This window comes from Macrosteles quadrilineatus, unplaced genomic scaffold, assembly GCF_028750875.1.
Source record: "Macrosteles quadrilineatus isolate MER2022 unplaced genomic scaffold, UCM_ALF_1.0 Scaffold_4__1_contigs__length_99947679, whole genome shotgun sequence".
NCBI lineage: Eukaryota > Metazoa > Arthropoda > Insecta > Hemiptera > Cicadellidae > Macrosteles > Macrosteles quadrilineatus.
In genome coordinates this window covers 90,869,579-91,006,496 of record NW_026542597.1, presented here as the reverse complement: position 1 = coordinate 91,006,496, position 136,918 = coordinate 90,869,579, and the positions used below count along the sequence as shown (strand labels likewise).

Below are 136,918 nucleotides of genomic sequence, written 5' to 3'. Positions count from 1 at the left end.
GCTCCTCCTTGACTGTCGACACATACAACTGTAGTACAACACTGACATCAGTTCTAGAGAGAGGTGTAGGTCACATGTACATCTTGTGTCTAGAGGCTAGAGAGAACTCCATGGAGGGGTAGGAGAGTGACCCTGAGCTGGGGAGACTCACACTACACACTGGCTCCTCCTTGACTGTCAACACACACAACTGTAGTACAACACTGACATCAGTTCTAGAGAGAGGTGTAGATCACATGTACATCTTGTGTCTAGAGGCTAGAGAGAACTCCATGGAGGGGTAGGAGAGAGACCCTGAGCTGGGGAGACTCACACTACACACTGGCTCCTCCTTGACTGTCAACACACACAACTGTAGTACAACACTGACATCAGTTCTAGAGAGAGGTGCAGATCACATGTACATCTTGTGTCTAGAGGCTAGAGAGAACTCCATGGAGGGGTAGGAGAGAGACCCTGAGCTGGGAAGACTCACACTACACACTGGCTCCTCCTTGACTGTCAACACACACAACTGTAGTACAACACTGACATCAGTTCTAGAGAGAGGTGTAGGTCACATGTACATCTTGTGTCTAGAGGCTAGAGAGATTCTACATGATTTTTTTTAATAATGAAGGAGAATAACATAATTAATGTAAATATAATAACTGTTAAACGCTGCAATAGTAGGTAGCTTCCAATAATTTAAATTTAAAATCAAATTACCATCAGTGGGCCAGTAGGGATATCTCATGGTTGAATCCACCATGTCTTCAGGTCTAGGAACGCTGCAGGCGGAGAAATTTGGCGCGAAACTTCCCCCATTGGTACCAGCTGTAACAGAAAAACTCACTGTAAAAACTAACGTAACTTCACATAACCTTATTCCTCTTAATAAAAATTGTATATGTAATACACCATTTCGTAACGTGAATATCTTATGCTTACGTGCAAATTAATTGTCTTGAACAAAGTTAAACGAAAAGATTTTTAAATAAATAGCTAGTACGGACTTTAATATAATTTGTGATCAAAATAATACGTCATAAAGTAGTTATTATGGATCGTTAAAAAATTACGTATATAATTTCGTATTTACCAGGTTGTTTGAATTTTTGATATTGAAAAACTTTATAAAGAAGACAGAAACTTTACCACTTGACACAAAGAAAATAAATGAAAATAGATATTTCTGCGGAACGTTTTATATTAGTGATCGCATGTAAATACGATAGATTTTCAACGTCAAGGTGTTTCAGATGAACACTTATAAATACGATGAATATACTACGCGTTTTCCAATAAAAAAAATTATATATACTTCTAAATTTGAAAGTACCACTATGTAATTTGATCTTAAAACAATACAATTTGAATTTGTGCTAGTTTAACGATGGAGGTATCATCGTGGTATGTACAATGATTCTCTGCAAAGACTTGAAAGACTTTTGGTGTGATGGTATTTATTGTGGCATGTTGATTACTTGCGTTTTTGGGGGACGAAATAGAAATATGAAGCACGATTTTACCAAGAGTATGCTCAGCATAAAAAGATTTATAGTAACTTTACTTACAAAATCCAGATTGCAGCTGATTGTATGAGTTCATGGTGGATATTTGCATAGACTGCACGGGCTGTAGCTGATTCTGTAACTGTAAAAAAACAATAATATTAGTTCAATTTTAAGCAGTATATTCAATAGTATCATACAACCTCTTCTCGAATAAATATTTCAATTTAATTATAAACCAGTGTAAAATAAATATCCTAAATTTTTAACGGACATTCGATTAATATATTGGTTACCGGTATTCGAAATTAAATGCATTTTAAATGTTATCCGAAGTAAAATGGAAAGTCTTGATTGTCAACAGTTGTAAATTCATGTCAATTCAATATCCCTCATTTCGCTCATAGACAATAAATATTTTTTAATCGTCGACTTAAGTAAAATGAATATTTTTACTGTCTATATGTGTCAAATGTGTCAAATTGGTATTATTTAGTGTAATTTGGGTTGTAATAAATATTCTTAATTATAAGCCTGTGTTAAGTTAATATTCCTTATAAATGCATTTTAATTTCAACCATAAACGCATTAAATGTTGTTTATTCTCAACCGAAGTAAATTAACTATTTAGCTGTCAATAAGTGTAATGTGGGAATATTTTATTGCAATTCTTGGTATAATAAACATATCTCCATCCTAAGTCAATGTAAAGTGAATATATTTTAGTTTTCTACCGGTGTAAAATGAATACAGTACATTGGTAACCTGAGTAAAATGAATACAATACATTGGCAACCTAAGTAAAATTAATATTTATTCTAGACCGATGTAAAATTTATATCCTGTAAAACCAGTTCAAAATAAATATTCTTATTCCTAACAATAGTAAAATAAATATTATTTGTTGTCAACTAGTGTAAAATAAAAATCGTTAGTTTTCGACTTCATTCCAAACAAACACACCCAAAGGACTCTTTATTGTTAAACAAATTTGTTTATACATCATAAGATTTTGACGTATAAACCACTTACCTGTGTCTGCAATGGGTACGAAGATAACGAAGTAGGGGTTGGTACAACACCTCCCTGACATGAGGGGTAGGCTAGCTGGGGCTGCATCCATGCGTTCCTGTTGGCAAAACGTAATGGTTCAGTAAGATTGAGACCTAAATGGGATATTTCATGCTAGATATTTATAAGATTTAAAACAATTACAAAATTACAATAAGAACCGATATTTGTAAATATATCAATTGAACTGTGTATCTAATTTAATCCTATTTCCGTAAAAAAAATTATTAACTTCCTAACAAGTTTATTGGTTGTCTAAAGTACAAATATCTTTCATAAAATATTTTTGTTGGTACGGTTTTGTGATAGACAAATGATTTCTTTTACGGTCGAAATCGGGTTCAAAGAACAATTATTGTAGTATTGGGAGGTAAAAATATATAGGCTACATAACTTTTTGTGAGGGGAAATCCTCACACTTCTATTCGGGTACGATGACAGTATATTTCATCAAGTTGGCATAGAATAGCTAATTTTGTTATTAGATTAGCAAGTTTCCAACTGAACGATATCCTTCAGTTGTTAGACTTTTCCCCGTGTCGCAAAAAGTCAAATGTGGTCCCAATTCACTAGTTATTTTCATAGACTAACCAACACAAATAGGGATTAAAACTATTGTAAAATCATGAATACTGTTTTCAAATCTGGTTCATGTTGGCGACACTAAGCGCTAGTGTCAATGAAATTTCGATTTACTTGTTTAAGGTTAAATATTCTAGTGATGCTATGGCTTGTAATTTTTTTTTTTTTTTAACCAGGGACTTAATGATAGTTTTATTTGGTTAAACTAGTATTGACAAAAAAAATTGTAAACGAAAACACACCCATAGAGGCACTGGACGGAACTAATATTTAAATCTTCTTCAGTTGATCCATAAGAATGGCAAATACAGAGCACGTATGAATTCATACCAAGGGATTATGTTTAATCTATGCTATCATCATAGTAATTCCATCAACTTCTTAGAGCAATTTGTATATATTTAACAATACTAACGTGTGCGCGTAGGGGTGGTATCTGTAGGGATGGTAGGTGTTGTCGTACAACCCCTTGCCGTAAGGTCCTGCGTTTCTATAAGGCCTCTTCATCCGCTTCCTGCGTCTGTAGTTACCGTTCTCGAACATATCCTTGTAGTTAGGGTCTGCAAAGAAGTTAATATTAACTATTAGTGTGGGTATTTCAACTTATATCGTTCAATACAGAACGGTAGATGAATAACTTCAGTTTGTCAACTTGACTATTTTTTTAACTTCTGCGCCGCGTACTCTTGCATCATCAAGTGTACTTTACCCTCACATTACTTCCGTCTTAAGCTCAGCGGATAATTTGTCGACGAATGCAACCTTGACTGTACAAAACCTACGCGATCGTTCAGCAAGAATCAGCAATTGTCAATAGTGCTGATAATCAAGGTTAAACGATATTACGAACTGACAGAACGGGTGGTGCAGCATATAGTCTGTATGATGGGACCTGCCACTTGACTCTCCCTGGGGAAGAAGACAGACTACAGTTACATACAGACTATAGTTTTCCAGGAAACTGTTGCACATAAGTAAAGTCCTAAAGGGATCATACGAATGTGAGACTGAAACTCTGAGATTAAACTATACTGCGAATGGTTCGCACTTAACGCACTTTTCCAGGTGAACTTTACAACGCGGAAATATCGTTTAGTTTAGAGAGTTAGAGCCCTGTTCTTAACTTAAGTCCCTATGGTTAAGCTAAGCGTATTTATTTATTCATTTTGCGAATTGCCTTCCGGATTACTTCACAAATCATATACAACAGGTTAACTCACCTCCAAGTACTTAAACAGGAGAAGGTAACTTAACCTCTTGTGTAGAATTTATTTCTCTTGGCAGTCTATGCTACTCTTCAAACGTCAATTTTCTGCTCACCACCCAGAACCGAATAGTATTATTTTACGTGTATGTCATGGGATTACGTATCTTTAACACTAGTATTTCACATCCAAAATCCTCCAACCACCCAAAACCTTACAAATCATAGCATTAAGTGTTTCTACCGTCCTCACTTATCCTATTCCTCACCCAAAGCCCAATAGTTTCCCTTCCTGTCAGCTCCGCCCTCCCGCGGGATCTTCAGGAAGCACTCGTTGAGGCTGAGGTTGTGCCTTATGGAGTTCTGCCAGCCGGCTTTCTTCAGTTCGGCGTAGTAAGGGAACCTGCTGGTGATGTAGGAGTAGATCTCGCTGAGAGTGACGCGCTTCATGATGCTGTTCTCGATCGCCATGGTGATGAGGGCCACGTAGGAGTAGGGTGGCCGAGGTATGGACGGCTTGGAGGTCGAGGTGGAGGAAGGTGCTGGAGACTCTGCGGGAGAACCTCCTTGAGGAGCCGAGGAGGAAACGGCGACTGTGGAAGCTGACACCGGGCTGGACCTGCAGGTAGACAAGATTTTTAAGAGAGACAAGTTAAGAAGCTTCTAAAAAGTAAGAGAAGGAAACACTTTTAATAAGGTGAGAATTTCCTTTAATAAGGAAAATATCAACTTGGGCTTTGTCCTACGTCGGACTGAGAAGGAATCACTCCTTTGTCTGCTCTACAGATTTTTTTAAGACGTTGAGGTTGTTAGTTTTCCTTGCTTTGTTGTCCTGAATCCATAGCCATGTTGAATAAGTTTTGATTGACAAGGTAGACATACTTCTTAATGATTGGGGAAAATATTTATGTAATAGTTTTTGTAATATCTTTTAGATTAGAAAGGATTAAATAACACTAGTTGGCGAGGAATACTTTAATTACACTGTGGTTGGTACCAAGCGCTTCATAGAAAGGAGAAATGGCATTACCAGTCCTTCGAGGGTTTAATTAATGATCGGATGCAATTGGTTTTGTTGATATATGGTCAAGTATCTAGAAAACAGAGTCTTGAACTTCTTTGTGAGAGGGCGGGATCAATCTTTGGCCCAAATCTTTAAATGTTTTCAGTTTGGAAATGCAAAACAAACCAATAAAACCAGGTACTCACGTTGAAATGACATTGTCTTTCGGTATAAGCGACTGGTTGATGCTGTGAGGTATGTTGTAAGCTAGGGGTTGTGATGACGTCACTGCTGCCTGAGGTGCAGGGCCGAAGTCCAATCCTGTTCTTCGCAAAGCCTCAGCATCCAATGTGAATTTGGCTCTCTGCTGGTCGTATACTGCAACACAGAGGATGGTGAGAGGGAACATTTTTGTCTGTTAGTGTCATCGCCACAGATTTTTTTTATAAAAAAAGGCTTTTGACGGTTAATTAAGGTTGATGGTTACTTAATTCCTCAATTTGTTGTCAACATGAATTCATCCCTCTCCTACTGAAGTCTGAGTTTCTTAGAATAGCAACACACATACCAATAATTTATGTATTATTTTTTTCGTGTGAATCTTGGATTCAAGTATACAGAAAGCTCTTGATAACATGGTCCTGTTTAGTCCGACACTCTATAGTCTGTAAGATGGAACCTGTCTCCTGTCTATCTCAGGACTGGCCAATGGTTTAAGGCCAGGAAAATCCCAGTTAGATGGAAGATCAGGAGACAAATTTCGTCATCCAGACTATAGGTAATCCGGTGCTGCAATGAATGATAAATCAAATATATTTGCAATACTACAATTCGATTCTTTTTTATTACAGGATTCTCTCGTATTTCCAGTCCAATTTTTTGCGGCGGTATTTATAGCGAATCATTGTGATTATTGGTTAGAAAAGTACATTGCAGTACTATATTGATTATTCGTTAATCGAACCGACAACAACATCTAACAGAAGTTATATTGGTTGGTAACCAAACAGTTCCTTAAGAAAAGTTAAACAAGCGAATGGTGTAAAACATACAAAATAAATTATAATCAAAGGTCATAAGTTACCTTAACACATTTAACCATTAAGCTGTTAAATTTTGTACTACTTTCAACTAAAGTCAATCCACAGTTTTGCAGCAATTTTAAATCGATTTCCAACACAGTTCCCTTAAGCCACCCTAGGAAATTCGAGCTGAAAGTATTAACTATCCTGACGAAGCTAACAATACCTCACTTGAACTCTGATTAATTAGTGAAAAGGTAAGCAAAGATGAGCTTTTAAAACTCTGCCCCGGGCGGGTAGGGCCGCCCCTTACGCGCGTAAATGATACTTCTCCCTCCAAAACTCCAACCCTCGCTCTCTGCAAGGGGCGGAGTGTAGTTTTTCACCCCTTCGAGCTAATTTGGGATCCAGTAGAAAAAATAGTTTAATACTGTAATATTATTTGTTGGGACTAGTCTGCTAGATCATATCCCTTGAGTTGGCAAGCATAAGTAATACATTCTAGTCTTGCTTTAGGTCAAAAATTTAAATTATTGTGCAGTAAAATAAATTTTTTACACGATTAAAATTGGCGGGTACTCAACCTAGGCCTTTAGTACTTTAATGCTTTATTCTGAGTAGGTGTTTTAAGCCATGAATGGAGATGGGTGTAGGATGAGTGGCGCGATCTTGTAGTCTTAGTGACTAAGGCCGACATATTCCTTAGACACAGCTGTTAATTAATAGCCCAATCAGCCAATGGCAATATTGTGGAACCCGAATCAAATATTTGCCTTGTAATTAACAAATTGGTCTAATTATCAGGATAGTACTGCGGATCGTCGTAGTACTCACCAGTGCGGACTTTAATACACACCAGGGAGTATCGCATCAACAGTGTAAGCCTATAAATATACACAATTTGTACATAAGTTTCATCCCATGTCAGGCCAATATCTGAGCCCCCTACATTCATTTTCATAAAATATTTTATACAGAAATTTCATATTTAATTTGCTAAAGTAAAACAATGTTCAGGATGCAGTAAAACAGAATATTTTCAGCGCAAGTTGTATTCGACCTTGACGCCAAGATTGGGTTTTGTTTTCACGAATCTTTCCCAATCTCAAATCGAAGCACGCGCTCCCCCTTGTCCATAAAGTTATTTATAAATGAAATATTTTCCTCGATGTATGTATGCAGCTGCTTTACACGGCTATTTTGCCATGCACACCGTGAAGACTATTGTTCACTTCTCCCTCTCTTTCCCTCGCAATCGTTCCCTCTTTTTCCCTCTCAATACGTCCGTACGTCTCTTACCCACTTATTGTGTTTCTTTATGACCGTATTTGTTTCGCTAAACGATCCGCGATGAATCGATTTCTACTCTTCGTGCTGTGGTTATGCGGTTTAACCTCGGTGTAAGGATTATTTAAAGATTAAAGGGATAAACATACTTGAGGTATCAGCTGTGGATTTGGAGTGTAATGTGTTATCAAGTTTGCTCCAACAATTATTTTCATAACTTTTTTAAATTTTAATAATACTCCGACGTTTGTTGGTAGACACGGTTACTATGGCCGAAATGGCGATTGCACAATACAAATGGCATCTGAGTATCTGCATAATTCTTTTTGTCTATGGTATCTATGAGTGACTAGATAGTTTACCTGTATGCTAAGAGCGCGGTCGATATACGATTAATTTTCCTATTGAAATTGTACAAATCAATACCCCCGCCGCAGCAAACCTGCCGTCTAAGCGAATTTCCATTTGGCTGAATTGATTTTCAATTGATCTATTTAAATAACATTAGGTTTACGAGTACCTAGGTTTGCTGCTACAAGAAACTAATAAAGTGTGTGTTTTAAGTAAAATAATTATTGCTTAGTATAAAATGAATATATTTGCCAAGTTTGATCAAAATATATCCATAAACAAGCAAACTACAACATTTTACAATATTCTCCATAAGAATAACATGGGAATTTTAAATTTAAATTTTTTTTAGTTTTATCCGTAACCAATAACCGTACAAAAACACTTTGATATACTGAATTGTTTGTTTTTTTAAGCTCTTTAAGAAGGTTTAGAGAAAAATTGGAAAATTTTGTGTTTTGAGGGTCAAAAGTGAGAAAAACCAATTTTTACCCCATAAAACCCCCCATAAAATCCTGTTCCCATGGTCCGATCATGCTGGATCGCGAACTCATTCAAGTTTATCCCGCCTTACACCTTCAAACCAAATTTCATCAAAATCGGATAAAAATTACTCAAGTTATCGTGTTCACGGACACATATATATATAAATCTATATATATATATATATATATATATATATATACATATATAAAAATTTGAACGAATGGTGTTTTTGCCCTCTGGGGACATCAAAATGAAAAAGTAAATCGGTCCCGGGCCTAAGTCTTACCATGAGACCTACGGTAATAGCTACTTCCCTATAGGGAAATTCGCTAAAAAGAACCAGTGACTAATTTATTGGACTACCATGCAGGCTATAGGCTGGGATGAAATTAGTTTTAGCATAAATGCTACAAACTCTCATACAACTGCAGTGAAAACATTATTCTTTAAGCATTGAAAATAAAATGCCAGTGATATTATATGTTTGGACATTACATCTTCAATTTTATCTGTAGCAAATTTGCTATAGCCTGCAAAAACAATGTGGCATTTTTAGGTTGTGTATAGCAAAATGCTAAAAACGCTACCTCAGCTTACCTCTCAACTGGGTTATTTTTTACCCAAACGTGAGTGGGAAGTTGAATGGAGTAGGATTACATTTTATCATTTTAATAACCAACTGTTATTTAGCCAGGCTAATTTAAAACCCAATTATCAAGGGCAGTTGGTTACAGTTCCAAACCATCAAAAACCGATTGAATTTGCTCCCGATTGCACTAGAAAATATTTGTCCAGTGTATGTATATTTAATGTTGTTTGATGTATGCATCAGCAATAGTCTCACTATAAGACTTATATCACATTATCAGGATTGAACCGGCTAACCTCTAATGATCTTGTGGTTCAACTGATGTTTACAATGTTTAATGCATGTTTCAACAGTCAAACCTACACTTCTCTCACGATTGAAACGGCTGAACTAAAACGGTCATGTATATCCCATGATGTTCGCGATGTCCAATGTGTGCTTCAGCAATCGTCTATGTGACTTATATCACATTATCGATGCTGACTCATTGCAGATTCCGCGAAGATGGCGTCAGCAACAATTGTGAGGAGCACATGTTGCTGGCCATCTTTATACACCATTGCTGATTCCGCCAGTTTCAATGCTGATGAACTCTGGATGCTAATTTGTTGGTGGCGCTGGTGCAAGTGGATAAGATCAGTTATAATTGAGATGGATGTTTTAATAGCCCCATCAATATTTTGGAAGTACTGTATTATTGTTGTAAGTATTGTTTGTCTGAGGGGAGTTATGAGAAAATCAGAAATTTTTTGGAATAAATTAGACGCAATGGGAGCAAATACCTAAATGAAATGACTTTTTAGCGAATTTCCCATATAGGGAATAAGATATTACCGTAGTACTCATGGTAAGACCTGGACCCGGGACCGATTTTCTTTTTAGTTTTGAGGTTCCTAGAGACTAAATACACTATCCGTTATCCGTTCAAATTCATATATATAATATGTGTGTGTGTGTGTGTGTCCGTTAGCACGATAACTCGAGCAAAAATGATCCTTGATGAAATTCGGTATAAACGTGAAAATCTAAGTTTATTCGAACGAGTTCTCGAACCAGCATGATCGGACCATGGGGACGGGGGTTTATGGGGGTAAAAATATGTTTTCCCATTTTTGACATAAAACATAAAATTTAACAATTTTTTTCTAAATTATTTTGTAGAATTTAAACAACAAATAATTTAGATTATTGAAGCGTTACTATGCGCCTAATAGTTATGGAGAAAATTCAAAAAAATATTTGAATTAAAAATTTCCATGTTATTTTAATGGACAATAAGTAAAGTTTTGTGATTTGCTTGTTTATGAACATATTCTGATAAGTTTTGGATTTATTGTATACTAAACTATTGACATTTCACAAAAAAAATCCTTTCTTACCCTCCCTGTTGCGACAAACCTAAGTACTCGTTATGCTAATGCTATTTAAATAGGGAATAAATGTGATATTTTTGAGGAGATATTTTAGAGTAAAACTAATCGGGCAAATGGAAATTCGCTTAGTCTGCAGGTTTTCTGTGGCGGGGGTATTTTGTTACCATTCTTTGCTCCGCTACATAATAAGCTTTAAAATGTAGGACAGGTGAAAAAGGGATCTTACAGAGAAACCCTTCTTGTATTAAGTAGGGAGACATGTATAATTCATGGATGGTAGAAGAGTTTACTTAGACCAAATTTATCTTAAATAAAGGCTTTATGAGTTTACGAATGTCTGTAGTTCTCCAGCCTCAAAGTATAAGGTTATAAGGTATATTGTGGTTTCAACCATTGATTTGTAGATACGAGGATAGATATCCTACCTACATGAACCAGCTTTAATCAAAATTTTCAAATGTGACATATTTGAATGAATTAGTCACAAAGCGAGATATTTTTTAAATTACATTTTCTCTCTTAGACTTGATACTGAAATCGCAAAGAATGCGATACAGTACGGTAGTTTACAATAAATTGGCTTTTTACGTTGGACTGAATTCGGTTTCGGCTCAGTTTAGTGGTGGGCAAAGATCGATACAGTAATACATTTTGGCCAGTGTGATGAGCTACATTTTTCGTTATACAGCAACATTCTGGGGAGCGGGAACGCCCTATCTCGCCAATGTTAGATTTGTCATCTTTAGGTACACGTTTCTTCAAAAGGTGTAACGCTATGACTTTCAAAGTTGTAGGGTATCAGCCCTTTATGTGTACACAGACCCAATTTCAGAATTGATCAATTAAGTATTACATAAAAATCTTTTTTTGTAAGACACAAAAAAGTTTACAAATTTTACAAGACATAAATTTCAAAACTGGCAATGTGACAGTAATAAAAATGGGTCTAAATGTTACTTAAAACACAACAATTATGTATAAAAAATTTCAAGTCTCTAGGTGAATTAGCTCCAGAGATATGTGTACCTTTGTTATAAAAAAAGTTGAACTTTCGGAAAACGTGGTGATAACAGGATACAATCCTGTAGCACCTAGCGCAAGCTATATTTATCATAAAACAGGCCTGTACATATTGAGGATCATAATGCTGCCTAGTTCAGCTGTTTAATTAAATTTATACAAATATTCAAAACTTTGGAAGCATGTAAGGCGTCAATGCAACTGATGTCTTCGATTCCAGTTTTTGTTCAACAAAATCAACCTTTATTCTGAGCTAGTTTTGGTAGCTCTGCGCTGCATGCTATCGCAGTTCTCACTCGACGAAAAGTAGTTTTCGATTGTCAAAGTTTTTAGACGTCTACTTGTTTGGTTTCTGCGGGCAGTAGCACATAGTGCCGGGCAGCGGGCACAATGCCCATTGTGTGTTTATTAACACTCGGGCACTTCGGTGTAGACGGCAGTAAATCTTGGTCCACATCTCAAACCAAACATACAAGTTGTGTCAGCTGTCGACATCGATAAAGTCTCCGGACATAGTTTGATACCGATGACGTACTTCTAACGTAAGAAAGAAAATGAATATGTACTTTGATTCTTACATCTAAAATAAAACATTTTGAAAATTGGATTAACCTTTGAACATAGAGATTAATTTGAAGAATGGGAAGTTTATTCCTAGGTTTATTAGTCAGTTAATTCATGAATGAACGTGTTGTACGTACATGAGGATAAAACTGATTTTAGCCGAGAAAAAATATAGAAATTTTGCGTCTCGTTGGATAAATAGTGGAAAGAACTAGAAAAAATAGTAACATAACAAATTTTTAAAGACAGTTTCACATCTACAACGACTTATCTTGAAATTCTGGCTAGAGGTAACACGAACACAAGAAAATCTTGTATTTAATAAAAGGTGATATTGACGAAGCTACATTTGTGTTAATTTTAAAGAACTGTAGCCTTTTTATATACAGTACTTAAAAACTACCTGTATCTATATTTATTTTTTGGACATTAACAAATTTTACACTGACCAAAGGCTGTATAAAGTGTAACAAGAGTCACTATTTAATTGGATTTCTTTCTGGGCGCGGGATATTCGATTAATTCTCCGATGGATTTAGTTTTAAACCAAAATAGTTGTTAACTGTCCGTTTTCTGTACAGTGCACGTTTTTGCAACACCCATAGACCATTATGGGCATGCATTAATATACAATTATTATTTTGTAAAGAAAGACTCAACAGAAATATTGATGGAATTGCGATAGTTTCACTCTATAGATATTAACCGTAAATAAATTTTAAATTGGTTTTTATCGGTAAATGTTTAAATTGATTACAACTTTTATGTTTAAGCAACTCATATGATGGCATTAGATGAGAGATAGTTTATGAAACTATCTAAGCTATTTACCTTAGTAGCCTTTAAAAACCATTTGACTTAAGTCTTCAAATCAAATCAAATAGTTTATTCAATCAGAATTAACAATATACAGTACTTTGTTGCAATGTCTTCTAACATTCCAGTCAATAGAGTACAAGTAGGCCTACTATATACGTCAATTTCATGCGTCAAACGGTGTTGCTTAGTAGGTAAGCTGGATTAGATCACCTGATAAAACAATGATTATAGCATGTTTGTAAATATACCACGAGATTTTGATCGATGACACAAATTTGGTGAGAACATTTCAAAACAAAAGAAATTTATATAAGCGGTCGTAGATAATCTTTTGTTTTACGAAAATCACACTCGATTGTAACCGATAATTAATCAACAAGACAACAAGATGCATATTTGGCGAAGAAGAGGGAATGGTAGTGAATAAGATGTCGGTTTGTTACTGACTAATATCAGATTGTAACAAGGATCATTGAAAAAGCCCCATGTTCAAGGACAGCTGATTAAGTTTTGAACCATGAAAAAGATTTTGACTTTTCTCATGGTCGACAACCAGTCCAGATATATTTATACTGGACAGCCAGTGTTAGCTCGATCCCTCATAAGTAGTTGGACTGTCTGTCCAGTTTCGGCCAACAGGGAAACGTATATCAGGCGAATTTCAAACCTGGGACTGAATGTCCCAAATCCTTTTCCTGGCCAATCTCGAAACCGAGTACATCCAAACAATCGAGCTCAACACAATCTAACACCCTACTTACCACGTGTTATCAAAATAGCCAACGAGATGGAGACATAACGATCTGTTAAACTGATATAAAAGCCGGGTGAAGAGAGCGGCAGGTGGACCCGTCAACATGCAAAGTTCGGCGTTCGGCGCGCTGCCAAGCGGCTAAACGCTCAACTAATGACTCGGTAAATTAGCCGCTAAGTGGGGGAGGGGCGCTATTTATAGGGGACGGGCCGCGTTTGGGCAGTGATATATAACTTTCTGATTCCCTGACAGAGGCTATTTGGGGATGCGCCTCGAGAGACAGGCGCCGTTGCAGAGTTTCGGGGGTGGAGACGCGCAAAGAGAGAAATTGGTTGGATAAAAAGAAGTGAAATAAATCAAAATGACTACAATAAACGCACGGATGATGTGGTGGTCATAGTTTCCACACTGATCTCATACAGCTAAACGGTTCGGGTTGTCACCGACAATCTGGTCCGAATATCACCGGCGACAAAAACCTCCGGTGTTGAAGCTACGACACATCTCCCTCGAAGAGATTGGGGTGGGTGGCCGTGACGTCATAAATCCGGTGCATTTTGTTGTTTATTTATATTTTACATCTATGATCAAATGCACTTAAGGACCATTTGCTGTAGACTGTTACAAATAAGATAAACTTTAGCCTAAATTTTATTCGTTCAGTTTTCATTTTGATTGGGCAAAGTAAAATTTTGAGAAATCTGCTAGCAAAATAAATCAAGTGAAAAAATACCACTTGGTAGGACAACTTTCGACAAAAGTCATTAGATTTTTGCTAGTTAAAAACTGGACCCAGCTTTCCTAAGTATCGGGACTAAATGGTTTAACCTAACTAAAGAAACACTTCAGCAGAATCACAGCAACACAAGGCATCTCACTCCAGTCTAACTAATTTTGCAATCCCAACACAACGTTGTAATTCTATCTAAATGTAGTAATAGCGATAATACCTAATAACCTCAATTCAAAATCCACCGTCATATGTGTATACTTCACAGATAATCTAAATATAAACGAAGCGAGAAAACGAGCACGTGTAAGAGTGAGAAAGCGGGAGACTTAAAGAGGCGCTAATGTGAGACCTCCGAACTGTCATCTACTGGAGTGCTTCAGTTTTCACCATGTGGCCGCGCGGTGACACCAATGATGCATGCAGCCCACCTGTTCCCGCGCCATATGTATGAAAGTCACACGCGTCGGCACCTTTGACGAGGCTACTGATGATGTTTTAGCAGGACGTATTAATATTTTGGTATGAGAAACAGTTCGGCGCTCTGGAGAATTGTGACGTTCCTAACGACTTGCTTTCGTTTCCACTAAGTGTGGGCGGTTCGCTTTGATGTTTAGATTATGTTTGTAGTTGGTTTGTGGATTGCTACATTGTGGTTATGTTTTGGTCAGTTTGTATTTATATTCAACGCCTTTGCATACTGATGTGGACATTCCAAATGTACCAACTAGTAGTAAATCGGTCAGTTTCTTATACAAAGAGGCAAAGAGCTCACGCATAGTCTACCGTTAAGAATTCAATGTGAGTAATTAATAGAACCATTTCTTTGTATATACTGACATCCTATCACTGACTTTGAATATAGCAAGATGACTTCAAATCTTAAGCGCAGGAGGAAGTAAGGCTTATTCAAGTTATAAATGCGACAATGTATGGGCAACCATATTTTAATGGACTGTAAATTACAGTAAACATTTCTTTCTAAATAAGGCATGGTGAAGAGAAACTGACCACAGGAATCAATTAAATGATCCGTTTTAACAAAAGACCGAAACTTCACATAACAAAACTAGGATTTGGGCCGTTCCCTTGCACAAAAGTTATCGAAAAAAAACACAATATAACAGAAAAGGTATGAAAATCACGTTGAAATGCAACAATGTATGGAAAGCTAGATTTAATGTACCGTAAATTATTAACAAGCACCTGCCTTATCTCTTGGCACTTATCATAAAGCACTTATCCGCCTAAGTGCTTGGGAAGATATAGTTGCAAGTTAACACCTTGCCTAGTTGTGGTGTTACTACAGTGTATCAAATGTTACACTTCGGTCGATTTCATCCCAAATTCCTAGCTGTATGTAAGATGATTTAAGTTTTAAGTAACTGATGTTTGGAACTACGAGTGTTAAAAATGTCTCCAATATCTCCAATTGCTAAAATTCAGACAAGAATTAACACTTTATTGGTTGGTTTTCCATCAGTCAAAGAATACTTTGCTCATATAGGATGGTATGATTGTTTAATGGACAAGTTTGAAATGTAAAATTCGTTACAGATGTCAGATTTTATGAATCAAACTAATTATCGAGTGAATAAAAATCGGTGGTGACCCAACTCGTGAATGTTAAATGCAAATCTTGCATAAAATACAAAACATCGTTCAAGACAAGGTCAAAATTTGACAAAACACGATCGGAATATTTTTTTAGAAGAGGTTTTTACAAGGAACAAAGCTTCTTACTAACAAAAATGTTATTACAGAAACATAAATAGATTAACTTTGAGTTAGCCTATTTGGTTTTCGCTCTAAGAATAATACATGCATTGGGGGGGGGGGGGGGCAATTAAATAGGGTTTTAGGGAAGGGTTGAGCTAGAAAATTTCGTTAACAATAAAAATTGTGTTTTGTCATTCAAGATATAATTCTTGCTAATATCTATTAATTTTAGGAATAAAATGTTAAAATTATTTTATTATAATAATATCCGTAAAACCATATTGTAGTATTGTCTAAAAAATAGTAGCTGGGCGATCTTGTATTTTGGCAGCAGACTACAGCATGGTTAACTTTCGTAAAATATAATTCCTAGTCCGTGAAATTAAAAGCTTGACATAATCGTGTTCTGTCTAATATTCATCAACTGTTGCATTGAGTAGATTCAAACATCAATTTTTCAAATTTACCAGGGCACACAAAAGTATTCTTTTCACAAAATGTAGTGCACACAATGCGTAATAAAAGACTTACGGTTGAAAACATAAACCCAAAAAGCCTTGCCCAGCTTAAAGTTGTTGTAATATAAAATTAGTTTTTCAAAAATCGTTTAGTTTATCACTTACCAGGAGGTAGTCTGGGAGAGAAGGTCTTGCCCCGGAGGACTGAGTTGTCTTTCGCTTGTATTGCTGCTTCTGCTTCAGTTTCGTTCAAAGTCTGGAACCAAAGAGATTAATTTTACTAAAGAGGTATGAAGCAATGACTTTGAGAACAGCAAGTAGACTCGTCTAAATCTGGTTGCTTTATAATGCTGCGAAATAAGAGTTGCGTTTTGATGTTTTGCTCACCTAACTAAAGGTTGCCGGATCGGTCCTGAAGAAGTTGAAAAAGTGTTGATGGTTCAAAACTGGATCAGCTGGTTAACCAAATGCTCCTGAATAATAAAACAGCTGATTTTATTCGGCAACGTAGCTACAAAGATCATCACGCTTCATTCTTGACACATCCTTCACTCATATTTTAGTTCAAATACACACCCAAATGGCATCACTATCTAAAATGATGTTAATATGATGATGGTTCTTAACTTCCCCAGCTTTCCTTAATCATTGGAATTTTTATCAAGACTGTTTAAAAAAACAGCGGAAAGTAAGTTGCAAACATACATAGATATCTTTTTCCGATCTACCCACACACTGCAGTGTAAAAAGTGTAACACACGTACAAAAATTATGTCACTTTATCAGCTGATGAAGTGATTAAATCGTCTGACCAAGCCATTCAAATCTAAACTAATAATCTTATAATCCATATTTTCTAGCCCCTGAGCTGGTTCTATAACTAAATTGAAATTTTACCTTTGTCATCCAGCTCCTGATATTATTATCAACTTGTTACGGCCGTTTCAGCATCACTGTGCCATCGTCGGACTGTTCAGCCAAAAGGCGTCGTTAAAACACAAAAACATTTACACGAAACACACACATATTTGTCAAAACGGGGTTTTGAAAACAGGCCTGTTGAGGATAGTACATTCCCGAACTTGAGCAAGTAGCTGACTAGAACCCCGTTTTGACAAATATGTGTGTGTTTCGTGTAAATGTTTTTGTGTTTTAACGACGCCTTTTGGCTGAACAGTCCGACGATGGCACAGTGATGCTGAAACGGCCGTAACAAGTTGATAATAATATCAGGAGCTGGATGACAAAGGTAAAATTTCAATTTAGTAATAATCTTAATTCATCTAAAATTAGCCTTGTATTATTTTATGCCTAAAGTACGCCGATGTACTTTATGTACTCTTATCAAGATAAAAATAACTTCTTAGATAGGTACGATTTTAACATGTCTTGTTCACGGATTCACCAATGCTTGGTTGATCTATATTCATGCAACATGGGTATTTTTAGCTGCATATATGCATAGATTTTTTGATTGACTACTTAATGCTTCAGTAACAAATATACGCAGATCATCTCAATCGATTCCATATCCACTCTCCATTTTACACAGTGAATATTTGAGCTTGGACCAAAAATAAATATTTTCGCAGAAATCATAACCTCCTCAACACCATATCAAAGGAAACCCTATACTTGTAAGACATTGCTACACCTAAGCTTTGTTCCAGCTACTGTTTTGCGCAATTCTTTGTTGCCAATCCCTACCAGCTCGGCGCTCGCACTCAAATGTGCCATAGGATTGGCGCCGAGCCGTTAAATAGCGCAAACGTGGCTCACGAGCCAGACCGGGTCATGGGCTGATGAGGTGGCAACTGGCAACTGCAGACGGGAAACTGCAAATTGTCGCGAAACTGGGCTTTATCAACTGGAACTTTGTCAGGTGTTGACTGCGCTGGTAGTGCAGAAACGCGTTTGGTACCAACTAGGTGAATTGGAAAACTTTCTAGTCTAGGTAAACTAAACAATGTAAATCTTGGGTAGTGGTTTAGAATTTGTGGTTTTAGATCAGTTTAGATTTGGACGACGTTGAGATATCAGATTGCGTATTTTAAGGTGAAGATGAGGGTTCAGGGTTGAATGAATGACAGCTGTTTTGCTGACTAAGATCAGCTGTTTCTTTAACAAGCCATCAAAAACCCTAATCATAAAGGACAGCTAAAGCTGAGTCCATCTTAGAACGATGATAACGCTACTGACATTTCTCAGGATCGAACTTCCGAAATCCTGGTTACTAGACGAACACTGGAGGTTGGCGACTGCATTGGCAAAAGCTTTTAACTGGGATGTACAACTTAAGAAAGTAAATATCAATGTAAATTATTGAGATTTAAAGTTTAAGTTGGCAAATAAATGCAGAACATTTTTCAATGGAGCTGTGTAACGAAAACATAATCCTCATGAGGTTGAGGTTGAAACTAGATTTAATGGAAACGTTTATAATTGAGATTTGCAATTGAAAATTACACTCTTCATGTTGATGGTAGAGGGTAGATGTTTTGGTATTTTTAAAGCCATTCGTGAACTTTCTAGAGACATTTTAACTGCTAAAACTGTTTCCAAAAACCTCCGTCACGTTTTTATGGCAAAATGTATGTTTAGATTAAATTTCCAGAGACCAATAAGGGGGTTTCGAAAATTTGATGACCCCTCTTCCCCCCTTGGAACACTATAAATCAAATCAAACATGTTATTCAAACTTCCATTTCCTATTCAGACTTTACTTTACCGAAAGCGAAACCTCCAGAAACATCGAGGTAGAGGACGCTGACAACACTTCTCTAAGCAGATCCGCTAGTTTCCTAACTCTTTGGATGCTTGGTAGCAGCACCATCAGAGCCTCAATGTATGCTTTGGTATACGACAATCGACAACTGATCACTGTAACTTGTACACGTCCCGTGATCGACGTGTGAACGTGTCGCGCGTGTCGGATGACGTGTAGACGTGTAGACGTGTAGACGTGTTGCGTGTTGCAGACGTAACACGACCAGCTGGTCAGAACTGCTGACAGAGTGTCTGCGACTGACCTGCCTCACATAGTCTCGTAGTGGCGAGTCGTACAACTGGGTACATACTCAGTTCATACCTAAATTATAATTGATTCTCGTTCACATGTGTATGCGAGAAATCATGAATCATAAACATTAGGATTGAGTGGGAGTTTAAAAAGGGACACACCAAATGATGGGTCCTCAAGTGTCCTAACATTACAGCAACTATATAGGATGAATTCAATTCTCGCGGGGCTACCAACAAACCACTGCCAGTCTCTACAGAACCAAAAACAACGTCGCTACAGTGACAATTCTAAAAAAATCTGTAACCGCGCTCTTCTCTATACAACTTTGTGGAATCTTTCTAAAACATCATAAAATATTCTTTACTTCAACCTTTGCTTGCTAAAACATAGATATAGCATTGTCGATTTTCACGCACTAACTCTATGTTTTCCATTTACTCTACTTTGTATTATCAATTTCATTTACTAATGCTAATCCGTTTTCCCGAAGCAAGTGTTAATCCTTAATAAAATGGTTGAATATTTGTTGTGCCGTCAAGTGACCAGTTTTTGTTAAGCGATCATGGTTTCGAGCCTAAAAGTATATTTTTAAGTTGAAGAAAAGAATACAAAGTAGAAACAGCTCCTTTTCATCACTGGGGTAATTATATGAACACTCTCGTGCCGTAATTGATTAAAAGTTGTATCAACTATCAAAAAAGTGTATTTTCTTTGGGTGTATTTTATTTAATTAACCTGCTGTTGGTATTGGTAATGGTATTCAACATTGTTTGTTGATATAATTGTGATCCAGAGGATGATCATGTTTAAGTCTCAGGAAACCCACTGAATATTTTATTGCAAATATACATGGCAAGATACTGTATAAATATACAGAGAGCTGAATGAATTTATCGTGAAAAACAAAGAGGGAATGGAAACTATATCCTAAAACTAGAATTACACTATAGTTGGAAATGCATGGATTCTAAACAATGTTGAGCTATCCTTATAACTTAGAAATGTTAGATACGAATTTCAATTTAACAAAAGCTTTAACTTTCGCTGCCTACAGTTTCTTTTTACCTGCTAATTAAAACACGTATTTGGCAACATGTTCAAAATAGGTGTAAAACCTGAGAACATACTGGAAAATGTTATCTTCGGGTGGACCGATGCATCTAGGTGTCGAATGAGGCAATTCAAACAGTGAATTAATGACATTCATGTATTCATGCCAAAATGATTCAAGTAATGATACTGGAAAATGTTACGACTAAATAGAATTTTTATTTGGTCGATGGTCAGGTGGGGTTAGGTTAGGTGACTACTCGGCTGCTTGGGTTTATTTTTCGTAAGCCGTTCTCTATACATAATGTGCTTGGGGTGAACAATTTTCTGACTCTTAAAACTTAATTTGTCCACTTCGTTTTCTGCCCTTAACAATTCATGACACGACAATATAATATAATAAATAAAAACGTTGGCTAAAATAATCATCAAGATATACACTATACAGGCCTACAAGGTAAATTTACCTTCAAAATAAATTCTGTAAACGCCTCAAACGTTATCTTATTCTTCAGTACATCCATCTTGTAGATTGGTCAAGGCACAACTAATTAATACGTATCAGGTGGTACTGGGAGGCACAGGAGATATTGGCCCGTGCGTCAATTGATATCAGAAGTACGTAAGCAAAGGTAAGCTGGACTCAATATAGTAAACAGATCAAGAATGAGTTTGACGTAAGCACGAGTTGAGGTCAGCATGTTTTAGCCAGTCCATTGATAAGTTCTTATCAGTATTTGATCTAAATCTTATCAGTAACATTTTTAGAATCGACCTAGATAATGGTTTCTATTGGAGGAGAGAAGACTAAAACAATAAGTCTGAGAAAATACTAAATTTTAAAATTATCTATTCTGTGTAAGGTTTTAGAGATCTTAATGCAGTTCAGATCAAAATAAGTCAAACATTTGTCGTTCAACCTTATGCATCCTTTAATATTTAGTTTCTATAACCAACTTAAAATACAAGTTTTTAAATTCATTTTACAATAGCGATTTGTGTATTAAGACCGCAATGATCCATTCCCGCTCTAGAGCAGCAATGAGCTATTTTACGCACTGTTTACAGGTAGGGCAATGTGATAATTTCCATGCAGTGGTAGGAAAAATAATTATATCTCACTGCTCGTTGTGCTGTTTCGTCCCGTATTAATACCAAGGGATGCAATCATTTTCTGTTTCTAAGTCAAAATCTTGTTCACGTAGTTCTCTAGGTTGTATAGAAAGAATGATATTTTTTAAGTTCGAGACGAAGTCGAGAACTTAAAACGATCGAGAGCTGCAAAAACATTTCGGTCCGTGGTACGAACGCTGTTTTTCACCACACTATACCCTATTACCACTATTCACCACAATAATAATTCACGCTGATAGTCAACACAACTACAACTTTAAGGTTATGTGAAGAAATAATTTGAGGAATCAGCAAAAATAATAATAAATAACTGCTAGGCAGTGGTGACAATAAAACAATTATATTGCAATGCTATGGATACTGATTGTGTATTTAATATGCATTCATGTTTTAAGAAAGTAAGCGGGCAGCTGATTTTGCGGCCTTAGGGATGTAAAAACCTGCTCGGTCCCCAAATGACGATGACAGCTGGCATTGCCAGCAAAACGTAACTTTCAGCCACCAATTAACGTATGTAAAACAGCTAAAAACATCATAGTGTGATGAAAAAACCTAATATACCGTTAAAAACAGAAATTATTTATTAGTTTAACGAGTTATTTACTTTAACGAGTGTTTTTAATCCACAAGTAATGACCTTAAGTTACGCCTATCAATGATGTTAGCGTGGTTGGTCGAGTTGTGACAACTGCCACCGTGATCCCGTCGCTGTATTTCTACATTGTGCATGATCTAAAGGAAAATACAGTAGTAATATTTTTTATTTTACCTTCCAATCATCGAGATTCTATTTAGATTAGATCGTGTTGCAAAAAAAACATTCTTTCAGTCGGCTAAGTGCAAATCTTAAGGTACAAGCTTCTGGTATATTTTACCTGAATCTCTTACAGTATTTTTATGTTATAGAATGTTTCAAATATTGTTTATTGATTGGTACAACCCTTTTAAATCTTCATTTTGTGTGTAAACTCATCCCTAAGGTGTGTGATAAAAATTATTTCTATTTGATGCTTCACTGCCATTAAAAGGCAAATCAGAGTGATACATTTAATTACTTAACCCTCACCCCATACCCCTCCCCCAATTATAAACGTCCTTGTGAAAACTTTTTTTATTGCAGAGGTAAAGAGTGGCTTTTTGATCTTAACTCATTTTTTTCAAACTCTGTTTCTCTTGGGTCGTTAAACTTAAGCTCGTATCAAAAAGAATTACTGCAGGACTTAGTTATGACGCTAACTTTAACCACTGAAAAGTGGTTAAAAATTTTAATTGAAAAACAATATCTGTATAAAACTGCTTTGAAATGTTGGAAATAGTAATGAAAATATCCTGCGTACCACGATCCGATAAATATATAGTAGAGTTAAAGTTATACAGAAGTTGTGAACTACAGTAATACACCTACCTTCTTGTATCTAATTAGAAAATATCACTTGCTTTAATTTTACAAATAATTGTTTTGTGCTTAGACTGTAACTAGGAAGCCTGATATTACTTACAGTAGGCCTATCAGAAAATAGAAAATTTTAGTTTTAAGAAAAATGGTACAATTTAAATTTTTTTCTAAAATCAATTGTGGTTTTTACGTGATTGAGTAACTAACATTGGTCTACAGACGAACACCATTAGATTGTTAGATAATAGTAAAATAGATTTGAAGAACTATTTTGTTGTCTTCTGCGTCTTCTTCCCGATGCAAAGCACAGTTATATTGGCTAGTTAAATACGATGGAAGATTAACCATGTTAGCAACCACTTATAACGTGTACAATCTAATGATAGTTTGCCGAGTTCAAATCTGTATAGCGTAAACTTATATTCACACTAATTGAATAATGACAGAACTTGATTTCGTGAAACATTTTGGGGTCATAAAAAGAATAAATTTCCTGAAAACACAAACCCTTTTCGATAGGAAATAATTACATTTAGTACGATTGTAGTGGCAGTTTAAACAAAGAAATTAAGCTGTTCATTTCACAAAATTAGATTTCACTGAAACAAACTTAAAATGTTATCGTCAGCTGCTACACGTTTTCAAAATTAAAATTCCACTTATAAAATTACCTTTCTTTAAAAAATATCATTCTTGCAACAGAAAAATAGTGCAAATCCGTCCAGTGGTCGATTCAGAATCATCGATTAGAAAACTCGTTCCACGTTTAATATACAGAGGCAAAAGGTCCAAGTTAAATATTTTAAAAAATAATACAGATGAGCTACAAACCTTCGCACAAAGTTACTGGCAGTTAAAATCGTTTTAACACATTATTCAGCGATACGCTACCTCCTCAGGGGGACGGCCCTGAAAAATCTAAAATCTCTCTAAAATCTCGGTCAGAAAATCTAAAATGTGAGCATAGTTTGATATGCACATCAAATTAAAGCTCTTTCTTAGTAAAATCTAATACACACTAATACACAGAAAAATACAATGCTGCAAACCCAACCCAAAAGGACCACCGTGTAAAAATGACAGCTCTTCGAAGGTTGGGGCTATTTGAATCAACAATTCCGTTTTGTCTCAGTTGTTATTTTGAGTTCAATTTTGCGGCATTGTATTCGCCCAAAAAGACTTTATGCTTAAAGCTTACATTTATGATTTTCTGCAGACTTCTATCGGGCGCGTCCCTGTGTAGATGGCTTATAAGTAATAGCTTTGTAAATTCAAGAAATATTTGAGCGGCTGTCATTTTTGACTCGGTTGTCCGTTTGAGTTTGGGTTTGCGGCATTTACAATTAGTTATAGAAATTATAAATTTTAAATGTATTATCAGGAAACTGCTCGACATAGCATCATAGAAAAACTTCCAGTCCATGTTACGAAAAATATAATCCAGTGGTTCAGAACAGTTAAATATAAAAATATGTAATTCAATCTTATAACTAATAATAACTAACAACAATAACTTTTACTGTTTAAGTACTCAGAAGTGCTGTGATATTTCCCCTTAGCAAAAATAATTTTAGTGATTTTCCGAAGGTTCCAATATCCAACAAAAAGTGTTGTTTGGGAAAAGCTATATTGTACGCTTAGTTGATAAGCATTGCAGATTACATCAATTATATAAAAGGATTGATTTGTTCAAAAAATAAAATTTGCATTCATTAAAAGAGGCATTCAAAAATATAAATACTCGGAAAAGTCAGAAGATTATTTCGGTAGATGACACCTCTGCAGGGTCCCATTCTCAGATCAAATAAAAATACAGTTTGTCTAATATAAATGTGAAAGTCTGTGTGTTTGTTTGTTTAAAGTTCAATCAGGCATTAACTATTGGTCGGATTGCGTTGAAATTTGGTATGATTATAACTCACATTCCCGATTAACATATAGACATATTATTATCTCAAAAATCATTTCGGGCTCTGCCCCAGTGGCTGTGGAGTTTCACATTTTAACCTTATGAGTATTCATTTAAAAGCAATTAAATAATTTTGTCAGCTGTTTAGCATTAACAAGTTATAAGGTTTACCAACCAGTTGCAGCACTATTAATTCTTTTTGCATTTATGACAACAGCTAATTTGAACCAAGGAGCAACAAAAAGCTGTGATACACAATGAGAACTTGACTTTATTCTATTGTTTAGGTGCAGTGTTAGAACATTATGGCTATGGTAGATGTGCTATACTATAGTACATATACCGTAAACTAAAAGAACAAGATTTTCTTAAACCGTTTCCTCTCCCATTACTGCAATAAGCATTTTATAAACTTTTACTCCAACCCCATACGAAGGACGGGTACTCTGCTAGTTAACCTTAAAATAACTATTGAGCTATATGGTAATAACATTTGATGAATTAATCAATGAACAAAGCCCACCGTATGTCCATGACTTGTTTGCAAAAAACTCACAGACACCCACAGTACCATTAGGCATTAGTAATTTTGGAAGTTTTTTTTAATAACAGGGGTTGAGTGACTTTTCATATAGTTTGATAATTCATTGAAAAACTACATGTTTTTGTGGTTGCTGAATGTTTTGGTATTTCACAGTATATATTAGCACAGTCTGGAGCTTAAAAAATATAAATGTTTTAAAAGGATGTTTCAAGGATGTTTATGCAAGAAAAATACCAAATATTTGAAGATTGAAAAAAAAACCCCTTCGCAGGAAGTTTACTCAATCCAAATACTAGTCTCAGAGAGTTTTCCTGAGTTTTTGTCCAATTATTGGTCTATTATTTAAAATTTGTCTTTGTTTTGGATTATTCAGCACCTCATATTGGGACCAAATAGGTCATATTAAATAAAATCAGGCAAAGTAAAAGGCAAGAAAAATATTACAGTCAGTAAAATACACATACCTGCAATGGATTAATAAGCCATTGATTATCTTGATACAGACTTCACTTTGTCTATGTGCTCAAAATAAAGTTGTGAGTCTATGAAAGTTGGTTTGATGACATGAATCGAGTTTACTATCACCGAGAATAATGAAGATTTCATTGTTACTTGTGAGCGTGAAGTCAATAAAATTTGCATTATAGACAGATAATTTTCAGTCAATCAAGCAAGAAACTACTTTGGGTGAGCGCGATTTCAAGATTCAATCGTTCATTATCTTTGAAGCAATTTTGAAGAAGTTTCTTAGAATTAAGACTCATTTGGTGCGATTTCGAAAATATTTTCTTGCCACTTCGCAAAAACATGAGTTGTACATTTGCATTAAATGATTTTAGGATACTTAATCTAGAGTTGTATATTCGTGCTTCTCATGCTATTCATGTGGGGTAATTTGGTTTTTGCCGAAACGAGTAAAATTGTAATTAATTTCCACTTTTCGAACAACTAGTGACTGTAACAATCAAAAGTGTATTATTTTTTACAATCAATATTGTGTATTAACTTAATGTTGTCTGACATGACTATCCTGGTCTGATCTGGAGGAATTAATTAGTTATTCTTAGGTCTATAAAATTTTTTAATATTATCTGTATTTTGTACCGTAGTTTAAGGACAAAATGTTCCTATACCCCGTGGCCTAGTACAGGTAATGCTACTGGAGTGTAAAATTGATTTAGCTATTGATATAATAAATTATCTTCTTAAAAATGCAGTGATTATATAGAATCGTAAATGAAAATTACTCTTCACCGCAAAATAGATTCATGACAACAGATTTAACCGTTAATCCGTGTTCAATAGCCGTATCGTATAAATTTGGCTTCTAAAGGTAAAAAAGTTCATGATATAAAAGATAACTAGAGCTCATTATTAGTAATTTTTTATATCATACCATGTCTTTTTACCATGCATGCTTTGTAATTTTCAATGTTACTCTGTAAACTTGTTGTAACATGTTACTGTTTGCAAGTTTCTTATATTGTACTGTAGACTTGTATCATATATCCCTGCTGCAAATACAGATTGTCACTTTTATCAACTCGTGATTTTCCTACTTTTCATAAATACTTTCATTAAAATCTGTTTAATGACAGAAAAAGACGACATGCAATTGGCAGAGAAAACATTTACAACAGGGAATTGACGTCAGATAAAAAAATCTACAAAAGCAAAATGTACGGAATAAAAGGCAGGTATATACTATACACTGACTGCGAATTCATTGTCTAATCATTAACCCCGCAAGTTATATAATAAACACAAATAAAGTAGTAGGCCTAATTTAGCCTACATCAATGCGATTAACGGGTACTGGACATTTCTAGTTAAATTAAATGTATTTTAAATATATTTTGGAAACAATAACTCGCGACATATGATTTCCGATTTTGAGTTCCGGATCACGTGGAGTATTTAATATTTATAGCGGGGGTTTAATGATTTTTGATTGATTAAAACAATTAATTTTAAAATGTTTCGTTTTCGCTTAGCTTATTATGATCAAAATTAACATAATTGTTTTATCTCTCAACATTATGTAAATTAACCGATTATTTGTATACTTGAATTCGTCATCTTTGATAAAGCTAGTTTGATGGATTGCGTTATAAAATAATTGATAATCGACCTGATTGAAACTACGAAACAATAAAATTTATCTACTATTTGTGTTATTTTGGTTATAATACAATTCTATTCTTTTTTAACTGTTTATAAAGACTAACCTATTGTTAGTCTACATTCGCTCAGGTTTACTTTAGTTTGTTTTCAAGTCAATCCTATTAATTCATTAAGACAAAGTCCCATTGCATGTTTGGCTTGACCTTTACTTATAGTCATCTTGGAAATGAATTGTTTAATGGAAATCGCAAATTCCTTTTTGACGAGGAGAAATTAAAATTACCCTCCTACTTTTGATCTGCATAAATATTGTAACGAATTTAAATGAACATGTATTTTGTCTACTGTTGTATTTACTGTGTATACTGTTGTATGTATTTTATCTACTGTTGGTGCAGTTTTTTGAGTACAAGAACCGTTTTATAAATTCAAGATTATAATTTGGTTAGAGTTTTGATATTTTAGCGAAATGGAATTCAAAATACAACTCACATACATACATAAAGTTTTCAAATATTTGCACTTTTGGTTGAGGTCCGCTGAAGGAGGAATTTTCTTAATATTACTGATTAGTAGCTTAATTGTTTTCACAATTTAGTAGAGTTCCCCAAAGTGTGAAAACAACCCGCTGAAATACAAAGTAAATACAAATGTTGATGTGAACAATGTAAAAATACTTTGTCAGTCTTCCTGTAAAATATTTACATGTTAAGTATATATAATAAAATAAAATACATTAATCACTTACCGAACCCTGCATTAGATGAGAGACCATCACTCTCTGTGTGGTCGAAGTATCTTCTCTCACTTCACAATATCTTATTAGTTAAAATAGTTATAATTTAGGAATTAATATTTCAAGTCCTAGGCATGATCCTTAACTTCGTGCAAGAAAATGACACAATATCTAAGCACTCCCGTTGATGTTAATGATGTAAGGCTATAAACACAAACGTTATCACTATGTTGAACACAACTTACTGACGTTAAGAATTAACTAAAATTTTTAACAATATTGGTTGGTAAATGTGAGAAAATTGCTAACACCTAAAAACACTTTAAAGCACAAACTTTGAACGAACTTTAAACAAGTTGAAACTATCAATTTATAAATTAATAAGTTGAGAAAAATAATCGGAAATCGTATATCGGAATGTTTGTTGTTATAGATCTGTTAGTGATTAAATTGCCTAAACTTCTTCCAATTTCGAACGCGAAAGAGTTGGTTTTAGCGCTAATTTGTAATATTACATTTTTCGCACGCGCGGAAAAAAGTAAACAGCCACTTTACCTGTTCCGGAAGTGACCGAATTCGCACGATATTACACGATTGATCGCGGCAATCGCTGTGCGTTTGAATGTCCTAACATGACAACATTGCAAAGTCAACAAGTTCCACGGTTACACAATCGAAACAATAAAATCGGTAGTTGTGGCCTAGATTTGTGAGAAAAAAATCTAGGAACCGTGTTAATCGAAGGAAAAAATATTATTCGTAAATCGAGAACTGATTGTTAATAAAGAACCGATTATAGCTGTAACATAAAAGCTATTGATACAGAAAATACAGTTTTATCTGTCTTTCAGGAAAAAATCAACCTTTCGTTGAAAAATAAAATAAAATAGAAATAAAAATCACAAATCTAAACTCCCTTCAGACAAAAATAAAATAAAATTACGCAGAAATCCAACAGCACACAAAGTCACAACTCAAACCACGACACAAATAATTAATTGCGAAACTTTACGCACGGCGAATAAACAAACTCAACCGATAAAAGACAAATTTAGCACCGCTTGTTGACAAAGAAGCTTCGGAAATGTTGAGGAAATAGTGTCAAGCAGTGTTCAACATAGATAACTTTGTATACAAACACTGGGCCACAAATTAAGTACTTTAAAGAGCACTGTTAACACACTCACAGATGTCAAAATATACAGCACATAATCAGAGCAGGACTGTAAACATAGTGTGGCTAGGCTGCTGTGGCGAGGGTAGTGCGCATGCGTCGGACTTAGCCACGCCCCCCGCCTCCCATTGGTCCACGGCCGCCATCCCGCGACGCCATTGGCCCGCTGATTTATTTGTTGGGTAATTTTTTCGCGCAACGAGGTGTAAAGTAGGTCTCGCCCTTATTTTAACGGCGTGTTGCCGTTATGCCATCCGATATAGTGTTTTCCTAGAAGAGTTTCCGCCCTGTTTGAATTTGCGGTTAAATTTAGCCTTGTTGAGGTTTTATGGGGCATCGAAGAGTTTTTGTTTTGATACTGAAACATCGGTATAAAATGTATTTAAAGAATGAAACAGTCGTAGCGTGTTGTAGGCAAAATTGTTCACGTGTATGTTTATCAATTGCGCTGCTGTACTTTCTATATAATTTTGTATGATGATTTGTACAAAAATAGTGATGCAATTAGTAATTCAATCGATGGTTTTGTTGGTGTCAAGGGTTATTTATTTTAAAGATTTTCATCTATGAATCCATTATTTGTGGGTAATCTAAGACACAGATGATTGACTAAATGAAAAGTACTTTCAATCATTGTTGGAAATACCTTTTTACAGACAAAATGCGAAGGAATTCAAATACAAATTAACAACTAAATTGATAAATAATTACGTTCCAGCGCGAAAAATACACACAACCTTTATACAAGATTAGATTACTCTTAATGGTGTCAAATTAAACATTTGTTGTTAAATATTTTATGTAGGTGTACAGCTAGAGTAATTAATAAACACCAATAGATGCAATGACAGCGTATAGTAGACTAATAAAGTAATAGTGTACTACAGATACTCTTCACCGTGTTAATGATGCATATAGTTTTAAAATTAAAAATAATTTAATTAAACCGAATCACCGACAGAATTTGTTGCTGTAAAATACAATAATTGTATTTCTTATACACCATAATTTTAGCAATTTGAAACTAAAAACATGTAGTATAGCTTCTTTTATAATCCCATCAAATGTTATAGTTTGGAAAACAAAAAATTAGAAAAGAACATCAAATAGCACACTACGAGAAAAACTAGTTCACTATTGTTTGAGTAGAACATTGACCAGAGATGGATGTTTATTTTAATCCAAAGGCAATGTATTTTTCTTAGGGGTTATTTTATTAGAGCAGATGTATTGAGGCCTTTTACAATTTACACATTTTTTTTATCACACATAAGATGAGCTACTTCAGTACTACAGTTTAACTACAAAAATAACTCCATTCTTCCCAAGCCAGCGTCTTCTTCTCGGATCTCAACATTCTTGTGCATTTGACTTCATAATCTGTTCTTCAGATGTCCAGAAGGTTCTGGGTCCTTCTGGGAGAATCCTTCTATATCTTGTCTTAAAACAGCCCCACCCCTATCACACATCTAAATGATATTCATATGAGATCCCAGTCAATTTCATATGCCTGATTTTTGTTACAGCAACCGCGTATAGTGCTTGGAAAAGCTACCGGTCAATTATACATGATTCTTTATTGTCTTAAAAATTTGAAATTCCAAAGAAGAAAATATCTCACGGACACAAAGTGAATCGCTAATTCCACTAAAACTAGAAACTCAAATCAGAATAATCTTTTAAAGTTGTTGGACTATGGAATAGAATGATGATAAGTTGAAATCGATGGCCATTTCATAATCTTTAATTATATCTATATCCATCCATCATTGTCCATCTTGAACGTTTGCAGTTAAGGTAATGCTCGAGTAATGTAGGAATGCATTACTTATTAAAATATATCCTTATAAAAATAACTCTCAAATGGTATACCTTTTATACTTTAATCCGAAATGGCGACCATACAAAGATAGGTTTCTTAAGTCAAGTATGAATAGAAATGAGTGTAGGTTGAGTGGCGCGATCTTGTAGTCTTGTTGCTAAGGCCGACATATTCCTTAGACACAGCTGTTTAATTAATAGCCCATAGTCTACAGCCAATACAAGTGACCTACAGTTTATAGTGGAATCCGAACTATATTCTACGAATTGGTTTATTTATCAGAATTACAGCCTATTGCGGTAATAAGGAAGTTATTTATTTTAAGGAACTGACCTACCCCAAGCTTCTTGAAGCATGCAATGTTATCACTGGGTCAAATGAGGAAAAATAAACTCGAATTCAACCACGTGGTGAGAACTGGGGCAAGTTCGGGCCAGTTAAGTAGGTCTGGGGCGAGCTGACGGCATGACATCACGTGCTGACGGATTCAACCATCAGCAGTATGAACAATGGCTGGATCACGTGACTGGTGATTTAAATGTTTAAAGAGTTTTAGTAGGAAATTAAATGACCATGTCAGGTCTATTTGAACAAAATTTGATAGTTTTGTTTCCCACACTTATATAAGGTATTCAATAAATTTCTCATCAAGGTGAAAGGGTGTCCCAATGAAATACAGGATTTGACCCAGAGGACGGTATCCGGGTAACTGGTGTTATAAAAGTTCACCACTTAATTTAAATGTTACCGGTTCATTTCTGAGCAAAGTTAGTTGTTTTGATGGTTCCAAACTGGACCTAGCTGTTCTCAAAAATTTTAATAAATGAAATGTTCTTGGCTTAAGATTCAGTCAGTCTTTATCAGTATGTACAAAGCTAGCGAGGACTATCACTTAATCTACACTCATCCTTCATTAATTTTTGGGTTAAATACTCGCATTGTATCCCATTTGATTCCATCCGAATTTGATTTCTTTATACATTGGCAACTGGTCGCAAAGTTTGAACGTACGTATAAATTTGATGGAATGGACTATAATATTATTAACCGTGCCTTACCTAATCTAATAATACAGTTATTGCTAACGATCAACGAACGATTTTTCCGATTTTTGATTGACGCAATGATACGTCTGCAGGTTTGCTGCGACGGGCGTATTATCTTTTATTTCTTCTATACCTCATCACTCTATATATTATTTTTCATATTTTTGTATCCAGTCGTTACATATATTTCCAAAAGGGACAATTGACTAAAATTGTCTTGTAAGGGTGGGAATTATATCAAATAAAATCCCATCTCTTGTTAGTAGCATTCCCCCTCCAGTGATTAGTAAATACATTAATCCTACTTTATCAAATTTTTACTTAGATGGTTGCAAGTTAGGATAGATAAAACTTAAATAAACTCTTGTATACATTGAATAACAAATATTGTCATATTTACGACTGAAAACTGTTTAAGGTGTGAGCATCTTTTTTTAGAGGATGTTTTGTTGTTCAATATTTGTTTTTCGTATTGTTGAAAACTAAGCTCAATATCAAGATCTATTTGTAAACTATATCTTGTCTTCTGGTATTATAACCCATGTGTAAACCTCAAATTTTCAAACCTACCTTAAAGTCGGAATGAAACATAAAACAACATCCCACACATGTAACAACAATGTACAGAATTCACAATAATTCGGTGAGAATTCGACTTGTCAATAGTGCCATATCATTGTTAGTATCATTATCATTTGAGATGGGGAGTGAAACAAATGTTATCATACAGGATGTAACCATGCTTATAAAACAACTCAATATACAAAAGTTGTGATTGCAAGAACTAAGAGAACTTAAAAGAAATTGTTAGTGGAAAAATAAATGATGGCTCACAAATGCATGCTATTTCCAGGAGTGGGAGGAAAAATATCTAATTGTGTTTATGACCAAGGGGCGTAATTTTGTAAAACAATTTTATGGTGAAAACTACCATATGCAAGAATGTCCAGATATTTCTTTGCTTAATTACATTATTCAACCATGTATTTATTTATCGTTACTCTTAGTTCTTTCTTTGTCCAAGTTTTTCACATGTATACTTTATTCTTATTATTGTTACATTTGACATTCCTGACATTGTTATTATATATAGGCTATCTAGTCATAATGGGCAATTTACAACTCAATCAAACTGTACAATTGGTGTATTCCGTGGGCAAATAAATAAATAAAGGAAAACACCGTAGTGAAACAGTAGGCCTATTTGGTCTATTTACGTCTTGCAACAATTTAACTGCATTTGTTCCAAACAATTTTATTTAATTTACAATTGAAATCATTACACTAATGAGAAATCTAACGTTCTTTACAAGTAAATAGTACAAATAGAGGGTGTTGTGTATTTTTTTAAATTTGCAATATTAAAAACTTTTGATTTAAATAATGCCTGCTAGATTCAAATCAACAAAGGTAATACCGGTACTATGTCTTATAATCAAAATAATGAGCAAAGGAAGGAAAATTAAAATTAATTAATTGCTAGTAAACGTACATTATTATGGAAGTGGGTTTTGTTTTCTAAGCACAGCTGATTTTCGTTGGGTGGACATCAAAAAACAGATACAACAATGAAAATTAATTATCGTTCAATCAGTGTCATCGGGTACTTGAAATCGACCTATCGTTTCGGGAAATAGGTAAAACATGTATTATTCAGTATTTTTGTAATATTTTCCATTAATTTATTAATATGATGGATGTTTGATTAATTAATATTAATAAATAATGATTACTAATTAATTTCAATTATTGGATAGGTTAATTAATATCAATCAATGAATATATTAATTTTTGCGTTTATTATCATCTATTAATATTGGAATATAAGAAATGGACTGTTGCAATTATTAAAATAAACATAATGAAAACAGCTGAAAAATTAAAATATACATTAAATGTTTACTCTAATTTTATTTCCCTATGAGGAAGTAGCCATTACCGTAGCCATGGTAAGGCGACAAGACCTAGTAGACACGGGACCAATTAAATTTTTCATTTTGATGTCACCAGAGGTCTAAAACACCACTTGTTCAAATTAAATACATATGTATGTGTGTATTCTTGAACACGATATCTCCAGCAATTTTGGCCAGATTATGATGAAATTTAGCATGAATACGTAGAGCTGAATAACCTAGTGATGAGTTTTCTAACGAATAATGTAGAGTAATGGGAGTAATGGGGGGGGGGGGGGCTTTTGGGGTTTTGAAGTTGTTCAAAAATTGTTTTTTAATATTTGCCCTAAGAACATGGAAATGTACGATTTTCATTACATACATAGTGAGAAATAACGTTGAAGCATTGTTGGACAATTAAAAGATTACGGGAAAATTCCGAAAAAAATGTATGTTATTATTATGGAAAAAAATAAACTCTTGTGGGCCTAGTTTGTTTGTTTATGGGCAGATTTTAATGAAATTTTGCAAATTTATTTATTTTATTATATGTTATTAATATTTGATCAAAAATCCATGTCTTCCATCCCCGTAGCACCTAACCTAAGTATTCTTAATCGTAAGTAATTTAAATGATGAATATGACTTGTTTATAATTATATTTTAGTTAAAACTCAAACAGACAAATTTTAATTTTCTTAGTCTGAGTTTGATGTGGCTTAGGTATTTAATACTCTGTTAGTAGTTAGGTAAAATAAGACACTTTTTAATGAGTTTTCCTTTCAGTGTGGTTTTATTCACAGACATTGGTGTACAAAATATGTCATTTTCCAACAGCTATTGAACTAAGCGAATTCCAAAACACACAATTTGTGAAGCCTTAAACAAAAAACTTAATCGTGAGAATGAAAAACATATTTGATTGAAGTTATCTATGGTCAAAACCACCACATTTTACATAAAAAATGTAATAAAGTTTAACATAATCAACCCCAGGCGTCACACTTTTCCTTAAGGGCTACGTATAGGATGCAAACTATATTTTCTAGTATATTATATTTTTAGTATATTTATTTTTATACGAAATCGTGAATTTGTTGAAAAATCTTAAACAAGAAGAGTCGCATGCTATTTTTTTTTTCTGAATAATCTATGATGAGTAAGGCCTATACAAATAAAAATTTACTTTGTGAGCTTGCTGTAAAACTATCCTCAAACATTGTTCGATTTTAATCAGGTAAAATGCATGTTTCATACAATGAAGTTGGCGGAAGTTTTAACCCTCGAATTTGCTCGTCTACATAGACTTCGGGCATTTGCATGCAGCTATAGCAAAGCTAAGCACGGGGTGAGCCTGTACAGTACAAGGGTGATATGTACTATACCTACCTCAGAGACTATACTGATAACATTATACATTGGCTTTATCTCATTTCAACTATTAAATCAGCTGTTACATTGTTGCTGTTGGACCAGCTGTTACATTGGCTATCGGCTCCTAAAGATTCACGGAAAGGTAATCTTATAGTACATGACGGAAACATCTCCCCTTTGACGCAACAATGTCAAGTCAGCTGTTACGACACAGCTGATCATTTGTCACTTACAATCTGCTGATTCGACGGTAACCTTGGCCTTCTTATCTGACCTACTTGTCAAATCCAGGTCTTGTCCTAATATGGGTATTATCCGTAGATTTTTGAATACTGGAGTAGAAATCTCCCATCTATATGAACCTGTAGAAAATGTTCCATTCAAATAGAACAGTCACCCAAAAAGCGTGCTACTGTCAAAATTGTATTTCCTGTTATAATTTACGATGCTTTAATAAGTGATTTGACCTAGGATATGTAATAGTTTATAGCAACTTGACCATTTAGTTTGGCTTCATTAAGAGTTCCTAAGTATTTGCAAGCATCACAGTATGGCATTAGAAAAAACCGGTTAAAAATTTCACACGGGAATGGAATACTCACCATCAAACGTTTAATATAACCATCGTGGTTGGTAGATTTTCACAAATATTCAACTCTAAAATATAAAATAGGAAAGAATACGTATTAAAAATAATTATATTTCCTAAAAAGAATTTTTTTTATAATTATCAACTGTCTTGATGTATCCTAACCCTGCCCAACTTGTATTTTTTTTATTGGAATAATATATCGCATTTTGATCCCGAAATAAACATTCTTCAAATAACTAGGTTATGTGTTACTAGTAAGCTAAATAATATTGGTTAAGATTTTAAAGTTTTAATAAAAATTACTGGCAAATATCTTTAGAATAAAACATAATAAATTAAATTACAATATCAATGTTTAATAACGACTAAAAACAAAGTTAAAAAACGATTTTCATTTCCATTCAAACAAAAATAGCATTTATAGATTTTGTCTAGTAATTTGTTGTTTTCTTTTATTTATAGGATGCATTTGTGTAATTTTTATTGCGTATGCCTTGCAAGGACGAATTTAATCTTTTTTACTTTAAGAAACTTGCATAGTGCAATTAACCGAACCCATTATAATCGTTATCATACCCACTGAAATTACAATAAACACCTTTTAAATATAAACTTAATTGTTGCTAAGCTGTTTAAAAATTGGGCCACAAATATACTGTGTTATCCAAATAAAATTTAATTATAAAATTTGTGGCATTTTTCATTATTCAAAATCATCATATTCTTTGGATCATCCAAAGAATTTTGGGAGAGAGCATTTAAGAATTAGACTGCTTTCTCTAAAAAACTTGTTTAAAATATAGGATTTTCGTCCTAAAATGTTAATTTTATTTTAAGATCTAAAGATATATTGTTTACATGGATAAATAATCCAATACATTTTTTAAGTTTTTGTTAAAAAATAGATGTGTCACTACTTTAGATACAGTAGACCTTCATCGTCATAGAGAAATATGAACGATTCCATGAGATGGGCTAGGATTATAATAACCCTGTTCTGTTCCTGGCTAGTTTGTAAAAAAAATTACTTATTTGATTTTAAGCTGTGTATCAACACATTGTAATTCAATATGCTACCATGTACTGTTTTATCGTAGTCTATTGTAAAATCTTGAGGATAATGTTTTTATGTCAAAATAATAACATATTTTATATGTATTTATATAATGTATAGTGCTGCAATCCTTATTTTTTATCATATTATGTTATTGAAAATTTATTTGCAATTATATTTAATGTTGGTAAATAATATAAAAATACAAAAAGAGTTATTACTACCACAATAGTGTTCATTTACACTGCTGTCCCATTGACATATACTACTGTATTTACAACTATATTATATTGAATATATACAATTAAATATATAGTCAACTAGCAGAGTACCCGTCCTTCGTACGGGGTTGGAATATAAGTATAAAATGCTTATTGCAGTTATAGGCCAACTCAAGCTTTGCGTTTGCAATAAAGGAGGACACAGTTTGATAAAATTTGCTTTTTTAAATTTACAGTATTCTACAGTGTTACACATCTACCATAGCCATAATGATCTACCACTTCACCTAAACTATAGAAAAAAAATCAATTATCAACAATTCGCAAAATATCACAAATTATTCAAGAAATGAAAAACATAAACATAACTGTAAACAATCCTACTTTGACAGTTCTCATTGCGAATCACAGTTTTTTGTTGCTGCTTAGTTTAAATTAGCTGTTTTCATAAATGCAAAAAAATAGTGCTGCACCCTGTTGGTAAATCTTATAACTTTTGAATGTTTTTCCATATCATAGAACCATTTTTTTTAGTTGAAACAGCTGACCAAATTCTTTGACCCCCTTTAAATATGAATACTCATAAGTAAAATTATTATTTTTTATATACAGTTATCAATTATTTAATTGTTGTATTGAAAAGGGTGATTAGAATACATGGATTTAATAAAGAGATATTTTATCAGGTTTATTGAGTTGTTTCGTATACCTTATTATTTTTGGTTAAACTGCATTATCGACAAACAATGTAAAATCCTGGAACTGCCTGCTACCTGGTGGCGACTGAGGGAAGCTTGTCTGCAGCATTGAGTATAAACGTAACTTTACGTCTGCAGATACTTTTAAATAAAAAACTTACATGGGCTCCATGGGTCGCCATGCTGGTAACGAAATAACAACGAAATATAAACAGAAAATCAAAACCAATAAAAGTAAATAAGTTTTCTTTACAGAGTGGGGTGAAAATAGAGTTTGTACATTAAATATTTTTGGTCGAGTTTACGACCACTGTACGACCTCTGGCAAGGTATAAATAGGTGATTATTCACTCATAACAACCTGATACTAATTTTATATATTTTCATCAATTTGAGCCTTGTTTTACCGGACCTGAAAGCGCCTTCAAACTCTTGGATGTTAATACATAGTTTAAAGTACTGCAAATATCTCAGATGCTTTGAAGGCGCTAAATATAAACCAATAAGTTTACAGCGAGCACAGAATTGAGTTTACCACAACTTTGATTACATAGAACGTCACTTGATTTTGATTCAATATTTAGTGTAATTCAGTTAATTTGTAAAATATATGTCCTAAATACAAAAAATGTCTAAGATGGTTTTTTTATTCCTAAAAGGAATTATCATTGCTATTAGCTCCCAAGGTGGAGCACTCTGACACAAAAATGGTAATTTTTTAAACGCCCTCTCTGTTAATTTTCCGCCATTTTTTCATTTTTATTGGGGGTATTCACATCCTTTGCTCCATTTTGTTTCTGTCCATTCAACCTATTATCCATGGTACATTTCCATTTGCCGATTTTCATTCTCAAATAACTTCTTGTGTAATCTTTTTCGTTTTAGCGAATTTCCCCATAGGGAAGTAGCTATTACCGTATGTGTCATGGTAAGACCTAGGTCCGGGGGTGATTTTCGTTTTGATGTTTCCAGATGCCAAATACACGATGCAAATTCATAAATATGTATTCGTTAGTACAATAACTAAAGAGAAAACAACGTTGTTGTTGTGTATACGTGTAAACTCACGTTTATTCAGATGAGTTCACAAATCAGCATAATTGGACCATGGAAACGGTCTTTTTGGTTTATTTTTTGAGGTTAAGATTAGTCTTTATCGTTTTTAACCCTCAAATCATTAAATTTCTCTTTGTTGTCTTTAAACTATTTTGAAGAGAATAGAATATAATTTAGTATATTGAAGTATTTTTGTACGGTAATTGGTTACGGTTAAATTTCAAAAACATGTAAATTTGAAAACTGTTATATAGATTGCATGTTTATGGATGCATTTTCATGAAATTTGGTAAATACATATATTTTATACTAATCTATTATTATAAAAAATAAAAAAAAACACATCATTACCCTCCCTGTAGCAGCAAACCTAGGTATTCGTCAAAACTAATGTTATTTAAATAGATTTCAGTGAAAATCAAATCAAATGAAAAATTTTGCTTGACGAGTGCCCCACGGTCAAATGTTCCACCTACGTCGCACTTGAAAACGGAAAACCCCAATCTCAAGGATTAAATATCACCAGTTTTGCTCTGGCTAACATAAAACTATTGACTATATATACGTACAGGTATATGTAGGTAATAGCCCAGGCATTGTCTGTGGTAATATGTATATATAGTCAACGATAAAACCCAATCCTCATTGGTGAGAGGTCGGAGATAGTAGAGTAGAGTTGAGTTATAAGCCAATCGTCAGTCTCTCTCGGGTAAAGACTCGACTCTCGGCTTTTCAAACAAAATATTATTGTCTCGTTTAATTGGAACATATAACTGGAAATCTGCGATGTTAGAAGCTATAGTCATGTTCTAGCTACTCATAACTCCCTGCGAGTGTCAACGGACTCAGAGGACTCATAGTAAACTACCACGGCTTTGAATCTCAAAATTGTTCTTTAGTTTACAGTTAATGAGGTTAGTTTTCTTTTTTAACTCAGAGATAAATTGTTTTTGTACCTTAATATTATTAAATAACTAATAAAGTTGAAAGGATTTAGATGTATCTGTTTCACTGACATCTAGCGGTAAATAGGTGAACTGGCTACGCTGGGTGGTGGCATCTAGCGGCGGTTAGGCGAACTGTTGCACGCCTGGGTTTAACCATAGACAAAGTTTAACAGATGAGATATTCCAATTATTGTTGCTAGCGAACAACAAGAACATTGATAGCGGTTCCAAATATGCAAATGAGAGTTTTAACATATATTTTTCTTAGTAGTTGTAAACTAGAACATTTTCATTTCATTACAATTATTTATTCACTCAAAATCAGCTACGGAAAGAGGTTATCGAACTCTACCATGCTTCAATGGAGAAAATACAATTTTACAGCCATTTTGTAAATATTTAGTACAGCAAAACTGCTTTATAAAACGGATTAGGAAAACATATTTTTATCAGCTTTATAATAATGAAATTTACACTAAAAACCACACCCAGGATAAACTATTTTGGCTTCGTGGGTCTAAGGTTCACTACGACACGAAACTATCGGTTTTAGCGAACTTCCCATATAGGGATTTCCCTCATTGTAAGACCCGGACCCGGGACCGACTTGCTTTTTAATTTGAGGTTCTCAGAGGCCAAAAACACCATCCGTTAAAATTTATATATAGTCTAGGCTATATATGTGTGTGGGTGCGTGTAGCGCGATAGCTCGAGCAAAAAATGATCCGATTTTTTTGAAATTTGGTATAAACGTGTAAACCTACGTTTATTCGAAATAGTTCACGAACCAGCATAATCGGACAATGGGAACGGAGTTTTATGGGGTAAAAATGGGGTTTTTTTTTTGACCCTAAAAACAACAAATTTTTAAATTTCTTTCTAAACCATTCTGTAGAGCTTAAAAAAATGAAATAATTTAGTATGTAGAAGCACTGTTGTATACATGACTGTCACGGCAAAAATTTAAAAAAAGTGTAATTTAAAATTCCCATGTTATTCTTATGGAGAAATTAAAACTGTTGTAGTTTACTTGTTTATGGATATATGTTGATCAAATTTTGGCAAATTTATTTATTTCATCCTATTCTATTAACGTGTGGTAAAAAACACGATTTACCTTCCCCGTAGCAGAAAACATAAGCACTCGTTAAATCTAATGTTATTTAAATTGGGAAAAGTATGTCTTATTTATGGAATATTAGTAAAAATGTAATCAGACAAGTTTAAATTCGCTTTGTCTGCTGGTTTGCTGCGGCGGGGGTATTATTCTATACTAATTAAAGTTGAAAGACGTATGCAAAATCATAGAATAGAATAATGTAGTGATACATTTACCATTGATTATAAAATCCCCCTCCGCAGCAAACCTACAGACTAGATAGCCGAAACCCTCAGACTGGGGCTGTTTGGACCAGGTCCCCTTCGGCCATGAAAAATATTTTATTATATATGCCAGGAATTGAACCCGTCACCCTATACTGATTCTTGTATTGTTTGTTTTAAAAAAAATTAAAAAAATAATTGGTTTATTTTATTTTTTTGTAGTGCCAACATTGTTTTTTCATTTCCTTCACTATGTTTGATTTCATTCATATTCTGTATCTCATGGCAGGCAAATGTCGTAGACATTGTAAGTAAAGCTATTATTATCCATTATAATCTAGAAAAGTTAAATCTGTAATTACAATTTGAATCAAAAATACTATTGGACATATATGGGAAAATAATATTCACTGTTGGTTAACCTCAAATACTATTATGTGATTAATTAGGTTACAAGTATGTTAACTAGCAAAGCACATGTACGAAAGAAAATGTTGATTGAAATTTATTTAGAATAGTTATATTAGCAATATTTATGGTTTGTATATTTTTACAGACGAGTTCCTGTTTTAAAATAGAGCTCTACGGCCAAGCCATCATAAAGTAAGATCGTTTCAATTTAATAATTATTAAGAGCCGAGATACAGAGGTATAACTTAACTAAATGAAAAGTATATATTTATTGTGATTTCATTCATTTTATTAATAAAATGTCAGTGGTGTACATGAAATTGAAACGGCTTCTTTTTAACTTTGGCTAAATCCTATTGAAGTTATATTGTTCTGTGGTATAAATTAGTACATTTATACTTTTTTATTGGACCTTACGAGTATAACCCGTGCACCGAAGTCCGGAACGGTAAATTATAAACGGACAACCAAACGCAACGGAACGGTAAATTAGGATAGCAACAAATGAGAAATTGTTTAAAGTACTCAGGCCATCGATCTCTATTAAGGGGGATTCACCAACGAATCAGTGAAAAATCCTAAAATTTAAAAAAAGTCTTTTTGCCTGATTATGTCATTTTGGACCCTACAGAACAAGAATATAGTACCCTAAGACCTAATATCTTAACCCTAAGCATGAAAAATAACATTTTTTGCATACACGTTAATGTCCGAAATTTTACATTTTTACTTTCAAACCGGTTTTCCGAAAGTTTGAATTTCATCAAATTTCCTGACAAAAATCGATATATCTTGAGAACCAATTGAGATAGAGAGTTTATATTTTCACCACATGTTAAGTAGATCTTTTACTAAATATTTAGGTAGAATTAGACTTATAGGTAAATATGTTGCTTAGAAACATAATTTTATATTTATGCATGACTTAAAAAAGTCCAAATTTTACTCTACGATTTTTTATAAACCACTAATGCTACCATGATAAATCTACCTAAATATTTAGATTAAATCATTATTTTCAAAATTAGACCATGAGCAGTGCAATATGTTGCATAGTTTCTTAAATATATCACTTTGAAATATGGTCTAAAAAACGTGCAAAAACAGTTTTTATTCGCTGTAGCCTGTATGTGACAACTTTTTGGCCGTTTCAAATTTTTTATATTTTTTGGTTAGCTCACTACACACTAGAAAAAATAGTTAAGCCATTTTTAGTGTGTATTTCAAAAAAAGTATTTTATCAGTGGTGAATCCTAACTCGTATTAATAGATATCGTGTCTGTGATATCGATGACTCGGCGCGCAACAGTTCCCCTAATCGCCGCTAGATGCCACCACCCAGTGTAGCCAGTTCACATATTCACCGCTAGATGTCAGTGAAACAGATATATCTAAATCCATTCATATATATTGATTATTTTATAATATTAAGGTACAAAAACAATACAGCTCTAAGACTTAAAGAAAAACTCAAATTCATACTATCAAATAAAGGACGATTTTGCGATTTAAAGCCGCGGTAGTTTACTAAGAGTCCTCTGTATCCGTTGACACTCGCAGGAAGATTTGAGTAGCTGGAACATGACTAGCTTTTAACCTCTCAGCGACAATTATAATACGTTAGTATAGTAACACCTTATTTTTTGAAAAGCCGAGAGTCGTGTCTCATAGAGGCCGATGATTGGCTTATAACCCAACTGTATTCCTCCAACCACTAACCAATATGAATGTGACTAGGTGATACGTCGGAATCTAACCATTTCTCTTCAACTGTAACTTTGTTGGTGTCAGACAAAGTATTGTTTGTGTAGCGAAAGTAATGTTTATGTCAGGAAAAGCCAGCTGATCATTATTTGTTTTGGTGTATGGAAATTGACGATTTTCGAAGATCTCAGATGTATGGAAACGGGCTATTTTCGAATACAGAGTGATGAAAAGATAAATTAAGATTTATGTTGGCATAATGAGGCTTCTCAACCAACTCTTATGCCAAGGGAAGGGAGGGAAACAGGTCCACGACGTAGGAAGTGGTAAAGGAAGTAGTAAAGGGAGTCAAGGCAAGCAGTGCGGAGTGTGGGAACCGTTTGTGGCAGTCGGATTTATGTATCTGCAATATTAAAATGCTATGGGAAGGGAGGGAAACATGTCCAAGACGTAGTAAGTGGTAATGGAAGTAGTAAGGGTGAGCGGTGCGGAGTGTGGAAACCGTTTGTGGCAGTCGGATTTATGTATCTGCAATATTTAAATGCTATGGGAAGGGAGGAAAACATGTCCACGACGTAGTAAGTGGTAATGGAAGTAGTAAGGGTGAGCGGTGCGGAGTGTGGAAACCGTTTGTGGCAGTCGGATTTATGTATCTGCAATATTTAAATGCTATGGGAAGGGAGGGAAACAAGTCCACGACGTAGTAAGTGGTAATGGAAGTAGTAAGGGTGAGCGGTGCGGAGTGTGGAAACCGTTTGTGGCAGTCGGATTTATGTATCTGCAATATTTAAATGCTATGGGAAGGGAGGGAAACATGTCCACGACGTAGTAAGTGGTAATGGAAGTAGTAAGGGTGAGCGGTGCGGAGTGTGGAAACCGTTTGTGGCAGTCGGATTTATGTATCTGCAATATTTAAATGCTATGGGAAGGGAGGGAAACATGTCCACGACGTAGTAAGTGGTAATGGAAGTAGTAAGGGTGAGCGGGGCGGAGTGTGGAAACCGTTTGTGGCAGTCGGATTTATGTATCTGCAATATTTAAATGCTATGGGAAGGGAGGGAAACATGTCCACGACGTAGTAAGTGGTAATGGAAGTAGTAAGGGTGAGCGGTGCGGAGTGTGGAAACCGTTTGTGGCAGTCGGATTTATGTATCTGCAATATTTAAATGCTATGGGAAGGGAGGGAAACATGTCCACGACGTAGTAAGTGGTAATGGAAGTAGTAAGGGTGAGCGGTGCGGAGTGTGGAAACCGTTTGTGGCAGTCGGATTTATGTATCTGCAATATTTAAATGCTATGGGAAGGGAGGGAAACATGTCCACGACGTAGTAAGTGGTAATGGAAGTAGTAAGGGTGAGCGGTGCGGAGTGTGGAAACCGTTTGTGGCAGTCGGATTTATGTATCTGCAATATTTAAATGCTATGGGAAGGGAGGGAAACATGTCCACGACGTAGTAAGTGGTAATGGAAGTAGTAAGGGTGAGCGGGGCGGAGTGTGGAAACCGTTTGTGGCAGTCGGATTTATGTATCTGCAATATTTAAATGCTATGGGAAGGGAGGGAAACATGTCCACGACGTAGTAAGTGGTAATGGAAGTAGTAAGGGTGAGCGGGGCGGAGTGTGGAAACCGTTTGTGGCAGCTGGATTTATGTATCTGCAATACAAAGACCAACAAATGATGAAAGTAAACAAATGATTTTCTCCGAGCAAAGTTTGGTCCCAATGTATTAGTAGAATACAATGCCGTAAATTTGTGGTCAAAATAACAGCTGGATAGAAAATTGTAGATTCAAGAAGTATTTTAACGGTTGCCATTTTGACTTGGTTGTCCGTTTGAGTTTGGGTTTACGGCAATGTAACTAAATAAAACTTTAAATTAGATACCAAACTCAACCTATGCTGATAGCTGATACTATTCGTGGAAACTCATGTACAGTAATAACATTATACCGATTTGGATGAAATTAAATCTTATATAGGCCTATAAAGAACTTTTGCAAAACTTATGACATCTAGCCTATTATTGGTTTATATTTAGCGCCTTCAAAGCATCTGAGATATTTGCAGTACATTATACTATGTATTGGCATCAAAGAGTTTGAAGGCGCTTTGGGACCGGTAAAACAAGACTCAAATTGATGAAAGTATATTTAACATTAGTATCAGGTTGTAATGAGTGATCGATAAAATATTTATACTTAGTACCTATTTGAGAGATTTTTTACCAGATTAATATTTGGATAGGAAAATTGGTTTTAATAGGGTGCCGACATTGATCATGAGTACCAATATTCAAATGAGAGTTTATACTTATATTCTTCTTAGTACAGTAGTTGTATACTAGAACATTTTCATTATAATTGTTTATTAACTTAAAATCAGCTACGGAAAGATGTTATCGAACTCCATAGAGGGGCTTCAACTCTCTACCAAGCTTCAATGGGGAAAATACAATTTTATAGCCATTTTGTAAAATTAATTCTTAGTCGCAGCCAAACTGCATTATAAATTCTGATTGGTAAACACTTCTTTTAACAAGCTCATAGTAAAGAGGAGTTTACACTAAAACCATAGTTTAAACTATTTTTGCTTCGTGAGTCCATCATTTACTAAGGCACAAAACTGTCGGTTTGTTTAATCCTTATACCGCCTGAAGTTGAAAGACGTATGCTAAATCATGTGGACATATTGTACAAGCTAATTTACCTTGGTTCGAAACGCAGAAGGCAGTAAAGTAGTTACACATTTACCATAGATTATAAAATCCCCCGCCGCAGCAAACCTGCAGACTAGATAGCCGAAACCCTCAGACTGGGGCTGTTCAGATCAGGTCCCCACCAGCCATGAAAAATCTTTTTCATCACACTATGATGTGTTTAGCTATTTTACATACGTTAATTGGGGGCTGAAAGTTACGTTTTGCTGACCATGCCAGCTGTCATCGTCATTTGGGGACCGAGCAGGTTTGTACATCCCTAGGGCCACAAAATCAGCAGCCCGCTTACTTTCTTAAAACCTGAATGCATATTAAATACACAAATCGGTATCCATGCATTGCAATAAAATTGTTTTATTGTCCCCAGTGCCTAGCAACTATTTATTATTATTTTTGCTGATTCCTCAAATTATTTCTTCACATAACCTTAATGTTGTAGTTGTGTTGACTATCAGGGTATATTATTATTGTGGTGAATAGTGGTAATAGGGTATGGTGTGGTGAAAAATAGCACGGACCGAAATGGTTTTGCAGCTTTCGATCGTTTTAAGTTCTCGACTTCGTCCCGAACTTTTTCTATCTCGAGTCGGCAAAACCTCATTTTCGGCCCTAGGTACGAAATATACTATTATTAGATATGCCAGGAATTGAACCCTTCAACCCCGCACCGAAGTCCGGAACGGTAAATAATATATTAGTACAACAACAAATGAGAAATTTGTTAAGTACCCAGGCGCGCAACAGTTCGCCTAATCGCCGCTAGATGTCACCACCCAGTGTAGCCAGTTCACATATTCACCGCTAGATGTCAGTGAAACAGATACACCTAAATCCATTCATCTTTCTTGGTTATTTTATAACATTAAGGTACAAAAACAATTTAGCTCAATGCTAAAAGTAAAAGTTACATTCATACTATAAATTCAAGTACGATTTTGCGATTTAAAACCGCGGTAGTTCAGTATGAGTCCTTTGTATCCGTTGATACTCGCAGAGAGTTTTGAGTAGTTGGAACATGACTAGCTACTAACCTCTCAGCGACACTTATTGTCCAATATCTTAACATTATAAATATACTTATTGTTTGAAAAGCCGAGAGTCGTGTCTCTTAACAGAGGCCGATGATTGGCTTATTACTCAACTATCGATTGAGGACTAATTAATTGTAGGTTAGGCCGGACCAAACTTAACTTATAATATTTAACCCTTGAGATTGGGTTTTCCGTGTTCAAGGGCGACGCACGTGGGGGACTCGTCAAGCAAATATTTACAATTAATTGTGTGATTTGATTTCCAATTTAATCTATCTAGATAACATTAATTTTAACGAGTACCTAGGTTTGTTGCTACAGGGAGGGTAATGATGTGTAGTAAATATTAATAGTTTAGTATAAAATATTTGCCATGTTTGATCAAAATACATCCATAAACAAGCAAAAGTATAACAGTTGACTTGTTCTCCATAAGAATAACATGTGAATTTCCAATTTACATTTTATTGAACTTTCTCCGTAATCAATTGCGGCACAAAAATACTTTTAATATACTAAATTATTTTTCTATTTGTTCAAAATAGTTTAAAGACTAATATAAGGAAATTTAATGGTTTGGGGTCAAAAACGAGAAAAACTTGAGTTTACACGTTTATTGCAAATTTTATCAAAATCGGATGATTTTTGCTAGAGTTATCGTGCTAATGGACACCTATTTATGAATTTGAAAGGTGTATTTGGCCTCTAGGGACCTCAAAACAAAAATTAAATCGGTCCCGGGTCAAGGTCTCACAATGAGTTCTACGGTAATAGCTTATTCCCTATGGTAAATTCGCTAAAAAGATTTAATCATAAACAATAATTCGTCCCCTAGCTATATAATCAAACAGTAAAGCATATAAATCGTGAAATAAACCGTAAAATAATAGATACAAAATTTCATCGACTCAGCGATCAGTGTCACCGGACATGAACCAGACACGAAAAACTAGCTTCAAAACTTACAATGGGATGAGATGAGAAGTCTACTTTTGTTGTTTAGTCTGTAAATTATACATTCTCTTATATTATATTCCATCAACTGAGTGACAGAGTAAATCTTGAAACTAGAATCAAAGACTATCAAAAACAAATAGACTTCTCATCCTGTTGTAAATTTTGAAGCTCGTTTTTCGTGTCTAGTTCATGTACGGTGACACTGCAGTGTCTACGAAATTTGTTAATTTTATATTTTAGAGTTAATTTGACTTGTGCTTTACTGTTTGGTTATATAACTAGAGGACGAGTTATTGTTTATGATTAGATAGTTTTATTTGGTTTAACGGGGGTTTTAATGACTGAAATAACAAGAAACAAATTGTAAACAAAATACGACCTGTAGAGTGCACCGTACAGAACTATAAAATTGACTTGGGGGCGCTCAAACACTAAGCCTTGAAAATATTAACAAAAAGCAAAACAGTGTGTACTGGAATTTCGAAATCAAACCATTGTAGTAAGTTAAACACAGAAGCAACAATGAATAATGTCATGTACGGCTTATAAACAGCTGATTGTAAAAAGTGCTCACCGGCGATTTGTGATTTGAATTGAACAATCAGCTGATTTAGCAAATCGCAACAATGGTTACTTTCCTGGCCTGCGCATCGTCGCATTCTTAGAACAAGTTATTCACTTTGTCACATTTGGCAAGTGGTAATTTTTATACGGGCAGTTAGACTGATACACAAAAGTTAGAAAAAAACTTTACAGGGGGTTTCTTTATTTTAAGTACAACTTGTATATCTACTGTAATGCGTTTTGTGGGCGACATTTTTAGTTTGATATTCTAATGATTAGGCTAACAATATCATAGAATAGTTATAAAGTTAGGAAAATCTTAAACTCTTGCTGGTCCTCTTTATCACAGAGATAAAAATTAAAACTTTAGATTATAGTGGTTATCGTGTAATTTAACAGTTTTCGCTGCAGTTGAACAACAAAATACGTCAGACAGACAGACGGACAGACAGACAGACGGACAGACAGACAAACAGACAGACGGACAGTCAGACTGACAGTCAAACAGACGGATAGACAGACAGACTGATCGCTGTCAATGACCTGGCAAGGTCATTTGATGTCAGCTGTCTTCAAGATCATCTAGGTCTAGGTGAGGTACCTGTCTTGTTGTACCTTACCTTCAATACAGGTCAATGTCCCTCTCTGCCAATGTGCCATTGACTTTGGATACTGCAAGTAGACTGTTATAGTGTTTGCCTATCAGAGGATGCTGGTTAGAAGTAGATTTTTGATGGTTCAAAATTGAATCTAGCTCGTCTCGGTTGTTGGGTCACGATTATTGTGGTTTAAATGAAACTAAATGAACCTGGTTACTGTTTAAAAAAATACTTGGTAGTTTACAACGACTACAGGTGTTCCGCAATGACTACAGCTGTTTCGTGCTGTCTTCTACAGAGCACATAAAAGAAACAGCTGATGTTAGTCGGTAACGATGCTAAATAGATCATTGGCAATTTAAGTCTACACTTACCTTGCTTTTATATTCAACCTAAAGTACAAACATAATTTATTGCTTAGTGAAATAATTAAGTGATCATGAGCTGAAACTGGATAACAGCAAGATCACCTCCCTTTTTCGACAAGATAAGAAAATTTTAGTAAATTAACGAAAAATAGTAAAAAATGTAACTATCCTAAATTTACTGACCAGAAACGAAACTTGGGGAGTCTCCTAAACTGAGTCATAAAGATTATGAATGTATAAGGGAGTAGGTTCGGTCTATAAGGGGACTAAAACAAATATGGCTTTTATTCTGGTAGGCTATATGGAGTTAACAAAATATATTATATATCAAAAATAAACTATTCATTCTGACAATAAGAAATGTACCACCAATTTGTTCATCGGTGTTTGTAAAATAAGAGTATGTATTTAACTTTACAATTTCATATTTATATATATTTTATGACGGAATGCTTCAAGCTTCGTCAGAAATTATAATCTTTAATAGCTGTTAAAGGAATGTGCATAAAGAACAAAGATTGCCTGAGGGATGAACCGTCCGTTCAAATGTCCTTTAATTTCTCTGCAGATGGAAATATTTAATTAATTTAAAAGAATTTATAAATAAAATACATTTTCCTACAAAATTTGATTCACTTAAAAAGTCTTCCTTATATATCATTTCCAAGAAAAAAACGTGTTCATACTGGTTATTGTTGACAATTCGGGAATAATAAATATTTTATCCAAAGTTTTTAGAAGATAATAAAAAAATACAGTTCAAACGAGCTGTTATTTTTTAAACACAGTAAATAAGAATCGAGATCAGCGGGGAAAACTGAAAGGCAGAAAGATAGAAATATTATTTTGACCCTAAAAAAATAAATCGCATTAAAATTTTACTCTAAAGTAATGTTTTTTAACACATCATCAAACATCAAAACCTGGACCTACGCAACATCTTAACTATGAATGGTTACGGATCATTCAAAAATCAATGAAACCAATGTTTATAAAACACACCAAAATCCTATTCATCTCTTCATATTAGCATCAAACATTGAAGCTCGTTTAGAAACATCTCTGTAGCCAAGTTCTCGGTAGAGTGGGCGAGAAGTATTGCTGATGCCTGAAGTTGTTTGTTGATTGTTTTGTGTTGTGGTGGGTAATGAACTAGGAACCTTGGATCGATGGATACTCTATATATTTACCACCTTGTCTTCATAAACTCAGTTCGATAGTGTGTGACATAGGGGCAAGATGTGGGTTGTGTTAGGTAAGTTGGCTCTTGTGTTTTGAATTGTTGCTTTCGAGTATCAAATAATTTTATTTAATTGTTTTTACATGTAGTGTTATTTGATTTTTTTGGGGCGTATGTTGTAATAAACTTTTAAAGTGATACAGCCAAATATCAATAATCGTTTAAGGAAAAAACTATAGACTTATGGCACCTAAAAATGAAACTTAGATTTCGATATTTATAGTAACATGCCGATTTCAGAGGGTCTTAGATGCTTCAAATGTTTACATTATTAAATTAATTAAATGAATCAGCTGATTGATGCAACTAACAGCTGTTTGTTTATTTACTTAAAAGCGTTTTTACTGATGCTTTAATGTTGAGGTAATTTTTGAGCTATTTAGTAAGAGGGTCATATTCGGTTACAGAATCGTAATAACAGTATTTTAGATATTGTCTTATAACTTTCCTTTTAATTCATATAATAAGCTACAAGTAAAGAGTCTTGACAAAAATTGGAGGATTAGAAAAGACATTTTGTTAAATAAAACATCAATATCAAATTATTGATTTTATCGTTTAGGATTGTTGTAGTAATCATTTAAATAATAACGAGAATGCACTAATATTTATCAAGGGCTATGGAGATTAAATCAAAATTAATTTCAACTTTCTAACCAACTTTTGAAATTTGGAAGAGGTGAGGTTTAAATTTAAATTTAAGTCCAAGAATGTGGCGCTATTATTATCTGTAAAGACATATATTTTTATTTAATGTTTTAACACGTTATACCACACTGGACGTTATGTCACATATGGGACTTGTGACAGTATATGTTAGAGTGCTTTAAGAATTCCTTAGTAGAAATATTTACAATTGTACATACTTATAAGCCTTCGTCTATCTGTTATTGGACTCGTGAAGCCAACTTTTAAACCCAGGTTTTATCTCTGCATTAATTGTGTAGAGTCCATCAGTTTACTCTGAGGTTTACGAACAATTGAGCTCGTAAAGCAGATTTTTTAAACCTCGGTGAAAATACCGGTATTAGCTCGTGAACCGCCTGCGCATAGTATATTTGGGCATTATTTTTTCTGCTGATACAAAACTGTATGTAACTATGTAACATTTCTAAGTAATAAAGAAATATTTTACTTTGAACTCAATGTAATCAAGGTAATGTGTATTGGTTAAAATGTCATTTAAAGTTAAACAACTATGTGATTAAAAAGTAATTTAATCTACTACTTCTACTATTTTCCAGGATTGACGCTGGCGTTAGCAGCAGCAGAGGACACTTGTTCCTCAGACGAGAAAACACATAAGCTGGAGTTGGACGCGTTTTACCATGATTGTTCGATGTTCAACGATCATAAGCTGTTCAACGGTCCGGTGTGTGGCAGTGATGGCACTACGTATGCTAACTGCGTACACTTGGCCTGCATGAACCATTGGAGAGCCGCGTGCGATAGTGAGTACCAGTTGACCGACATGACTAGTTGATCGAAGTGACAGTTGAGCGACGTGACAGTTGTTTGCAGTACCACTTGTCCGAACGAGAGTGGTCTTAGATTACCAGTTGATGGAAGTGAGAGTTTTTCGACTTGTCCAAATAAAAGCTTTCACATATATTAGTTTGGTGTAGATAACCAATACGACGAGTTGATCGAAGTAGCAGTTGCTTGAAGTACCACTTGCCCGAACAAGAGTCAAATAGCAAACATTTATGTGATTGTTCATTTATTGGAAATAGTGATATTTTTAGCATTATTTGTAGCTATACCGGGTGTTACCCCTTTAGATTATAATTAAAAATATAAATTGAATGATGAAGCTTTAAGAGTACGTCCTCAGCGTATTGACAAATTAGACACTTTACTAGCTTTTTTGCCATGTTAAAAGTGTTAATATCTCAAATGTAAGCTTATGTTAAAATATGCCTTATTTTAAAGATATTTGTAAGATTCACGAATTGCCACAACAAATTATATTCTCACAGTTTATGATGACATTTTTGGTACAGGGGATCTTTAATAGTCTCATATTAGTTTGGAAATTCATAAAAATGCGGTTCTCTCTCTAGACTTTAAAGGTTAAAATGAACAATTTTCTCTAGACATTTTAAGCTTCGTTAGCTTTAAAACACTTTCTCATTCAATATTTTCAACTCACTATTCCAACCCTATACTATTACTATAAATACCTTGGCCGTCTGTGTACCAAAACTGATGACTTTGTTTGGACCTGCACACAACCTAGGGATTTATTGTAACATAATTATCAAAGTGCAGGTCAGAGACTATAGAAATGTTTACCCTCTTACTGAATCTGATCACTTAATCTTATTCCCATATGTTCAACTAACTCCACCACCCCTTTGCCATGTTCCAGAGGTGAAGATAGTCAGTAAGGGTGTTTGCCCTGACTGTGAGGTCCCCTTCAAGTGGGCTCCTGTGTGGGATCCTGTCTGCGGCACTGACAACGTCACCTACGCCAACACAGAAGCTCTGGCTCTGCACAACGATCGTGCTGGCAAAGGTGAGGAACTCTACATCTTCATAACCTTAGGCATTGATGGAATTTTGATTTGATACTTCCGTAATAGTTTGCATTTGAGATTAGTAGCCTCCTCTCTTAACAAGGCTTTGGTGAGACAGCCCCGGCCTTCTGAAACAGCTGTTGTGCTAATTCATAATGAACTCTTCCACAATGTTTATATTTTACACGTTAAGTTAGCTTACTAATGTCTCGACTGCCTTGTATATAAGATGAGGCTAAAATACCTCCATTCAATTGATCTTTTAACTTTTTCCAGAAGAAATACCACAACTCACAACATATGTCTAGTTCTGCATAAAATTATTTTTGTGTGATTATTATTTCAATTCACAGTTATTAAAAAACAGTTTACTTGCAAGTACTGATGACTCTGTCTTCTTGTAGCTATCAAGGTTTACCACGACGGGGAATGCATCGACCCCACCGTAGGCTGTTTCGGCATAGACTACGCCCCCTGGGAGAACGCCGTCTGTGGCACGAATGGAAGGACGTACCAGAGTGTGCAGGCCATCGCGGACCTGCGCAAAATGGGGCAATGTAAGTTGTAGCCTGTATAATATAACCTGTCCTCTGACCCTGTGTCTACCTGAAGACTGGCCAATGGATTAAGGCCCGGAAAAGTCCCAGGTAAACGAAGGATCAAGAGACAGGTTCCATCATACAGACTATACCATCTAGAATTTCTAAAGGCGATATGTCAATGTGAGCAAAGAACAAAAATAAAATGGTCGTCAACCTACTTACTGTTAACATGTTGGTTTGCCTCAAGAATCTCAAACCAAGAGTTATTGCTATCGGAACTCTTGTTATTTTGTGTCTTTTGGTTATGCCAGACCTTCTGCCAACCCTGTCTGTGGGGATGATAGAGTGACTTGTGCAGGTGTGGACGTCCTCCACGATGGAGGGTGTACCGTGGACGAGGTGATGGAGAGGGTGAAAGGCAGAATGGAGCTGTGTAACCTATCCAGGACCTTCCATCGATATAAACAACTCATGGATCGCTGGCTCAGTGTTGGCCGCGCGGTCGAGCTTCCCCCACCATCGACTGGCAGAAGCCGACGCAGCCCATACATTCACCATTATAAAACACACTTTGTATTTGCTGCTCTGTTGAAATTTATAGGGATAAAATATTGCTAACGCTTGTCAAACTCTTTTTACTAGTTAAACCTTTTATTTTGTTTCTTGCAGAAAATAGCCCATCTGAATTTTTTAAAACTACAAATTCACTAAACCCGTTTTGTAGATGTTTTTAGACGACTGATATTGCTAGTTCCAAATTGTACATGGTAAAATAATAAGTTATTACAAAAGAGAAATAGAAAGTACAATATTTGTAATTGAAATTCTATTTTATTATACGAAAAAATAGTACATAAACATTTTGAATAATTTTGCTAAGTTTTTGCCGCAGTGGTAACGTTATGTTTGACGTAAACGCGATATTTTTTTCTTTCAATGTTTAATGACAATGTATCTTACAAAATAGGTCATAAAAAAGTATGCTTATCACGTTAATGTCAAGCATAGATTTGCGGTAAAAACTGGACAAATGTAGTAGGGTTTTTAAGAGTTCAAATGTGTTATTTTCTGCAAGAAAAGAAGAAGACATAAAGTTTAGAATAGTAAAACGTGTTTGGCATGCATTAGCAATATTTTACATCTATATATTTAAACAGAGCAGCAACTTAAAAAGGTGCGTTTTACAATGGTGAGTGTATGGGATGCGTCGGCTACTGCCAGTAGATGGTGGGGGGAGCTAGACCGAAAACAGCGCCCGCAGTGCTACTGAGAGCGCAATCCAGTAGTTTTTACATCGTTGGGACCTTCTACGAGGCCAACCCTGTCTGTGGGGATGATAGAGTGACCACTATCTCTACACATTCCTTGTGTAGGTGTGGACGTCCTCCACGACGGAGGGTGTACCGTTGACGAGGTGAAGGAGAGGGTGAAAGGCAGAATGGAGATGTGCAACCTAGCCAGGACCTTCTACGAGGCCAATCCTGTCTGTGGGGATGATAGATTGACCACTGTCTTAACGTATTCCTTGTGCAGGTGTGGACGTCCTCCACGATGGAGGGTGTACAGTGGACGAGGTGATGGAGAGGGTGAAAGGCAGAATGGAGCTGTGCAACCTAGCCAGGACCTTCTACGAGGTCAACCCTGTCTGTGGAGAAGATGGAGTAACCCATGGCAACCCGTACATCATGCGATGCTTCAAACCTAGTTAGTATGATTTTATTCTGGATAGAAGTCGTATTTGAGTAAACAACTTTAACGCGTCACAATTGGTACCTCTCTGATTAATAAAACACTTGTATTGCAAAATAAAATCATGTACTCCTTCCTGAAGCCCACAAAAATTAAAAATAAATAACTTTGCTCATCCTGAAGGGTGAAAATAAAAGTAGTAAGAAAACAACTAACAAGCATTTTCCCTTAGATGTTGATGCCAGCTACATGGGAGAGTGTGACTCCCCGTTGCACCGCGCCTGTCAGGCCGCTGTGGACATCGACAAAGGTCTTGTGAAGTGTCCTGGAGAAGTATGTGGCAGTGATGGTCTGACTTACAAATCAGGATACCACCTGGACTGCGCTACAAACAACGACAAGTGTAAGTACTTCTTCTGGACTACTGATTTGCTTATATGCTCGAGCTTTTACTGTACCTGCTCACTCAATGTTCTGCTTGATAAGTTTCACGCAGGTGACCGAAGTCCTGGAAAAAATTTAAAGTCAAAGAAGGCTACAAATTTCTTGAGAAAAAATCACTCTACGTAGAGAACCGTTGTCTTTAGTAAAGCTTAAATTTGAAAAATTGGACGTGGTTGAGATCTGCCCCATAATCGTAGTTTGACATTTACAAAATGGTGTAATAGTGTTATAACTGTTTTAAACCTAAGAGATTTCGTTAATCAATGGATATTTTGGATATTAGCAAATATTGGCCACATTATAAGTTCAAAAGCTTGTCTTAAAATCTTAAATCTGTATTTAAATGGTCCATCGGTGATTTGAATACAGTACTTACATATTTCTATAATATATTATCCACGTAATTTTAGTACTATCACGGGTTTATCAACCCACATTCTTGACTTAACTATTTCCTCCTTCTTTCTATTAATTCTTTCCTCCTGCCATCCTGACTCCCTCGATTCACTCACAAGATTCTACTTACCTCGTCACTCTTCCTATCCTCCAGCACATTCACACAACTATTGACCCCCTATAGTCTTTTTGTTGTACCCTGTCTACTGACCATATACCAGACTCTGGCCTGGGCCCTCACTGAGAAATACCCAAGTGGATAGGTCAGGAGACAGGTTCCATCTCACAGAGGATACCGCTCTACCTATCTTATCCTCCGGCACCTAAACACAATCTTTGACCCCCTATAGTCTATGTGTTGTACCCTGTCTACTGACCGTATACCAGGGTCTAGCCTGGGCCCTCACTACGAAATACCCAGGTAGATAGGACAGGAGACAGGTTCTATCTCACAGAGTATACCGCTCTACCTATCTTATCCTCCGGCACCTAAACACAATCTTTGACCCCCTATAGTCTATGTGTTGTAACCTGTCTACTAACCGTATACCAGCGTCTGGACTGGGCCTTCACAGCGATATACCCAGGTAGATAGGCCAGGGGACAGGTTCCATCTCACAGAGTATACCGCTCTACCTATCTTATCCTCCGGCACCTAAACACAATCTTTGACCCCCTATAGTCTATGTGTTGTAACCTGTCTACTAACCGTATACCAGCGTCTGGACTGGGCCTTCACAGCGATATACCCAGGTAGATAGGCCAGGGGACAGGTTCCATCTCACAGAGTATACCGCTCTACCTATCTTATCCTCCGGCACCTAAACACAATCTTTGACCCCCTATAGTCTATGTGTTGTAACCTGTCTACTAACCGTATACCAGCGTCTGGACTGGGCCTTCACAGCGATATACCCAGGTAGATAGGCCAGGGGACAGGTTCCATCTCACAGAGTATACCGCTCTACCTATCTTATCCTCCGGCACCTAAACACAATCTTTGACAACCTATAGTCTGTGTGTTGTACCCTGTCTACTTACCGTATACCAGGGTCTGGACTGGGCCTTCATTGGGAAATGCCCAGGTAGATAGGTCAGGAAACGGGTTCCATCTCATAGAGTATACCGCTCTACCTATCTTATCCTCCGGCACCTAAACACAATCTTTGTCAACCTATAGTCTATGTGATGTACCATGTCTACTGACCGTATACCAGCGTCTGGACTGGGCCTTCATTGGGAAATGCCCAGGTAGATGGAGAATCAGGAGACAGGATCCATAATACAGAGTATACTACTCCACATGTTCTATTCTTGTTGCACCCTTAACACATTCTTCTTCACACTTTTCATTCCTCACACCAACCACTTATCACTCTCTCCTCCGCCAGATCTCTTCATCCTCCACGAGGGCGCGTGTACCCCCGAGGACAACCCTTGTACCAACATGCCTGAGGTGACAGACAAAGCGAACCCGATCTGTTCCTCTGATGGAGTAACCTACGTCAACAGCTGGGCGCTCTGGTGCATGCAGAGGAAGGAGGATCCATGTAAGTACACACACTTTTACCTTAATATAACGATTGTATATTTTCTGTCACTGAACGACTAAGTCGTTTGTTAATGGGTTTGATTTGGTTTAGTTCCAATCATTGGACTTGATTTTATCCAACGTCAAAACGTAATTAATATACATGATCAACTCAATGAGGCCACCATTATGGTATTAGAAACCGAATTAGAGAAAACTTTTTAAAGGGGATATTCATTTATTTTTAGTGGCAGTTACAAAATATGAAATTAGTTTTTCGCATTTTGATACTTATGTTCACAGTTTTTGAATGTTTATCTAACCCACCATGTTAAACTTCCCTATCCCAAGCGTGATGTATACAACTTCCTTACTTCTCGAGTGGTGTAAAGTTGAAAAAAACTCGCTCGGTGATGTAATGAAACCCATTTAAATACCATTAAGTGGATAACTTAAAAAATATACCTCTATGGAGCCAACGACGTTCAACGCTAGAAATCAGCTGTGTCTGTGTGTTTGAATTTTATTGTTATGCTTTGAAGAATTTTCCTAACCTAGCTTTTGTTTGTAAATGAATGTTACTGTTAGAAGATGAGTGAAATTGATAATGAAGCATATTGCTCGTAACCTCCTGAATATTGTCGGGTCAGGTAAAATCTTGTACGTTACACGTTACGCAAGAGCGTGTTTACATCACTTCGGTGAATTATGCAACTCGCCTTCGCTCGTTGCACAACATTCACCTGCGTGATGTAAAAACGCTCTTACTACACTTGTAATGTAAATAGCTATTGTCTCACTATATTGAAGAAAGAGGAAAGACACTTTGTTAAAACACCATCACTAGCTTAAGACTCAGAGGACAGTTAACACATATCCAAACAGGTTCGTTTATTGAAAAGGATGAGATATCCACTAGTAGTATCTAAAATCGGTAATACATTAAAAAAAACCTCTCCTAGTTTATCTACAGGTAAACATCTTTCGCACAAAGTAAAATTCTAAAAGTCAAGTTACATCACCAATTTAATATACTCATATTCCTTCAAATTGAAGGCAAATTTACCGAAACAATCGTAATTCTGGGAATTCCCACATAGTTATAATGAGGTGCCACCGCTTCCGTCACTGCTGACTCAATACCTGCTAATTTCGCAGATTACAACAATTTAGAAGGCAGTGACGTCACCGGAGTAGAGCTTATCGTTTCTAATTGCTAGTTTCTGTTATCACTGCCGTGGTTCACAGCTGTACGAAGGCGAAACACAAACCTCGAAAAAATGTGTGAAGGTAAAACCTGGTGTCAAGTAGTGATAAAGTACAACTTTGACAACTGATGTACTAGTAAAAAGCAATATTGTCAATTAAGCTTTAATATTTATCGTTCTATTAGATTGTAAATTAAAAATATTTTGTATGTGTGTGTTTCGTGTTAGGACTAAACCAACCTTAAATTCGTCCTCAAATCAGCTGATCCATAAAGACGACAGATCTAAGGGAATATGTTTAATCTATGATAAAAATTTAACTTCGTGATAAATCACTTCAGCATATTGGCAATGATACTAGATATTTGACAACATATTCGCCAATTTTCAGTAAAAGTTGTGGTGTAAAACCATTGAATATACACCATTGACTTTGGATGAAAGTCAAGCAGACTTATTTTATTGTAAAAGCTGGAGCATGTTTGATTTTTCTTAAAATGTCGGTATGGTTAGAGGGCACTGGTGGCAATCGATAGTACTTTATTTATAGTTTGAGAGAAAATTTTACAAGTTTGAAAAATTATGTTTTCCTACGTGGAGTCATTTTCTAAAGATCAGAGCACAAAAAAACAAACAAAATTTTAAAATAGTATTGAAAATATACACTGAATTTGTCATGTAAGAATATTAGTAGGCTATATTTTTATTGGCTTCTAAAACAAAATTTCCTCTTATACATTTTATACTTTCACAAACCTAACATAAATGGTAACTTTAGTTACCTTCTCTTAAAACTAATATTCTTTCCCACCATTTTACCTTTTCACAATACTTGGTTGTATTGAGCTTAATTGACTAATATTATTAATCTTTTCCAGATTTAAAATTCTTCCACGATGGGCAGTGTCTAAGGCGATGCATTGAATGTGGACTGCCCAACTGTCGAGGGTGCTGTAAGGCCAAATGAACTTGACACGAACAGTAGACTTTAAACTGTTGTGCCAACAGAACACGGACCAACCAGTGTCAAGGTCATAGGAAGGTCACATGAGGAAGAGTCATTGTTGTAAATACTGTACAAAGACCTAGGTATATTTTTATATGAACTTTTTATAAAAAACATTTGTTCAAAGTCGGCATATTTTATAAACCCCTTTTAAACACTTTTAGTAGTCTAAATTTTTGTAAATGCACCATATAACTTGGTAAAATAAAAGTTGAGGAATTTTTCAATAAGGTGGAATTGGGTGTAAAAAATGTGATACAAAAGGAAAATTCGAAGATAAACTATACATTAAATATCTCCAGACTTTACAAAGCGCAAAAATTAGGCATTTTCTACAAGAGATTTCTATTATATCATATTCACAGTTATAAATAATTACATGCAATCCAGATTCAATTAGAGGTATTTGAACTCTTCAAACAACAAACTTGATTGAAATAACCAGATTCAATCTGAAACCAGTTTGCAAAATTACGACTCATCCTGTACAGTTATACAGGAATAATGTCAGTAGGTGGCGGATTCGCCAGTCATCTGCAAACGTCTTCAATCAGTTGTGAAGACCTCTGGAGATATTGTTGTGTGTAGTTTGTCTGGGATTGACTATAAATTGTCTGTAACTGTCTATAGTTAGTTGTCAATGATTGCTCGTAGTTGTCTGTGGTCTTAATAGTTGTGTGTTATTGTCTATAGTTTCTGTGATAGTTCATAGTGGTTTGTATCTGTTTGTATTTGTTTTCTCTAAGTTAAATTACATCAATTATTGCGTATGGTTTTCTGTGGTTCCTTATTCTGTCTGTGATTGTCTGCAGTTGTCTATAGTTGTTTCTTGTTATTTGCTATTTATATAATCATCTGTTATTGTATAGATGCCTCTTATTGTTAATGGTTGTCTAAATTGTCTACAGACGTGTGATTGTCTGTTTTCGTCTATAACTGTCTATACAAGTTGTATATGGTAGTCCAAACCCATTGCTATCTTCGATTGTCTTTTTGTCTCTCTGATTCTCTATCATTTAAGTGGGTCTATATTTGTCTGTGACTATCCATATTCGTCTCTGATTGTCTAAAGTCGTGTCTGGTTGTCTACAGTTGTCTTCATCGTCTGCAGTATTCCACACACTGCAGTTGACAGTTAGCTACTAAGTGTCAAATACAGGAAGTTCCACATCACTATTCATCATTTAGCTCTCTTCACCCCAGTACATAACCTCTCGAGCTATAGGCAACACGTATTCCGTGATTAATTGCGAGTTTCTATTTACAGTGAGAAAGAAGAGACAACAAACTGGTTTTAACTTTTTAAGTTTTGTGGCAAAGTGTTTAAAACGCTTGTGTTCGAGTATTAGTAAAGCAAGAATTACAGCGATGCAATATTCAATTACACGTTGAAGGTATGTAAACATTTTTTGCTATTTTCTGTGTATGCTATGGGTTTATGATTGTGTTAAAGTTTAGTGTATTGGGTTGGGAAGTGGGTTGGTATAGGGGTAGAGTGTGGGACTTCGGTACTAGAGGTCTCAGGTTCAAACCCTGCCAATCACCAATGGATTTTAAATAAGTGATAGTACCACAACCCCCTCTAGTATTATAGTATTTTGGAAAACAATTTCACTGGATTTTTACTTGTTGAACATAAAACACAATATACCACCTCATTACTCGACGATAAAGACAGCGGGTGCTCAGCATAGTACTGTTCAAATAATTATTTGATACAAAAACTAGTCTATTATTTGTGCTGGACTTTATAACTAATAATAAAATCTGCCTAGGATTACACTAATGATTTCACAATACTTGTTTGCACTGATTTCATTCCCAGCTATGCTTTGTTATCTGTATTGTACGTATTGTATTACATTTCGTTCGACCCTTAGCCTAAAAGTAGTAAGGAAAAGCAATAGTTTGTAATTTAATTATACAACTCTATGTACCAAACATAAATCAATTTATAAAATTATAAGCTATAATAACAAATTTAAACTAAACTATACCTTATTATATCACCATCCCAAATTGTAATGTTTTGTAATTGTATAATTTCCACAAAGCATCGTAATCAAATACGAATAATCATAAAAAATAATTTAAAATATTTAAAACTTTCCCTACCAAACAAATACTAAACTGACTTTATTAATTTACTACCTTTATTTTATTTCTTCACATTACTTGGAAGAATAGATTAAGCAACAACCACACCTAATAAATTAACAAATAGATTAGATTACTATTTCTAAACGACAATGAATCAGCTGTTCAAACTCCCGCCAATACTGGGCTTCTGCGCGCTATTACAACCGTCGAACCGTCCACTTGCACAGCTGTTTCAGCCAAACAGCTGGTGTCCATACGTTTGTTTTGTTCGTTTGCGTGCGCAGTCCCGGTCTTAACTTGTTTCTGTTGATAATATTAACAAGTCTGTAGTAACAGTTTAATGAGTGTTGATAGTGTGGTGTAGTGTTTTGCTTATCTGTAGCTTTGACCTGAAAACTGAGAAATATTTCCAGAAGTGTTTATTGATTCTTCACACCACGTGTGGTGCGGACCTGCGCAGAAGGAATGTAGGTTAAGTAGCATATTTATAATTTTTAATAGTTTTTTTTATTTTATACAGTTTTTGGTAAGTTTAGGTAATTATTTTACGCTTCCAAGACTTGTTATTGATTATGTTTTTACGGTATTTAGGTATAAATAGCTCTAACTGAAATAGCTTGTAAATAACGTACATAAGTTGCTACTAACCTAAAAAATATGTTATACAAACCCCTTAAAAAACCATTAACTTGAACTAGGCCTATTCAAAGTTAAGATAACGGTGTCAAGATTTTCAAACTTTAGAATGAATATAAAATGTCTAAAATCTTATAACGACACTGGCTGTAATTATATTTTAGTGTTTGAATCTTACACTGCAACACTGTTCTATATATAGACAATTCATACATATAATATATGTATACAACCTTTAAAAATAATATAGTACGTTTTTTATTCTGAGTGTATTTTATCAACTATAACAAAATTGTAAAAAAGGTTAGTAGTTTTTGTGGTTTTTAAGTAGGCTACGTTTGTTTTAAAATTTGTTAATTATTTTGTTACATTATCCTTAAAAGAACAACAATAAAAAATATCAACGTATGCTTATAAACGAATCGTTGAGAAGGGTTTAATAGTTATCAATTTTCTTAAATTTAAACTAATTGCGACTATTTAACTAAATATATCAATTCATTTGTTAACTATTAATCTGTGGTAAGACATAAATTGTAAAATCTACCTGAAAAAAATATAAATAAAGTTAATCGACTTCAACTTATTCAAACCAAACAAAGCGGGAACACATATAAACACTTTTAAAATGAGAAAACCAAATATATTCCTCTTTCTTTGTAAGTTGTGTGGATTAACGTCCGCACGAGTGAGTACTACGACTACCCGCAGTACTATCCTGATAATTAGACCAATTCGTATACCAAGGCAGAAATGTTGTTCGGATTCCACTATAAACTGTAGGTTCCTTAGTTGCCATTAGCTGTATGGGCTATTAATTAACAGCTGTTTCTAAGGATATGTCGGCCTTAGGCACTAACAAGACTACAAGATCGCGCCACTCATCCTACACTCATCTCCATTCATACTTGGCTTAAAATACCTACTTTGTATGGTGACAATTTTTTTGAAAAGTATTAAAAAAGTATTAAGTATTAAGAATAAAATAATATCAACCACTTCTGATTTACAGTAACATAAGTAAATAATACCAAATAAGTAAAATCAACTCCTCCTACGTATATACAGAACGAAATCAGCATCCATAAATTCAGAAAATCAGTAGGCAAAAATTATGTCTCGGTACAGAAATGGCCCAAATGACGTATGACGTATTTCATTGTCGGTTTCTGAGTTGAGATTCCCAGGACAGTAGAGTTTGTTTTCCATTGTTGTTTTCCTTCAGGACTCGAGTACAATGGGAACAATAGACGCAACAATGCTATTGTACTCGACTCCCCTAGAGGCTTGAGGTCCCTGGCGTGGATAGTAGGTTATTCTTGATTGCGAAAATACCGAACAAATACTCAAGTTCTCAATCATTTGTGGTAAAGTTTGTGAATTGCAAAGAAATTAGTTTGTGGTATACGTAAGCTACAACACTCTTAGTTATGTATTTATTTTTAGTAATTTTCACATATAAATTATTAACTTAGGTCTCATGGTAAGACCTAGACACCGGGGCCATTTTTCTTTTTCGTTTTGAGGTTACCAGAGACCAAAAACACCAACAGTTCAAATTCATAAATAAATCGAATCGACAAGGTAAATATTATTGCACAACTTTTTATATTGCACAATATTATTGAACGTGTATGGACTATATTGAATGTGAAAATCAGATTATGCAATATATTGAGTGAATACAAAGGGTTAGAAAATTATTGCACAATCTTTAAAATATTTAACGTGTATAATATTGCAAAATATTATTGAACGTGTATGGACTATACTGAATGTGAAAATCAGATTATGCAATATATTGAGTGAATACAAAGGGTTTGAAAATTATTGCACAATCTTTAAAATATTCAACGTGTATAATATTGCAAAATATTTTAAACATGTATGGACTATAATTATTGAATGTGAAAATCGGATTGTGCAATATATTGAGTGAATACAAAGGGTTTGAAAATTATTGCACAATGTTTAAAATATTAAACGTGTATAATATTGCAAAATATTTTTGAACATGTATGGAATATAATTATTGAATGTGAAAATCGGATTGTGCAATTATATTGCGTGAATACAAAAGTTTTGAAAATTATTGCACACTCTTCAGAATATTAAATATATTGCGTATGATTGGTATTATTGTGCAATATCCTGTTAGTATGGCCTTTATCTACTCGAGGTAGGTCGTTATGCAATAAATTGTGTTCAACTATGTGGATTGTTTAGTATCAAAAGATTCTGCGTATAATCCAAATTTTTTAAACTCATTCGATTCACCTATCCGAAACTCAATCAACAGTCTTTCATGAGTAAGGCCACTCCTTTTTTTTTCAACCACTCCTTCGTCCTTCATCCATATCTTCTTCTTCCTCTTCTTCAGCTTCGTCAGCTATCGGCTACCACACAAGCTGCAGCATCCAAATCCCACATGATAACCAAAGTAAAACTTTTTACTGTCCTGAAACTAAACCAATATTGGCGACTTAAACTTAACCACAAATTTATTGAACTGTGTAAGGTTACTCTTTAATAAGATTGCGCAATATATTACAGGTACAATTAATATTGACTGTGTGTGGAGTTTGGGAAGGTGGTTTTACGGGTAAAAAATGTTTGTCTCATTTTCCCACTTAAAACATATAATTTTACAATTTCCACCTAAATCATTATGTTTTATGTATATATTGGAAATCCTATAGCGTAATTTAAATTTGCATAATTTCTTTACTACGAGAACATTAATTTTTTAACTAAATATTAAATTAATTTAACGCTATCTTAAAACACCTGTTATGACGCATTGTACTCGTAAATATCGAATCCAGTTTTCTGTAAATAAAATAGATGGTCCTTTGTCTATAAAAGTGATAATTTCCTACTAAAAGCAATACATTTCATATAGTACGGCTATTACACGCTCATAACAGGAAGTCTGTGGCCATCGCTATCTGTCTTGTGGCATTGACGGATGCAGTAATGGCGGGAGTTACATTCTGGTCACGTGACGCTTTTCCCGCGCCCGCGGTAACGACCCACGTGACACGCCAGCTGATCTGCCACTTCAGGAAACGGACATAGAGTAAATATTTCTGGGGTGGATAAATGGGATACACAGAGTAAGCATGTGTTTGTAAACTTTTATTGTTGAGACTTGGAGAGAAAAAATAGCTAAATATCTCTAATCTAGTGTTACGATTAGCCCTTAGGAGCCCCTATGGTCTAAATTGATCGCCATTCATAAAGCCTAAGGTTTCATATTTACCTACTTTATTTGTTCTGAAAATTAGCTTTTCTTCCGTCATTATTATAAACTAGAGGTCTTCCAGTGATAAAAAAATCGACCAAAAATATGTAATGTACAGAATTCTCTATTGCCACCCCACGCTGTAAATAAAACATGTGAATGGAATTTCTTCCATGTGTTTTGATTTTCTGTTTATATCTCGTTGTGATTTCGACACCAGCATGATAATCCATAAAACCCAGGTTAAATTTATAAAAAAATCCATTTTGTGCCAATTTTTTTAGCCTATTTTAATTTATAAAGGAATTCCGCATATCTACAGGAAATTACCTTTCCAACAGTATGCGTAGATTTTCCCTGTGATGCACACGAGCTGAGAAAAAAGGTTTTAAAGAAACATGCTATTAATAAATAGATTGAAAAAATATTCCCAAATTGAACATGTTGTTTCCTAAACAAACTTAAAACTTTTCTCGTTGTCATCAGTTGGTTGCATTTCCAAAATTTTGTAATAAATCCACAGATAAAAATAACAAAATGTTAACAGGATTAATCGTCTTAGCCAGAACAATCAATGGATACCTGGAGAAAAAACGTTAGAACAAGTGATGATCTAACAAATTTATGCTTCTAAAATTAAACATATTTCAAGTTCGTTCAAAAACTCTTAACATTTGGCCATTGTTTCACATACTTTTGATTTTGCTGTAGGACCGTATGCCTGGATGTATCAGTACTTAACACCGAGTAAATATGTATATAACTAAGTTATATACATAATCTATGTTAAAATACATTATGTATTTTTAAGACAACCTCCAGCTAGCTGGATGTTCGAGTCGTACATTCTATTGCCTCTCAACCTCTGACCTACAAGCGTTTCAGTGTGAAGGTCTCCAATTAGAATGTAAGTCACCAATTCCCCATGGCCAATGCAAATCGTAGTGTGCACATTAAAATGTAGCCTTGCCGTGTTCATCGTAAAATAAGTTGTGGAAGCTAGATTTTGCTTTTAAGTAATCAATTCCATTGTATCAAAATTGTCTTGAAAACGCAAAAAATTGACTAATCGAGATGAAATTTCACTAAATACAGTATAGAGAACCTCAATAACACGTCTTTAATGGGGGGCTATCAAATATGGCTTGTTATCAAGGTTGACTTGTTATTGAGGATCGCATTTGATTAGGGGTAAAATAAATACCTAATATGAAAATCACATTTGTTATCAAGGGTGTCTTTTTATCGAGGTTTCACTGCAAGTTCTCAATCAGCATTGTGCGTTGTGTTAATTTTACGGAAATTAAATAAAAATACTTGCTATAACACTTGAAATATATATTTATAACTTAGTTAAGAAAAAAATATATTTTTTTTACTTTCCGCTAAAATTTCATCTAAAGATCGCTATAGTTGCGAGCATTGTACGTCTTTTTGTATTGACCTGAATTTGCCCTGCTGGTCTGTGGTGGTTTGGGAAATTTTGATTTGTCCTCGTAGAATAACACATAAATATTGTATTTACAATGTTTAAGTTTTTTAAATGCTATGTATTTTTACACTTTTGAACAATATTAAAAAAATATTCATATTATGTTCATAAAAAAAAAAAAATAAAGCTAGATCGATCGTTTGTAAATTTAGGTTTGATTATTTCTTAAAGATCCCACAGTGTATAGAAACTATGTAATGTTCAATCATCAGTGTCAATACCGTAACTGGTTTCGTAAAAAAAACTTAAGGACTAAAAATGTTGTCAAACTTTGTCTATATCCCATAACAAAACAAAGATAACGCTTAGTATTGTTTACTATTGTATTAAGTCCTGTCACATTGAATTATGTAAGTTTATAGTAGTTTAAAATAAAAAAATAACAATCATCAATAAAATTACTGTTTAATTAAAACTTACGATACCGTTTTACATCAACGGTAATTTTAGTAGCGTCTGCACGAGAAACGTGGGTTTGATAAGGGAAGCAAACAAGGTTTAACGTTTTCTGTTTTATGACCTAACAAACTCTGGGTTTGTATCACATTATTCACAACGACCCAGTCTGGTTGATTTAATCACCACAATGACGCCTGCAGAGAAAGTTACACATTTCTTCAACTGTAAGTAAATTAGGAAATTACTACAAATAATACAAATTTTCACACGTAATATTTAATATAACTGTCTAAAATCACTGTCAATAAAGAGAAAGCTTGAAAATTAGCCTACTTTGTAAACATTCATAAAGTAAACATCGGTTCATAAACATTTCTTAGTAACGAGGTAAAAAAATATACCTAGTTAAGATCATTCCAGTTTCATTGTTATAACATATTTTTGGATTTTTTAAAATAAAACATGAAAGATATTAAAAGATGTTCGAAAGATAGAGTGAGCAATTTCTGCTATAATAGACAAAATGCCAGTTATAAATAAAATAAAAACTTTTTGTTTATCTCGACTCTATACAATAATAATAATTTTAACAAACATATGAAGGATATTTTTAACAACATTTTTAACACCATTTTCAATAACATATTACTCTAATAGAGAAAATAACTTAAACATAATGTTTCCGATAAATCTATCAATGCTACCTGCTAAAGATGCTACATACAATCATATATATTTTGGGTACTAAATATAAAAAATATTGTAGTTAATGTTTTGTTTAGCTGCTAGGAATTAGGTTTTGCTTATAAAAATACCTACTTTGTATGGTCGCCATTTCATAGAAAAGTATAAAGTATAAGTATAAGTATCTCATAAAATATGGTAGTTATTTTGGAATATAGGCCTAATTGATATAGTGGAAAACATGGGGAAAAATCACAATTTAATATTGTTAATTTTTAAATAAGGCCACGAGTGTAACAGTTTAAATATGTTATTTTGTATTGTAACAAATCCAGGATATTAATTTCATTTAGGTTTGTTTTTTTTACTCCAATTTTTTAATTTGAAAAGAAAGGTACCTATCACAATCGTTGTATTGAGTATAATTACAAACTAATTGATCTGAAACTGAAAATTTGCAACTTATAAACAAAAAAATATACTTTTATATGAAACATCCAAGAAAGTTCACCGCCAAATAACTTTCCTGTTTAGTCTTCAGTTTGCCAAGGGTTAGTTTATCGCATAACCTTCGAATTAAAATTCCATTCCGAACTCAAATTTGCGCAGGAAACAAGACGTGACAAGAATGCTTAAAAGTTCGATGAGTTTTACGGCCTTAGTCTTGTAAAAGCTGAGTTTTCACCAAACCCAAACGACTAAAAGCGTTTAAGATGAATCTAGATTTAAATAAGTCGATCACTTGCAGAGTATAACTATTTATAATATTATGTGATAAGTACACTTTTTGACATTGTTAACCTGGATTTTCAAAATCTTATAATTGGTTGCTACATTTTTGTATAAAAATTCTTAACGATTTCTCTCATGTATTTTTAAATTGTTTATGCTTTTTATAATATGGGTTATGTTTTTTTGTGTACATCACCATTCCTTTGCTTTGACGTATTACTTGTTTTATTGAAGCATACATATTGTGTTATGCTGCTCAAAATTTCTAGTGTTGAAATCCTGCTATTATTTAGTTTATGCTAATTCAAATAAAGTTATAATAATCCTATTAACGTTTTGAGACAGGTAAAATTTGATAAAAGCTACAATTTAAGATATACATTTACTAACGACTACACCTTATGGGCAAGAGAAATGTAAAAATTGAGTGATTGACCACTTTGAATGATTAAAAGTATACAATTATAGACACACTTGATTTAAACTTAGATACACATTATTTATTCAAAATATGCAACTCTAAGGGTTAACTAAACCTCATCCATCCTTATTTTACGGATTTAAAATTTAAAGGACAGCTATGTAATAGAAGAAATGTAAATCTGATAGGAGAGTGTCGATTCAGTTCCATTGAGCTGAAAAACTACTTTTGAAAACGTTTAGAATATACTAGAACTAATTATAAACTGAAGAAAGTAATAACCCTTAGCACAACTGAATATACCTCACAAAGTATCGTTTCTTTTACCCAATAAAATATAAAAATCTCTAGTTCCCTTTGGGTAAAAAAAACTAATTAATGAGTTTCCATAGTCCTTGTGCTACAAATTAAAAACGCCCGTGGAGTTTTCACTCTTGTAATATGCTCTTTGATGAGAGGTGCTAGAGGCGTTTTTCATTCTGTTTTACATTATCGATTTCCGCGATGCACACACTTTGTGTGTGTGTGTGTGTGTGTGTGCTTTTGTGTTAGTGTGAGAGCTTGAAGCGATTTTCATTGTTACCTGAAGTATATTATGTGGAAACAAGTTCTCCCTTCATCTGTTAGTATTGTGCTTCCTTAAAGTAATCTTTGCTTCAGAAATCTGACTTTTGACGGTTTAAAAAGGTGAGTGCTTAGGTTGAAAATAAAGGCTAGAATGGGAATAGGTATGGAGTATATATTTTTTTTCCTTTTTTTCCCCTAGGACGCTAGGCACGAGCCTGGGATTGTTTTTCACATTACTTCAGGCTAGACCTAGGGGTTGCGGCATTATCACTTAGATAAAATCCATTGGTGACTTGGCGGGGATCGAACCCGGGACCTCACGAACTGAAGTCCCGCGCTCTAACCACTACGCCAGCTCGCTCCCCATGGTATGGGGTATAATAGAGCCCACTTAACCCCTAATAAATTGGTACGTTGTTTGATTTAAACTCAGAATGAAATTAAAGTCGTCAGTGCCTTTAATAATAGTGGCGTACTTTACTTACGAAAATTTTTTAATAAAAAAATCACAACTTGTATCTTCTAAGAGAGGTTGTGTTTTCGTTTATAATTTCTCATAGCCACTGATTGTAATGCAACGACTTAAGTCCCCATCACTTACTCATTGTTTAATCAATTGAATTGGTCAACAGCTGATAATTTGACGTTCGAAGTATTACGATTTTACATATTTTATCTCAATTCTTGGCACTCATTGGTACAAACTTGTACTATAGAGTAACAGAATAATTCAACAATACTGTAAAATGAATCGTTGTCAAATTTAGGGCTTATCAAAGGTTTAATTTTTACATTAAAGCATATTGAGGTAGGAGACGATTCCGATCATAAACACTTGATTACATTGCAAGAGTAAAATACGAATAAACAACCATAGACTACGAGGATATTTAATCTATGAATCAGCTGTTGCAGACTTCTTGTTCAAACATTGTTGATCAGCTGACAGAGTGTGCTATTGTCACCATTTTATTTTATCTTTACATTTCCAATACTTTGATAATAGCTGTGAAATAATATGCTATAGTTTTCCTTCTGCTTTAGGATTGGCTGTTTGTGATATTCTACACACACATGAATGTAAATTTTTTACTTTTTTATGGTATTAATTTGTAGAATTAAGTGACCAGCTTTATCACTATTTAAGACTAGCTATTTCTTTTGCTAATTATCAAAAATGCAATAGACAATACAGTACTTCCCAAATTACATTATTTATTGTTATTAGAGCTTTGTTTTATGTCAATGTATAAATATTTTTTAGATTTATTTAGTACTAACCTTCCTAATAACCAAATTAGCTTGTGTTAAGTTTAATCAACTAATTTGGTGTTTTATTTGAAAAATTTACCTATTTATGTATTTCTAGATTGGTGTTGCTCCGCTATGCCTGGACCTCCATCGACTGCTTATTCTTCCAACGGAGATTCGAAAAACCCAGGTAACACAAATATGTTTTAAGAAAATATTTTACTGTTTTAGCCTAAACTCATAAGTACTTCAACCTGTGAATTTTTCTCAATGGCAAGATTAATAATAGATCCATGGTAAATACAGTAAATTTGTAATTTTTTAATTATTGTTGGACAAAATGGTGCTATTTAATTTGAAATGAAGTTCGCAAATGAGTGTTAACAAAAGAAGTTTGTCACGTATAATTTCATTTAAACAAATGCATATGGTTTGCAAGGAACATTACCTAATTAATAACTGTTGTACAACCATACGCTAACTGTTGTCGAATACAATTTGTGGACATTTTGTGCATATTGAACATCGTATTAGTTAATTCCTACGCTAATATTAGTTGTTTCCATCTTACGGTGTTGCAATTATGTGTTTTGTTTGTCTAATTAATAGCATTATTGAAATGGAAAATACAGTATGTAATGTAATTATGAGACATTGTCATTGAAAGTCCACGTAGTTAAAGGCCTATTAACTTTGTATACAATTTTAGCCAAAAATATTCAGTGAGGTTTTGCGTTCATTCAGAACATTGACACAGTTTTTATTAGTCAACCAAATTAATTACTTAATTATTTTGAAATAAATATGTTTTATACCTATAATTTTATAACTGTTATGATCTCAAATTATAACAATGTCGTGAAGAATAAATTTTTCAAACGGTTTCATTATTTGACCTATAGTTAGTTTTATCTAAAAAAATTGTAGAACAATCAGAAAACAGAATCTTTTACTTATGTCTGTGCTTTTGTTGACTTATGCAACGTTACTTAAATTAAATGTTCTCGAACTCCTCGCATTTTCATTTACTAAAGTTACCAACTCTACAATCAGGCCAAACATTCCACAATTGAACACAACTAAAGTGCCTCAGAAAGTTTTTCGTAAATAAAATATGCTTGTGAATAAAAAAAAGCCACATTGCAGTAGCATTGCAGCTAGACAAATTCCCATCAGAACAGCTTTACTAAACAAAGAGCAAACTTGTTCTCTTTGTACAATAATTCTCCGGGGGAAAGTTATAATACAGACGTGGTCTTGCTGGGTTAATAATGCAATGCTGTGTTCGATCTACAACGCTCTGAAGCGGGATAGTGTAGAGATGTTAGCTTTCGTAACAACGAAATAAGATACTAATTGGATTAAATATATTGTTAAAGTTTACAAAAATATAAGTGTGCTTGGAACAGTTTGATTTTAAATTGCTTATGATATACTGTAAAAAAGGGTCTCCTACAATTTTGAAATACTTATTTTTACGAAGTAAATATTTCTTTACACATCTTCTATGTATTTAATACTTAGAATAATACTTAGTTTAACTAATCACATTTTTTTACAAGTATGTCTGTTCTATGTCATCTTTCATAAATGAGGTAGAATATGTCCGAAGAAATATTTAATTCGTAAAAATAAGTATTTCAAAATTGAACCAATTAAAATTTTTTTTAAATCTTTATTGCCTTCAGATTTTTTTAAAAATAAGCTGAAACATAAATGAACAACGAGGGTGGATAAGATACTTTTTACTTTATAATATAATATCTTTTTCGTAATAATGTAACAACTTAAAAGCTAATCAATTATTAAAAAATGATATTGTTTACACCAAAATCATATATTTTATATGTTTAGTTATACCATCAGAATATAAAACAGGTTACTTTGCCTACAAAATTAAATATCTATTCAAATTAAAATTACTGAAACATTAGAGAGTCTGAATGTCATAAAATATAACTGTGCTTAAATGAATCATAAACAGAAAAAAATATGTAATCATAAATTACATAATGATATTGTAATTAACTTTACAAAATCGGCAGTCGGTGTTTACTGAAGCTAAAAATGTAGAGCATATGATCTTGATTGCAGTGAATTAATGAAAAAAGGAAACAAATTTCACCGTTTGGTATCAATTAATTTTAGAAAGCATTAGTCTTCACTGTAGATTGAGGATTAATGAATTACAAAGTAAAAGGAGCACTACAGCACCTAATGTGTTATATTGTGTAAGACACACAATACAACCATAGACCCAAAGAATCTGCTTGTGTGTCTGTGTACAACCCACCCAACACTATGGCTGACGCAGCGCTATAGTCAGCAATGCTGAGGCAGTGTCAGACTATAATTGTATTGACACAGACAACGAGTTAACGATGAAACTGTCGTTTGGGTGTTGACTTTGAAGATTTATGTCGTGTGAAATCCTTAAGCGTGAAAATCGTATAACAGCTGCTCTACAAGCGATGGTGCTTTAATTCTGTTTTTATACACATTTTCTCAGGGGTTTAGGCTGATTTTACATTACAATTCAATAATAAGAATTGTAAGCTGACAATTTATCATGGATAAAGGGTGTCCTAAAAACCCCCTAGTAAAAAAAAAATTATTGTACAAGCCAAGTTACAATGGCTGATACATTAAATGAAAGGTAATGAAATAAAAGTCCTTTTAACACTAGTATACATCTCCAATATGCAAACCATTTGTAGCCCTGCAGATATCCAAGTGTTTTTATTTCTTTATTATTTTTATTATTATATTACCAAAACTACGCTCAAGGTCAAACAGGTGTACCAAACTGATTGCCAACGTACAAAACTAAAACTTACAAGTATACTCTACAGCACCAAAGGATTATTACTCATACATTTAGATTAATACTATTGTGGGATATTTTTAAAACTAGGGAGTTCTTTTTCGGAAACCCGATATAATACACATTGTGTTTTTTGTAATGGATACTAATCGATATTTATTTTTTAACCTTAGCTTCCTTCCTTTAGGCAAGTAGTATCATCAATGATTTTTAGGTACGTTTAATTACGAATAGTTTGGTGTTTAGGAGCCTTCCTCGTTCATCCTGTCTTGAAAAATAATAGGTTTTAGAAGAGAATAACATTTTATTGCGATAAAGAACTTCTTCCCTAAATTTCGAAATTTTAAAAGTTTTTGTATACACCTTTTTACAGCTAATCAAAGACGATAGATCTTCAAAAAAGTAAATTTGAAGTATTGTTGAGTTTTCTACCCCAGTATGATTAAGCAGCTCCAATGCAACAATAGGAAGCAATATGATGGCGTTGACAGGTTCGTTTAACTTTATTAATTTAGATCAAATCTCTCAACGTTCTGCACACATGTTCTCGTTTAACTTTCAAAACTACCGTATCAGCCCGAGCCGTTCAGCAGTGGAACAAATTGTAAAACTTGCGGGTAAGTTACATGTTGTAACATGGTGCTGGCAAAGTAATAAATTGTTGCATGTTTATATTTAAATTTGCTTTTGCACTAGTATTTATAAATGATAACCTTAGGGCACGCCTGGATAAATATTTAAAGGTAGGAGCTTCTTTCCAAGGGGATCAGGTTCAAATCCTACCAATCACTAACGGTTTTCAGCAAAGTGTGTTCGAAGTCCACCTTTAGCTGTTCATTCTTACTAGAAAATACAAATAGGATTTCTTTCAAGTTTTTGGAAATTTCTAGCTGACGATCCTTCCCAGTCCTTGCTATATTAATTCTCAACCATTTGACTTTGCTCAGTTTGTCCAATATTGTTTGAAATTCATTTTTGGTGATGGTGAGTTAATGTTGTTCAAAGGTTTATTGCGGACATTTTCCATCACGATGGTAAAAAAAATTCCAATATTTTTTCACGTCCACTAAAAAAAACTATCAAACAGGTAAACAGAACATTAAGAAACATTCATCGACAATTTTGTACCACAATAAAAAAACAAACTTTGTTTAAAATCCTAAATAATACAAACTTAACAAGTTTTCCAGATGAAATACACTGAGCGGGTTTATGATGATGAGTTTGCAAATCGACACCCGCCATCTTTAATGCAAACAGCGGGATATTATAATGACAAGGGTAATGACACAACAGCAGATAAGGCCGCAAAACATTGTGATATTTACCCTTGTCTTATTACCTGGAAATAACAACGCTGAATAAATAGGCTGAGTTTACTGTGGGATCCGGCAGCGTTTAGTTATCATTGTTGCTTTTAATTTTAGAACGCCATTTGTGCAAGAGATTTTTTATCACAGTGTATTAAAAAATAGCCCATTTCCATATCACACTATATTCGAAAATAGCTTATTTCCATACAGCTGATATCTTAGAAAATCGTCAATTTCCATACACCAAAAAGTGCTCAGCTGGCTTTTCCTGACATAAACTAACTTTACTTTCTCTACACAAACAATACTTTTGCCAATCAGCTGAATTTTACACTAAAATTAGTTATATAGCTGCATTGTGTTTAGATTAGAAAAATGAATAGATTACGAATAATGAGATAATATTTTAGTTTGACGAAGTAGTTTTTTCTTCGTGATCAAAAGTATCGTTCAATACTCGGCACGAAAGACCCATTTCGAGCGAGATATTGTTTTACATGCGAGTCTAGTAGTGGAATATACTATTAAAGGATTTAATTAAGTGCCTGGAACGGAGTAAGGAAAATGGGAGATGCAGGGATTTATTTTGTAATTTTTCATAAAAGTTAACTTTTAGGCTTTCTTCGAACTTGAAAATGCTACGTCTTGTGCATTAAACCATGGTTGAAAATAAAATTTAAGTTAATTTTGAGAACAGTGTAAAATTCGAGAGTTTTAAATTAAAATCGGAATCGTATCGTTTTATGGTAGGTATCCGAAAACGTAAAACCCTCACTTATGACAAGTAATTCAGTAAAATGAAACTCAATTCAATTTTGTTGGGCTTTATTAAAGTAGATAAGAATGACTGGTATAATTAGGTACGCGATAAATTGAATTTCTCCGAATCGATTCCATGATCACCCGATCTGAAGCCATGTTTTTCACCTCTGGGAGTTCATGAAGAATCGTGTGTACGCCTGGCGGAACTAATTGAATTGAGAATAAATTGAATGTAGCTGTTGAACAACTATTTAAAATATACTTAGCAATGTTTGTGTAAATCATACTAATCTATCTAAGTATCTTGCCTATCTAAAATTCAACACATATATAAAAAAATACATAAAAAAATATAATAAAACTATTTCAGATCCTCTTCTCATCCAGGCGTCATTTATAGATTTTGTGTATTATAAAGCCAGTAAAAAATCATTACAAAGTTGAACTTTGTACAGTGTGTCCTTTAACTAATGTATTTAAAATTTTTGTCCCTTTCAAAACGCACATCTATTTCATTGAGAGGGTTTCAGAATAGTCTAGTCTCAAGTCTTGTTTCTGTAAGAAATCGTAATTTATCGCTTAGTTCACATAAGAACTAATCCCAAGATCAAACTAGTAGTAACCTTCAGTTATTAATGCGGACAGTTAATTATTCCCTACCCAGCCATTTTGGTTTACAAATTATTATTTACTTATCATACCAGTAGTATTTAATAGCAGAAAATAAATAAAAATAATTATTTATATATGTATGTAAGGTATATGCTATATTTGCTGAAAAATCGAACTCTAGAAAATGTAGATTTTTCCTTAAAAGTTTGAATGGATTTCACTGATAAGTATGCAGGAGTTCTGCGTTGGTGGTATGGAGGATTACAATAACAACAACAAGTGTATTGAGTTTCTGTCAGAGTTCTGTTAAATATGGATGAGCTGTAGCTGTCAGCTGGCACAGTAAACATGTTGTCTGCTAGACCAGCTGATACTGTAGTAGCACCACAGCTGATAGTGGCCCCAGCTTGTAACAGCTGATACAGTATGGATTGTTGGTAATCAACTGAAAACAGCTGACATTAAGGTAACGCCAGTTCATACTATATTGATAAAATAAGAAGATTTCGAAACTAATATTATTACTTGGAACGCAACGGAACGTATTTTAAACCCAAATATGAATGAAATGTAAGATATTTCAGCTGCACTTACTAAGATCAGCTGTTTATTTATAGTATCAGTGTTTATGTATATTTTATTGAAGTACCAGTGATTTGGACAGCTGAGTTACGTTTTTAACCATGAACTGTTAATGATTTTATTCAAGACCAGACCAATAACATTTTCATTATTACCAAAATAACTCATCTACCCATCTACTATGATAAACTAGCCATAAAATTTAGCTGATGTCAGAAGGCAAAAAGCTACTGAAAGTAATCTATTTACTACTATTTACTCTGTGGTTAAATCAAATGTTCATCTGTTCTGTTATTCACGTATCGTCCAAAATTTCATCCAATCGCCTGAATTAAATATTTGTATCTGAAGCTTATGGAATGCACTTGTACTTACGTTGAATGGACACACTGATTTTAAGTTAGCCTCCAAAATCTTACCTTGAAAACTATTATCAAAAAATGTTTATTATTTGTATTTATTATAGCGGTTTTTAAATCATTAACATCGCAAACTATGAAGACAGCAAACTGTAATTTAAGTAAATTTTAAAATCACGAACCACAAAGATCGTTTATTGATATAGTTTACGGTTAGGGTCGCAAACTGAAAAATCGTATACTGTAAAGACCGCATATATAAACTGATTGATCATTGCTCCAGTTTTTATAATCGACCGCTTGGTGCGCTAGTAGTTCAGCAATCCACAAACAGCTGTCAATAATTATCTCCACACAAGTTAACCAATGAATTTACATTCAGCTCTTGTGTGTTTATGTGTTTTGTTACTAAATATCGTAAGTGATTCTAACGGATAGGGACTGTTTGAGAAAATGTAAGTATTAATTCATTTTCATTTGTAAAGTTAAGAATCATTTAGCTAGTCATCATTATGTCATTAAATCAAGACAGGGACACAATAAAACGTATTTTAACCTGGAAATGAGTGAAAAATATAACTGTATGTAAGTAAAAGGGGATCTCTTGAAAGCTTGTTTTCGCTTAAGAAACCTATACTTTATAAATAAGTGAAAACATTTAGATTAAATTAGGCTTAGTACCATCGTGTCACACCATTAATGCTTAGCATAAAGTGAATAGTGAATAGCTAGGTTTGAACCAGGGCCCCCAGGACATAATTATCCCACTCTAACCATTATTAGACTCTTTAGACAGCCGCGTTTCCATAGCATTTTATTATGGCCTTGCCAGTGTTTAACAGCTGTGAGGTTCTAACATTTATCAGCTGATCGATTAAGAGGTCATCTGATGATAAACTATTCGCTCTTCGCTGTAGCCAACCATCATTAGATTTGTCTTTTTAGTTGTTTGTGGACAGTGATTTTCAATAGTGGATGAGTTTAATTGTTTTGAAAATATTTTTACCGCAGTAAAAAGGTAAATTTAGAAACAAGTAGGAGGTTTTGTTTTCTGTGATTTTTAAGCTTACATAGAGGTATGCTTATCTTACTTTCTCCCCTTAATATTAAATAGTATTTGGGGACGGTATTTTATTGTATGCGTCAACATTTTAGAGTGTGAGTTTATGTAGAAACATCTGTTTTGGGTCTCACTGAACCCTTAAAAAAATATAAAGGAAAATAGTTCTTTCCCGTCATATTAAGTTGAACCTTACACACATTACAACTTTTGAGTATTTACCTAAATTGAAAAGTACTATCGTAAAACTTTTATTCCTAAAACTAGTTTTAGCGGTGAACTCCTCATTCTCTTCCCATTTTGACCATTAGCTCTTTAAAGCTCAAGAGCCGTGTCGAATGGTGCCATTTGTAGCAATTTGTTTCGGTATTTAACTCTCTAGTTGACATCCTGCAATAAAAGTTGTCGTTGACTCCTTTCGTCGTGCAATCTACAACAAACAAAAATGTTAGATAGTTTTATAACATTAAACTCGCAAAAATTTGAAACGCTCTGTCGAATGGATTTGTTGAAAATTGAATAACACTTCAGTTTATAGCCATTCCTTCAATTGTTGTTGAAATTGTTGCCATTTATTTAGGATTTCCTTAGTCCCGATTTTCCAGGACTGTTGCCGAGTTTGCTACACGGAACTCTCGGAAAAGTAAGATGTCTCGGACTTAATAAATGAAAAAATAAAATTTAACCGCCTTAAAATATTTAATATACATAAATTTTAACAAATTAATAAAATAAATTAAACATAACATTGCTTCTGTGAAATGAAATTTAAATGGCTATTTTAATAAACAAATATGTGTGGCAAAACTACATATAATAAATTTATGTAAATGTTTTTTATTTTTTATGTATTACCCTTCAAGCTCCCTATCCAAGAACCCTTATAATTGGTTGGGATAGCAATGCTATTTCATTGTTAAAATTGAAAATGTGTGGCAAATTTTGGACTGAAACTTTAAAAGAACAGGGGTTGTTTAGAGGTTTAAAGATCATAGCATTCCAAATTTTAATCAAAATCGTATAAGCCATTTTTTCTAGATTAGATTTTTCCGTTTGTATGGGTTTTATGGGAAAATCACCGTTAAAAATCTAAATTTCAATAGTACATTTAAAAACACGTCACTTTAAAATATGAGCTTACCGAGAAAGAAGTGGAGGATCTTCTTTACTGACAAAATAAACAATACAATAAACATCAAACTGCTTTACCGACGCCATTCATTAGTTCCACGTTCAGCGTATAGATAGTGCGAGTGTGTTGTGTTCTTGTTTTGGTCGAGTCTTTATTTTAATCCGCGGGATTTTGGATTTTAAAAGAAATCTTAGGGATTGCTAGGGAGATTGATTGTTCCAAAATCCCAGTAACGGGATAGTGTAATTAATCTCTATGTTCTGTTACTGTATTTAAATAGACGAGTTATTAAAAATTCCTTTGTTCTTCAATTGTTATGATATTCTAAAAGATGAGAGCTATGGTCAAATTAAAATTATGTTTCATTATTTACTACAATAAACAAACGCACTAAGGTTGTATATATAAACATATAACTTGACTTTGAAAAAATCTGTTGATTTAAAAATTAAATCAATCAAAAATCAACTAAATCAAGTACTGTATTGGACTGGCAACTTGTAAACATGCCCACAGCAAATAATTTATAATAAAATATACCTTCAAATTCGGCACCAATTCAAATTGATAAATTAAAGTAAATGCTTTCCAATAGAGAAATTAGTTTAAGAAAACATAGCTACTTCAAATATATTATTTGATGAACTATGATTAAATTAACCTGATATAGGAAGCGGTAAAAGTCTATTAAGAGGTGTAAAAAGAAAATTATAGCTAATATCGTAACTCGAGCAAATCAATCAAATCAAATCAAATCATTTATTGTCCATAAACATATATGCAATGCATAGACAAAAGTCACCAATGTCAAAATAAAAGTCATACAGAAAAAGAATACAATTTCAATGTATATAGTATTTTATGTTTTTTATTAGGACATAACTATACTATGGACTGTATTTTAATGAGAAACAACAACTAATTACCTTTTTCCTATTTCACTGTTTGAAAACTGTGCACCTCAAAATCTAATCCTCAAAAGTTAACTTCGAACACATTTTCTCTTCAAATTAAACCTATTAAACTTTTACTTGTGATAATTACCAAGATAACCACTCCTTATCACGATTACTCAGTTGGCGGTTTTGTTCAAAGGCAGGAGTTGCAAGCTAGGTATGTGTTATCAGTATATCTGGCGTCTGAGTCCCAAAATGATAACAGCAGGTGCTATATAAGCGGAGACCTCCACGACATGTCTGACTCGACTACGGGCCCTTCTCCTGGTAGAAGATCCGTCTTCGAGTCCTTAAAAATCAATCAGTTAGTCTTAGTGGAAGCATCACATCACATCGATGCAATTATTGCATCAGGTGATGTTTTGAAACATAGGTACAATGGAGAAACTTAATTTGTGTCAAATAATAGGTAAACAATGTGTCGTAACGTTTCCAAACAATAATTGCAAAATTAATGCATAAGGATATTTATGCAGATATGAGAATAGTTTCGGTATTTAGGTTGATTTGCTTATACATTGAAACAAGAAAAAAACGTACATTATGATAAAAAGGACTACTCATGTAATGTTGGTAGCGAATACCAGGCATAAGTAAGCAACATTGGTTTAAATTGTACTGAATTTAGTATACATTCATGTTAGTGTGTCTTAAGTTATAGACAACATTTTACTATTCTTGAGGTTAAATAAATTTTTGCCATCGTAATTCTTGGTCGTCTGTATAACGACTTGTTTCGACACTGATTGTTAAGCCTTAAACGTGTTGTAGCTCCTAGGAGGTTGCCAAAAAATCTTCAAATTATATACACGAGACACGAACAAAAATGTTAGAAAATCAATACTGTCTGGCATTTTACTAAATTTTATGCTAAAAAATGCTTGATACTGATTGCTATAAAAGCATCCCATAATAACAAGGAATAAATAAATCGAAGCAAATGCACATAAAATTACTAACGTGTAAAATCCCGGCTCCAGATTTTAAGATAGGACAAGTAGTCAACTTGTGCTATGCAAATTCCGTAGAAATATTTTAACGAGCTATATTTCACTTGCATCAGTTGTTCGATAACAAACATTATTTCAATATTTTTGCAACCTTTTTAAAATATAAGTACCTGTAGTTGTAAGCAACGTTATTCAATAATAAGACTAAACGGTACTTCAAATTTACTGATTTCCATTTGTCAAAGATGAAGCAAAAGTTTAAAAGTTAGATGAGGAATTCTCAAAATGCTCCGTTAAGGTTTATTCAATGTAATAACCAAAACTTTATAGCGCTCGTTGCGTCGGTTGAGTTGAGTTTTCATTAAAATTCCTTATGTCTAATGGTGGAAGCTAATGAGAGAATAAATTTGTCTGGAACCTCAGCGGGAAACATAACTGTGTTATAGTTCTTTAATCAAGAAACTAAATGACTTGGTAGACTATGTAATTGCTATGATGAGTATTTTAGAAAATACTAAATAATATCATATTCGAAAGATTAATTAACTTTTCCAACAAAAAATGGTGATTTGTTAGACTTTTAGTTTGTAAATATATTATTATCACTATTATACCATAATGCGATGACTTTGATAAAATTGGCCGTCGGCGGCTTAAAACCTTTTTAAAAGATAAATGATCTAATGTTACAATAATGTTACATATATCTATAATCTGATGTTATAAATTTTAACATTCATAGATATTGACAAGAAGTCAGACAAAATTAGTAGGTGAAATGAAAGCAAAGACCTTTACAAAAATAAAGAAACTTCAGAAGAGTTTTTTCCGAGGGGGGGGGGGTATTTTAACATCATAGAAAAGGGTTTAAACTATAATGATTGCATTTATAATGGAATATGTAGCATTAAATATTTTTCATTACGTTAAAAAATACCATTTATGTAATTCAAACGTAGGCATTCACTAACTGAACAATGTATAAATCTTTACCTTGCAAAGTATGTTTCATGTCATTTTAATTGTTTTATATCTAACCTTCTTCGTTATTGTTGGCAATGTTGAATTTATATTGTTAAAATAAGTATTTAGGATAGATTTTAACAATGGTTATTGAACAAAAGTAATTACATGTTGAGTTCTAGAATATGACTAATAAGATTACTTCAAATTAATAACTAATTAGATTTTACCATTTTTTTTAAACAGCTGTTTTATCTAACTTGTTTGCCAGTTTAATCCTGTATTATGCGAACCTTGTTATGCTCCAACTTTTAATAAAGAAGATGAAACTCGGTTAATTAATTTTAGTGCCTCCCACCTGAATACGGGGTTAGTTTTTGTAGCTTGAAACATAGTGAAATGTCCGTTTTACTATGATTAAAGATTGATATCTGTTCCAATCATAGAAAATATCCGAATAATGTTAAACATCGTGTTGCAATACAAATTGGTTAAGAAGGCAGGGTTTCGATTACATTTCTCTTTCGGGTGCGATTCTCGTTATTTATATAACTTTATGATTGGGCCTGTCAAGCACTTCCATATAATGATAACCTATATTGTGTAATGATTATCTGCCGAGTGACGTCACGGACAGGTGACGTTTAATGATTCATTACAACCCGGTTATAACGCGTAATGAAGTTGGAAATGAAGGTTGGAATGACGCCATGCTATGCAGTCTACCTTTATGGCTATACGGTTAACTATAATGGTATATATTTACAAAACGTCTAGAATGCAAAAGAAACCCGATTATTTGATGCACTAAGTCAATAATCTTTGGAATATGATATAGTTCGTGCAGTTTTTGGAAGAATAGTAATGGAATTTTAGAAATCAGTGATACTACGCTGCCAGCAATTTATAAAATCATTAATGTATCCTTAAATTTATGAATATAACTTTTACATCGAAATTACTAGTGATAAATTGTTTAATAACAAAAAGTTTAGAATTTTATAACTTTCAATACAATTCAAGTTATCCTATCTAATATACCTCTAATATCCTTTCTGTTGTTTTTTTATGAACACTCAACCAAAACCGGATTCCGAGCCATTGGGCCACGTGATCATCTCAAACAAAGACTACATATCCAGTACAGTAGTAGATTTCTAGTCAGTGCTAAACGTCCTTATGATTAGCTGGATTTGATCCCGAGCTGCTTAAACAAAATGACCACTCTCTAACCATTCCGCACTTCGGCTACGTCCAAATTCACCAACATTTTTGGGGTCGTTTCTAATGTCCAAATTCACCAACTTTCTACCTGGAGCAGTACGATATTTCTCCCGGCGGGCGGGGAAGGAATTCCGAATACAGTAGTTTGCCCTCGTCTGCTCCGTCTCGTCTCGGCGAGATTGTACTGCTTAGCCCTAATAGTACTGTTTAAGCTGTGATTGTTTCAGGCAGCTTTAGGTTAGGTTAGGTTAGGTTAGGTTAAGTTAGGTTAGGTTAGGTTAGGTTAGGTTAGGTTACAGTACACTCTCGCCGAGACGAGACGGAGCAGGCGATGGCAAACTATTCGGAGGGACTTCCTTCCCGCCCGCCGGGAGAAATATCGTACCTGCTAAAGGTAGAAAGTTGTTGAATTTGGACATTAGAAACGACCCCAAAAATGTTGGTGAATTTGGACCTGGTCCACACTTCAAACCAATTGACCATGGAGTTACCTTGATATCACAAACAAAGTAAATGTTAAAGCGTGTAAATCAATTATTTCATTGAAGTCAAGCACCATGTTACAACATGTAACTTGCCCGCAAGTTTTACAATTTGTTCCACTGTTGAACAGTTCGGGCTGATACGGTAGTTTTGAAAGTTAAACGAGAACATGTGTGCAGAACGTTGAGAGATCTGATCTAAATTAATAAAGTTAAACGAACCTGTCAACGCCATCATATTGCTTCCCATTGTTGCATTGGGAGTTGCTTAATCATACTGGGGTAGAAAACTGAACAATACTTCCAATTTACTCTATTGTAGGTTTATCATCCTGAGGATCAGCTGAAGACGATATTTTAATGTGTTGTTATGTCTGGCAATTCTTGAGTGGGTTTTTATTGCCCCTCTATTTTATTAACGATTTAGTACCACCAAATACGATTTGTAAACTTCTGATTGTCTGTTAGTGTTAATGTATAGTGAAATACTGAATAGACCAGCTTAGACAGTTATGTTTACCTACGACAGTTTTTTAATGCAGGTGTTTCAGTTCACTTCTTTAAATTGATAATATTCACATAACAGCATTGTTTACTTACTTAACATCATTGTTGTTTTACTTAACACCACGGGTAATGGACCAATGAGGGTCAAGGATTGATAGAGAAGTAAAATTGTAATGATTCGAAATTCAACTAATCAGCTGTTCGGGCCAATTTAATTGTTGATTGGGGCATTTAGTGTTTGATACAATGTTTCATTGAATCACTGTCAGTGGCAATGAGATGTTAAAACGAAAACATTACCTCTCTTAGAAGTTATGAGTAGTGATTGTTAGTAATTAAAACACTGTCGTAGGCAAAGTAGTGTACGCAGCGTAAATAGTCTTAACAACACTCGTAGAAGTTTGTAGAATATTTCTACTCATTTTGTTAACACATCTTTACGCTATCGTTGCGTAAACTATTACGTCCTGAGGATGCGTTTAGGTGTTAATGACTTATTAATTTGTTATTTTAACAATACTGAAACAATTACTTTAACCAAATGAAACTATCTACAGAATAAGGGAAACACTGCTATAAATATGGTGTTTTTGTGATAGTGAATTATTTCTGTAAAATAATAATTAGTCATCGATGCACTCAAATGGTACAGTACAATAAAAGTCATTAAAATTACCTTCATCTAATGAAATAGAAAACACCCATTTATGAGTGTGTGTATATAGTCCGCGGTATTATCGTTGAACTTTAGATACTCAGGTAGACATCGCGTCTGTATGGACTAACTAAATAGATTTTCGTAGAAAAGAACATGCTCGAACCAGTCACACACAGATGAGTTACTGACAAAATTAGTTTTTGGTGCATCTAAAAGTGGTATTTTTCAGTTTAACTCTCTTAAAACTTTGGTGTATACAATATAATTCAGCAACTAACATCATCACACTCTGTAATAAAAGGCGAAAGCAACTTAATATTTTACTCTATGAGAAATCTACTTGCAGTATCCAAAGTCAATGACAATTATTTTTTCGTTGAAACAAAACATTCACTTCAAACTTAACAGGTTGAGAGCCAATTTGATATCACTCAAGCGCTGAGAGGCTTATAACCTGTCTGTTCTTAAGTTTTGATAAGGCTGTCATACGCAGACGTACCTTGGATGCATGTGAACTTTTATTTCAACGAGAACTGCTTGTTAGGAATGTCCTCAGGGAAGGAGCAAATAAGGGTGTGTGTTTTCCTAAACTTTACAAGGTATTTATATTTTGCTTGTTACAGCTATTATTTTTATTGTGAAATTGTTTTAGAGTTTAAAAACTTGTTTTGTATACCGAGTAAATTAATGTAATTTTTATAGTTGACGGTGGGATACAAAAATGTCAAGTTAGTATATGTGGGAAATGCAATATTAAAAATTTAAAATGCAATTACTGTAATACGTGAGGATGTGTATACTGTACTATAAATAGTTGCAGATTTCGTATCAATATTAGTATAGAGAGTCCTCTCACATGGATAAGGTTCTCTTCGTTTAAGATATCTTAGGGTGGGTACGAACTGCTACGAATTACGGGCGAACTGCGAGCTTAAAGGCCATTGGTCATTCCTATCAGTGATTGTCAGTCTCCTGGATAGAAACTCTGCATTTTAATAATTCACCTCAACCAACCGCTCTGCATTGTAATTGAAAAATCATGGTTCATAATACCATAGTAGTACATGTTTCATAGCAAAAACGTACTAAAACAGAGAAACGAAAGTAGAGGGAACCCGTGTACAGTTTAATAGGGTTCTAAACTTTCCAAGGCAAAATTAATCCAGTGCAATACACATTTACCTTTTCAAGATTATGTTTGCTTTGGACAGCTTAGGATAGTGTTGTCAAAAGAGTAGCATAATTAAAATACATTGTTAACAACTGTTTAGTCTCTTATTTACAATCTGACTGGTTATACATTCAATTGAAGGATTGGCTGTTAAATTACAAGTCACTGTGATAAAAAAGGTGGTCAGCATCACTGGATATTTTAAAATGGACTATCTATATATTAATTTGAAACTGTTTTTCTTTGTCATAGCTATTTTGAGAGAACGGCTGGGTGTAGAAACTCGGTAGAGGTGTCTAAAGAAAGGTCTTGGTCTGTAGATGAGCCATCAAAAGAGAAACATAGTGAATTCCCTTGGGGCTCTGCCCCAGTGGCCTTTAAATTCCTATCCCATGTTATTCTTATGGAGGAAAACGGGGTTTTTGTCATAGCTAATTTGAGAGAACGGCTGGGCGTAGAAACTTTGTAGGGGTATCTAAAGAAAGGTCTTGGTCTGTAGATGAGCCATCAAAAGAGGAACGAGGTAAATTCCCTTGGGGCTCTGCCCCAGAAGCCTTTAAAGTTGCCTCTTCAGATTTGTTTACATTACGACCATATGCATAATTCTACATTACTTTTTAATGAAACAGCTGTTAATATTTAATTTGTGATTTATTGAATTTGTCAAAATGAAGTACAGTAGCCTATTTGCAATGGGTTTTTCTGATTTTAAATTGGATTTTCTTCTGCATCGATTCATGTTTTGCAATATAATGTTCTATTACCAAATCAGTGGAAAATCCTAATATCACAGTAACTCTTAAAATTATTCCTTTTGGAGTTAACTTCTATTTATTGTATGGGTTGGTTTCTGCCTTTTTTACCACTTCTTGGTGATTGTACGTAGGTGATATTCGTTGGCATATTGCATCTGTAGACGAAACTTGGGTTGGTGTAATTATTACAATGGAAAAGAGCGAGAAATCCTGGCCAATTTGATATAGGCTAAAAATAAAACTGAATTAACACTGTTCTACATTGCTTGAGCAATCATCAAAATAATCAATTTGCAAACAATGGAAACATAGAAAAAGTCATAGAACACAACCAAGAAGAAGAAATAGAAATTATTTTTTTTTTCATTTATAATCGTTGTCATAGACAACCTAATGCGGCTATGAGAGGGGAAAATTTTTAGAAAACACTAAAAAACAAGATAAGCTTTTTGAAAAAAGATAAGATATTTACAAAAGATATTGATTATATCTAACTGTTGTGTAGATCGTGAGTATTTCCATAATCTTTGAGTCGCCTGTAATGCTTCGCAATTGCTCAAATTCGAGCAACAGGTACACTAGTATTAAAATTAAACGTTAAAATCGGTGGAGTAGGACTGGAAAAGGGATGTTACAACGAAAGTCCTTATTGAAATAAGTATAGATAGTTTAAAAAGCAACCACTCTGTACTCTTCTACTCGATGCTCAATTCATTTACTAGATTTAATATAGAACAAACCAAATGTACACAGTACAACAAAACTCTCAAGTATATTCCATGACATGTCTCTAATTTGAAGCTAAAACTGCTCTACCCATTACAACGCCTCGTAATAGTCACCTGTCAACAATACGTTTATCTCGGTAGTCTAAGTCTTGTTATCACTGAGCACTTATCTCGAGAGGTCACGTGGGTCCCGCCTCTTATCAGTCCGGTGGTTGTGGTGATAGAGGATGCCCGGGTATCCAAGGCCTCCTTCGTTGACGTCGTACAGCCAGACGGAGCTAGGAGCCTTTAAACCGTTCCTGGAGAAACCGAGGAGTCTACACAATAAACATGTGAAAGTCAAGATGAGGAAGAAGCGAGGTTGGTGGAACATTTGATTTGTGAGGGTTTTGTATTGAGCTGGTTTAAAAGTGTCTGGCTTTTAAGAGTTGACATCGTGTGTGGGATCAAAATTTGACAAGATAGTTTGCATCAGGTAGTTTGTACTCCCCTAGATGCTGAAAAATAGTTTTCCACACAAATCTTTGCGCTAGAGAGCTAGTAAGAAACTTCAAAAATATTATCGTCATAATTGGGAGCAGTTTTTCTACTAGTTGATATTTCTAATAGGCTGTTGAAGAAATTACCTAACAAGTGTTTGCCGTTGTTTAGTAAGAAGTTAAGAGCTGCATCGTTTTGTTGATAATTTTCTTATTTAACTCCATGTTCCATGGTCATTTGATATAAATATCAAAAAGGTCTATAGTAGTTTTCACCTTACATTACTTAAAGTAAGGTAAGGTGAAAACAACTATAGGAATTTTTTCTGTTTATAGACATTATAAAACTGTTTAAATATGGATAGAAAGTAGATTGGATGAAATACACATGGTTGTACGCAGTTATTTAAAGAAACTTCTCCAACATCACAACATTTTACAGAACATTTGGAAACAATCGCAATTTATATTGTAGCTTTGATAATGAGGCTGAGATAGTCTGTATGATGGAACCTGTCTCCTGACCCTCTGTATACCTGAGGACCCGGAGAGCCCCAGGTTGACAGGATCTGTAGACAGGTTCCATCATACAGACTATAGTATATGTTCTTCTTATGTAATGGTCAAGTCAATCAAAATTCATAGTAACAATGTAATGTTACAGAGATGCCTAGTCACCGTCAGGTGTCAGATCACCACCACAGATGGCGTCACCTGTTCTGGAAGATCATGGAGGTGTTCCTAGCCGAGACTGTAGGCACGGGGATGTTGTTGTTCTTCGGTTGTATGGGACAACGTAATCATGATTCATAGTAACCATGTAATGTTACAGAGATGCCTAGTCACCGCCAGGTGTCAGATCACCACCACAGATGGCGTCACCTGTTCTGGAAGATCCTGGAGGTGTTCCTAGCCGAGACTGTAGGCACGGGGATGTTATTGTTCTTCGGATGTATGGGTCAAGTCAACTTCGTGCCTGAAGTTGAGCAGCATCCACTTCAAGGGGCTGTAGTGTTTGCTGTCGTAGTTGCAACTATAATACAGGTAAATAGGAGAAACTTATTTAATCTGCATCATTTGGTCAGTCTGTGGTTCAGTCAACAGCACATTGGACTACGTTCTTTGGCAGTGATGTCATAGGTTCGCGTTCTTGAGCCCACCACTGAATTTTTCAGTATAACTATTGTACTGTACCAACTCACCCCTTAAAACTATTTGGAAGCCAATTAGTTTTAGTGCAGTACTCTCATTCGAGTATGAAAGTTCTTGGTTCTATCAAGCGGGTAGATTTTTGCCTGAGAAAATATATTGTAATTCAACTATCAATTAATTTTTCTGTCTAATGGTGGACATTAGTCACGAGGACGTAGTTCTCACCGTCCCAATGGCTTGAAACAAAAATACAAATAGAACAACGCAATACAAATACAGATGTTACTTTTTAAAACCCGTATCGAGGTAGACACCTGAGATGTAATGCAATATGAAAGTAATCACATATAAATCCCCCACGTATCCAATCCTTCACCTGAGACATGTAACAAATTATGTAGAACTTCTCCATGCAGCCTGTGACATTTATTGGAACTTAAATAGTTTCTAGAGACTTAAAGGTTATTTTTGACAGATATTTGGACACATCAGTAATGCTCATCTCAACCCCGCTGTCACCATCGCCTTTCTGATGTTGGGGCAAGTGACAGCTCCTATGGCTTTGGTCTACGTTCTCTCCGAAGTTGCTGGGGCTGTCTTAGGCTATGGACTACTCATGGTGAGTTTTAAACAGTAAGAACTGGTAAGTAAATTTTAAAAATAAAATAAAAACATTAAAACGTCCGAGAACATTAAAAGCAACGGGATCATTGATTCAAGCTTGATTCAATTGAAACAAACTAAGTGTGCTGTAGATACATAATATACCATCGAATTTGAAATGTGGGCCTGATTAGTATGCTTTTATGATATTGTTGAACTCTAAAAGAATATTTATTGCCGTTGACAATATGAAGATAGACCTTAATGTCAACTATAGATAATATAGAAAAAAGCAAGATAGAAGAAGTAATATGCAAATTCTTTTGTAAACTGAGAAATGTCATGCTGAGTAGTACGTTAGATCGTTTTAGCTGAACTCAACTATTTCCACACCAAGCTATACAGAGCATATTAACTGTCAGCAAAATGTTTACTACCAGTCTACACTTTGGCAGTTATGTGTAGCACAGTACGCTCTTATTATGCTCGATATTTTCATGAGTAAACAGTGATAAAAAATAAAATATAAACAATAACAATAAATAATAAACAACAGCAAACCTGAATTGTGGTGCGCCTTGCCCCAGCCAATTAGAAGTCTAAAGTCTGATGCTAGAACTCCAGGATGTCACTGAGAATCCTTCCACCTCTTCCTATTGGCGTTTGTAGCAATTTATGTACTGTACTGTTGCTGCATCACCAGTACTAGCTTCAGCATCACCCAAATAGTACTGCACCTTACCTGATCCAAGGCTGCAAGTCTAGTATTACAATTCTAGGAGGTGAGAATTCTTTTACCTCTTCCTATTGACGTTTGTAACATTTTATGTATTGTACTGTTGCTGACGCCACCAGTACTAGCTTCAGTATCACCAAAATTGTGCTGCACCTTGCCTTAACTATAGGCTGGAAGTATAGTACGACAATTCTAGAAGGTGACAATTATTCCACCTCTTCCTATTGACCTTTGTAACATTTTATGTATTGTACTCTTTCTGACGCCACCAGTACTAGCTTCAGTATCACCAAAATTGTGCTGCACCTTGCCTGAACCTAGGCTGAAAGTCTAGGATGTCAATTCTAGGAGGTGATAATTCTTTTACCTCTTCCCATTGACGTTTGTAACATCCTACATATCTTATACAGCTGCTGACGCCTCCGGACGTACTGACCTCAGCATCGCCCAATCTATGCTGCACTTTACCCCACTCGGGGCTCACAGACGTCCAGGCGGTCGCCATGGAGTTCTTCGCCACATGTTTCCTAGTGATGGTCGTGTGTGCCTGTGCTGACCCCAGGAACCAGGATAAGTCTGACTCGGTGCCACTCAAGTTTGGATGCACCATCCTCGCGCTCTCTATAGCTGTGGTAAGTGGAACAGTAGAGAATGTTGTGGAGAAGAAATGAAAAAATCTTGTATAGTTGAGGACTCACCAATTTAGTTCCTAATTGGTAATCGAAAAAATAGAGCAAAAAAATTAGTGACGCTTTTACTTAATTAATTGCCATTTTGAATTGTTTTTAATAATGGTTACAGGATTCCCAAAAAGGATTTTTCTACCGTACGAATTTTTTTCATAGCCGTTGTGGTTTCAAACCTACTCTGAATAAACTGCATCATTTGCACTAAGCAATAAAATGATTGAATTATTATAATAAATTTTAATAGACTCAGTCAATTTGGAATTATAAAACAACAAGATGTTTTTTACATCAATCCATCTCCAAAATATGTTTTCATGATAAATACTTTAACAGTTGAAGCATTAAAAAAAGATTTTACAAGTCGCAAAACTGAAAATGGAGTTGATAGAAAACCAGAAGTAAATTAACTGATGCAATAACGCTAACTTTGTATTGACACAAAACATTGACTGATAAATTTGAGTTGTCAAAAGAGAAAATATCTGTCAGTTAAACCAACACTTTATTTAAATTTAAAGTTTCTTTACCTCGCCTTGTGCACAGCATTTCAATTTTAGTTAATTTTATATTTGTCTACTTTTCTGGTATTTTAAAAGTAGAGTTAATCTTATTGGTTTTGTAATTTCATTTCCAGGGTCCCTACACAGGCGCCAGTATGAACCCAGCACGTTCCATGGGTCCAGCACTATTTACTGGAAATTGGACCAGTCATTGGGTAAATATATATTTTATGTATGTATAGTATAGGCCTAATCAATTGCCTGTAAACATAGCTCGACTCAAAAAAGTGCTTGAAAATAAACAGTACTCCTTTTTTTGTAAAAGATTGTGTTCATACGCCATTTTCAAATAACTATCTTGACCTTTCCATACACTATCCTTACTGTCTTTAAGTATAACCATTGACTATTGGATGCTGAATGTATAACAGATCTTTTGGTGATTGGGTTTTTAGTAAATGGGTATGGGTAAAACAGCTGATCTTAGCAAGAAAAATACACACACTCACAAGGCCGTGACAAAAGTGGCTAAACCGCTGTACCGGCTCACTGAAACAGCTGTTGTACTGATTCATAATGGAACTTCTGCGAAGTGTTCATGTTTACACGTTTATTATTACTGTTGTTACCATGGCAACAGGCCGGTGCGACATTGCCACACCAACAACTCGGCCTTGAACTAGAGAAGACCATAGCCGTACAGTCCAAAGCAATCTGCCCTTGAAAAGAGCTTAGTAAACATTTCCTAATGTTTCAGGTATACTGGGTAGGGCCTTGCCTCAGTGGCTTCTTCACAGCCATCTTCTACCAAGCCATCTTCAACAGACCACAAGACCCCAACCTTCTATACGAAGTTGAACCTCTCAACATGGTCAAAGTAAACGACCCTTCGTCCTCCAAAAGGGAGAGGGAAGAGAAGCGATAATGAGCCTAAATACAACACAAAACTGTAGACATTAAGACTGACATTCCCGTCCATCCGGCTCACACTTGTACATCACGTAGCTGGAATTTTGAACGGAACTATTATTGTTATTTTTATTTAGAGGATTGAAATAGGTTAATTTGTTTGTAGTTTTTGTACAATTGTTTATTAAAATTTGTTGAGGATAATGATTATATTTGCCCTGAAGACAACTATTTAACTTATTGATAAGATGTAGCACACTTAACCGTGTTGTTGCTATTGTAGCCCTTTTCTAATCTCAAGAACCAGGTTAGCTGATGACTTAAGTCTAGATTGCATTTCGTCTGTTATCAGTGCTTTTTAGGTTATCACCTCCATACAAGATAGCTACACACCTACCTACAATTATTAAAACTATTGTTTCTGCTACTGTTCAAAATCATATTTTATCAGTTCTACCGAATCATATTTTATAATATATTTTTTACAACGCAAAACATACTAACTATTAAAAAAAGTGTACTAAATAAGCTTAGTATCAAGGAGTTTAAAACATAATAGGTCAATTTGGACCAAACAGAAAAACAATTTATCACTTTACACTGCTGAACAGCTAGTTCGAACCAGAGAAAGGCTACTTTCTAAACACTGTAGCCTCTGGAGATAGCATTGATTATTGGAATTACGAAAAGCTTCATGATCGATGGTAATACTGTACTTTTTTCTTTCTTCTAAGGGAGTTTAATGTATAGGTACACTTGGGGGTAAACAATCATATTTGATCAATGCTACTGCGTGTACAGTTGGTCAATATTTTCAAAATTATGTCATATGAATACGAAAAACTGTAACACCATAATCTTAAAAATGTAAGCTGTATCAACCTTATGCAAAACATATCATGGAATTTGAGTAAAAACAGACAAAACAGATGCCATTGCGGAAACAAAAGTTCTCTTTTACTTCAAGTAGGCTTTGATATCCTTAATAAATACAATGAGTTGTTACTTCTAGGATCCAGTAATCTTTTAATCACAAGGACTCTAACAATTTATTAACAAATCTTTTTTTATGTATAACTAAGTTAACCTAGTTATAAGTCAAACGATTTCCCGACCCTTATGTGAGCAAAGATGAATTACCCGTTAAAAAGGTTTACGATAACATATAAGATATACTTAGTCAAATTTACAGAAGGAAAAACTTCTAAGTCTGGTTTTTAGAGATTACCCGTATTAATTAAAAACGGGTTGAAATATTCATCCCGTCAACTGCAGGGGTAGGTGATTTATTTTAATCCTTTACAGAAGGTACTTTATACTTATAACCAAAGGTTTTTATACATATTACGTATTTTCAAGATGCCGTAATTTTATTATTCTTCTAATGAAATACATTTATTTTGTACAAAATAATATGGAAAAAGATTTGGTTAAGATAATTATCTAAATGTTAAACAATTGTTTAACATTTTATACATATCCAAAGTTTTCAAAGCTAATCCGTTTTGAAGGAACAGGAAACAAAATGTTCTCCCCTTTTAAAATATGTTTCAAAGTTGAACAGTTGGAAGTTGGAAAGTTTATCTTTTAAACATGGTCGATTCGAAGTAAAGTGGAATTTATGAAAGCAGCCTTGACAATGGAGAAAAGTCCTGTTTAATTCAATGAAAACTTCCATAAATCTTTAAGTAGCCATGAATTCGACGAAAGCAGTTTTGGAAGGAAGAATTTAAGTTTTAGAATTATTTTAGTTTCTTTAACTTCATTCTGAAGAAAGAGACTTAAAATAACCAATGTCTAATATATAAGTTAAGAAGTCTTAGTAATAGATAAGTTCATATGTTTATAAACTTCTTATATTTTTTCTTTTTGCATTAAAAATATGAATGCAGCTGGTATCAATATAGGTAGGATACCTAAACGCCTAATGCCTAAAGCGATTAAGTAATGGTATTGATACTGATTGTTTTTATAAATTAAGTCCTGTTGATCATTTTATAATCCCAAAAAACAAAGTAAGCTGTATCAATTCCAAGGATAATGAGGCGTGGTTGATTTATTTACATTGAAAGGTTTGTTAGTTTCTATGACACGTTTCAATTTAGACCAAACACCGTAAAATATTTCCTGCAATGTCAGCTGAGTCAGCTGGGCTTTAACTTTTACAGAGGTAAACAAACCTCTAAGCTTAGGGGTTCGTAAATTAACACTTGTATCATAACAGCCACGAATACTAAAAAATATTGTAACAGTCATTTATTTAAAACGGTCTGTCCTTTTGTTTATATTGTGTTTCGTGTTGAATTTGAATATTTTGATTAGCGTTATAATGAAAAATCGAATTCCTGTAATCCGTGTGTTTATGATATTTTTTGTGCACTAATACTAATTCTCCATAAAATCAACCATTTCTTGTAATTTATATAAAAAATTCAATGACCGCCATTTTGAAATTTTGAATTATTGGATCACGATATATTTTTTCCTCAAATGGGCATCTTCTGCCTTAATGTACATACCAAGCTGCATAAAGATCCATTGAAAATATTTAAAGACAAAAATGTTTATGTGAAAAATACAATATGGTGGATATCAGGTTAATGAAGTGATTTTGGAAAAAAATATTTTGATTTTCCCTTTATTATTTTCTTAACCCGTAGAACTATTTCCTGGAATTTGGCTGTTTACATACGGGACACAGTCTAAATCCTGTAATCCGGTTGATAACATTTGCAATAACATTTCAGGAACTACAATATGTTAATGATATGATGGGGGTGTTAATTTTATGTTAAATTAAAACATGTTCAATAAAATCTCTTAAACAACTGGAAACACAATTTCAACTGATATGGAGTAAGTTTATAACCAAAATTAAAAAATCCTGTAAAGTCAGACCTTACAAAACAGCTTCAACAAGCTTCTGAAACATAGAAAGTTCCAAAGAATCTTAAAATTGACGATTTTCTTAACGACTTCCACACAAACAGAACCTGGAATAGTTTATCTTTGAGTCCCAGAGTAAATTTGGCAAAGTAAAGTGGAATTTGTGAAAGGATTCGACTCGGCAACATCGGGAAAAAGTTCAATTTAATTGAATTGAAACCCCAATAAATCTTTACGCAGAAGCTGTGAATCAGAGCGAAAACCAGCGGAAATCGCTTTCAACATTTCCTAATCTCGGAAGAAAACATTTGGAAATTTTGTTTTGAGTGATAAATTTAGTATGCTTTCGGTTTGTGCTTTAATATCGTACGTGAAGTTTCCATTTTCTACGAAAATACCATCAAAAACGCAAACAAAGACAAACAACACACTGTTTTAACACAAAAGATATAACTGGGATATCTATCCTGACACATAGATAATTTGATTCTGAGTTCGTTTGGATATTACAATACAGTAATTTGTTTTACATTTGAGCTTTTTAGGTACTTATGTCCTCACAAGCCACTAGTAGAACATTAACGCTGTTGTGTGTTACCAATTTAATGGTTGGGTTAATAACGTCAATAGCGTCTTGAATAGCCAACGATGTAAACTAACTACTGAGTTGTTTATATCGTTGTGAATAGCATAAAATATTTTAATTTGTGTTCTTATGTAAGGAAACGGTCCATCCTGGTCTTCTTACTACCTAAAGTCAACCTTTCGTTAAATATCATAATTAATTGATAGCTTAATCACAAATTGGATCTTGGTATATAATCGATCTTACTGATTTGAACCGGTGACCTCTAGATTCGAAGGTGAGCACTATAACCACTTGACAACCCAGACAATCAGAATTGTTTAATTTTTTTTCTCATAGGTATAGCTTACGCACATTAAAAGTCACCTTTAAACACTATTAATATAATGTTTGATAAGATTCCAGACTACCATGACATGACGATAATCACATAGATCTATTGGTAAACTCCGATTAACCAGAACCTCCAGGATGTAAATAATATTTGAGCCCTTTAAAGTTATCAATTTATTTTCAAAATAAGCAAAAACAAGCTCGTAATGCAAATACACAAATTGAACTACATATTATGAACACAGAAAGGAAAAATAATATAATAAAGTTAAAGATAAAGGAGGTAAAATCAAAACTTATGCTAAGTGCAGGTGGTGTGATCAACAAAACTTTAAAGTTTTAGAGAAAGCAGTAAATCCAGAAGAAATTTTAAACAAAGCTCATAAGCCATGTTATGTTTCCTGCAAACTAAAGTAGTTCATCTTCGCAACGCAGATTCTTTGAAATACCTCAGTCAACTTTAAATAACCGCGGGAATAATTGAAAGACTTTCACAGCACTTTTCTTAACTTAGGAATGAGTGTTATATTTTTACATAATAATATTCTTTGTTATAAAGTTCCATAATGTTCTGCCACTGCACCTAAACCATAGAAAAAAGTTAAGTTCTCATTGGGTACCACAGCTTTATGTTGCTAGTTGGTTCAAATTAGCTGTCATAAATGCAAAATAATAATAGTGCTGCACCCTGTTGGTAAACCTTATAACTTTCTAATGCTATTGAATATCATAGAACCGACTTGTACAGTTGAAACAGCTGACAAAATATTCTTAAATTCCATTTGAATATGAATACTCATAAGGTTAACATGGGAAACTCTATAGCCTCTGGGGTGGAGAGCGAAAGGATTTTTGAGATAAGAATATGTCTATATGTTTATCGGGAATGTCAGCTAACATCATACCAAATTTCAACCCTGTCGGTTTAGTATTTTTCGCGTTTACTTGTCACAAACATCCATCCATCCATGGTACATCCAAACTTTCTCTCTAATAATATTAGTATGATTATTTCACTGGTAAAGAAATCCAAGCTTTAAAACAAATATTATATTCCCTTTCGAGATGACGAGGGGTTGTATACATTGTGTTCGCCTGTGACGTCATACATATGCAGATTAGTATGTCTAACTTGTAACTCGAGGCTGATGTCAGCTTAACTCTGTTAGGTAGTATGTAATCCCACTTGTTAGACAAAACTCAGACGTTACTTAGAAATGATTGCAACAATTAAAATTACAGATGTCAAGAGATACTATTTATTTGGGAAAAACTAGTTCATAATTTGGTAAGAAACCTCAAGCGGTTTTCTTTATTTCGTTACCGATAAGCTGACGTACATTGTTGCATTGTATACTGGGATATTTATTTAGTCTTATTGTTGGTTTATTGTGAATATACTCTTTTAGTTTTTGTAGAAAAATACATTAATAGTAAATAATTGGCTTTATGTCAGGATAGGTTTAAGTTTCCAGATGTGATTCCAATATATAATAAATCAAATTAATTTAGTTCTTGTTAACAATTTAAGGAAACCAGATCTGTAGAAAACAGCACCGTAGGCCTTCAGTCCTTACTATTTGAGATTGAGAAACCACAATGTTGAGTCTTACCCACATAATTGGGTAAGGTAATTACCCAGGTAATTAGGTAATTAAATTCCGTACAACACTAAACCTTAGACAACAAAACAGCAATGCATATCAGCTGATCGGCAATGAAGTTGGTGGAAGATACTGGGCTACCAACTTAATAAGGGCATAGACAAATAGAATTAAATATAGACCGTCAGCAGTGCTGCGGTTGGCGTAAGTTCTGGCGTCCACCGCTGGGCGCACGAGATACGTAACTACACGGCACTCGCAGCGGTGGATGCCAGAACTTATGCTAACTGCAGCACTGCTGACGGTCTATAATTAATTCTATTTGTCTATGATAAGAGCTTGTTTCGTCCTTATAGTGTTCTTGACCTTGTAGTATGGAGAACGAAATAAACTCCCTTTACGTTGTTTTACGAGGTGTAACATCATTAAATAATTTATACAGAGTTTTTAAACAGAGCAGAGTTTTATTCAAAACACGCTTAAGTAATGTTAACAGCCTGACGTGTTTAAGGTGATTTAAAAAAAATTGTTATTAGTCGTCTGAGACTCTGCGAGCGGCTTTATATTTATACCACGACATTGAAGAAATGTATCATGACAAGCTGTTGTAACCAATTGTTTACGAGTTTACTTAACTTAATAATTTGCTTAAAAAATTAAACAAATGTACAACATTTTCCACAATTCAATCCGTGCAATGGTTTACAATATACCAAACAGCTGTTTAAGCACCGCAATATTGGTTACAGTTTTAACGTAAAACCCACCAATCACAGCCAGTTTCCGTCTCCCTGACAGCCAATCAGAGTCATCCATCACTCGACCACGTGACCAGACTATTGTCTGTAATGAACCTTCACTTCAAGGACTTGAGTAGTCTGAAAGTACGTGACTTAATAAGTGCAATATGTTTGGTTAAATCTGGGCTTTATATCGGTTTCTCACATATCGAAATATACAACTTCTCAAACACAAGTAAGCATGTTGCAATCCTTTTGTGAGAAATATATTAAACCCTCTAAGCACTCATCGACCATAATGAATCTATATTATATGAAAGGCAAAGCCCTCACTGACTGACTGACTCACTCACTCACTCATCACTAATTCTCCCACTTCCCATTTCCCTAGGAGGCTGAAATTTGGTAAACTGATTCTTTAGGCATTAAATAGGAAAACTAAATTGTTTTTATTCTGATCGGACTCTCGGGACCCCAGTGGCTCTGGAGTTTCCCATGTTAACCTTATGAGTACTCATATTTAATTGGAATAAATGAATCTTAACAGCTGTTTCAATTAAACAAGTTGGTTCTGTTCTATGATGTTCAATAGCATTAAAGTTACAAGGATTACCAACAGGGTGCAGCACTATTTTTTTTTTTTTTAATTTATGACAACAGCTAATTTGCAACCAAAAGGTGAGTGAGCGTGGCGAACGAACTTCAACCTGGAGGCGAGTTAGCATAGCGAACGAGCTAACCTGAAGGCATGTGAGCCCAGCGAACGAGCTCCAATCTAAAGGTGAGTGAGCGTAGCGAACGAACTTCAACCAGGTCGTGATTGAGCCATGCGAACAAGCTCACTTATAAAGTTAAACGGGACAAAGCCCGTGGGTACAGCTAGTAACATATACAAAACGATTGACAAATAATGCGAGCAAACCCCAACAAAAAGTTTTGGTTTAAAATATTGCACTAGCTGCACGAAAGTGAGGTATTGAAAGTGATATGTTGGCTTTTTGAAAGGAAAAAATATCGTTAAGTACAAATCCGGCCTAGGTTAGGTATGATGCTAAACGAGTGGTTGACATTTTTGTGATGAATATATCAAATGTTAAAAACATTGTAACGACTTACTATGACAGGAGCATTTTAATTTGGATTTATCTCTGACTCGAAAGGTAGAAGTACGCTTGGAATTATTGGATGCATTGGATATGGATTTTAAGAGACTCCAATACCAGTCGATTATGGCTTCGGAAAGAGGTGTCAGACTCCTAAATAAGTTCCTGAAGAAGTTAGGTTAAGGATTGTAGCTTTGGTGGCAGAGACCTAACCCTCTTGGACAGCTTTATCAATCATGTATGTTGTATTATTCTATAAGTTAATAGTACGGTTGGATTATTCGAGAATAGCATTTAAAACCCGGTGTATTGAAACTTTCCAGCCATATATTTTGAAATTTTAGCGGACAAAGCTGAGACAATTAACAGACCCTAAGCCTACCACTCCTATAAGAGTCACCGATGTTTCTTATCAGTGTTTCGTCTGTAGATAATGAGTTATTTAGCTCACTAGGCGCCTCCTGGCAGGTCTCGGAACAACACAAAGGAATACTCGAATTGAGGTAGGCAATGGGAATAAAATATCAGCTTGTATACCATTCAGGTTGTTCAGAGTTCAAATGGAATATTTCTCTTAATTTGCCAAATTTTATTTTTATTTAAGAAATGTATCTTGGTAGTTAACAATGTCCATTGACTATGAAAATGCATCAAAATTTAACGAAAGTTCAGTAAGACTTCGTAAAGAATTGCAATTAAGCTACATCATTACATTGAATTACGTATGTCATATATTCAATACAAAAAGGCCAAATTACAAATTATGCATAACTATATGGCATGTATTATTGCAATATTATTTATTGCAGTACCTACAGTACGATTTCTACAACTATAACTACACTTTTTATAGGGATGAAAGTGCTGTGATTTAAATCGGCAATAGTAACTAATACAAACGTTGTTTGCAGAAAAATAGTTTCCGCCTGACATTCTCTTAATTTCTATAACACTAGTATTTACCCATTTTTTACGTCCAATCGAACTATTACAACTAATGAGATAACACTTCTAGAGATTTAAATGTGATAGGATTTCATTATGGCTATAAGGTTTTGAATATACCCAAGTCAATTTTCATTATAGTTTGCCTACTTATCAACTATCTTCTACTTGCTGGTAATAAAACATTATCTAAAGCTCTGAATTTAATCTCAACCACGCTGTTGATGAGGGGTTAACACATTTCTTTGCTCGAAGACCAAGTAATTAACAAAGGCACAACCTTTTATCTAGTGTTTTAATAAAATAGTAATAGAGAATCTTATTTGACAAGTGGAATTTTTAATGTGTTTCTTCTGAGCGTGTATAGAGTAGTACCCTAGGTATGTACAACCTTAAAAATAATGTAATTGGTTAACATTTACTGTATTTGGCTGTAAATTTGGCCTAACATGCAAGTCTTTAGTTCTAAGGCATGAATGTTTTGAAATGTTAGTATACTGAACATACCACATCTAAGATTTAGAGAAAATGGACCCACATAAAATTCACTTGCTGTGGAAGTTGGGGATTTAACACTCTTACTTTGTAGTTTAATTATGTATTAAAACGTCAAACTACAAACAATTATTCAACTTGATGATCAAAATGTAACAAAATCCAAACTCGTAAATTATAAACTGCATCAAAACTGTTCTCAATCTCATGATTCATAGTAATGATGAAGTTATTTTTAAGTAGTTTTAAAATAGTCATTTAGTAATGGTAAAACGGTTAACTGTTCTCCTTAATCCCATGTTAAAAATATAAAACTTTAGATGACGAAGTCTTGCAACCCCTTCTCTTAAAGTACTGTACAAGATTGAGTCATTGACAGATTTTAGCAACGATTCACGAAAACATTTTTAGAATTGGTTGACATCTGGAGTGTTTAATTATGTTAAGACCTTCAAGTAGGCATACACTAATAATATTCCAATGGCAATGCCAGATCTACTTCCACTTTTCTTCTGAATGAATCAGAATAACATTTTGCAATGTTTCCTATAAATTACTCAGGATGTCCAGGACTTCCCTACAGTCCAATGACTACAGATGGCAGGTGGCCGAGGTGGTCTTTGCCGAGGTGGCAGGAACTGCTCTGCTGGTGTTCTTTGTCTGCATGAGTCAAATAAATTTCTTCCCAGAAATGCCTTTGCCAACGTTACAACCTGCCATCATGACAGCTGTTGCAGTCGCTACTATAATACAGGTGAGTTTCCAACAAAGTTGTTTTGATTTTGAAAAATGAGCAAATCCTAAAAGAACGGTTGAAAAAATTCATCCCAATCAAATACAAAGGGCTATTCATTCCTAAGTTCGATGGCGTCAGCAATGGGCTGCTTGAAAACAAACGTTTATTTTTAAGAGTTTGTTAACATCCTAGTCTATTCCTGATGCAGCTAGAACGAACCTTTCCCAAAAGGAGAGGTCATCACTAAACCGGTCGAGCTAAGGAACCATATATCCATAGTTTGTCTTTCCATTGATAGGATTTTAGAAAATAAAAATGCAGAATGGAATTTGATCAGTTTTACAAATCAGAGTATGAGAATATACTGTACAGTACAGCAAAAGATAGATTAAATTATTTTCAGGAATAATGTGGTAGTCTGTAAAAAATGACTGGTTGGTCCTCAATGGCTTAGTTTTGAATGTAATTCTCCTAAAGTAGACAGTAGACGGAATTTTACCCATATTTCCCTCATCATAAGTATTTTCAATGGTTCTCAGGAGCCAGAAAAGAGAAGTAGATTAGTAGTTATATAAGTTTAGGGGCAAAGATACATGAAAATCTCATTTTCACCTCAAACGTCATCCTAACCAGCTTGATAACATTTTGATTCCCTCTATTTTATTATCTCTATTTTACAATGTAGTTTTATTTCTCCAGATGTTCGGCCATATCAGCCAAGCTCACATCAACCCTGCCGTGACCATCGCTCTTCTCACCCTTGGTCACGTGACTCCGGCCATGGCGGGGGTGTACTGTGTTTCTCAGATAGCCGGGGCACTGCTGGGGTATGGCATGTTGTTGGTGAGTACCTTCATAGGCTATTAGAACGTTTGATTAAGCCTTGGTAAAACATATCTCTTCATGGAATAAGAATCTGAAAACTTCCTATTGTATTGAAAGGAACCACTGTTTTGTGGTTGGAATATAGTGAGCTAGACTTTATGCTTTATTGCATTATGCATGGTTTTATGCATTATTTAGGCATCAAGCATTTAGGTATATACATTTGAAGCTGAATATGAACAAAGGATGAATGAAATATGGTAAAGTGCCTGGGGTTGTTTATAAAAAACCAAGTTGTTTTTAAATCCAAGCAATGATAATAGCTTGACCGTTTAAGATAGAGTGTGGTTGGTACTGTTACTAATGTTAGTACTGTTTCCTAAACCAGAATAAATGAATGAAAACAGAATGAAAACGAAGAAACCAATGACAGTTAGCCACTGATCACTGATGACTTCATTTATCGTATCTTTGATTCATGTACTTTTTCACAAAAACTGGTTTTTTTTTCAAAAGACAATCCCCACCACTTTTACTATTTAGCTATAAAATGTCATCAAACATTAGATGGCATTTTTTAAACATGTTACACTCGGTTGGTAGTGCTTTGTTATTTTATTTACTTTAAATTCTTGTTTCATCAGGCTGAACAGTATTAAGTGGCAGGAAATACGCAGTTTACTTTTCCCTACTGAAACGTTCTTAAGCTTTGAGCAAAAACAGGAACTGCCTCTAACTGGTCCACATAGCAGATTTTGAGTTAATTACGATACATTACTTGCAGAGCTTCACCCCTCCAGATCTGACTGCCTTCAAGACTCCCGGGTTCTGCTGCACCCTCCCCCACCCCAGTCTGTCAGCTGTGCAGGCGCTAGGCGTGGAGTTTGTGGCATCCTGCGTACTGATCTTGGTCGTCTGCGCATGCGTAGATCCCAGGAACGCCCACAGGCTTGACTCCGCCCCTCTCAAGTTTGGAACTACGCTGATGACGCTGTGTGTTGGAACAGTGAGTGTCTTAAGTAGTATAATAGTTATATCAGCATAGGTATGTTATCTGTGTAAAAAGTGAATAAAATAAAAAACTGACAAACAATAGAATTTGTATACTAAAGAAAATAATAAATCATAGGTCTGCAGCAAGACATAGGTTTGTGGATTTTCAAGACTGCGTTTTTAAAAAGGTTTTTGAACCCAAACAAGAAATTAATTTAACACATTCAAACTGAAGATTATCTTATTTATAAAAAAAAACAATATTTTATAAATCCCCTCCCAATAGTTCATAGATAAGATTGTTTAAAATAGAGATCCGATAAATTCTCCAGCGGTAAAGCTTGTTGTAATTAGTTATAAACAACTTTTCGTTAAAATGATATATTTCACAAGAGAAACACACACACACTTTAGCCTCTTGCGGGTTGGTAAATCTACAAAGGGTTCTAAGCCTACACATGAAGCCACAAAGGATGAAATAGAGTTAAAGAGCATTAAAGAACTTAGTGGATTCTAAGCAGCCTTAAGACAACCCAAGAAATATTTCGAGGTTATAATTTTATACACATCATAAGGTTTATTTGTTTGCGTATATCTCTTTTTCCTCGGTATACCTACACAAAAACTAAGAACCCGACAGTGATTATATTTTCTACAAATTGTAGATCATCAATTGGTCAGCTGGTTAACTAATAGATCTATTCATTTCTTTGATAATAACAGCTGTGCCCCAAGGTGTAGGTTTTGGAAGTAAATAATCGGTCTCCATGGCAACGAAAAGAAAAGGCAAAAATTAGCTGTATTTACGTCTACTTTATTTTTACATGTCAATGTAGTAAATATTAGTTTACTCTGACTAGCAGCTAATGAAATTGACACTAAAATAATACAACAAAAGTGGAGTAGAGTATGTTTAATTTATTGAATGGTAGTGTATGACCTCTCTCCGTTACAAAACATGAACCAAGTAACATTCTTAAGAAATTTGTAAATAAAATTAAAAAACACATACATAACATAAACTATACTATTCCTGTCTTTTACCTCTATAAAAGTACATCGGTAGGCCTACTTACTTAAAATGTACTTTATAGAGTTAAAAAATGTTTAATGTGCTATAGAGTAATGCAAAAGTAATGAGGGTTAGGTCCAAATTGTAATTAGATATTTTCAACTTGTAGGGTCAATACACTGGTGCCAGCTTCAATCCTGCTAGAAGTTTAGCACCTGCGCTCTGGACAGGAACTTGGACTGGTCATTGGGTAAGCATAACTCACAGCTTTAATTGATTGGACATTAACGTTTGATTATGGGGACCGCTTGGATTTTAATTATTTGGACTCTGTGAGATTATTATGACTATAGTGGGTCCGGTAGTGTTTAGAGTGCGAGTCTTGGGTTCAAATCTCAATAATCACAGATTTTGATGTGTGATACGACTTGGGGGTTCGGAATCTACCATCCTCTGCTGTCCATCTATCTATAAAAGGATGGGCCTTCTTAACGAAGATAAGAATGTTTGTTCAATTTATGATATTACAATATTTTTTTAAACTGGGGTTTTAGGGGCTTCTGCTCTTGCAAGCCACTAGCGCTCAATTAAATGACTAGTGAGATCACAAAAACTCAGCGGGAATGATAAAAACTAATTGAGTGTGAGTAAATATTTTACCAGCTCGCCCCAAATCTGTTCTCATTTAGACTTCGAATAAGTACACACATCCACTCCAGTTAGATCACGGTCAAGCAAAATAATAGCTTCCTTAGAAACATAGCAGATTCGATTCCTGCATTACTAATTCCCAATTTAATTTCCACCCAATCTTCTTCACAGATATACTGGCTGGGGCCGTTGCTGAGTGGAGTCACCACAGCGTTGTTCTACAAAGCAATATTCCTTCCCCGTGCTCAGCAATCCTACTCAGAACCTGTCGTCAGCATAGAGGCTGAACCGCTGAACCAGGTCAAGGTCAGAGCGTCAGCGTCTGACGGTGAAGAGAAGAGAAATAGTAGATAGTGACATGATACACCAGCTGCTTGAAGCTCAAGAAAATACTCATAGGATACTCCAAGAACTGCTACGAAGTGTAGTCTTTTACATTGAGAGAGATTCATTAGACTTTTTAAGGAGTGAGGTAGTGATGAGACTTAAAGGAATTCATGTGATTGAAAGAGAAAATTTGAATATATTTTCATAGCGATAATGTTTAATGATAAACATCAAACAAACCTACTGCGTTGAACAAATCTAAAAATTTAGTGAAAGAGAAATAGTATCAATTTTGGATGTTGTATCATCAATTAGAAAAGCAATCATAAATAGAATAAATGATTTATGATTGAAACAATTGTAACACTTAATGGTATTGAACAGGATTGGGTAGGTATACCCTTTTAATTTAAAGTGGGGACAAAATTAGTCGTGTAACTGCATTTTATGGTTTACAAGTTGGGTCATGTAGGTAATGAGTCTATGTGTCAACGATAACAAACAACAACAACAACAAACATCAATGTTAACAATGTTGTTGGGGGTGTTAAGTTTGCCCTTTTCAAAGTTTATCTGATACTTACCCCACAACCTAGAAGGAACAGTGCTAGCTTTGGTTAGAGAGCTGAATTTTGCTTTGAAACTACAAGGCCGATATTACCACAAACAGTTTGATTAAAAGTTAACATAGGTTAACACACTTGGCCACAGCTATTTCAATTCAATATGATTGGTAACTTGTGTCATACTTGAGATTTTATTGTGGCGTAGCTTCTGGTTCACAATGGTTATTACAATAGTAGTTTATATTACCTCATGGGTCGCCATGTGATTTAGTTGTTGTATTTTAACTGTCATTGTTTCAAAGGCCTTGATGGCTTCATTTTACATGGTCATTTTGAATAAGATAACTACTGCTTAATGTCAATGTAAACTTGAAAAATGAAGGCATCAAGGCCTTCGAAAGCATGATAACAACTTAGAGATACACACACAAGATAAATTGGGGAAACAAAAGGTAATATAACCTAATATTTATTGTTAGCCAATTGATTCGAAATATACACCAACCGGTATTGTAGCATCGTTCTATTTCTACAGCTGATGTGACCAAAACAAAAACATCGGTAAAAACCAAATGGAAATGTCAAAAAGTTGCAGTTCATTCATCATTCATCGGAGACCTCCGGCGACGAACAACAATCTCTCAACATTTAATCATTTCTGTAACAAGTTTGTCCAAGTTTAAAATAACTGACAGTGTTTCTCTTTTCCACCAAACTTTTTCTCCAATTTGTAAGCAAAAACTCTGTGGCGGAGTGAGTTTTTGCTGTTTTTTAATTTTATGTTTGATCAACCGTAATTATTTTAGTACTCCCAAGTTTTTTATCTGATTATTAGCAGCGTTGTTACATTAATCGACTGTATCGACTGCAAGTAAATTTCTTATCCAATTATAAAATCACAGCTTGTTTTTATGCATGTTAAATGTTGGACACGTTTGAGGAGATTGATATTGACTACGGTGTTACTCTCCTTATGGTAGATTTTACTATATAAACTGTACTTCTTGGTTATGATAAAAGAGAAAAGAACCAATTGGTACAAATAGGTTGTTTTGGGTACAGTACCATAGAGAACCTACTATCAATTATCGGTTGAATTGTTATTCGGATCTATAAATCGTTTTGGACACAGTTTTAACGTGATAGCAATACTGATTTGGGCTATGTATAGAATATGAATATTGATATTGTATCATAGGTTTTCTGTGGAACTGTGTCCCTATCACTATAGGGACACAGTTCCACAGAAAACCTATGATATAATATCAACATTCATGTTTCACATGTACTTTAATGTTGGTTTTGTCCACTGACAAAACCAACATTAAAATACTAATCTAACTCTACAAGCGGTACAAGTATTTGGTCAAATAGGTGCAGACAAGGTGTGTACAGAATGAGCTATAAATAAGAGTAAAAGCTTTAACATGATGGAATTTTGCACCGTAATGTTTGTACAAACACACTTAACACTGTCTTACATAATAAATCTATAACTACATCTTAATTTAATCATGTTGCTAAATAAAATAGTCATGCTGTTGGTTGACATAGTGTGCATTTGGTGTTTGTATTTTACCAAGCAAGTACTGTTTGATTACATTAATATATAAATGACACGGATTTAACCTACTCTAGATTCAGAATTAATTTCATCGTCTCTCTGACCGCAATCGTATCTTATATAAACTGTGGTTGGACTATAACTAACTGGCTTTAAGGGTTATGTTCGTTTATCTTTGGTCATGATAATGGTCATTGGATAATGGTTTGCCTGATTATCCAATGAATACAATTATAGATAAATACTGCAACAAAACAGCTGTTTTGATACTCACGTTGCAGGTCTAAAGTACAATTGTTTACCCCTTAAAAAGCCTTTTTAGCCCCTACCGAGTAAAAGTCAGCTGTTTTAAACAAACTTGTAAACTTTGATTAAGCAATCGCACGTTTCGAAATTATGTACCGATTAATCGGATGTAGCTTATTGTTGCGTTCTTGTCAATAGTTCGACATATCGATAGAATGACGTACACTAAAACAATCATAATAACAGAAATGATTGACTCATTTACTACAAAAAAGTGATAGACGCTGTGGAAACTAACTGCTTGTCTGCCTTAGCAAAATTGAAAACCAGTTTAAGTAATTATTAATTAATTATTAATTAATGAGTGTATCAATACTTCATTGATAAAACAAAGTTAGATTTTTATTTACAGGCAAGACCAATTTTACAATTATTTTGCCAAACTAGAACGATCTTTTTAAAAGACTTGCCATTTTGCATGTAATCGTATGTCAATTTCTCCTAGTATTTGTCTTTCAACTTATTTCATTTTTCACTTACCAAAACATTTTTTTTAGTAACCAAAACGTTTTCCCAATAACATTTTAGCACATTCGCAAACGAATTGCAAGAAAACATATTACATTCAAACGAAAGTTTTCACAAGCAAAATGTTATGTTAAAGATTTACCGTTATAGAGATGTCACTTCCCTGGAGGAAAGTTTTAATGGGTTTGCATGTAAGTCATGTTTCTTTACTATTTTTGACAGTTTGGGAATAGAAATAAGTTTTTGACAATGAAAATTGCAGTTAGGTTGGATGTAGTTGACATTTGTATCTTATAGATTTTCGTTGTAAAAACAGTCTTAAGTGTTAAGTGTTTTAAATGTCTTAAGTCTTAAGTTTATGATAACTGAAACCATAACAAAATTGAAAATTAATAGTTAATAATTTAATTTTTTAAATAATTTAAATAGTTAATAGTAAAAGGTTCAAGAGAACGGTAAGTATTACATGAAAAAATATAAGATTCAAACCTTGCTATCCTGAATATTAATGTAAAATATTCTATAAATGAATAATTAAACTAATAGTAAAGTAATATCTAAAACCTAAGTTTTTATTTTGCATGACCGAATATAATATTCATAGAGCTTTTAATGAAGTGTACTGAAACAGATTATAACGAATTGAATATTTAGCAAGAAACATTTTAAAAAATCGAAAACACCAAAAGGTTAGAAGTTTGATCTTGACTGAATATGATACTAATTTATGTTTATGAAATGAGTGTAGCAAAATAAATTCTGGAGAGTTCAAAGTTCAGTAAGAAAATTATAGCAAACAAAAAAATCAAGTTAGAAGTTTGTCTCGACAATTCAATACAAATTTCGGGTTAAACAACAGGTATCAATTATTTCAGAACTGTTAATAATTTCCTTCCCAAGTTCAAGAGGTTGAAAATAAAATTAGTTCTGTTTAGTTAATCAAATTCAGAAGAAATAAAACTAACTTGTTGCTATTCTTTCTGGCTTGGAGCACCATAGAGGTAGCTTAACTGTAAGCAGCTTATTAACTAACTGTAAACACTGACTAATTGATGAAGTCGATATTGCCTCCAGTCCAGATACACAAATGCCGAGTTTAGCAACAATAATTGCATCCTAGAACGTTGACTTAGCTACTAAAGGGGCAAAACTATCTAATATTGCAATTGATGTTATTGAACATTGACTTATGAAACAATTCCTGAAAGACTTACTACGAAACATTGATTTCTTAAGTTTCAATCAAAGCCTGATGAAGAGCAAAACATAACTGAAATATTGAAAGGGTACCAAATGCGATAGTCCATTTAAAAATCAAAGATTTTGAATACATTCAAATTAAATCCAGTTAAATACCAAGATATGACTAATTCGTCAAACTATTTGTTGGCCAAGAGATGAGTGGATTAGTGGAAAAAGTATACTGCAAGATAAGAATAAATTTCCTAATTGTGGAGATGTCTTTAAACTAATTTCAATACAATAAGTTTACAACGACTCGAAAAAATACGACATAATCCTTCTCGCAAGTAAACTTTTCATTCAAAGTCAAATTTTGGGCAATAAAACACAACAAACCACCCAGACCGCCCCCTTATTAGTAGTTTACTGCAGTCTGACTTACCCACTTTGGGCCAAAATTTATTTACTCGGGCCACTGTAGGGTTAGGCTTCACCTAACAAACTTTTGATTGCGTTTTCAAGAGTCGACTTTGAAGAAAGGTAATATTTTCTTAACTTAATTAATTATCCCTTAGTAGCCAGATGTGGAAAATAATTTTTGTTGATTGGCATTTATATATGTAAATTAAGCTTTTTAGAAGGACAAGGTAGTATAGTATAAAGGTTATTGAAAGATTTTGTTTTATGTCAATCCCAAGAGGATTTTGAAATTTCACTTTAGAATATCGCGTTGTTGAGGATTGTATGAGTGAAATTCAACGTAGTAAATCAATAAATTTTGAAAAAATAACTTGGTAACTAATTATTAAAGTAGTACGGTATCTTCTATATATTAATCAAGCATGTTTTTTAAAACCTTTTTTCTTAGCTCGTGTGCATTGCAGGAAAAATCTACGCATACGGTTAGAAAGATATTTGCTTGTAGATGTGCAGAATCCCTTCATAAATTAAAATAGGCTCAAAAATAAGCACAAAAAATGAATTTCAGATTTAAAAACACTAACATGGACCTTAAGGGTTGCCATGCTGGTGACGAAATAACAATGCAATATAATCAGAAAATCAAAACAATTGTAAGATATTCCAATCACATATTTTATTAACAGCGTAGGCTGAAACTAGAGAAGTCTGTACATTACATATTTTTGATCGAGTTTTCGACCACTGGACGACCTTTAGTTCTAATTAATTTATAACTAGCTAATGCAAAAAAAAATTAAGTAAAGAAGTTTTTACGAATAATTAATTGTGCGATTTAAACTAGAAAATGAACAAAAAACACACAAAAATAATCTCAAACACCCATAAAGTTAAAAGTATGTTTCATACAAAATTATTTTCAATATTAACCACAAGAAGAGAAACAATAGAACGGAAAATCCAATAAATTCAACGAATTGTGAAACGGTAGTAACAACTGCATTTTAGAATGTATAAAAGTATAAAACGGTGTTTATCCTTTTGAGGTAATACAATAATGGGTAGCATTGTGTAAGTCCATGCCACAAATGGCCCGTTAGTCTGAGCATTACCCTTGGCAGCAGTGACTGTAATGGGTTTAATCCCCACAGATCCATAATCTCGCACTACATCGGGACATTAATTCCACACTACGAGGTACAGTATTAGGGAGAGAGACAGTGCAGATCTGTTAAGTAATGTTTTGGATATTAGGATTTAAAATGCTTGGAAGAATAGTAATAGTATTATGGAATCTTTTGACCTACTCGTTCTTTAATGGGGTGAAAATAATAAACAGCCAGTTCCTTGAAATTCATTATTAATATCAGTTGTAGTATCATAATCAATTAAAAATATAACCATAACATAAACCCTTACGTAGTTTCTAGAGAGTTACTAGAAAATTAATGATCGAATCTATATTGTACTCAGTGTTAGCTTTCTTTAAAAAGGTGATTGGTATTGGATGGATGACGGATGTAGTGAAAATTGAGGGGGAATGTGTTTAACATTGCAGTAATCTGGGGGTTTGAATTGATACTTTATTTAATAATAAGTTACATCAAGTTAGTAGTCAAAGATATTCTTAAAACATTCAACATAGGTAGTAAAGGAGTTTAATGTTGATCGGCTCTGGTCCGGCGTAAACATCGTAAATACATCTTGTGCACCGACAGACAGACAAACGCACAAACAGGGAGACAAACAGGTAGAGAGAAATTTAGATAGGACAAGTTACGGCTTTCTTAGGGTTTGAAACGTTGAAATTTCAAGATGAAAAAAAAACACGACTCTATGCAATGTAAAGACAATCAAAAACTTTTACTGAAAAAATATTTACTCAAAAAAATTTTACAAAAAGGCTGTTCGAAACATCTGTATTAACTTTTATTTCTCATTGCCTACAACTTACTTTGGTTTCACTATAGTAACCTCAAAATATTTTTTATGATTATAATAAATTTCTACAGACCTGTTATCAGATTTTGATTAAATTTAGTATGTTATGGACCTTTTAACCCTGAACAAAATGGTACAACCCCTTGTAGATTACGGTTTCAAAAGTTATTGCAGCTTTCGTGATTATATTCACAAAATACTATATAGTTACTCCCACCATTTACCCATTATAAGTGTTGTCGACAAGCTAATGGGAGGAAATTATGTGTCAGATTGCTTATACAGTTTATTATCATTATGAAAAATAACTTCCCTATAAAGAAAATATTCTCACTATTAGACAAATCACTTGTTAGCCAATCACGTAGTACTAAATTGAATGTAACACATTGTCGGAAGTATTTGTAGATATTGCCACATCTGACAGTTGAGTACGTGTGGATGCGACGTGTGATTTATAGCTGTGGATATATACGTGACCATCCTAGCGTTTAATGGATTGTACGAGCCCAAGTAGTTGAAAAATGTAGTACTGTATGACAATATAACACATTTGGTATCTAATAGTTGTAATAATATTGTGTATTTACCTGGCAAGTGTATTTTGGATGCAGTAAAAGTAGTGTAAATCCAGTTAATAGTTATAGTCGTATGGTTTATAATAGTAATACCTTAATATAAAACACCTTTCGTGTACTTACGTATTATAATGACCACACCAAATCGACTTCTGAATAAGATTTTATTTAGTTTAGATAACACAATCCTCTTAACCTAACTTAACCTAGCATAAACTAGCCTAACATAACATAACCTAGCCTAACATAACCTAACCTAACTTAACCTAACCTAGCCTAACATAACATAACCTAACATAACTTAACCTAACAAAACCTACCTAACCTAACCTAACCTAACACATTGGTGTGGTCGGTATAATAAGTAAGTATACCACTTTTCCTAGGCTGGGAGATTTGTACTCTTTTTTTTCATTGGTTAGTCTAAAACTGCACCTTTGGTTCGTGTAAAACTGCACCTTTATACTCTTAACTCACATTATATATCTATTTTGTATTTATTAAAAACAGTTTGCTTGAACGAGATTGTGATAAAGAATAACCCATAAACAAAAAAAAAAAAGAAAATGCGTTTAACGCATTTTAGTAAAACATTTATTCAGCAAACCATCATGAATTGTTCAAACACTTTGAACGTTGTTTATGTATCAATAGTTCGTGGCCTATTTTGGTAATTTTTATTATAAATTACCAATCTAAATCGTCTATAGTAGGCCTACTGTACTTCATTTCATATAGCAAACCGATTCAGATAGCATTTCGACAGAATTTCGAGTCATCTCCGGTCCAAGCAAATATAAATTGTTATGATCAAATTTTATGGCATTAACAAAGATTTCAAGTACTAATTTTATATGTACCTTTTTATGCTTAAAGCGTAGCAGATTCCCTAATTAAGTTCGGTATTTTTGTGTGTATGTATGATGGTAACGCATTAATGTCCTTGTTTCTCAATGTTTCACGGAAAGGACAAGAGCGCCTTGATAATGAAAATGTCAACCCGAATAAAGTGTTAAATTAAGAGGTTGAGGTAGTACCTTAAATACTTTTAACCATTATGTTATAGTCCTTTAAATTCTGAACAAAATTGTACAAATCCCATTTCCGTATATTTACTCTCACCCCTTACACATGATAAAGGTTGTTGACAAACTTATGGGAGAAAGTATGTGTCAGAATGCTGATACCGTTTATTTAGTTTAATCATTGGATATAACATATGGACCAACAAGATCCGGGTGACATTTAATTGCGAAGCATTAGTTTTGGCTTGAAACTGTCAGATACTGTATTTGCGAAGGAATAGTTTTGTCAGCATATCTGAAAGTATGCAAACCAACTGCTGTGCTTTATATAAGAAGGTTTTAACTGACTATGATAAGATCCCCGTGCGTAGAACGGGCACACAGCTAGTTAAATAATAATTTAATCCAAAGTAAAAAACAATTACGTCTTTAAGTAACAAATTGTTAACAAACTTTAAAGCATATGAGATTTTTAAAATATATGTGTTAGAATTATTCATCTATTGTGTTGGTACACACTATTACAAGCTACATAACACTAATTTGCATTATCGTAACACCCTGCAGTGTAACAGCATAATCAGTGTAATGTATGTTTAGCATGTTGCTGTGATAATCTGTGATATGTTTGGTTTATGTAATCCCAGAGCTGATCATATGTTGAGTAACCGTCATATTTCAAACATCATTATTTTGTGTTTCTAGATATTTCTTTATGTCTTTTGATATTCCTTGTATAGTAGTTTTTCTCCTTCTCGGGGACGACGAAACCTTTACTGTTGACTAAATAGTATCAACGTAAGCGATCCTCCATCGTATACTTTAGAGGATGGGCAATTTAATAATCTTTTTGCACAAAATATCTTGAAAGATATAAAAAAAATACTGAAAATTCAATACTCTGGTTAATAATTTGGTGCTGAAACTCTACCAAAGAGCTACATAGTTAATGATTGTCCTTTGAGCGCTTTACCAAGTAGACAAAATCGACTCTACAAACCAGACAGCTGACTTTATTTGAGAGCTGTATTTGGCTTTTGAATTACATTATGTTCATGGTTATACAAGTTTTAAATGCACAACCTATACTAAAATCTTAGAAATATGTCCCTTGTTTAAGCAAGGGAAAAATCAAAATTCTATTGATCTCGACCCAGCCATTTTTGCCGTTTTTGGTTTGTCTTGCACATTTTAAATACAAAAAATGGTCCTGGCTAATCAAATTCACTGATTTTAGTGAGTAAAAAAGTCGTTGTTTGATTAATTGAACACTGTTGACCATTTTTACTTTCCTTGACAAATAAAAAAAGTTTCATACAAATACATTAATTTTAAATAAACCAAAATACAACCCACCAATCATTACTATACTCAATTTTTCATTATTTCAATTATTAAAAAATATTATGCATTTTCAAAATATTCTAGATCAATTACCTTGTATTTCCATCGTGGTATCTTCTCTTGCAAAACTATGCATTGGAGGTAATTAATTCCTTTGCCTGTCCGGCACCACGGGTACCACAAAGGAAGCACCACAGATTGGCAATTACAGCTGCAAAGCTTCCAGTGATTGCGGTATCAAAGCTGTGATATTTATGTAGATAAACCTTCCTTTGAAACCCGTGTAAACATGTTTCCAAATGGGGTTTTAGTTTTAAATTTCTGTAGTGTTCGTTCGGCATTTGCATTAAAGAAGTATGTTTAGTAACAACAAAGGATTGTTCAAAATTTATCTTGACAAAAATAACAGTTTAGTTATACCCAGAACCCTTATAATCCAGATCATCCAGTAACCCAGTTCAATCCCAGTTCTCAAAAAAAAAACATTACTTTTAAAATACAGTATGTACGTAACCTCATGTTGTACAGTGAAAAATTGAACTATTTTATGTTTTATATTGTACTTTAATATAAAATGTAATATTTTACACCAATAACTGTATCTAATATCTGATTATTGTATTGCATCATTGACCTTTAGATACTCAAGTAGACCTCCCATATGGAACAGCGGTCAACATTTCTTTATTAAAAAAGAAAATAGTTCTGTGAGCCATTCACAGAGTGTGCTACAGTAGTGTCTAAAATTTTATATTCTGCCTTATTTTTTGTTACGGATTTAAACTTTACGCGACATAAAGATGCTATTCCGAAGTCGTCTACTTGCTCAATTTGGTTAAACAGTTGGCATATTCGACAATATAGTAATTTACATCAGCTCAATCTGTCGGTGGCTAACTTCAACCTAGTCCATTTCGATTCTAAAACTTTAACATGGAGATGGAATATATAGTTATATCAATAGTCAAAGATTGAAGGTACACTAATAAATCACGCACACCCGACACCCGCTCATTAAAAAGTTATAAAAAATGTAATTAATCCAAGACTGCAATCAATTATTGTTTTTTGTCACAACATAGTCAGTCTTTGCTCTTCAATCCCAGTGGATAAAAAGGCAGCGCATCAAAGCTTTGCTATTGCTGTTCACACTTTGCAGGAACTCAGGCAGTCTCAACTACACTAATGGTAACTCTACTCATAATCGTGCTGCCTATTTCTAAATACGGTCTAACGATCATAAGACTTTCCGTTAAGCCAACTTTCAAGGTTCTTGTTTTTCAAAGATGGTCAATACAAAATACATAGAGTAAAAACCACCTTCTCACAAACCATCAGGGCTAACAGTAAAACTGTCTTCATTTGATACAAAAAAATGATGAATCAGTAAGATGTTTAAATATGAATAAAACACATCAAAAATCAAGTTACCAACATAAAAGTGATCAAAAGCTATCGTCAGCTGATTCATAGGGATAAAAATAATAAAATAAGTCAAAGCTTCGATCTTACATAGTTTTTCAACGACCCCTTTAACTGAGCTTACAATTATTAATTTTATTACCATTCTAACATATCCACAGACTAACGACTATAATCCTCTAAGCGGCAAAACAGCCACAGTTTATACAAGAGACGGTTCTGGTCAGGTAAGCCTGCGAAATTAATTCTGAATCCCGAATTTAACTTCGTATTTCCCCTGATAACTGGATTATTATAACTATATTTTACTTTAAGTGGTTTAAACTGGATTCATACGGAAAATACGGTAAAATATTATAAACAATTGTGGTTTTGATAGAAGTGTTATAGATGATTGAGCTAATTTTCGTTTAACGTAGATTCATAAAACACTTACAGGGAACTTTATTACTATGCTTACTCATCTTACGTGATTTGTTAGATTAAATCTAGAAACGTAAACTAATAGAAATCTATACCCAAAATTTTGTCAAAATATTCATTCGTTATTTATAATAAGCTATAAATAAACTATAAATTATAAACTATAATGGATTTTGAAGAAATTTTTACAACAAACTTTTTAATACAAATGCTGTTTATTACGTTGAAAATAAATTTTTGTTTACAGACAAAGTGGATTAAGTGATGTTGATGATCCTGCAATAATATGGAATTCTCTATTACTTGTGCGATAATTTTTACGGGTAAGTGAAATGATTTTGACCATGGAAAGCATACTTGCGGTATATAGAATCAATGCTTTGTTACTTTCATGTACCCAGCTTATGACGCAAATTTAAAAATAAAAAGTAACCTATCACCGATCTGAAATCATTGCAACAATGAAACAGCTGATCTAGTTTAACAATCTATTGATGCTTCATCATCACCCAATTAACTTAACTTGTGAAGTTATAATGTAAATTGATTTTCTGTTGAAACCATTAGATCGAATTCCAACAAATGTGACCATTGACTATAGATTATCGAGGGTCTGGCCGTTATCGCGTGGCTTATGTTAACGGGGGATTACTGAACGGCTTGGCGAATAGCCGATAACGGCACCCAGCAAATGGTTATAGTCGGTAATGGTTTGTAAGTGTATACCTCGATTGAAACTGTTGTAATAAACTTGGCTTGTGCAATACTATATTGGGTACATGTGTGGTTTTGATAAAAATGGAAGTTTACTCTAGGAGAGAGGATATTGATGAATTGAAATTATTTATCCACTACAATGTGTGAATGGTAAGTTTAGTTATCGGTAGTTGGTAAGAATTGTTAAATGTTATGTTTGTTGAGTATTATAGGTTATGTTTAATGATTGATTAGCACTGATGTAGAAATGCATCTTAGGTAGTACTGACAAGTCAACTCTGCTTGAAAATGAAGTCATTGCAATTTTTTTAGGTTGTTACCAACTAGGGGACTCGCCTAATTGGCTGGTGGCTTTATGCACTTACAATTCCCTACTTTAAATGTACTTTGTGCAAATCGTCTCGAAATCCTTCATTCAATGCCACCTCCAGTTGTTAGAGATATTTAGTAAGATTTGTTATAAGCTATGTTTTCAAGTATATATATATGTTATAATTTTGATGTATTGTTGTGGATTACTATCATCAAATAAGGCATACTCTTACTCATGTTTGGTAAGTATAGCCATTTTACAGGTTATGTTTAGTAAGTATACACATAAAATAATGTTAAGTAGATAAAGCTATTTGATACGTTTGGTAAGTATTGATTCATATCATGTTTGAGAAATTATATTATGGTTGATATTTGGTAAGTATAGATGAACGTTGTTTATTAACGGTCAGTGCCATTTTCAGAGAAGAAGAACACGAACGCAATATAACAACGAAAATAAATAAAGCAACTAAGGTTCAAGCTGTCTTAACAAATCAGAGTCTGAATAATTACAAATTACAAGTGTCATAAAATGCTATGTTTGAAAAGACTTGTCAATTACATTATTTTTTCTGCAAATAAATCTCACATCTGTAAATGAAACCTATGATTGATAACATCCGTCAAAACCGTCAAAGTGGATTTTTATCAATCAAACTGGTGAAATATTTTACACGTGTTTCCATTGTGTCGAAACGTAATAACTCGAAATCATTTGTCATTGTATCTCTGGTGCAGCTTCCGTGCGTTGCAATACTTTAAAGTGCGATATTCCATGTTTTTTGTCCAACTGTTTGTAACTGATGTTGAACATTCGATATTGCATTTAACACTTTTAATCGAAACAATTTTTCTAGTATGGAGCATACATGCACCTCCATACGAATCGGCTAAATATAGTGTTGTGTTAATATAAGTAAGTTCTATGTGTAGGCCATAGTGGAATATAATATAGACGTTTATATTGAAATTCTGAAGATTGCTAGAATATTCATGTGAAATTTCATGGAAACGACTAAAAATGTACGATCTCATAGTATAGTAACATTGACTAAGGATTCATAGTCAATGATAGTATTAAGTCTATTTTATTTAAAAGCTTGATTATGACGGAAGGATTTGTTTAAAGAACAATTATATGTAGAGAGTGTACTATGTAAAGAGCATTATATTCTTCACGCCACTAATCTCGAAACAAAAACATTTTCTCGAATCTTTCGTAATCGCTTTTATTATACAGTACTTGTTTACTGACTGAGAAGGTTGTAGCTTTATCTTGCGAATATTTCAAGTATTTTAGCAATACAGAAGGTTATGGTTGTAATTTAGGTACTAAAGTATTACCCGGGCCACACCCTTTGGGGTTTGGTTTGGTTAGGGTATGTTAGGTTAGGTTAGGGTTAGGTTAGGGTTAGGGTTAGGTTAGGTTAGGGTTAGGTTAGGGTTAGGTTAGGGTTAGGATAGGGTTAGGTTAGGGTTAGGTTAGGGTTAGGTTAGGTTTAGGTTAGGGTTAGGTTAGGTTAGGGTTAGGTTAGGTTAGGGTTAGGTTAGGTTAGAGTTAGGTTAGGGTTAGGTTAGGTTAGGTTAGGGTTAGGTTAGGGTTAGGTTAGGGTTAGGTTAGGGTAAGTTTAGGGTTAGGTTAGGGTTATGTTAGGGTTAGGTTATGGTTAGGTTAGGGTTAGGTTAGGGTTAGGTTAGGGTTAGGTTAAGGTTTAGTTAGGGTTTAGTTAGGATTATGTTAGGTTATGTTCTCAAAATTACAAAACAACTAACCTAACCTAACCTAACCACCCCAGCAGCTGTATAAGGGTGTGGTCCGCTAGTACCTAAATACTGTAATTTATTTGCGTGATTGTAGGATTTATAAAAAAAATAAATAAAGCAGGTAGAATCCAATGTAGGACTTTCTCATATGACTTATTTGTTCTTAGATTTAAATTATATGACTTATACAAATAACTAAAATAAAATCTAGAACAATCTTAGATTTAAATTATTTTGTTTAAAGTTTGAATGAGTAAATTAGAACCGTATCAAGCAGCAGCAATAAAGCAGGGCTGTTAAGCAATAAAGCAGATTAAACAAAGAAGATGAACGAGTTTCAATAAATCTGTCAGGGATTTGATGCTTGCGAAATTAATTTCAGTTAGATTTACTCTAATTTACATTCCGCTCTTAACTCTCTCCTTCATTGAATGGAATTAGGCTACTGATGCTTTTATCTAAATATATTGGTACGGTATCCAAAGGTAATTATTTTTTCATTGTCGTCTTTTTCTTTTTCAATAAATTAATTGTTTTCAAAATAACATTTTTAATTTAAACAAATATAATTTTAATATTTGTTTCGTAATATTTTCATCACCTAAATTAAATTGTACAGTTGTAAATATTTTTTCACCACACTATCATGTTTTTGGCTGTATTACATACGTTAATTGGTGGCCGAAAGTTACGTTTTGCTGGCGATGCCAGCTGTCCATAATTTGGGGACCGAGCAGGTTTTTACAGGCCGGGGCCGCAAAATCAGCTGTCCGCTTACTTACTTAAAACATGAATGCATTTTAAATACATAATCAAAATCCATAGCATTTCAATAGAATTGTGTTATTGTCACCGTTGCCTAGCAACTATATATTTTTATTTTTGCTGATTCCTCAAATTATTTCTTCACATAACCTTAAAGTTGTAGTTGTGTTGACTATCAGTGTGCATTATTATTGTGGTGAATAGTGGTAATAGGGTATAGTGTGGTGAAAAATAGCGTTCGTACCACGGACCGAAATGGTTTTGCGGCTCTCGATCGATTTAAGTTCTCGACTTCGTCTCGAACTTAAAAACTATCTCGAGCCGGCAAAACCTCATTTTCGGCCCTAGGTACGAAATATACTATAAGGGTTCTATGATTTATTCATGATGTTTTATAAGTGATAGCTTTACACAGCATTTATACAGATTTTACAAAATTTTATTTATTTATTTTTTATTTCATGATCTAAAGATTCCTAATTTGCCATCTTGTTGCAAGCAAAGAGGGCTCCCATCAAAGCTTACTTAAAATTTTACAATGTTTTTTTGCTTTAATTGAACGAATCCAAATCATCCGGAAAATGAACTTTGATCTATAATTTAGATTTTTCTTCAACTTTGATTAAACTTATTATTTGTGAACGAAGGTTTCCTGGGGTTAAACAATTCTGTAATGACACAACCACAATTAATCGCACCCCTCCTAATAGCAAAACAGTAAAAGCATACTGACATGGTTTACATGGTCTTATAACAGACAAGTGTTGTGTGTTTTTACTAATATTAGATAAATAGATCGAAGTAGATTCACTTTAGGTGGCTTTGTGAATAAAAATCATTATTCTGTAATATAAACGCGTATAACTAATAAAAGACTCCATGTCTAAACTCTGAACATCTATTAGCGACTATTAGCTTGAAAAGTCAACTGTTTGGTTTGAAGTTTTGAAGGTAATTTCCTGGTTTGACACAAACTTGGTGAGGGAAAGACAGCCACGTCACATTTAAACTTTTAGTTTTTACATTATTATCTTATTCGTCTTTTGATATATGTACGAATGAGCGTCATGTACTAATGAAGTTTTAAAGTAAGTTAGTAGTATATTGAATTGAATCTTTTTTTGTTTAAATTAATTAGTAGTGCAAAATAAAAAAAAATGAAGTAAGTAGAGAGAGAGTATACAACAAAAAATAATTTGAAATCTCTCTAAAGTTATAAGTCAACTGTATGACAAAATTAAAATATGAAAACTACAAGTAGAAAATCAAATAAAATGAAATTCTTAAAAATCCACAATTTTAACTTTTGATGAAAAAATATTTAATGATAATATTTATATTCAAATACATTGTAGCATTTTAAATCTTACAGTACTTAACTTACTTAACTTAATAAATTTATTGCATTAAGATTTGTAAAATAGAGGCATAAGATATATTTTTAGAACTCAAAGCATAAACACTGTATTCGAAATAAAATGAGAGTAGTTCATAAACTACGATATTTATTTGTAATAAAACTGAATAAAAATGTGAAAAATTGTTAAACCCTTATTTACTGCCAAAATTAATGTAATTCTTTGATATTTAATAAATAAACGTATTCAGCAAGAAAGATTGTGTAATTGTTATGCTCAGATTCTCACATTTCTTATACAATTTATACTTTTTCATGAAGAAACTCAATAAGCCGTTAAATGTAATCCATTCATGTTTCAGTAAATTGTAGGCAGTCAAGTGAAAGAAAACGTGTAAAGAGATTAAAATTACTGAGGTGGAACGAATCCGATAAATCTTTTGGAGATTTGTTAGATGCGAGAACTAATTTACTTCTGATAAAATATGAGACTGTTTACGAGGATGGCGTCTTTAAATCGTGTTATTATTGGTATTTAAAAATTTTCGATTATCTAACATATAATTAATATATTATTAGTAATAATATTATTATTATTTGAACATATTTTCCGTTCTTTATTCTGCGTATCGACAAGTGTTTCTTTGTTTATCTTTGTTTATTGTAGTTCTTTAAATAGTTGTTAGTTCTTGTTATCATTTGGCAGTTATTTATTGGCTTACAGTAATGTCTTAAATTAATGTTCACTTTACTAAGCAGAAAAGCTTATTGTAATTGTAAAAGAAACTCATTGAAAACGAGGTTTCACTAAACAAATACATAAAATAAAAAATAGAAATGGAAATGGACTGCAACCGAACACTAACATTCCATAAAACTTCATTGGAAAATGACGCTCGTTTGCACATATGTATCAAAAGTCAAGATAATAATGTAAAGTTACAAGTTTAAATGTGAAATACCCGTCTTCCCCTCACCAAGCTAGGACCAAACCAGGAAATAGCCTACAAATTTCAAACCAAACATTAATTTGTATAATGAAAATTAACGTAATATGTTAACTTACTCTAAGGCAGTATTTAGGCGATGGCATACTATCTGTGTGACAAAACGTGATCGGAACATTTATATGTGTATATAATTCTCATTAAAAATTGTTAAGATATTCGTTCATTTATATTATAGATATATTCTGACAAAAGATCGAAAATTACACGGAGTCCCTACATGAATAGTTAGTGAAATATACTATTGGCTGACGGTAGTTACAGGTTACAAATTATAAAAATTCCATGTTGTTGGCCCCTGGATTACAATAAATGACTATAATCTTTACCATAATGTTGTAACATTGTACCATATTTGTAACATTATACCATTATATTGCGACATTGTACAATAATATTATAGTACAAATTCTTTTCAAATTGTCCAAAGAAATTCCTCTTCTGAGTAAAATAAGCTAAGAAAACTTATTCAAACATTTTTTGTCACATACATAAATTAATGTAGGTATTTCAGATAAACATAATTACGCCTTCGTATTGAAAGACAAGTAAATTTTCCTCTAAAAATGTTTTGTCTAAAATATTTCCGACTTTGTTTGGCAATAAAAGACCACACAGAGTTCACCACCATTAACGAGATGGTACGTTGAAACAACGTGTGTTAATGAGAGTACAGTAACGACAACGAGTTCTGGACCAGCTCTAATGTGGGTTTAAATGTGTTGCTGACCACCGCAGTTCGTAAGTGTAAAAATGTTTCGTTAAACTGCTGTAAAATTGGCGATTTTCAAACATTTATTGCCCCAAAATTTTTGTTTACGATTAATATTATCATTATAAGGTGGGGGACAGTAGGTGCGTATTTTAACAAAAATATGAGTGAAAGATGAGTGTAGAAAGTTTTGAGATGTGTGTACGTTTGTTACTGACTAAGATCAGCTGTTTCAGTCAGGATCATTTATTTAAACCCGACGATCAAGGACAGCTGGGTCCAGTTTCGAACCATCAAAGAGTTACTGACTTTTTTCAGGATCGAACCGGCGACCTTTTGATTGTTAGGTGAGCTCCGTAACCACTGAGCCACCAAGAATGTGTTTTTAACTATTTTAAATATCATTATGTATTTAAATTATTCTGAATATACAACGCTGAAGTTCCAGAATGCATTTAAGACGGGGTTTATTGTAGGGTATAAAATGATAGTTCTGTGACTACCTACCAGCTGTAATGGTAGTGAAATCGGTCTATTTAAGACTACTTTATCTACGATCAAGGACATACGGGTTTAACTTTCAATCATTGGGATGCGAGTTGGTATAGTGGAGGTAGAGCGTGGGTCTTTAGTTCACAAGATACCAAATCCAAATCCTTCCAAATCACCAATGGATTTTTCTAACCCGCAACCCCTAGGTTTAGCCTGAAGTATTTTAAACTGTTTCGGACTAGAACCTAGCGTCCTAGGAAACATTTTCATTCATAAAAAAATCGGCAATACCTAATGAAATGCCCCAGAATAATACGTCAATTATCCCAAATCGACCCAATATTAAAAATTAAACGTGACGGCTACTTTAGATAATATGTTCTGAGTATATGCAAAGCTGATACACTCTAATTTTAAATACTACTTAGGTTCGAATCTATAACTATAAGAATGATTAGGTTCATATTATTGGATAGATTTTTTGCAATAATTACCCATGTGTTATTATAGCAAAAAAGAAACCCTTAGGCTAAAGTATGTTTTTGATTTAAGTTAGGTACAATCTCAGCTCGATTTACTCTCGAAAGGAATTTTAATTTATCAAAAAGTCAGAATTCCCGAGTAGCATATTAAAACTCTTCTCTGATATCTGATGCCAAATATACTCAATCTCTTCTGAGTAAATTGAATTTCCCGAGCATTATTGCTGTCTTGTTCTTACAATGGAGTGAGTTACTCAGTGTCGACGATTCCGAGACAGTTATCTTTACTTTTGAAATTAAATTAAACTGGTTCTGTAAAACAAGTAAATTTCTTTTAGGTTCAAGATGTTCTTTTTGAATTTTGGGATGGACTTCTGTTGGCACAAACAACAGAATGAAAATATCGATCGATAAATCGATTATTTGATTTGGTTAGTTAGGTAAGGCTAACCTAACCTAACTAACCGAACGATATATCGAATGAAACAATCGAACAAGGTTGTTTATGCCAACAGATACAGAAGTTTACCCGGATTTTGACCAGGTCATTGTAAGTTAATCCACGCTTACAATTATTTGGCGCAGATAAGGATGAACATATATTAAAATCACTTGCTCCAATTGATTTCAAGAGCAATTTAGCACTGTAGCCTAATCTTTGTTGGATGCAATATTTTTCATCTGAATGTAATTTTCAAAGAGTTGATAATAATTTGAGAAAGATTCCTTTTTACTTTAAAAAATGTCAAAGTTGGGCACATAAGCCATTGTACGAGCTATTTCAGATTGTTCAGTATCATTTGGCTTTATGTTAAAACATTGTGTAGAAAGTTGAAAGTTGACTTACCAATGTTGTTATCATGGCTTGTTGCATTTCCAAGAATTTCTTGAATTGTTCTGGATCCATGTTGATGAGATTCTAGTTGAAATGTTTCAAATTTATAACTGAAAATGCAGCTAGATGAAAATATTTGGTTGATAGTCCTGGCCTAGATTGCTTACAGGCAAAGTTCATAAAGTAAAAGCATTGTAAAATCTTGTAAACTCACTTGAGGTTTACTCGTCGCCAATTAACTTGTCGTGGTCTTGTGTGTGCACACGTAGTTTGTTGAGTTTGATAATTGAAAGAGGTTGCTTCATTTGAAAAGATTTATTTCACAATGTATAATTTGATTCATAAAAAACGTGTAATGTTGTTGATGACTTAACACTAATATTATTAAATTAACATATGATAGATATTTCCTTATTGCCAACATAGGATTATTGAATAACTATAAAACATGTGGTTGATATACTATAAATAGGTTAAACTTTTATTCGATTAGTGAATGAATCCTGTTCAATGTAAATTTCAATCACAATTTCGCTAAAACTAACATAAATATATTTCATAATTGTGGTATAATTACAGAATCTTACCCAAACATAAGATGCAAGGTGTTTGAGCAAACTCTCATAGACTGCTTCCTCAATTAGCCTTAAGTGACAATTTCCCCTTCAGGAACTTAACGATGCAATTAACATTGATTATGTCTTGTGCTGGTTTGCGTTTCGATTTTACCACACTTGTCATTGGTCCATTATTTTTTATTCAGTAATTTTCTTATCAAATATTATTGGCCCTATTGTTATTGGTTTTAGGTGATTTATTTTTACCTTAGACTATGGATAGAACTATTCAATTATTGGGTTCACTTTATGAATAAAAAGCATTATAATTAAAATATTGAAACTAAAGTGGTGTAAAAAGGTGAGTAAAACATAATATCAAAGAAATTATGGGAAAAATAGTTCACATTATTTATACCAAACAGGGTTACTAGCAATGATAATGATAAAACAGCAATATTTTTAAGTTTAAGCTACTTACATAACTTAATGAATTCAACTAACAACTAATTATAAAATAAATAGCTGCGACAAATGATTTTTTGTAAAGACTCAGAAGAGGGTCCATGAATAAACGGTAATTTATGAACTTTTTAACTGAAGCTGTAAAGCAAAGAAAGTCTGTAACTTGTGACACTGACGGATGCGTTTTATTATTAAAACAAGATGGCGAAATTCGTTCAGACTTTAATTTATTTGGAATGGTGAGTAAATTAAAATTGTAATGTTTGTTAGACATTTTATATCCCCGAGGTCGCTAATTAAAGTAAAAATTAATTTTGATTATAGTTTAATTATATTTGTGTATATATTCTTTTCTTTGTGAGAACCTTCCTGTCTAATTTGTCCAACAACATTTGATCACCACCACTTTATGAAACAATTGTTCTGCTTAAGAGTTTTTGCAATAATTTAAGACTACAGAACTGCATATACATATGTCCAATAATTAGTATCAACGTTAAGGCAGCTTAAAGTTTTAATGACTCATTTAGTCCCTCCCATGCATGATGTATTGTAAACCTACATAGTAATGGTGAAATAGCATACAGTATATACTACAGAATTAAAGTATCAATAGTTTACATTATTTTAGCTCCATCAATAAATCCTAGGTTAGTAGCATACTTCTATAGTTTCTGAATTGTTGAGTCCATTTTAAGGATTATTAATACACTAGAGAACCCGTGCGGCTCAATGAGCCGCATAGTATGAAACATAATGCCGATAAAAAACGTTATGCTTAAATTCAAGTCATTCTAGTTACAACTTAGAGTTGTTTAAACACTTGTTAGTAACTAATTTTAAATATCTGTATTTGCGTCGTCAAGGTTCACCTATATTATTTCTGCTCTCAGTTTTAACTGATAACTAACTAACATTTCTTCCATATGCATTCATTTCATCGGACATTTACTTTACCACTGTGAAAACACTATGTGCTTCGTATATTTTATCACTTCCAAAGTAAGTTGCATAGCAGAGCTGGCCAATATTATCCATCTCACTCCATACCAAATGCCTTTACTACTTCCATAATGACCCCATTAATCGTGAACCCATGTTCCCTTCCCATTCATCATTTAACTAAAAGATCATCTAAGATTGTTGATTTTAATACCCTGGATACGATGCATACTCCAGACCAAGCGCCCTTACTACCTCCATTAAGACTCCCTTAATCGTAAACCCAAGACCCCTTCCTATCCATCATTTAACTAAAAGATCATCTAAGATTGTTGATTATAATACCCTGGATAAGATTCATGTTCCAGACCAAATACCTTTAATTTCATAATGACTCCCTTAATCATGAACCCATGTCCCCTTCCTATAAATCATTTAACTAAAAGATCATCTAAGATTGATGATTATAATACCCTGGATACGATTCATACTCCAGACCAAATGCATTTACTACTTCCATTAAGACTCCCTTAATCTTGAACCCAAGACCACTTCCTATCCATCATTTTACTAAAAGATCATCTAAGATTGTTGATTATAATACCCTAGATACGATTCATACTCCAGACCAAATGCATTTACTAATTCCATTAAGACTCCCTTAATCTTGAACCCAAGACCACTTCCTATCCATCATTTTACTAAAAGATCATCTAAGATTGTTGATTATAATACCCTAGATACGATTCATACTCCAGACCAAATGCATTTACTACTTCCATTAAGACTCCCTTAATCTTGAACCCAAGACCACTTCCTATCCATCATTTTACTAAAAGATCATCTAAGATTGTTGATTATAATACCCTGGATACGATTCATACTCCAGACCAAATGTCTTTACTACTTCCATAATGACTCCCTTAATCGTGAACCCAAGACCCCTTCCCATTCACCATGTAAATAAAAGATTTTCTAGGATGGTTGATTATAATACCCTAGATACGATTCATACTCCAGACCAAATGCATTTACTACTTCCATTAAGACTCCCTTAATCGTGAACCCATGTTCCCTTCCTATCCACCATTTAAATAAAAGGTCATTTAAGATTGTTCATTATAATACCCTGGATACGACCCATGCTTCAGACCAAATGTCTTTACTACTTCCATAATGACTCCCTTAATCGTGAACCCAAGACCCCTTCCCATTCACCATGTAACTAAAAGATTTTCTAGGATGGTTGATTATAATGTCCTTTATACTAATAATGCTCCAGAGCAAATACCTTTACTACTTCCCCAATGACTCCATTTATGGTGAACCCATGTTCACTTCCTATAGACCGTCCCATAAAGCCTTCTAAGATGGTTGACCTTCTATTTATTACACGTCAGTTTTCCGAAGCATTTGCGTCATTTCTGAACTGTTCAAATCGAAATTCTGACGGATTTAGACGAGGTTAACTTAAACCAAACGTTCACCGTTTGCATAATTTTAATAATTTCGGCATAGCTTATTTCCTATTTGAAAGTATAAGTCATAAGCTTTCTTATAGTACCACTTTGTATGTTTGGCGACGAATGTACTATTTAGGTAGCAGTGGATATGCAATGTATTCAGCTGTCAGAACGGTAATGTTGGTTAGTTGTGTTTGGATCCTATGATCACTAAGTGTAAATATTTATAGGGTTAGACCAAAAACATTGTGTGTTGTTTGAAAACTAGATTTTATTTTCTACAGTTTGGCTATATTGAATCTTTTTCTTGGTGAAGTGGTGACAAAGAAAAGTTCAATAAATGAAAATTATTTATAAAAAAACGCTGGGATTTAATGCTGGAAAATTTTCAGTACCAGGTTAGTGCCATTATTATTCTCCTGAATTTTGAGAACAAAATGATATACAATAGTTTATATTTATTCCTAAAATATGTCTAAAATTGTGTAAATAAATAAACCCTAAAAATTGCTGAAATTGGTGTGACATTTAAGAGATTTTTTACTTAAAATGGTTTAAAATACCTGCATATAGTAATCCTTTGTTGCTGATTTAGGCAACTAGTTTCGGTTCTTGTTTAGAACCATCTTCAGGCCTCAAGGTGTCAAGTGATCACTTCATTCGAAGGTCGTTAACAGAGTTCAATAAATAAAACATATACAAAACACGATACACGGAACGGACACACATTACAAAAAACACGAAAAACACGAAGGGACATTGACCGTTCCGTGTATCGTGTTTTGTATATGTTTTATTTATTGAACTCTGTTAACGACCTTCGAATGAAGTGATCACTTGACACCTTGAGGCCTGAAGATGGTTCTAAACAAGAACCGAAACTAGTTGCCTAAATCAGCAACAAAGGATTACTATATGCAGGTATTTTAAACCATTTTAAGTATAATACAGTAATCCGGAGGCTAAACAACTATTTTTAGATTTTTTACGACAGAAAAAGTGTCCTGGGCACGTTCATGCTCTATACGATGTGCCAAATGCCATTACTACGAAGTAAAGTAAAGTATAGTGACTAAATCGTGAACCCATTTTTCCTTTTATAAGTCTCTTGTTGATTGAAAAACCATATTCACTAGTGAGCATAATTTTTATAGCCTAATACTTTTGGTTGACTCCAAAAAACTAAATTTATCATATAAAACACCTTACCTTCCTATAAATAATTTTACACACACTGTACATACACTATATTAATTTATTTGAAGTACTGAACAAGTACTAACAGCTCTACAATACTCTGAATACAATAATAGTATCAAAAAAATTCATAACTGAGTAAAACAATATAATAAATATAAGTAAAAGATTCGTAGATTATTTCTTGAATTACATGTTAACAATAGTGTATTGTTTTCGGATTATTTTCATGTTTTACTGATAAATATAGCATACGATACAACAATTAATTGTATACAGTACACAGTATGTTGTAGCGTATTCAAATGTTGGATAGTATACTAACCAAAAACCATTCAGAACTAAACAGCTGATTAGCGAGTCATCTACTCGCATAATGCTAGTTTGCCATTGGTTCATTGTTGTCCTGTACGTATCGTTAACGATTGTGATTTATTTTCAGGTTACTTCGTGTAGTGTAGTGAGTGTTAAACCTTCGTGTAGTGTTTGTGAGTGTGTTTTAGTAGACTACCTAAAGTGTTAGTGTCAAGTGACTTATTCGGTGATATTCTAGTGCTGATATTCCTGTGACGACATGTTATGATGATTCATTCCAGCATTCTGGTTAGTATTTTCAATTACTTATCTTTTCACCAAGCTTACCTTTTTCAGACATAAAATAAGACCAAGGGGTATTGTGCAATACTCAATTTGCTGTTATTATCTGATGATATCATAGCCTTAATTAGATTACTAAATAGTATTTCTGTGATGCATACAACATTTTGCATCGATAAAACTATTTATGCTATGGAAATTAATGCTTTCTTTACCCAAACAAAATAAAACTTTGATTAGAGAATGTTGACAACTATGTAGGCTACTCATTTAGGTATACATTAATTTTGAACCAATTTTTAACCTAGGATTAATAGCATTTGTTCCCTTACATTAATTTACTGCGTTTTTAAAGATGGATTTCAAGAACCAGGCCTATCTATAAATCCTGTTTGGGATTATGTTATTTTAGGTTAGGATAGGAACAGGACATAACTTAAACATCAATTATTGTGTACTGTATTTGTATATAAAAGTAGTGATAGTCAGTAAACGGAAAACATCCTTGTATCTTTTACTTATTATTGAAAACAGTCCAACAGGTGCAAAAATTCAAAGAAATTAAAACACTCAAGAAGTATTATGAGCTTTGTTTTTAAAATGTGATTTAGCCTTATGGTTCGATGGATTTACGAAAATTTAATGTATTACACTCAAATTAATATAATTTGTGTGTGTATTCTTAAGAAACCGTTAATGTAGTAATATTTCTTTTGCATGTTTTAAAATAGGCCTATGCTCTGATCAATATTTTATTTAAAATTCATGAGAATCCTTAAGCTTGAGTTCTTTGGTATTTTGGGGAACATTAACTTAAATCTGTGCTGTTACATTGTCATTAATGTCTTTAAGAAGGAATTTTTGTAGTCAGTAGCTTTTGTTGCTCCAATTTTATCGGCTCGTGTTGTACTGAAATGTTATTTAGCGTTAACATTTTAAAGATTAAATATGAAATTTAAATGTGTTAAATGATTGAAGTATAGATAATAACTCCCGTATGCTAAATGCTAGGCTTAGACCCCCTGTTAATGTAGAATCTTTATGACTTATCTAAGCTCATGAATAACATACTCAATTATTTGCAGGTTAGTGGTTGCAGTCGTACCAAAGGTAAGACTTTATATTTTTGTGCATGCTTTTTATGGTGTTTTAGTTGTTAAGAAAATCCTTGTATCCAGGCTTCGGGTAGGTTTAAAATATGAACACCTTATGCCGATTTGAAACGCCTTTTCCAAACAGAATCAAATAAAACGTTAGTAGTATTTCAACCACGTGAAGAGGAGTTGGTCAGTTTTCATTGTTGGAAAGTTAACCTAAGAAGCAACAGAAGACACGTTAACGTACATTTTCTGACAACATGACAGACGATTTTAACCACCGATATGTTGTTTAAATAAAATCTGACATGATTATATTAAGAACTAATATTAGTCGTTGAACTGTGTATATTATTTCGCGTCTTCGTAGTTTTAAACAATAACACACTCTCTTAATATACGAGAATGTTTATTGTGATGTATCATGGTGTAGTATGTGTGTTTGCATATTATTGTATTGTTTGTATGTCATATATTGTTTATAATAGTCCAATATGATGTGAACAACAACCATGAAGTCCAACAGAAATTGATTGACAAACCATTTATTTAACTTAAGGTTAGTTTTTGTAACGCACCATTTATTGGTAAATAAATACAGATAGTAAGAGAGTGACTAAGAACATAAAAAAATTAAAATTTAAACTTAAAACTGCATCTGAAACTAAATAACTTTTTTATAACTAAATAACTAAGAAAAGGATTTCTGGTTTATATTGGACTAGCAGAATACCCGTGCCTTGCAACGGGGTCAGTATGCAAAAGAGACAATGTTGGTACTTTGAAAATGCCTAAATAATTGGTTTAACTCATACAATTTCATTTAGAAACGAAATTGAACTGAATTACTTGAGGATAGTAATGTTTTGGCTACTAACTTTCACAATTTATAAATGGATTTTGATTTGACGTACTTATTATTTGTGTTATGAGTACATACAATATATTCACATCATATTGGTCAAGTTTCAGCTGAAGCCAACCAAAGGTAGGAATCGGTCAATTTTGTATACCTTAAATGTATATGTTTTAATTTAGCCTGGATACAAAGACATCTGCTTACATATGTCCTATGAATGAGGTTTACTAATAACATTTAACAGCTGGCTTAAGAGTTAAATTGTATGTTGTGCACATGTATAACAATGTTATACTTTTACTAACTTCGAGCCCATGATTAATGGCGTGAAAGTTGCTAAGTTTAGTTGATATTTAAGCGATGTTAATCTGCACAGCCTGTTTTGACTTCTGCATCATTCTAAAAAAGGTAGGTTTAGATTAAACTAATACACAGTTTATTTTTATTAATATTTATTGATTGATACATAGGCTGTAATCCATGGCCTGAGCAATGATAGTACATATTTTATAATAATGTTTAGCATTAGTTATTTCCAATCCTAACTTTGAAAGGCCCAGTAGTAAAGTATCGTATTTTTTTCTATTAGGATATTAACTCAATAACAATTTGTGTATTTAAATTATGTAATAATGTTAAAACATGTAGTTCACTAGGTAACATTTTATTTAAAAAAAAAACGTTTCAAAATATAAAATATTCGACAGAAAATAACTTTGTTTGAACACTGGGCCTTCATTTCATATTTTAGTCAAGTACTACCTAAACCCGGCAGACGTTGTCTTGCCTTTGACTATTTATAATTTAAGTACCGTAACGTTTAATTGTCTTATTGTATATGAAGTGCTTATAACTAAATTAAAATACGTACGACAACTAATGAAACACATATAGTACAAGGGATAACCGATTCTTTATTATTGCTCTTATATTAATGCTAGTAGTGGGTAGACAATATTTTTGGTCTTTCTATTCGGCTCAATCACGTCCTGGTTGAAGTTCGTTCGCTACGCTCACTCACCTTTAGGTTGGAGCTCGTTCGCTACGCTCACTCACCTTTAGGTTGGAGCTCGTTCGCTGCGCTCACTTGCCTTCAGGTTAGCTCGTTTGCTACGCTCACTTGCCTTCAGGTTAGCTCGTTCACTACGCTAACTCGCCTCCAGGTTGAAGTTCGTTCGCTATGCTCACTCACCTTTTGGTTTCAAATTAGCTGTTGTCATAAATGTAAAAGAAATAATAGTGCTGCACCCTGTTGGTAATCCTTGTAACTTTAATGCTATTGAACATCATAGAACAGAACCAACTTGTTTAATTGAAACAGCTGTTAAGATTCATTAATTCCATTTCTCATAAGGTTAACATGGGAAACTCCAGAGCCACTGGGGCGGAGCCGATTGGACGGATCACGAAATTGATGGTGTATAAACCTATTCCATGAAATTTTTCACGTATGTACCAAGTTTCGTGGCAATCGGTTCAGCGGTGTCTGAGTTTATCACTGCCAAACAAATATATATACAAACATCCTCTTTTATACTTAAAGATATACGTTAGGTTAGGTTAAGTTAGGTTAGGTTAGGTTAGGTCAGTACTACCTATAGGTGTGTCTAAAGAGATCGAACTAACGGTTGCATTGGTGGAACTATTGCATTATGGAGTAAATATTTTTTAAGGAAATTCCTCGTTGACAGTTTTATCTGAACAAAATCTGATAAGTTGGTAAATATCAATACTGTAAACAACTTATTTGGGGCCGTGTTACGAGCATCGAGCTCTATTACTACTACGATAAATATCGATAAATAACGATAATCATCGATAAATATCAATAACGATAAGTATCGATAAATATCGATAACGATAAGTATCGATAGTTACAAGTCTAGGTAACAGCAGCATTTCGAGGCGAAGTAGCCACTGTTAACCCACTGGTTTAGTTTGTGAACTCTCTCTTGGAAGCGCTACTGTCGCACGTCCTTTGATAAGACTTAGGTTTAATCTAAAGGGAAGAGCACGAGGGGTAGGATTAGGTGCGTTTAGGCAAAAAACACTATTCAATATGGTCTAAAAGATTACTTAATCTATGCTAAAAGCATGGAAAAATCTAGCTCGCCAGGAATTAATTCTAAATGCATAACTTAAATCTTAATTGACTGTTCTAGTTATGGCACATATTGCGAAATCTATTTCTTGCACCATATATTTTTAACACCATGCGCAATTTAACTGTTACCGTAACATAATTTCAGAATTCAAGTTATTCACTACAAGTTTTCGAAACATTTTGTCGTATGACCTCAAATAAATAAGCTATGAGGTAAAGTTCCTTCAAATTAAATTGTAAAATAGATTTTTTGTTAGACTTAGTCGCAATCCATCTTTTCAATCTCAGTCAATCAATATCCCAACGAATCCCTTTACGTTTTATTTATTTACAATTTACACGTCTATATTATGTTTTTATGGCAAAACAATAAATATAGACGAAACAAAACCGTCCAAACCTTACAGCAGCCAATGAGAGGAAACACAATGTTAATCACTTGTGCAAGTTCCCGGGGATATTGGTACTTAGAGCAAACCGAGGAAGGAAGTTATCCAAGTTTCGATGGAGCGCTCCTG

The 136,918-nt window shown here is 33.9% G+C and overlaps 3 protein-coding genes across 3 annotated transcripts; 2 read left to right on the top strand and 1 right to left on the bottom strand.

Annotated features, from left to right (window-relative positions):
- Window positions 1–377: 377 nt before the first annotated feature.
- On the bottom strand, window positions 378–28,618 carry LOC128993139 (forkhead box protein D2-like). The gene is made up of 9 exons (XM_054416896.1): window positions 28,453–28,618; window positions 16,691–16,781; window positions 5,560–5,731; window positions 4,620–4,969; window positions 3,562–3,706; window positions 2,526–2,622; window positions 1,557–1,635; window positions 709–816; window positions 378–498 (listed from the first exon to the last, which is right to left on the bottom strand). The coding sequence occupies exons 1-9, from the start codon at window positions 28,477–28,479 to the stop codon at window positions 395–397; spliced, it is 1,173 nt and encodes a 390-aa protein (XP_054272871.1). The 5' UTR covers window positions 28,480–28,618; the 3' UTR covers window positions 378–394.
- A 22,607-nt stretch (window positions 28,619–51,225) lies between these two features.
- Window positions 51,226–60,692, top strand: LOC128993138 (serine protease inhibitor dipetalogastin-like). Its single transcript, XM_054416895.1, has 9 exons — window positions 51,226–51,246; window positions 52,476–52,682; window positions 53,603–53,749; window positions 54,155–54,307; window positions 55,666–55,779; window positions 55,826–55,996; window positions 56,214–56,384; window positions 58,213–58,371; window positions 60,439–60,692. The coding sequence occupies exons 1-9, from the start codon at window positions 51,231–51,233 to the stop codon at window positions 60,525–60,527; spliced, it is 1,227 nt and encodes a 408-aa protein (XP_054272870.1). The 5' UTR covers window positions 51,226–51,230; the 3' UTR covers window positions 60,528–60,692.
- Window positions 60,693–63,020: 2,328 nt separating this feature from the next.
- On the top strand, window positions 63,021–107,505 carry LOC128993136 (uncharacterized). The gene is made up of 13 exons (XM_054416894.1): window positions 63,021–63,133; window positions 72,211–72,282; window positions 90,442–90,653; window positions 91,237–91,380; window positions 92,511–92,732; window positions 93,424–93,504; window positions 94,047–94,207; window positions 103,488–103,644; window positions 104,166–104,181; window positions 104,312–104,469; window positions 105,236–105,457; window positions 106,626–106,706; window positions 107,279–107,505. The coding sequence occupies exons 2-13, from the start codon at window positions 72,228–72,230 to the stop codon at window positions 107,459–107,461; spliced, it is 1,692 nt and encodes a 563-aa protein (XP_054272869.1). The 5' UTR covers window positions 63,021–63,133; window positions 72,211–72,227; the 3' UTR covers window positions 107,462–107,505.
- Window positions 107,506–136,918: the final 29,413 nt, after the last annotated feature.

Coding starts and splice junctions, on each gene's coding strand:
- LOC128993139 (XM_054416896.1), bottom strand. CDS start 28,479: ATGGTCTCTCATCTAATGCAGGGTTCG. Junction 4,970..5,559: donor AAAGACAATGTCATTTCAAC/GTGAGTACCTGG, acceptor GTCTACCTGCAG/GTCCAGCCCGGTGTCAGCTT. Junction 2,623..3,561: donor TACCACCCCTACGCGCACAC/GTTAGTATTGTT, acceptor TTTTGCCAACAG/GAACGCATGGATGCAGCCCC.
- LOC128993138 (XM_054416895.1), top strand. Junction 55,780..55,825: donor CTACGAGGCCAATCCTGTCT/GTGGGGATGATA, acceptor TTCCTTGTGCAG/GTGTGGACGTCCTCCACGAT. Junction 56,385..58,212: donor CGCTACAAACAACGACAAGT/GTAAGTACTTCT, acceptor CTCCTCCGCCAG/ATCTCTTCATCCTCCACGAG.
- LOC128993136 (XM_054416894.1), top strand. CDS start 72,228: ATGCCTGGACCTCCATCGACTGCTTATTCTTCCAACGGAGATTCGAAA. Junction 72,283..90,441: donor CGGAGATTCGAAAAACCCAG/GTAACACAAATA, acceptor GTAATGTTACAG/AGATGCCTAGTCACCGCCAG. Junction 94,208..103,487: donor AAAAGGGAGAGGGAAGAGAA/GCGATAATGAGC, acceptor CAATGACTACAG/ATGGCAGGTGGCCGAGGTGG.